Source organism: Cinclus cinclus, chromosome 10 (assembly GCF_963662255.1).
Source record: "Cinclus cinclus chromosome 10, bCinCin1.1, whole genome shotgun sequence".
In the NCBI taxonomy this organism is placed as follows: Eukaryota; Metazoa; Chordata; class Aves; order Passeriformes; family Cinclidae; genus Cinclus; species Cinclus cinclus.
Window position 1 is genome coordinate 21,719,397 of NC_085055.1, and position 140,438 is coordinate 21,859,834.

The following is a 140,438-nucleotide window of genomic DNA, read 5'->3' on the forward strand; positions in this document are numbered from 1 at the left end:
CAGGGCAACCACAGCCTCCCGGTGCCTTCTACCCTGGAGATGGATGGAAATCTGGATGGAGGTGTAGGTAGGAAAACCCTGGCAAGCTGAAGGTGGCTCTTTGGTACTTTGCAGCACCACCCCTGAGCAGCACTCTCCTGTTGGAGGCCCCAGGCTGTAGCAGGTCCCGTGGATGAGGCATCCTCCATGGGAACTGCTCAGAGACAGGGATGCAAATCCATCATTTGGGGCATAAAGGAAAGAGGCAGGAGGGATCACCTGCCCCTGGCAGACCAGGCACGTGTGCTCCCTTGCCAGGCATTGGGATGCCTGAGGAGAGGAGCATGGTCCATGTTCTGCAGCAAGGAACACGGGACAGCCTGCAGCACCCACAGCACTGCCAAGGCAGCACCACGGTGGCTCCTGGGAGGATCGAGCTCTGGCCAGAGAGAGGTCACGGTTTGGGAGAGACTTGCGAGTGAGAGGCTGATCCCCGTGGAGGCTCTGCAGCACTGGCAGGAGGTTTGCTGCGCTTTGGCAGGTAAAAGCATCCTGGATCACAAACATCACTCTGGCTCAATGTGACCTGGGGCATGGTGTGTGTGTGTGTGCAGGCACAGTCCCCCGAGCACAGCCAGTCCTCTGTCTGCCACTTCCATCCGCCCGCTGTTGCCAATGGATGTTAACTTGCTGGGAATTGCTCTCAGCCTTGCTGGTTTTTAGCTGGGCTTTTAGGAGAAGCAGTGGGAACCACCCCAGTGCTGGCTCCAGGCTAGTCCCACTGGACCACGGTGGTTTTGGCGTGTGCAAAAATGAAATAAAAGCCCGGGTCTCTGGGGAGGCAGCCAGCCGAGAGCAGATGAGCGCTCCCATTAATGTGTCATTAATGTGCAGCTCTGGCGTCGGCTCTTTTGGCAGTGCAGAGGTAATTACAACCCAACTGCAAAACGTTGCACATGGATTTATTTACTGCCTTATTAGCAGCATCTGTTCTCCCAGCAAAGTGGCTCAGCTGTTTGCTCTGGTTCAGGGAAACCAGTGGAACTCATAGCATGGATGGTCTGTGCTAACTCACCTGCTTGGGCTGGAAGGTGGGCTAAGGGAGGTGAGCACACCACTGTGGTTTCATTGTTGGTTTAGTGCCTCTCCCCAGCACCTGAGCTCAGGGTGAGGCTCGTAGAATTACAAGTGTAAATATTTATTCATGGGCATGATATGTCCCAGCCAAATCAGGGCATCCAGATGTGCTGTTTTAGGGGTTTTTTTTTTATGAGGTTCTTACGTCCATCACATGCTCAGGTACAACAGAACTTGACTGAGCACTCAGACCCACACTAACAGATCTCCAATCACAATAAAACTGGAAAAAACTTTCTGGCCCAAGGCTCTGTTTCTGCCTGTCTATCGATCCAGGTGTCCCTTGAGCCACTCGGGCTCCAGTGACTGACCTGGGACACCAGACGAGGTTGGGAAGGTCTCAGAGCCTGGGATGCTGTGGTACCTTGGTCATCCCATGGATAAAGCTGTACTTTATCCCTCAGGGGCTGCTGTAAGCCTCCTAAATGCAAAGTCCTTCTCTCCAGGGCTGGGCTGTCCTTTTGTTTTACTTCAGCATGAACAATAGCAAAATCTTCAGTAAAACTCCACTGCTTCTTTATATCACAGTGTTCTATGAATATATATATATATATACACATAAAGTTTATACACTTTTGTAATATAAAGGATACTTGACAGTTAGGGAAGGGATTTTTCATCACTTTTGCCATGCCTGTCACTCACACACCAGGGTCTCCACCAGGCTGCTGCTCCTTTCTGGCACCATCCATCCCCTGAGCAGCCAGTGCTCATCACAGCTGCTGTCAGAGACTGAAATAGTTCGTGCCTCAAACATTGATATAAATTTTTTTCCACTATAACAAAAGCTGTATAAAGAAGCTACAACCAAGGAAGCCTTCCTGGAGATGCCCGACTGGGACTTTGAACTGAAATTCAGACTGCTGAGATTAGATAGAGGGAAAACCCATTCTTCAATCACCTGAAACCAGCCAGTAAACAAGGAAAAGAATGTGAGCCAACCCCAGCAGTGGTGCTAAGAATCATCTCTGGCTTGCTTTGGGGTGGGGGAGGCCGTAGCCCCCAGACCCATTTGATGGGAGCAGGTTTGCACAAGATTTCCCCTCCAAGCAAGGTGGGGGTAGGAAGTTTGGGTGTGTTGTAACCTCTGCTCAGGGGCAGTGAACCCATCCTCCCCTACCCAAAGTGGCTATGGAACCCCCAATATCTACGGGACATTCACTGAGGGGGTGCCTTAATCCACCCAAGGACCCCCAAAGTGTCCCCTCAGAGTCACTCCTGAAGCCTTGCACCACAGGACTGGTGCAAGGACAACAAACCCAGAGTCTGTTGTAAGAGACAATGGCAAACTCTCCCCCACCCCAGGGAGGTGCCTGGATTTTCCTACCTGGTCTGAGAGTTTATTAACCCATCAAGGCTATATGCTTCACCACCAAGAGAGCTACCTGGAGAGGACCAATAGAACATCCACGGAGCTGTGATATTTTCCTTATTCTGCCCCTGTTACTCTTTTGCTGTCCCTCCCACCTATTTCCTATTTCTCTCTCTCTCACCCCCCCCCCCCCCCCCCCCATTATTTCCTATCAAATAAAAGAATAAAACCCATACTATAATCACTGGCATATGGTTTGCACCTTAATTCGGACATTTCTAACAACCTCAGTAATCGAATCCTGCCATCTGCCCGGTGTCCCGCTTGGGGCTGGGGACTGCGGGTAAGTGCCAGAGTGACTCAGCCACTCCAGCAGCTCGGGACTCGCCTGGGCGCTGCAGCTCCTCGGCACGGATCGCTCCTGCAGCCTCATTTGCTGGGAAGCTGCCAGCCGACTGCCACCTCCTCTCTGCAGGCAGCTCTGCCCTATTCTCCGCTCATCGCCTGTGTCTCCAGTGACAAAATGACCCGCCGGACCGGAGGGACGCGGGGCTGAGTCCCTGTGGCAGGCACGGAGCGGAGGAGCCGGGGATGCGGCCGGAGGATGCTGCAGGGAAGGTACGGGCAGCCTGGCTGGGGTGGTGCTGGCGGAGGGGCAGCGGGGTGGGCAGGATTCATCCTTCCGCTTCATCCCGGTGGGTGCTGTGACCACCCCGTGCCACCGAGGGACGACCTGACCCCCTCAAGCCGGGAGGCAGGCAGCGTGTGCCGCGGGAGAGGCTCTGTCCTTGTCCCCGAGCCCTTAGGACAGGTATTCCAGGTGCTGGAGGACCTTGGGGGGGAAGCCCTTCCTGCATGGGTTTATGGCCATTTCCCAAGCCCCCACGAGCGTGGCTGCTTTGTGGGGCCACGAACAAGAATTAAGGATGCATTTGACCTTATTTCAACTGCTCTTCCTCCAAAAATCAGATCTGCTGGGGGTTGTGCTGATGCAGAAATCCAGTCTGCCAAAATCTGCCTCCCAAGGTCAGTGGGGATGTGTAGATCCCAGGAGGGAGGCTGATAAAATAGTTTTCCCTTGCTACTCCATGATTTGGCATCAGCACTCCTTGTCCCCACAAGGACTCCCCAGCCTTGGGTGAAATGCAGGATTTGGCTTAACAAAAGCAAACAAATTCCTCCTGAAACACAGACCCCGCAGCTTGACCAGAGCATCACCTGAGTGCAGTGCTTCCTCCATTACCTAATCCCAGCTGTCCTGAGAGGACACCATCTCCCTTGGGCTCCAGAGACACCCAGGAGCATTTCCACATTTGCTCCAGCAGCTTTCCTATCTCAGCAAAGAGGGCTGTGGGTGTTCAGGGTGGGTTCAGGAGTTCTGTAGCCCCTGCTTGCAGCAAGCCCGTGTTGCATTTGGGGCTCTCAGGGCACCTTTGCAGGGAACACAGCACCCTTCCACACGGGAGCACCCGGACTCTGCAGCCAGCATGTCCATATTTCCATATTCCCAGATTTCCCATGCAGGGCCACGCTCAGGCTGCTCACACAAGAGACCTAGTTTCTGCTCTCCCTGCTGCCAGAAATATCCCAGCTGCCTGCAGTGGAGAGCGGGTGAGGAGAGCTCAGGCTGAAAGTGGCAGGGCACTTTGTGAACATCGATGGGATTCCCCAGGGAAGCGTGGTGCATGCCGAGGCTGGTCACCACGCACATGGCCCCTGTGTCAGGATTGTGGTGAGGGGATGGCAGGTCTCCCATGGACCAATCTCCACCCAGGCAATGATGGATGGGGCACCTCAGTGCTCTCTTAGTTCATGGGCATCCTTTTTTCTTGGAAGGTTGGACAGGGCTTGGAGAAACCTGGTCTAGGGGAAGGTGTCCTTGCCCTTGGCAGGAGGGTGGAAGGAGATGAAGTCCAAGGCCCCTCCCAATCCACACCGTTCTGGGATTCTCTGATTCTGTTCCACTGTTCTCAGGATGGGGATGTTCAGGAGCTCCCAGCCTAGGAACAGGAGAAAGGAGGCTGAGAAGCACAAGACACAGGAGTCATGTCGGCGCGTGGTCGGTGCGCCAAGGTGCTCCCCTCGGAACTGAACAAGGTGTGCCCCGAGAGAGGAGATGACCCTGCCACACACCCCAGGAAGATGAGTGACTTCGAGGTGGTCCCCAACCTGCAGCAGAGCAGCAGCAGCGTCTCAAGGAGCAGGCGGAAGGCGCATTTCCCCACTGGCAGCAATGAAAAGGCAAGTTCAGGAGGTGCTGCAAGAGGGGAAGGTTGGGCACACACATGAAACTGTGTTAATGCACTCATTAACTCACTAACAGGAGCATTAGAAACCGAGCAGGTTCAGTTTAGGGACAGGCAGAAAACCTCCAAACATCTGAGGCACAAGGCCAGCACTCTTATCCCTTCTCCTTGGAGTACATCTGGCTTTGTCCTTGCAGTCAGCGATGGAGCTTTCATCCTTCACACCCGAAGAAGCACCCAGATGTGCCCCCATCACCATGATGTCTGGCCCCTGGCATAACTTCTGGACCTTTCCAGAAACCCTGACCCCTTGCTGCTTTTCTTGCAGGAAAATCTCATCTCCTGGATTCCTGAAAACATCAGGAAGAAGGAATGCACCTATTTTGTGGAAAGCTCCCAGACATCAGATTCTGGGTAAGCAAGGCACTCCTTCCCTCCCTCCCTCCCTCCCTCCCTCCCTCCCTCCCCTTCAGGAGAGCAGAAGTGAGGGTTGGTGATTAAGCTACAGCACCAGAAAAATCCCATCTTTCTGTCACAGGATTCAAAACCCTCTTTTTAACTGGTTCTTCAGCATGTGGTGAGTCATCACATGGCTGAAATTTTGTGTCCCAGCAAAAAACATTTCCAATGCTTTTCCAGGCAGTCATTTCCATCCTAAATATTTCTGTCCTAAATCTCTACTGGTGGAAATACTTGGATTCTTTTCTCTTAATTTCCCCCCATACATTGCTCTTGTTTCTGCACAAGTTCTGAGCTGGAGGAGCAGCTAGGTGGGAGATGTGGGGCCCTTGCTGTTCCTAAGGAGAGCAGCACCTCCTGCCTGGGCTGAGGTTGGTTGGGCTTTGCCTCTCGGGTTTCAGCTGTTCTCAATGAAGTGGTTGGTGTGTTTTTCAGGAGGATCGTGTGCGAGTGTGGCTATCTCAGGGAACAACACCTGGACGATGCTGCCAAACCTCCCATCTTTCTGGGGAAGGAATGGGATCCCAGCAGGCACATCCAGGAAATGCCAACGGATGCCTTCGGTGATATCCACTTCACAGGGCTGGGACAGAAGACAGGGAAGGTGATCTGTTTGTCCCATCTGTGGGGAGCCAGTGTTTGGGTCTTGCCGTGGCAGATGCACAGGAGTATTTCCCTCCTGAATGAGAGGACATTGGGAAAGGGTGGAATTGCCCCGAAGGCAACAGTGACTCAAGCAGTGGAGGGAGATAGGACCCCTCCTCTGAAACCACAAGACTCATGATTCAAGGAGTGGCTGTTCCCTGTCCTTGCCCTTAGAACTGTCTGGGGAATATTAGTTCCCAGGAAAGCATATGGGAATAGGGTCATGGACAAAGACCTGGACCAGCAGCAACATGACTCTGCTGCAGAATGGTGTTGGGAAGCCTCTTGGGTGGGACAGGAGGAATTGTGTTGGAGGTGCGACCCCATTGTTGACACCCAAAACTTGTGCCTGACCCCTTTTTCTGCAGTACGTGCGTGTGTCCTCGGATACCCCTCCACGGGTCATCTACCACCTCATGACACAGCACTGGGGCCTTGATGCACCCAACCTGCTCATCTCAGTCACCGGGGGAGCAAAAAACTTTGTCATGAAGCCAAGGCTGAAGAACATCTTCCGGCAAGGGCTGGTCAAGGTGGCCCAGACCACAGGTAAGAGACCACAGAATAATTAAATCATGGAATCAGAATAGTTTGGGTTGAAAGGGACTTTTAAAGGTCATCAGGATGCAGAGGGTCTCCCGGAGATTGCACCTGGCCATCCCAGGTTCAGTAAGTTGGGCTGTTCAGGGGATGCTGAGCTGTTTTAGGAGACCTGTAGGTCCCTACCTGGACCACAATCACCAGGGGTGGGCTCCTGCTCAGTCACTGCAAAGAGGCTCAGAAGGAGCTGGACTCAGAGAGGTGCTGAAGAAGGCATTGCCTGTGCTGCCAGGGCAAGGAAGAGACATCTTCTGGGGGATGGAGCACCCCAGGATCCCACAGCCATATAGGGGAAGCTGGGAGATTGCTGTGGGCAGAGCCTCTCCCTTCCCATGGCCCTCTGTGACCCCCAGGAGCCTGGATCATCACAGGGGGGTCCCACGCTGGTGTGATGAAACAGGTGGGAGAGGCAGTGCGAGACTTCATCCTGAGCTGCAGCCACAAGGAGGGCGAGATTGTCACCATTGGCATTGCCACCTGGGGAACCGTGTACAACCGGGAGAGCCTTGTCTGCCCCATGGTGAGCCAGGCAGCGCTGGACAGGGGATTGCTTTGCCTATGCCTGGATTTCTGGGGAAGTCCTGCCAAGGACTATGGTGGGAACAGCTGCTTGTAGATGTCGCTGTGGCTGGCAGCCCTGGAAAACCCAACTGAACCAGAAGTGATGGTCACAGAGCTTTAGAATGGTTTGGGTTGGAAGGAACCTTAAGGCTCACCTTGTTCCATCCTTTGCCACGGGCAGGGAACTTTTCATTAGACCAGGCTGCTCTAAGAACCATCCAACCTGGCCTTGAATTCTTCCAGGCTAGTATTTGCTGAGAAGCCCCTCCATCCTACCCAGTGTCTTGAGTAGGTTCTGGGCTTCTCCTGGGAGGACTCTCGTGGGTGTGAGGGCCAGTAGAGCATGGGACAAGACTGATGTGAGTGCTGTGGGGGCACAGGGACAGTTTGGTTGGACTGTCCCCACATGCTGGCCCATTCCTGTCCCCACGTGCTGGTTACTTTGGCTATCTGCTGCTCCTCTGCCAGGCTTCTCCCAGAGTGTCTCCTGCTGCACCTTACAGGGGGGCTTTCCTGCTGAGTATGTGCTGGATGAGGAGAACCAAGGCAGCCTGTCGTGCCTGGACAGCAACCATTCCCACTTCATCCTGGTGGATGATGGGACCCACGGGAGGTACGGGGTGGAAATCCCCCTGAGGACCAGGCTGGAGAAGTTCATTTCAGAGCAGACCAAGGTGAAAGGAGGTAATGGCAATACACAGCCCAGCCTGAGGCAGGGATGAGCTATCCCCCTGAAATATTGTCCTTCCTGGGCTCCAGCAAGAGGCTGTGGCATCCTCACAGGATCCAGGCACAGGGTCTGAGAGGATTGCCATGATAAGTGTGGAACCTGGCTCCTCCGTAACAGTGATCAGAGAATCTTTCTGTGCCGGACTTATGGGATCACTAAAGGAATCCCCAAACCTTGTGATGGCAAGCTGATTAGGGAAAGTAATTTCTCCCAAAAGGCCAGGTCCCAAGGGAGCTTCCAGGGGTCATTTTCTCACTGTGCAAATGATCTCCTGTCATAACACATGCACAAGTGCTCACTGAATCCCCTGAGCTGGAAGAGACCCATAAGGACCCTCAAATCCAACTCCTGGCCCTGCAGAGAACACCCCCAAAAATCCCACCATGTCTGGAGCATGGTTTTCCTCCCCTCTCCTGAAGCCTGACATGTCAGGGACAGTGCTCCCACCTTGCCTTTTGTACTCCACCACTCAGAGCAGATTGTATGGGAGAGTATCAGCCCTATGGGAAGGTGACCCTGGATTCTGCTTCCCTGCAGGTGTTGCCATCAAGATCCCCATTGTGTGTGTGGTGCTGGAAGGAGGCCCCGGAACTCTTGATGTAAGAAACTGCTTGTGGCAAGCTGAGGAGGGGGGGCTAAGGAGGGACAGCTCCTTCCCGGGGTGCTGCTCTCAGTGGTGCCACACTGACAGGAGCACTGGGAGCAGCAGTGGGGTCCCAGGCTCAGAGAGGGTCTGCAGGTGTTTGGGTGGGATCCAGACCAACCTCCCCGCTCTGCTGCAGACCATCTACAATGCCATCACCAATGGCACCCCCTGTGTGATTGTGGAAGGGTCTGGGCGCGTGGCCGATGTCATCGCGCAGGTGGCCAACCTGCCCGTGGCCAGGATCACCATCGCCTTGATCCAGAAGAAACTGAGCGTCCTCTTCCAGGACACCTACGAGCTCTTCACTGAGAGCAAACTGGTGGAGTGGACCAAGAAGGTGAGTCCCTTGCAGGCTCCTCTGAGCTGTGGGAGACCAAAGAGGTCCCAGGGGTCCTGGCCTATGAGCAGCAAAGGTCCCAGACAAAGTTTGAGCCTCATCTGCCCCCAGCCATCCTCATCATTGTCCTGGTGGGCACCCCAAGGGCTCAGGCTCTGCTCCTGCACTGCCTGCTCCCTTTGGGCAGGGAGGCAGTGTTTGTGACCAGCCCATGATGGAGGAACACAGCACAGGGGTCCTGCAGGTGGCAGAGGGATGTGAGGAATTGCCCTGCACAGTGCAGGGGCCTGTGGCAAGCAGCAGGGAGGAGATGCTGCTGCTCATTGCTTGCCCGTTGCAATTGCTCATTGCTTGGATTTCCTTGTAGATCCAAGACATAGTGAGGAGCCGGCAGCTCCTGACCATCTTCAGAGAGGGCAAATATGGCCAGCAGGACGTGGATGTGGCCATCCTCCAGGCCCTCTTCAAAGGTGAGGGGACTCCCTGGGAGGATGGGGCAAGGTGAACAGGGTGGGGATCAAATCACCTCCTACTGCTGCTTGACCTATGGGGGCACCAAAGAAATCCCCAAACCTTATTCCTGGGGAGAGATGATTATGCCTTGAGAGGCTCCCTGGAACAGAGGCTGGACAGAGTTAAAGGAGAAAAGTAGGCATTTATTAAAAGGCCTTCAAAGGATTCACCTTGGGCAGTACAAGAGCCTGGCCAAGGCTACACCCAAAATGGACCCCGGGTCAGGAGTTTTCACACTTTTATAAGTTTTGGTCCATGTCCATATTGGGGTTCATTGTCCAATCCCAGCTCCAGGTTCTGCAGTCCCATCCTCCCAGATTCTCTCCTCAATTCTCTGCTGTTTGCACTTTTTCGGGCTGAAACTGCAGCAGTGTCCTTGGTTGTGGGGCTGTTTTGTGTGACTGAGCTGTGAGGAGAGCTTGCTGACACTTTATATGGAGTTCAGAGTTATATCCTAATGCAGTACAGAATATGGAAAATATGAAAGCTAAAACTGAAGGCATCATAAAAGGCCACACATGCAAGGAAGCTTCCATGTGGTATCTCCTCACTGGCTGATCCTCTGTTCTAACACATGCACTTTGCATGCAGCATCCCGAAACCAGGACCACTTTGGTCGTGAGAACTGGGACCACCAGCTGAAGTTGGCTGTGGCCTGGAACAGGGTGGACATTGCCCGAAGTGAGATCTTCACAGATGACCATGACTGGAAGGTATGGATATCCCTGTGCTGCTTGTCTGGTCAGGCTTACAGTTTGTCAGGCCTGTGGATCTGGAGGGCACTTCTCACCTTGGCTGTGCCTGGGGAGTGTTTTAAAGGGATTTCTCCCTGACCCTGAACTCTCGGTGCATTAACAGGAGCTGTTCTTCAAAAATGCTCTCAAACACCCAAAGCAGAGCTAAGCATGCACAAAGACAATTGGTTTTTGACTCAAAACCAGTGTTTTTAAAGACCCACCTAGAAAAATACCTCTTGACAGCTCTTCCCTGTAGTCAGTGCTCAAGCAGCAATTTATCTTAACTCATCTCACCCAGTCTGGTGCTTCCCTGTTCATCTCTTATTACAGAGTGGGGTAGGGGCCAGCTCTGCCATCCCATGCCTGATCCTGCTGTTGAGAAGTCGAGGCTGAGAAGGGTAGTCTGTCCCTTCTGATGAGGCTGTGGAACTTGGAAGGAATTTTCCTATTTCAACAGTTTGGGTTCCCCCAGCTCACACACCTGTGATGAGACTGGGAAGGGCTGGTGGGAGCTAGGAACCTGAAAGTGAAGCATCTGAGGATATATGCCCCATCCCTGGAAATACTGATGATCAAGCTGGCAACCTGGACACCTGCAAGGTGTTCCTGCCCCTGGCAGGGGATTGGAACCAGATGAACTTCCAACTGAAACTGTCCTGTGATTTTGTGATAATCATGACCTTGGGATAGGTAGTCTCTACCCTACCCACCCCTCTGCCCAGCAGCCAAGGGGGGAGAGGGCTCCACTGACAGAGAAGGGTGCCCTCTCCTAACCCCCTGTGAATGTCCCACAAGTTTTAGTGCATGTCACGTGCTCTTTCACATCCGAAGACTCCTCATGTGCTTAGGGATAAAATCTCCTCCGAGTGAGGAGCATGGTAGGGTCCTGCTCTGAGACCACAGAGCCCCTCACCTCTGCCTCTGGCCTGCCAGCCCTCAGATCTCCACCCCGTGATGGCAGCTGCCCTGATTTCCAACAAGCCAGAGTTTGTGAAGCTGTTCCTGGAGCAGGGAGTGCGTCTCAAGGAGTTTGTCACCTGGGACACGCTGGTTTACCTCTACGACAACCTGGCCCCGTCCTGCCTGTTCCACAGCAAGTTGCAGAAGGTGCTGCTGGAGGAGAGAGAGCACACAGCTGGCTCCAAAATGCCAAGGCTGCAGATGCACCACGTGTCCCAGGTGCTGCGGGAGCTTCTGGGCTGCTCCACACAGCTGCTCTACCCCAAGCCCAAGCACACGGAGCGGCCCCGGCTCTCCATCCCTGTCCCACACATCAAGCTGAACGTAAGCACCTCCAGGGTACCTGGTGGCAGGGTGGGGACACTGCTTCAGGGGCTGTCCTGGAGGATGCAGCTGGGTCTCTGCCCTCTTGTCTGCTCAAAAATCGTACTTGTAAAAGTGCCTTAAAGCCCCGGCCAAGTCATCTGCCCTGCCTTTTCCAGGTGCAACACCCACCTTCCTACACCTGTAGCACTGTGTGGATGTGTGATGCTGGTGGGCAGGACTTAGTGGGGTGGGTGCACAGCTCCACCTGATCCCAGCCCTAGAAAAAGTGAAATTCTCAGGATGAGTCCAAGTCTTGACCACCCCTCTATCTGGGCAAAATCCTTTCCATGAGCAGTGGAGGCAGCACCAGGGCTTTGAGTGGCTTGGTGCTGAGTGAGCAGGTCTGAGCATTGCACACCTTGCAGGTGCAGGGCTCAAGTCTTCGGTCCCTCTACAAGCGCTCTGCCGGCCGAGTCACCTTCACCATGGACCCCGTCCGGGACCTGCTCATCTGGGCCGTGGTCCAGAACCGCAGGGAGCTGGCAGAAATCATCTGGGCCCAGGTATCACAGCCCAGAGCTCTGGTCACAGCTGAGGGTTCATATGTAGCCAAACCTCGCAGCCTCCAGGGGAACAGTGGAACACGCTGGGATTCGGGATAGTGGCAGAGCTGTCCTGAGCCTGACCCCAGCCAAATAGGAGCCAGCTAGGCAGCCTGAGAGCACTTAATGTCCATCCCCAGATCCCTCCCTTCCTGGCCAAAACAGGTAGAGGGGATGTGCTGGGCCAGAAGTGGGCTAGTCAGGCTGAAGGAGCCCACAGGGTCACGGCAGCTGGAGTGGAGAAGGCTTCTACTCATAAACAGCATTCCAGGACAAGAGGCAGTGTAGCTGGTGGCATAGTGAACACGCTAAGGAACCACTCTGTCCCATCAGCCAAGGCATCCCACAAAGAGGACAGGGCTGTTCCCATATTCTCCATGGCAGTGGGCTATTCAGAGGTGAGCTTGACTCAGTCCTTGTCATGGCAAGCAGTCCATCCTGAGCACTGATCTGTTTGGGACACCCTCCTTCCTTCCTGTGGGGGAGCTGTGGAGGGTTTGTCAAGATTTCTGGGACTTGACAGAGCGTCCATGCTTTCCTTATCCTCTTCTGTGCCAGAGCCAGGACTGCATGGCAGCAGCACTGGCCTGCAGCAAAATCCTGAAGGAGCTGGCCAAGGAGGAGGAGGACACGGACACCACGGATGACATGCTGGCCCTGGCTGAGGAGTATGAGCGCAAGGCAATTGGTGAGCAGGACCTGCACCCCAGAGCTCTTCCTGCGCCCCAGAGCTGTTCCTGCACCCCAGAGCTGCTCCTGCCCCCCAGATCTGCTCTTGCACCCCAGAGCTGCTCCTTCATCCCAGATCTGCTCTTGCACCCTGCAGGGCTGGCGAGCTTTACCCAGGAGATATCTGAGGGGTGGGAAATGAGGTTCCCATCCTCACAGTTGGGGATTGTGCTCCAAAGGCCGTGCCAGCATAGTGGTGGGAGCACAGGGAGTACCACGGTGTGATGCAATGCCCTGATCCTGCTCAGAAGGGTGACTCTGAGTGCCTGGCCCCAGAGCTCAGCCTCGTGTTCCTGGTGCTGGGCTTTCCAGGTGTGTTCACAGACTGCTACCGCAAGGATGAAGAGAGAGCTCAGAAGCTTCTCACCCGTGTCTCTGAAGCCTGGGGGAAGACAACCTGTCTGCAGCTGGCATTGGAGGCCAAGAACATGAGTTTTGTGTCCCATGGGGGGGTCCAGGTGGGCTCCAGCAGTGGTCCTTGGAGAGAATGTGTCCAAGTGTCCTCAAGATCCAGAGTTCCTTGTAAATAGCCTTCAGCCTCTGTAACCAGCACTTCTCTTTCTCCCTCTTCACAGGCTTTTCTAACCAAGGTCTGGTGGGGAAAGCTGTCTGTGGACAATGGCCTGTGGCGGGTGATTTCGTGCATGCTGTTCTTCCCCCTGCTCTACACCAACCTCATCACCTTCAGGTACTTCTGGGACACATATGCACTGAGGCAGGGCTTTCCTCCAGCCTCACCCTGCGGCTGGCTGGGGGAAGCCGAGCTCACATCCATCCCTGCACCCCGCAGGGAGAAGAGGCTGCAGCCCATGGGCTGCCTGGCACGCCTCCGAGCCTTTTTCACAGCACCCATCGTCATCTTCCTCATGAACATCCTCTCTTACTTCACCTTCCTGCTGCTCTTCGCATATGTCCTGATGGTTGACTTCCAGCCGATGCCGTCCTGGCGGGAATACCTCATCTACTTCTGGCTCTTCTCCCTGGTGTGCGAGGAGACCCGCCAGGTGTGGGCAGGCAGAGCTGAGGCTGGGAGGGGGCAGAGGAGGAGAGACAGCCCTCTGGGTGCTCCTGGGAGCTCCCACACTGCTCATGTTCCCGTGCTGCTTCTCGTGTCACCACCTATTCCGAGAAGTCCCAGCACCTGGAACCACCAGATCCCCCGTCTCTGGGGCCAGGGATTCTCCTTGGCTGCATCTGGCTTGGCCCCGTATGTTTGGAGGGGAAAATGCTGTACAGCTGGTGGGCTTTTCCCAGGAGGTGTCTGGTGTCTGGTTTGGGAATGTCAGGAGACGGAGGGAGCTCTACCTTTGGGTGAATTCCTAGGAGGATTTCCAGGTTTTGCTTGACATTTGGGATTGTTCAGCTTTTGCTTCAACATCTCAGTGACTTTCTCCTCCAGCCTGAAGAGCCTCAAAATCCCAGGTGTCCCCACACTCCTTCCCAGATGTTCCCCATGCTCCTAGAGAAAACCACATAGGCTCAGGTCACCGTTGGGTCAGCGAGAGTGTCCACTGATGTCCAGTTGATCTCTGTGATCTCTCCCCTTTATGAGGTGCACGAGTGTCTTACACCCAGCCCCTTTTCTCTTCCCAACAGCTGTTGTACGATCCAGACGGTCTCGGGGTTGTGAAAATGGCTTCCCTGTACATCAAGGACTTCTGGAATAAGCTGGATATCTGTGCCATCCTGGTCTTTATCGCAGGGCTGACTTGCAGGTGAGCTGCAGAGCTTAATAGTATTTTCATAGAATCATGGAATCTCAGACTGGTTTGGAAGGGACCTTAAAGCTCATCCCATTCTACCCCCTGCTATGGGCAGCGACACCTTCCACTTTCCCAGGTTGCTCCCAAGGCTTGTCCAACCTGGCCTTGGACACTTCCAGGGATGGGGCAGCTGCGCCAGGGCCTCCCCTCCCTCTTAGTTATTCCAAATTAAATTCTATATGTTTCTATGGCAGCACTGAGGTGCTTCCTTTCCTCTCTTCCATGTCCAGGCTGATCCCATCAACCTTATATCCTGGGCGCATTGTACTGTCCCTGGCTTTTATCATTTTCTGCCTGCGCCTGATGCACATTTTCACAGTCAGTAAAACTCTGGGGCCCAAGATCATCATTGTGAAGCGCATGGTGAGAGCTCCCCTCTGTCCTGCTGGGGTGATGCTGGACTGTCCTGCTCAAGTAGCTGGATATGCCACCCATGTTCTCCCATCCTGGAGTGGGGCTTGCTCCAGGACACAGCTATCCTTCCCCTCTGTCTTTGCAGATGAAGGATGTCTTCTTCTTCCTCTTCCTGCTGGCAGTGTGGGTGGTGTCCTTTGGGGTGGCCAAGCAGGCTATCCTGATCCACAACGAGGAACGCGTGGAGTGGCTTTTCCGTGGTGTGGTCTACCATTCTTACCTGACCATCTTTGGGCAGATTCCTTCCTACATCGATGGTAAGGGACCCTGTGACAGCACATGGCATGAGCAAGGTGGCTGTGACAAAGCTGATGTACCAAACTCATGCCATGTTGGCCCACGGAAGTCCCACAGACCTGTCAGTGAACAGAGAATCTGGGATGATGTAGATGGAGGTCAAATCCCTGCCTGGTGCTCAGCTCCCTGGATGCTGGCTCCTTTCTGAGAGCAGAACGTGCTCCCCAAGACATCTGAGGTTTGGCCACCATGGAGTCACGCTGTGCTCTCCCACAGGGGTCAACTTCAACATTGACCAGTGCAGCCCCAATGGGACTGACCCCTACAAGCCCAAGTGCCCAGAGACAAATGCGGACAACAAGAAACCCATCTTCCCAGAATGGCTGACAGTAATCTTGCTGTGCCTCTACCTGCTCTTCACCAACATCCTCCTCCTCAACCTCCTCATTGCCATGTTCAAGTGAGTCTGGGGGTCTCTAGATGTGGTGGAAGCAGTGGGATCCCACTTGGGGATTATAGATGTGGTAGAAATAGTTGCAGATCAGGAGTGATTAAGGGAGTTGGGTAGAGCTGTGACACCATTCAAACACCACGTGCCCCTTCATCCCCACGGCGTGGCTGACACCTGGGCTCTGCCCCAGCTACACCTTCCAGCAGGTCCAGGAGCACACGGACCAGATCTGGAAGTTCCAGCGGCACGACCTGATCGAGGAGTACCACGGCCGCCCGCCCGCGCCCCCGCCCCTCATCCTGCTCAACCACCTGCAGCTCCTGCTCCGTCGTGGCTTGCTCCGCCGGCCCGCCACGCACCACAAGCTCAGTGAGGACCAGCATCCCCCTCCTGCCGTTTGCCCCCTCCTCAGGGCATGGTACCATGCACTGAGGCACAAAGCTGGGCGTACGGGTGGCAGTCCTGGCCTTTGGGATGCCCAGAGATGTGGCAGTACTGCCATTCTCTTTCTTTGGCAGAGGAGAAGCTGGAGAAAAATGAAGAAGCTGCCCTTCTCTCCTGGGAGATGTACCTGAAGGAGAACTACCTGCAGCACCAGCAGTGCCAGGAGAAGCAGAACACAGAGCAGATGATCCGGGACATTGCACAGAGGTACGGTGGCTCCTGAGAAAGGAAGTTCCTTCTGTCCTTTGGTGTCGTGGGCAGAGAAGAGTTGGGATCAGTGCAGAGGTGGCTGCTGAGGGTGTTCCAACCTGCACTGTCTCTGCAGGGTTGATGTGCTGGCAGAGCTGCTGGACTTGGACCGGGTGAAGAGGACGGGGGTAGTGGAACAAAGACTGGGCTCTCTGGAGGACCAGGTGAGGCAAAACCAGGGCAAGAATCCAAGAAAGGTGAAATTTTTCCAGGGGCTAAGTCTATTTAATCAGAACACAAAATCTCTCAGAGTCAATACCTTTTGGGACAGTTTGAGTTTCCCTGCCTTTAGCTTCTGAGAGGAAAAGGTTTATAGGAAAAGTTCCATTTGACTCCAAGGTAAACAGGATACAGGTGAGAAGTGGTGGGATGGGCCATTCCTCCATTAGTCACCCAAGCAGTCAGAGTTGATCCAGCTCTTCTCCTTGGCCTGAGAGGGCCCTCCAGACCTCCTGGAGACAGAGACTCTCTGTCTTCTTCCTCTGGAACTGCACAAGTAATGGGGTGCCCAGGGAGCCAGCCCGGCCTTGGCATATTCTGCTTCCATGTCCCTTTCCACTGGCTTTGTAAAAGCATTTCCCTGGGGAAAGTTTTCCAAGGCAAACATCAGGACACAGGGAGGATCACTGCTAGGGCTGGATCCCGTGGTACCCAGGGAGCAGAAGGGCTGGGGCTGACCTTCTCCTGTGCCCTGCAGGTGCATCAGAGCGCCCAGGCCCTGAGGTGGATGATGCAGGCACTGCGGGGCAATGGCTTCAGCCCAGGAGAGGATGTGCCACCCGTGGGTAAGCAGAGCCTGACTCCTCCCCAGCAGCCTCTTACAGCAGCCCCCTCTGTAAAGCAGTGGGGCAGTGGTTCCTTTAGTCCTGGGAGCTTTGGTGTCCCCATGAGGTCACCCAGTCTCTCCTGAATCTATTCCCACGCTCCCTGGGGTTTAATCCAGTACCTGCCAGAAGGGAAGCCAGGCTCCACAGTCCCAGGGGACATCAACATCCCCATGGGGAGACCCAGCCACGCTCCTCAGCAGAGCCCCAGTCCACAGTGCTGGACTTGGTGCCCTGCTTTGTGGGACCCTGCTGTCTGTGTCTGTCTCACAGGCTCCTCCAAAGCCTTGGACACCAAGGAGATGGACCTGGAGGGGAAACCCGAGGAGAGCCGGCCCCCATATCATGTGCTCGCCCGAAACCTCCTGTATCCAGGGTCTCATACACTCCGCTTCCCCGTGCCAGATGAGAAGGTTCCCTGGGAGGTAGGAGCTGTGATGCTGGGCAGTGGGGCTGGGAGGAGGAGGCTTGAGAGGCATATCCTGACAGTGGTAGGAAGAGGAACTCAACATGCCATTGGAGAGCTCTTGTTTTTCCAAGCTGTGGGACCATTGGCTCCCCAGAGTCACTGCTTGAGTGACCCCAAAGGAAAGGGCATCATTCCTGATAGGATCTGCAGTGCTAGGAATGCATGGGGATGCTTGGTTGGACACAGGGTACAACCACCCACCTCTGCATTTCCTGAAGCACGGCTGGTTCCAGGGACAGGATCCATCACTGGCTTCCATGGGGGTGTGAGTCCTCCAGCCAAGACCCTGAGCTCAGCCCCCAGCAGAGCCTGGAGCATGACCTGGGGAACGATGCCACAAGCTGGGCAGAGGAAGAGACTGGCCCTTAAGGTGTCCCTGGGGTCCCAATCCCTGTCTGCTGTGGGGGGCTGACATTGCCATGTGTTGTGCAGGTGGATTTCCCACTCTACAACCCCCCTGCCTACTCGGCTGACCACAAGGACATGGCTGTGCAGGACCCCTTCAGCCTGTGAGTCTCCCCCCACGGCTCCCCGATCCTCCAAACCTTCCCTGGGTAGCACAGCCAGCTCTCCCTGCCGGGCTGCCTCCCACCCTCCAGCTCCTTGGAGTCTCTCCTGAAGATCAACTACAACACCATGGATGGACTGATCGACCGGCAGAGCTTCCACGGGCTCTATGCCGTGCAGGACGGGCTGCCACTGTGAGTGCCACTGCCACTGGCTGGCTGGGAAACTGGGTGGGAGGAAAAGCACCAGGACACCGAGAGGCCAGGGGTGCCTGGGCACATCCATCCCATTCCCACTTTCCTATGGCTAGCGGTGGGGCAGGGATAATTTCATGCATCATCCTTAGGGCTGACACCCCCCAAAAAACACCCCAAAAGACATGGGATGCACTGGTAGGGAAGTGCACAGAGGGAGTCTGGTGCTGCCTCAGGCCCCTCATTGTCTCCCTGGCAGGAACCCCATGGGCAGGACGGGGCTGCGAGGCCGTGGGAGGCTGCACTGCTTTGGGCCCAACCATGCCCTGCACCCTGTCGTGACCCGGTGAGTGCATCCTGCTCCAGCACGAGGATGGGGATGGCTGAGGATGTGGGGTGGAAAAGGGGGCATGGGGTCACCTCAGACACCTGGCCAAGCCCTGCACTGCTGGGCAGAGGGGAGCCAAGCCCAGCTGCAGCATGGCAGAGGCCTCTCTCACAGCTGGCGGAGGAATTTGGATGGGTCCATTATAAGGAAGAGCCTGAAGAAGATGCTGGAAGTCCTGGTGGCCCAATACCCACTGTCAGATGTCTGGGCTCTGCCTGGGGTAAGAGCTGGAAGAAATCAGAGCTGGTGCAGAAGGAGCTGAGGAGATGGGATGGATGGAGGGATGGAGGGAGGGAGGGAGGAAGGAAGGAAGGAAGGAAGGAAGGAAGGAAGGAAGGAAGGAAGGAAGGAAGGAAGGAAGGAAGGAAGGAAGGAAGGAAGGAAGGAAGGAAGGAAGGAAGGAAGGAAGGAAGGAAGGAAGGAAGGAAGGAAGGAAGGAAGGAAGGAAGGAAGGAAGGAAGGAAGGAAGGAAGGAAGGAAGGAAGGAAGGAAATCCCATAGAAAAAGGAGAATCACAGGCATGTGTCACAGCTGTGGCTGAGGCTCTGCCCCTCCTGCAGAGCATCTGCAGGCCAAGGGCTGCTGAGGGACCAGAGTTCTCCTTACATTCACCCACTCACCCTGACCTGCTGTCTCCTGCCTCTCCCTCCTCCCCCTCCATGTCTTCCATCTTCACATCCTTCATGTGAGCCTGTTAAGACACCGGCAAAGCATCCTTTGGCAGACATTGGATCAGGCAAACTCAGACATCCACTTGGGCAGAGCTGAGGGCTTTGGGCAGGAGAGGGAGGATGGGAGGCACCAGCAGAGCTGGTGGTGTCTTCTGCAGTGGTGGCAGGCAACTGCCTGATGGCCAAGCTGGTGTCAGGGAGGGAGGCTGGAGCATGCAGGCTCCATAGCTGACATCTGCTTTGGCACAGGGGTCACTAGAGCCAGGTGAGACTCTGCCACTGAAGCTCAAGTGGATCCTGCGCCGGGAGTTCTGGCCTCAGTTCCAGAACCTGCTGAAACAAGGCACTGAGGTGGGGGGAACAGGGGTGTCCCTGTGCTATCGGGTCATAGGAGGGTTCAGTGGGATGGGGGCATGTGGGCATCCCCTTGGCACAGGGACACACGGGTGTCACGGTGGTACAGACACGTGGGGACATCGCTGTGGCATGGGGACATCATGGTGTCACAGGGCCATGTGGGTGGCCAGGGTATAGGAGCAGGGTGCATCACCTCTTAGCCACTGCTCCCACCAGAGAGGAAGGGCTGAGGGAGGTGAAGGTGCCATAATTAATGTGTGAGGGTCAGGGAGCAGCACAGAGACCCCTGGGGAGGGCTGCTCACACCAGTGTCTGTGCCTGCTGCTGTGACTCCTCATGGCTCCAGCTGCAGTGGGAGCCTCTGGTCTCCAGCAGGGCAGAAGACCTACAGGGCCATGCCCACCCACCCCCAGGACCCTCAGGGTGCCCTCAGAGAGGTGATGAGGGCTGCTCATGTGGCATCTCCATGCACAGGTACATAAGGGGTACCTCGACGACCCACGCAACACAGACAACGCCTGGGTGGAGACAGTGGCCATCAGCGTGCACTTCGACACCCAGAACGATGTGGAGATGAAGAGGCTGAATTCTGTAAGGGGCTGTCACCCCTGTGGGTCACCCAGATCGTTCCTGGGGCACAGGAGCCAGATCTCCAGACCCAGATCTCCACAGCACTGGGATTTTCCGGCTGCGTGCAGTGGGGGATGAACATGGGGTGGCACCTCCATGTGTGCCCCAAAAAGAAAGGGTGGGAAGTTTGGGACCAGAGGTGCTGCTGAGCATGGCTGGCATGGCCCCTTGCTAGCAGCACACGTGTGACATCTGTCCCCTTGCAGTTCCTCCAGGGCTGTGACCCGGAGCTGTGCATCCGCTGGCAGGTGCTGGACAAGAGGATCCCCCTGCACGCCAACCACAAGGAGCTCCTGCACAAGGTCTCAACCCTCCTCGGTGCCTACTACTGAGGCCTCGTGCACAGGGTTCCTGCTGCCCCACAGCAGCTTCTGGCTGGGACCTGCAGCTCCACCCCAGTTTACCAGGGAGAACATGGGAGCTGCTGGAATTGAGGTACTCTGGGTGCCTCCGTGAATGTATATTGCAGGTCTCTGGGAGGAAAAATGTCCCCTCCCTAGGGGCATCCCTAGGGGATGCACTGCCTGGGCAGTGCATCCCAGTCTCCTGAGCCATGAAGTTCAGCCCCCAGCTTGTGTCTTGGTGCTTCCACATCAGCCCACAGCCCTAGCCCACAGTTTGGGCCACAGAGAGACACAGGGCTTTTCCTGTGAGATGGTCCTTCTGTCCACCCTACCCTGCTCCTGGCTTCAGGGTGGGCACTGCAGACTCTCCAGTCCCAGCTACCCCTCCACCAGAACATCCATCAGTGCTCCCTGCTCTGAGCCCTGGCAGCCCCACTGCCACAGATCCCAAAGGATTTCCCTGGAGAAGGCTTGGAGTCACTCCTGTGGCAGCTGTACCCATACTTCTGGTTGCCTCAGACCCAACAACATGGTCCTCAGCAGTGACCCAGCACTTCTGAGGGTGCGAGCAGCTCTTGGCTTATATACCTATGGTTTTGTGGCTCTGCACACCTGACATGCTCCAAACTGGTATGTGATCCTGCGTGTGTATGCTGAGCACTGGCTTGCAGCTAAACTTCCTTCCTCTCTCTGAGCCAAGGCCCCAGCTAAATGTCACCTGCCTGTCCCCATCGCCTCGTGCACATGGATGGAAAGTGGCAGCTTGCTGGGACACAGGTGATCCATGCTCTGTGGTTCCTTGGGCAGGTAGGGACAGGAGAGAGACATCAGTGTGTCAATCCCAGACATCCCTGCTTTTAAGGGGTCTTTCACTCATGTTTTCTGTTGCCTGCCACGGGGTGAACAAGGCACAATGGATACACTTTTTGATCATCCAGAAGAGCCCCATGGTGGCATGTTATGCCTGGGGCTGCTCAGGAAGAGATTTTGGTTCCCCCACCTTCTCCCAGTGGATCAGACACTGGCCAGCCAAGGCTGCTCATCCCACACTGGTGGCCACCACAGCACAACTGCAGTTTCACCAGTGATGCACTGGGGTTTGGCAAGGGGAGGGGGCTCAGCCTGGCAATGTATTCAACTCAGCTCAATAAACCATGTAATAAACAACTGCAGGCTGGTGGTGTTTTACAGCTGTTTAACCAGGGGCCATTCCTGGAGGCCATGCAGGCTGTTTGTGGAGGCCATGCTTGGAGCACACTTCTGGGATAAACCCAATTCCCACCCCAATCTTGTTGTAGAAACTCACTTTGCCTGTAGACTCACCCCCCAGTGATGGCTGAATCACTGGTTTGGGTTGAAAGGGGCTTTAACAACCATTTAATTTCAAGCTCCCTGCCATGGGCAGGAACACCTTGCAGCAGATCAGGATGCGCAAGATGACTTGACCCGTTTAGAGTTGATATGGGAGCTGTGCTGATGCTTTGGAAGCATCCCAAAGTGATGGCACGGCACCTTCTCCCATTGCTCCTGGACTGATTGATGTCTGCTCGGGGTCTCTGTCACTGAGAGAGACAGGAGACTATCTGCTGAGAGCCTAAATGGACCCAGGGAGGTCCAGACCGAGGCATGGCTGGGGAGGAAAGATCGTGCCTTACAGCAGCTGATGAAACTTCTAGACTCGCAGTCCGTACCGCAGCCTCCAAAGAATTGCCGAAATCTCATTAGCTGCACTTAATTTGTGCACGCTGGGGCTCCTGCTCTCCCGCAGCCCCGTGGGGATGCTGCCGGGCTGTCCCATCACCCTGATTCCCCCGCCCCGCTTCCCCCGCACCGCCCCCCGTTCCCGCACCGCCCCCGCACCGCCCGGTGCCGCCGCGCCGGGACTGCCCGGCCCGGGGCCCGCAGCAACAGGTGGGGCCGAGCGGGATCGCGACCGAACCGCACCGGCACCGGCGCCGCACGGAACCCGCACAGACACCGGCACCGGCACCGCACGGAACCCGCACCGCACCTACACCGGCACCGGCACCGCACGGAACCCGCACAGACACCGGCACCGGCACCGCACGGAACCCGCACAGACACCGGCACCGGCACCGCACCTACAGCCGGAGCGAAGCAGAGCCCCCCTAGCCGAGCCGGTAAGGGACCCCCGGGCTCCGGGGCAGCGGGGAGCAGTGGGGTTCGGTCCTGCTGCGCGGGGGAGTCCCGGGTTCCCTGACCTCGGGCAGGGCTGGAGCATCACCCCTGCACACCCCTGGGGTCCCTGCCACTCCTGAGGGCTCCCCAGAGCTCTTCCACACGGTGGGAACCGGCTTGGCATAATGCGTCCTTGTTCCCCAGGAGAGATGGAGCTGACAGAGTTGTCCGAGCCAGGTACATTTTGCAGGGCCAGAGGGATTCCTGGGAAGCTCAACTTCATATTCCCAGGCAGAATCCACAGCTCTGGGCAGGGCTGTGGGCAAAGCTGCAAACAGCATCCCTCAGGTGTGAGCATCCTTCTGTGGTACCCTGAGGGTAGTCACACCTGAGGGATGCTGCTCATACCAGGGGAATGCCATAAGCAGAAGGATTCTGGTACCAGAGGGACAACAACTTGGTGCCCATAATGACATCACATGGGACATTAAATTCCCATGAGAAAGGCTCCCTTGGCCTCCCAGATCTCCCCTCCGTGAGGATTCCTTCTCCCAGGCTGACTAAGGCAGCAGGAGGGACATGAGCAGCACCAAAGGCAGAGGAAAGGTGTCCCACCTGCTTTACCTCTTGCCTTGTCCCTGGCAGCACTAGGGTGTCCTTTCCATCCCCCCTTTTACTGTGCTAGGCAGTGGCTCCTCTCTCAACCTCCCACTTCCAGAGTCAGGCTATTAAACCACACTCCTTGTTTACTTTAAAAAACAAACACACCTCCAAACAATTCTTTGGTGAAACCTTTGGAAACCTGACTTGTACCAGCTCACGGACCAGAAGGGAAGGGAAAGGAAAGCAAAAGAACTCCACGTCTTGTTATTTAAAATCCTGGCAGTGATTTAAGTCAGTCTGATGATCCTTAGAGTCTGACTCATCATTTTTTTTAAACACTCAGGGTTGGTGAGATAGGAATTTACTGGTGCTGTTCTCCAGTAGCAAACTCCTGCATCCCCCCTGGAAACTGGTAGCAGCATGGGGCAGAGGCTCCCAGGCCCATCTCCACACTCCATCTTGCAGCTCACTTTGTCCACCTGGGTGGTCTCTGCAGAGATGGGGTAGGGGAGCTGGGGTTTCTACTTCTGATTAAACCAAATTAAGCTGTCCTGGAAAAGACAGCCAGTGTCACTCCACCCTTGTTTTCTCATGAGCCCAGGCTCTCACCCCTTTCCCAAGGCACATCATACATGAGCCATACCCAGTGTTCCAGGAAATAATGCCGTGTCATATCCCCTCCACCCACAGCTTCCCTTCAGTGATGGGAGAGGCCTTGCAGGAGTGCCGAGGGGCCGTCCTGCTGCCCAGGAACTGCTGCCACCCCCGGGGAGCTGCCAGCAGCCATGCTGAGCTGGCTGGCTGCACCATGACCCTCACCACCACCACCGGGCCAGCCACCAGCGTGGCCCAGGCTTTCTTTTGCCTCCTGCTCTGCATCCCCTGGGGCAGCTCCTGCCCCCCCAGCTGCCAGTGCACCGAGCGGGCAGGAGCGAAGGCTGTCCTCTGCAGCTCCCAGCACCTGGAAGAGATCCCCAAGGACATCCCCAGGGATGTGGTGTTCCTCAAGCTGGATGCCAACAGCATCACCAGGATCCCCAGCAACGCTTTCAGGCACCTCTCGCACCTGCAGGAAATCGACCTCTCCAGGAATGCCATCGAGAAGATCGACAGGGCAGCTTTCAAAGGGGTGGCGGCTGGGCTGCGGAGCCTCGACCTCTCCAGCAACCGCATCCGCAGCATTCCCAAGGAGGCCCTGCTGGCACTCAACGCCAAGCTCCGGCTGGCCAACAACCCTTGGCACTGCGAGTGTGCCTTGCAGGAGGTGCTGTGGGAGGCACGGCTGGACCTCGACTCCGTGCAGGACATCACCTGCCACACGGCCCCGCGGCAGGAGTACGTGGGCAAGCCGCTGCTCCAGGTCCTGGACGCCGGCGTCAACTTCTGCAGCGTGCGCCAGAGGACCATGGACGTGGCCATGTTCATCACCATGTTCGGCTGGTTCGCCATGGTCATCGTCTACGTCATCTGCTACGTCCGCCACAACCGGGAGGACTCCTGCAGGCACCGGGACTACTGGAGGTCGCTGCCCAGAGCCCAGCCCCAGGCAGACACTGCCAGCACTGCCCTGTAGCGCAGGGCTGGGGTGCCATCTTCCAGCTCCTCCCGGTGGGCATCAAAGCTTCTTGGCACATTCCCCAGTGCTTTCTTCAGACAAGTGCCACCGATGTCCCCTCCCCAGCGACGCTGGACTGAGCGTGAGCAAACGTCATGGGGGAGGGATGCCAGAGACACCCTGTGTCCGTGGGCCTGTCCATGGACAGCAGGTTCCTGGGGACAAACATCCCCAGCCAGACCCTTTTTTCCCCCACAGAGCTGGGCTCGCAGGGAATGCAGCCCCAGTCGAGTGCTTATGGTTTGGAGACGGCAAATCCCTGGAAGTGAGAGATGAGTTGTGGGGCCAGGAGGTCCCTGGGGTGCAGAGAGTCACTGCAGAGGGGTCACCCCAGTGAGGCATCTGTCTTGTTAAAGGCATCCTGCCCAAGGCCCCCAGTACCTTGGCAGCCTCTGCCTGCCTCCAGCAATTCGGGGGGGGGAACTCCAAAACCTTTGTTTCCTCAATAAAGCCCTGCACTTAGGAAAAGCCCTCAGGGTTTCTGCTGTGCTGGGAGCTGAATGTCCAGGGAGCTGAGCATCCAGGGAGGGTGGTGGTGCTCATGGTGCTTGGGGGTTCATCCTAATTCAATCTCTCCCAAAGCAGACCAGTTTAAATTCAATGTACCAGCACGACTCCCATTAGGTGCCATCCCCTCCTACCCTCAGCTGAATCTGCCTCCAGCAGGGACCAGCTGCCCAAATACAGCTGCTCTTGCCTTATCTTGCCCTTCCTCAGGGCTGAATTAGAGTTGCTGCTCACAGCTCAGTGATGGAAGCAAATCAAATTCTCCCTTTTTCACAAGGGAGAAATGGTCCTTCCTGACAGAGCCAGCTGCAGCTGCACTGAACGGGGAGAGGAGGGAGGGATGCAGAGGCTCACCCTGCAGGTCTGGAGCCTGGGAAGGTTCAGGCTGTGACCCCCAGCCCTTCTCGATGGGGCTGGCACCTCCTGAGTGCTCCCCAGTGCCAGGATGGGTGTCCCAGCTCAGAAGTAAACCTGGCTCTGGGGAAGGCTGAGAGGTGCTCTGGGACACAGGTGAGTGTGGGAGGCAGTGAGTCCTGGGTGGGGGGAACAGAGGGGCACCCTTATCCCAGCACACTCCTGTGCTCAGGGCCATCTCATCCTTGCCAGGCCATGGACATTCAGGGGTGACTTATTGGGTGAAAGAATGCCTCTGCCACGGGCTGAGCAGCTCGGTTACCCATGTGTGAGAAAGGCTGGGTGCACACAGTTTATTAGAGCTCTGGTTAAGCAAAAGAGTCCCCCAGCAAAGGTGGGAGAAAGAAAAGAGGCCACAGTTTCACCTGAAGCAGTTTTGGGTTTTTCCTATGCCTGTGGCAGCTGGATTGGTCCAAATGCAAAGTAGGTTTTCTCAGGAGTTGCTAACCTCATGCAAAGGTGTGTGGACTAGCAAGGACCAGTGCTGGCCCTTGAACACACCAACAAGTTTGTACAACACACAAGACACTTGTTGATGCAGACCCAAACCAGCCATGGCAGAGTAGGAGGGTGGGTAGACACCTGTGGCAGTGGCATGAAGGTGACATGAAGAATGGCTGCAACATCAAACCACATGGTCCTCAGGAACATCACAGACCCAGGCAGACAGAGCCAAGCCTGGACACACTTTTTTTTCTTCGGTTTCTCACATTTTTACTCCCCTCTGCCATGCACCCATCCCAGAAGCTCATGCTCTGCTCTGTCTCTTCCTTCCCTGTTTTTTTGCAAGCTTTGGCCACAGCTACTGGCAGCTCTGGGTCCCTCCTGGGGACTGGAAATTGCCAAGCATCACGGTCCTGGTAAGCCAGGGGATGCACCTGGGCTCCAGGGACCTTGGGTAGGACATGGCTCTGGACTGTGGTGGCAGAGCTTTCCCAGGAGAAACAGCCCCTTTGCCAGCCCCTGGACAAGGCTGCAGGGAGCCCTGGAGCCCCACCCTCCTCCTCCTCCTCCCATCCTGCAGAGCGTACAGCCAGCCACTGCCCAGCTGATGCTGCAGCCATTCCTGGGCTCTGTGGTCCATCTTCCCCTGGATGCCCAGCTTGCCCTGGTCCCAGCGATGAGCTGAGCGTGTCTCAGCTGCCTCAGGTGGTTTTCAGCTTGAGCACCTTGGAGAGGGGCTCCTTGGCGCTGGAGTAGAACAGGTAGGAGCCCTCAGCGGTGTGAAATGCCTCCCAGTCTCTACAGCCCACAGTGGGGAGGTGGTGGGCTGCCACGAAGCCTTCGTAGCCTTTCCACCTGCACAGGGAAGGCAGTTAGCTCCTGGACAGTGAGGTGGGCACCTGGGAAGGGCAGGGAAGCTGAGCCATGAGGCTGGCACCTCCCATCTCCCTGCTGTGGTTCAGTCCCTCATCAGGGCTTCCCATTCCTGCCTGAGAACAGGGAACAATCCTATCCATCCTCCCCGGGCAGGTGCAGCAGGCTGTGCCTGTGCAGTGTCATTCCCGCTGGGAACAGCCCCCAAGCCCCCCGAGCCTGCCCTCTGCAGTACCTGTAGATGATGCTGTTAACAGAGAAGGTGAAGCCATCAAAGGAGTTTGCTACCACCAGGAAAGAGTCGTCTCCCACCGAGAAGAACTCCCAGTCCAGGGCACTGGGGATGAAATAATCAGAGGGGCAGGTGAGATGACCCCTGTGTGGTCAGCTGAAGGAGGGGCTGTGTGTCCATGGGGCAGAGCCTACCCCACCCCAACCTCTGACACCCTGAGGACACACAGAAAATGCCAGGCTGTTCCTGAAAGAAATCCACCCTCATTCCCAAATCTAGGGCCTTCTCCCAGCTCCCACTGGGATTTGGTGCCAAGGAGCCATCACCCATCACCCTCCCCACCACTCTCAGTCCCTGGGAGAGTGAAAACCTGCAGGAACCCTCCAGGAGACAAGCCACTGTAGTTTTGAACTGAAAGAGGAGAAGCCCTGGCACAGGGTGCCCAGAGAAGCTGTGGTTCCCCATCCCTCAAAGTGTCCAAAGCCAGGTTGGGCAGGGCTTGGAGCAACCTGGGATAGTAGAAGGTGTCCCTGCCTGTGGTAGGGGGTGGGATGAGATGGGTTTTAAGGTGCCTTCCCACCAAAACCACTCTGGGATTCTGTGAGACCTCTGGATTGCTCAGGGGAAAGACATGGACAGAGGAGCACCCTGAATCCTTGCACAGGTACCTGTAGGTGAGAAGGTCCTGGAACTTAACAAACATCTGGGCCGTGATGTTCAGCTCATAGATGGAGGAGTTGATGGCATAGAAGTTGGAGGGTGCTGGCATCCCACTGTCATAGCTGTGGCTGTTGGCAACAGCCAGAAAGACTCTGTCCCCAATATGAAAAACCTCCCAGTCAGCTGCACCAAACGTCTGTGGGGAAGGAGGCCATGAGAAGCTGGATGTGGCTGCCCTGTCTAAACACAGAGAGGGGGGGTGCTAAGGAGCAGTGGCCAAGTCTTACCAGGATAGACTGGAAGAGCTGGAAAGAGCCACTGAGCCAGATGTAGATGTGTGAGTAGATCTTAGTGGACGTGCCGTTGAATGTGTTAGCTACAGCCAGGAAGGAATACGGTCCGATGGTGAAAAATTCCCAGTCGTAGGCTCCAGAGGTAGGAATGGTCTGGTTGGTTTCAAACAGCCCTGTCCTGGGGTTCCACCTGTATATCACGCTGTCTATATTGTGGTTGTTCCCTGGGGGAGACAGGTGTGCACCATGAGGGAAAGCAATTCCTGTCTTGTATAAGAAAGACCCAGAAACAGGCTCAGCTATGTGAATATTTGCCAGCAGGTCACAAGGCTGTTTGCAAGTGACCTGTTGCTCCCCAAGAAGTAGCCAAAGAGATTCTACAGCCTCCATCCCTACTAAAAACCTCCTTCATCCCTACCTAGTGTCTCCATTCCTGGTGCCTCCCATCCCATGGAACACACTAACAGCATGTCCTGAGGGCACAGTGGCAGCTTTGTGGCAGCCCTGGCAGAGGAGGGACAGGCAGGTGCTTTATTTCCACACAAGCAGCACTCCAGAGGCACAGTGCCAGTGCCCCAGGGTGTGTCCCCACAGCGTGGCCCTGTGTAGTGGAGCCAGTCCCAGCTGTGTCCCTAAGCTCCCAGCATCAGGTGCTTCCCCCCTGCCCATTCTCCATCCAGCTCCTGGGCTCTGCTCGAACATCTCGACCTCATGACTGTGTGAGACCCAGAGGGCTTTAAATCCTCATTGCAACAAGGACTTGGGCAAAGAAAGGCTGCAGGAAGAATGGGAATGGTCACATGGATGAGTGGCAGCTCCTCAGGGATTGACCCTTCAGCCTCCTCAAAGGGAAACATCCCCAGTTTGGCTTGGCCATGATGGTTTTAACCCATGTGTGATGTACATGGCTGGCAAAGGGACCACACTGCCACAAGAGTAGGTCTCATCCAAACTAGCCCTGTTGGAGTTGTCCAACAGATGACACAGGGTCTTCCCAGCCCACAGGTGCCCAAGCAGGCTGCTGCCAGCTCTGAGCCTGGTGCCAGAGGAGCTGATGCCCCCAGAGCCAGCCCTGATGGCAAGGAAGGAGCCTACTGGCCATCATCTGAATCCAGCTGGGAGCATCCCAGAGAGCCAGGGCTGTGCTATCAACCCATTCATCCTCCGCACCAAGGGGAGCACATCCCAATGCAGAACAACTCATGGTCTGGGGAGAGGAACGAGGCTGTATCATGGTTTCAGGGGATCCAGGGAGGGACCTCATCTGGCTCTCACTCCATTTCCTTTGTGCCCACAAGACCAAGCATCTGGTTTGACAAAAGGCTCAACCTGTGGCACTACCAGGCTACATAATATTTGGGATAAAAATGAAAAGAAGCAGAAAGATTCAGCACAGGCACCGTCCCCACTCCTGTCCTTGCCCCCCTGCAGTCAGGAACCCAGATGATGACTGCATCAGCCACTTCCTCAAAAGCTTTTTTCTCCTCTGCAAGGCTTTGGGTGTCCCAGGCTGGCAGCTGTGTGCACACCTCCCTGGCTTTGCCCTGCACTCTGTTCCATCTGAGGATGCACAGGGAGCCTGCTCTGAGCAGGGCACCTGCCAGGGAACTGTCTCAGGGAAAATTGAGGGCTGGGTACCTTCTCTGTGGTTGACCACAGCAAGGAAAGCCTCTCCCTCGATGACAAAAGCTTCCCAGTCCCTGGCACTGTGCGTGGTGATCCTCTGGTACGTGATGAACTTGGCTTTCCTGTGGCTCCACTTGTATATTACAGAGAACTCCTGACCCCTCTCGTTCTGCTCAAAATTTGCCACTGCCAGGAAGATCTAGAAAAGGAAAAGCCAGGACAGCTTGGTTTTCTGCTCCCAAAGGAGCATGGACAAGAAAATGCAGGGGGAGGTGGGATGGAGGGCAAGGGATGGAGGTGGCTGATGTGGGACAAGATGGCCCTGGCTGGGATCCCTGAGCAGTCTCCAAGCAACACAAAGTAGGGACAGGGATCCAGTGGCCTGTGGGGGTGTTTGTGCATGGCAGGGGCACAACTGGCAGCCAGCAGCCTCTTAGACAAGGGGAAGGAGGGCTGAGCTGTCTCCACTCATGCCCTCCAGCCCCAGGAATGGGAAGCATGGACATGAAATGTGCTGAGGAAGGAGGGAGGTTTGGCTGACAAACACTCCTCTATGGAAGGGTGGTTCAGAACAAGAAAAGGCAAGGTATGATAACAGTGACAATAATGATAACAATTCCCTGAGACAGAACGTTTTCCAGAATGAGAAACCCCTGCAAAAGTGTAAGAGACAAGAGTGGTGCAGCAAAGGTGGCCAAGTGCAAGGCAGGGAGCACATCCAGGCTCTGTCATGCTGGCTCTGTGCCACTCCAGTGTCCTTCAGATGGAGCAGCAGAGATCATGCCCCGTTTGGGCCACAAAGAGTCACAGGGCCACAGCCCACAAAGAGGAAAGAGTCACTGGGGGTGTCTCCTGCCTCCTGGCCTGTACAGCACCCTGCCAGCACCAGCCTGGGGCTTTGTTCAGCCAAGGAGCAGCCAGCCCCAAGGACAGGACTGTGCTGGGTCCCCCATCCCCTGTAGAAGGGGAATCCCCAGCTCTGCTCTCTCTGCAAGCATCATTCCAGGGAGCCCCTTTGGGGCATCTCCAGAAACAGCTTCATTGGTAAGAAAAACACCTGGACCCAGCCCCACAGCCCGGGAGTCTCCAGTCCCCTGCTCTGCACTGACAGGCACCACCAGGAGCAGCAGCACATCACAGTGCAGCAACGAGGTGGTGCCACCCACAGAGGTGCATCTCACCTTCCCCATGTGTGGGCAACCTGGGCTACTGAAACCACCAGTACTGGAGCAGCTGCTGGTGTAACTAACACCTCTTTGGCCACCATCTCCATGAAGAAATGTGCCGAGCTGATGGGAAGCACCTCGAGACTCCCAGTGTTCCCATCTCCTGCCTGTGAGGAGCACATTCCCAGCCCAAAGCCAGCAGTGCAACAGAGCTGCACTTCCAGGCCTTCTGCAGAACCCCACCATGAGGGACAGTCCCCACCATGAGGGACAGTCCCCACCATGTCCCCTGTCAGAGATGGTGCCCAGCGTCAGTTCCCACTGCCACCAACAGGGAACACAGACTGTTTGTATCCAGCCAGCAGGGATGTCAGTGTCACCAAGCCTGGGGACAGAAATTTTGCCCATCCCTCTGTACCCTGGTGCACGTGGCTGGCAATGGGGGAGCCCTGCAGTCACCCTGGGGACAAAGCCACAATGGGTCACTACAGAGGGGGAACAATCCCAGCTTCCCTGGTAGCTCTGCACAGAGTTGGCCGTCAGCAGATGCCTTTCCTGGGGCTCCCCCAAAGTGATAAGCAGCTTCCCAGGGAGAGGAACCAGATAAATCCTCTGCTCAAGCTGCAAGGCAGATTGCCCAAGGAAGGAGAGGTGGCTCAGAAGTCCTGGAATAATTTAAAAGCACGAGTTTAAAAATGCAGCAGGTTGGACTAAGTGTGTCTTGAGTGGGAACTGTAGGCCCTGGTGGCTCTTTAAGACCACAGGCAGATCTCTGAGATGCAATTCCTATACTCTCTAAACCATGCACAAGACTTCAGAGAAGCCAATGCTGGACAACTGCAATTTAATATACTGAAACATGGGGACACCTTCCTGGCAGCCTCACCTTCTTCCCAATGGTGAAATACTTCCAGGACTGAGCTTGGTGGGTGGGGATGTTCTGGTAGTGCACAAACTTCCCATCAGTCCACCTGTAGATGGCCGATCCTGGGGGCGTGATCCGGTTGGCCATGGCTGCAAACAGTCCCACCTTTGGGATGGTGAAGACCTCAATGCCCATCGTCTCTGAGTTGGTCACCAGGTTCTGGTACTCCTCCACGTAGTCCAGCCTATGTTGGACTGGGAGCCCACAAAAAAAAGAGGGATGAGGTTAAAACCAGGTGATTTTAGCTGGAGAGGGGCCCCGTGAGGGCTGGCTCAGTGGCACTTGCTGCAGTGCAAAGCTCTGTGGGGAAAGTGAAGGTCCTGGTGTCACTGGGGGTGAAGGGCCAAACCAAGGGGTGGTAAGAGGCTGGCTGCACCTCAGTGGGCAGCACATCCAGCCCCATCCAGCCCTGCCTGCTCTCCAGCAGAGAGCTGGATGCGTCCTTTGGGAGAGGTTAGAGAAGACTAAGACAGAATTAATGCCAGAAATTGGAGAAAAAAACCTCCAGAGTGGCCCTGGTGGCAGATGGATGGGCACTGGAAGAGACAAATGGCAGAAGGGGCAGTGCTGGTGGCACCAAGAGGCACAAGTCAGTAAGACCCCAGCGTGAGTTCTCCTTGGGGAAACAAGGACACTGTGCCAATCCTGACGACTTCCAGAGGTAGGGAGGGATAGGGGGGTCCAGTCACTGCTAGCTCCCCACTGCTAGTGGGGAACAAATGGCTCATTCAGACCCACCCTGTGGGTATCGGGAGATTAAAAATGCTGGGAGAGGAGGGAAGGAGAGGACAATTCAGTTAAGGGCAGATCCCATCCTCCATGTCCTCTCCAGAGATCCTGGGCAGATGGCTTGGAGTGAGTGAGAGAGTGCCAGTGGATGAAATCCATGTCATTATTGAAGAGCACCCATCCAACCCAGGCTCTGGTTGCCTTTCCCACCTTGGTATTCCCACTGTTTTCCTTACAAAGTGTCCCACCAGAGCCTGGATGACATCCAGACCTGTGTCTGCCACCCTCCTAATCACCCCCAGTATTTCTGGCAGCTGATGTGTCTCTTTGTTTCCCCTTATCTATCCCACAAAAATTTCAGCACTGGGGGAGAGCACTCCAACACCCTGAGCATGGCTGTCCATGGGGTGAGCTGTCCTGCTCAGACAGGTTAGGAATTCATCCTGCCCAGAAAATCCCCAGGAGAGACAGATAATGTGGAGAAGGTGGAGGGACCACAGAGGCACTTGTACCCCAAGAGCAAAGCAAAGCCTGGCCAAGCAGGGGAGAGACAGGGGGACACCCCAGCCCCTCACTCTGCTGCTGATTCCCATCCCAAAGTGGTCTCAAGGGCAAATCTCAGCTCCTGCTCTGCTGCAAGGGTCTCCTTGCCTCCCCAAGAGCACCAGTACCTCCCCAGCAGTACCTTCCAGCATGGAGAGCCAGGTGCTGCCATTGCAGAGGTAGAGCCCTCGCCGGGAGGCGTTGAACCAGAACTGCGCCTTCTCCCGCTTGGAGCAGCGTGGCCGGGCCCCCAGGGTCACCTTCATGTCACTCTCTGGGCATGGAGAGGAGTGAGACAGGAGCCTCTTAGTGCACACAGTGAAGGAGCAGACAGGCAGGAGGGGAAAATGTCTTGGTCTCATCCTGATTGATGGGCATCAAACAGTGGGGAAAATGGAATCCCAGAACAAATCTGGGAAGCCACAGACTGGGGCAACCCTGTGTGGGGCCAATGACATGAACCCAGGTCTGCCAAGGGACCCAGGCAGGGCCATTCCCAGGTCTTTTCAGGTAGATTTTGGATAGGGATCTCAATACACACACACACACACACACACATTGAGAAACAGAGGGTGCTGGGAACACCCTCTTCCCCTCTGCTCCTGCTTTGATGCCAGCCCCATGCAAAGACCCTTCCTGACAGAGGTGGAGGTGGCCAACAGAGCCCGTGCTGCAGGGGCACTGACCGTAGGGGTGTTTGAGCACCTCGTTGCTCACTGGCTTGGCAGGGACATCCTGGAGGACAGTGGGGACAGAGAGTGTTCCTACTTTGAAGTTCACAGCCTGGCATATCCGGGGGGTGGCATCGGCTCCTGGCAGCAGGACAAGCTGTCTCAGCAAGCCCTGGGAAAGTGGGAGCAGAGGGATGGAGACCAAATCCCACAAGATCATAGAATGGAAAGAGCAGGTAATCATTGCCTTGGGTTTCCTGCCTGACTTCTGCTTGTTGCCCTCCCTCCTGGGATGCAGAAGTGCCCTTGGGATTTGTGCACTTTCATCAGATCCCAGATTCCCAGCTGGGGCAATCTAACAGCTGGTGCAAGGGCAGCATTGGCACAGAGCGTGGAGCAGCTGCCTTTCAGCGCCTCCACATGGGAAGGATGCGCAGCCACCTCTGCTTCCTGTGCCGTGGCCCGAGCCCTGCCAGCACAGGGGGACTGAGAGAGGGCTGTGGGTCATCCCACAGGCAGCCACAGCACCCCTGAGCACAGCTGGGTACCCCGCACAGCCCACAGCGTGGGGCACCTACCGTGAACACGCCTTTCCTTCTCCGCCTGTTGCCCAGGTAGAAGCTGGCTCTCCTCACCGACAGCGAGGCTGGAAATGGTGTCTCCACCACCCTGGGGACGGGTAGAAAAGAGGCAGGGGGACAATTTCACAGCATCTGCTGGTGGCCGGAGGAGACGCTGGTGGAGGAACATCACCCTGCCCGCCCCGCCGAGCCCCCAACCTACACATCCTTGGGGATGCTGCAGTCCACTGTCAAGGAGAAGGATTGGCCGGAGACAGCCAGGATGAGCGTGTGCCACTGGTTGTCGGAGAGGGACACGTTGGGGAAGGTGACGCGGGTCTGCCAGCCCCCGGCGCGCTCCTGGCTCCAGAAGAGGAAATGCAGCTTGTCGGGGGCGTAGCGCAGCCCCACCAGGACGCTGGGGCTCTCCTCCACCATCAGCGTGAAGATGTACTCGTTCCTCTGCGGGAGGGCACGGGCTGGCACCGCGGGGCCGGGCTGTGCCCGCTCCGTGCCCGCCCGGCCGCTCTTACCTTGGCGGGGACGCGCAGCGCCCGCAGAGTGACGATGATGGAGAACTCCTCGGGGAAGCGGTCGCAGTGGATGAAGAGCCTCGAGGCGGGGAAGCCCAGGGCGCGGGGCCGCGAGGAGGAGAGCTGGAAGCCTCGCACCCCCTGCACCTGGAACACCCGCATGCCCCGGGCCAGCCCCCCGGCCGGCACCGCCTCCGACAGGATGTCCAGCGGCCGCAGGTCTGTGCCAAGAGACAGCCGAGCGGGTCACCACGGCGTCCCACCCTGTCCCGATGCGGGATGGGGGTACCCCAGCGCTGGCTGGGGCGCTCCGCAGCGGCAGGACGGCCCGGCGTGCCGCAGGAGCGTTTGGATCTGATTTAGTAATGCTCCAGGGCCAGAGGTAAGATCTGCCTTTCGGACACAAGGTTGGCATCTCCATCGCCGCAGCAGGAGCACCAAGTGTGTAGAACCGTCTCGCTGATGCAGTTCAGCCAGGCAGCCCCAGGCTGGCACCAACTTCCTCGGGATGCACCGGCACCGGCAACCGCAGCGGGAGCCAGGAGAGCAGGCAGGGATCCCGTACCACAGTTCTGCTCTCAGGGCAGCCACCCCTCCCCATCTCTGTCCACAGGGCAGTGGGGACACCTCTACCCCTCCAGCCCCTCTTCAGGCTCTCCCAACCCAGCCCTAATTGCACACATGCACACGCACTCTCCCAGCAGGCACTCAAACCACTCATTATAAATAATTGCCCTCTCCCCAGAGAAGAGAACGCCGTGCCCAGCCCCAGGGCATCGCCCCGGTGAGAACACGCAGCACAACAGCACCGGAAAGTGCCACCCTCCTGAGCACTGCCAGGTGCAACATCTCGGCACAGGAAGGGCTCTAGCAGCTGTGGGGACTTCTCTGACCTTCCTGTTTTTATTTTTGAATGCTTTTCTGGCAGAGAAGGGAGATGATACCCAAGAGATGAAGCAGCACTTGGCTGCACTAAAGCATCCCTGATTGCATCCCACCCCGCTGAAACCTGGCTTTTAGCTCCAATTTGTACTAATAAATCCGGGCTGCTGGGGCACAGCGGGAGAGCAGGGAAGGAGGGAGCCGGGAGCAAGGCTGGGCTCTGTGTCTGAATCCAAACCAGATGGAGAAGGGAAGCACTTCCTCCAGACATGCCTGGCCATCACAGTTCCAGGTGGGCAAAGCAAGGAGGAATCTGCTCATGTGGATCCATCCAGACCACAGCAGGGAGATGGATGAGGTCCTTCCCACCCTGGCAGCTCTGTGTGCCCTCTGCCCACCCCACTGCTGGTTTAAGCTGTTCCTAAAGCAAAGTTTTGCTGGGGGAGTTTTAACTGGAAGAGCTTATTTCAGAAACGCATCACTGGGGCAACAGCCAGTTTCTGTTTTTCCCAGCAAAAAAACACAAGCTGAACTCAGGCTTGGATTTGCAGAGAGGTTTAGGAGCCCTCAGTTCCCCCTGAGATGGTGAGGATGAACTGGGGGAGAGCTCAGCTGGGGCTGGAGGTTATGGGCCAGGAAGGAGCTAAGTCCTAAGACCAACCCCAAATCCCTAAATCCAAAGATCTGCGTCCCAGTCTGCCTCCCACATCCACTGCTAAGGTTGGGAGAGCAGCTGGGGTGCTCCAGGCCAGCTTGAGCAGCACAAGTGGTGTCAGGGGACCTTGTGCTGGGGTCCCCAGGACGATGCTGGGGCCTCAGCACTCCCAGGATGCCTCCAGCCAAGGCTGCTTGGGGACAGCGGGGACATTCCCAGAAAGATTGGAGCACCTCAGGGAGGAGGCAGTGGGCAGAAACTCTCCAATCTCTCCCTGTTTTTCTTCTCACGTCATCTGGGCTGTAACAAAAAGCAAATACAATTGCCATCAAACTGGGACAAGCCCTAAGCACGCAGAGCCTGGGCCCAAGCAATCCCAAAATCTGAGCTCAGGCTTCACTGCCCACACAGCACAGGCATGGGGATGTGATGAGCCAGGGCACGGGGATCCTCTTTGGCTCAGGAAGGAAACTTTTGCCTCCAGGACGGTGGAGGTTGTGCCTGTCAGAGCACAGAAGAGTCCGGAGCAGGAGGGACTTTCCGGGGGGACATAATGGTTCTCTTCTCCTTCTTCCAGTCCTTCCCCTCCCCTCCTCTCTGCCTCCAGCAGAACCTGGGACAACGCTTGTGCAACAGAGACAGACGCAGCTCTCCCCACAGCTCCGAGCAGGCTGGTTGCTCCCCCGTTGGCATTGTGGGGGCTGCAGGCACGGGGATGCCCCCACATCCTGCTATCCATGGCTGCTGGCAGCCTGCAGCATCTGTCACTCGGTCCTCTTGAGTGGGCACTGAGCACTGAAACACTGGGGCTGGGCTGCCAGCCAGAGGCTGACCCACACCGGCCATACCCCCCCAAAACAGAGCACGCCTTCTGGGGTCTGCCCTGACATCGCGGGAAGCATTCCAGCCACGGGAGCACACCATTCCCAGCAGGGTGAACACCTGTGCCCAGGTGCAGCCCACCCGCCCTTCGCTCCTACCTGTGCAGTGCTGCCACGTCCTACCCGGCCGGATGAATCCCCCGCCGCTGGCCCAGCGGAGGAGAACGACCCAGAGCAGCAGCGGTGCCGACATCGGGGGCCTGGCCGGAGGGGGTCCATCCACTGGGACCCCCCCGCTGTCCGCTCCTCCCTGCCCGGCTCAGTTCCCCGGGGGCTCTCGCATGCTCTGCACTGGGACTCCCCGGAGCCCCCCGCACCGCTCCGTCCTGCCCGGGGCTGTGTCACCCCCGGCTGCTGAACCCCGGCTCTCTGCTTTGCCCGGGCATCGCCCCCGGGGACACGGCCGGGGGGCTCCTGGGGCGGTCGCCGAGGCACTGCCGGCTGCAGCCTGCACACAGACATTTAAATGAGAGGTCGGTGGTGGGAGAGGAGGAGTCCCGGCTCCTCCGAGAGCTTTTATCTTTTGCCCAGCCCTCTGGAAGGCGGCTTTGGGGAGGGATGTTTTAATCGTTATTTTTTTGCTTGCTTTCTTCGCTTCCTTTCATTTTTTGGTGATTCATTTTTCTGGGCTTACATGGGAGTAGGTGGGAGATTCGCCCCCGCCTGGAGAGACCTGGGTGGGAACCTTCCTACCCCTAAATCCATTGGTTTTAAGATTGTATTGGATGAGAGACACTCTGGCCCCTCCAGACCACTCCACCGTGTCCAGATCCCAAAAACTGTGTATTTCTCCCCCAGTATTGTCCCATGTAGGTGATGCACATCCTACGATCCTGGCAAGGTTTTGTCCCAAGGCCCAGCCACCAGACCCAGCCCTGCCACAATAATTCCACCTATTCAGAAACCCTCCAGGTTCTGCTGCTGCAAGGGAAGCATCAGCAGTGGGAAAGCTCCCTGCACACAGTGAGCTCGGCTGGGCTCCTCCAGCCACAGAACGAGTCTCTTCCATTCCCCAAACAATTGAAACAGGCTCCCACCCCCCTCGTCCCCAAAGCCTTCCCGCAAGGCGAGCGCTGGAATAGAAAGCGGATGGCGAGGACCAAACGCCAAAAACTGTGTTGCAAACTGGGGGTTTTGTCAGCAAGGAACAGCCAGAGCTGGACCCATGGCCGTGTTCACTGTCAGTCTGTCCTCACCCCAAAATTGGCCGTGCTGGGACTGAAAGTACAGCCCAAGGAGTGCAACCCACGGTGGAGTGCAGCACCATGCACACACATTGGTCCCAAATCCCAAGAGGAGCTGTACTGCACCCCACAAACCCCAAGACACACCAAGAATGTTGGTGCCTCTGTCTCAGAACCTGGAGAGAGGGGCTGTGTGCCGGTCCAATAGCCCTAGCAAGGCTGCATGGAGCTCCCCCTCTCCAAGCAGCCTCCCTTTGGGCAACCCCCAAATTAGGGTTCTACCAAGACCGTGTTTAAACAGAGCTTAACCTCTCGGCAAGAGAGAGCTGTAGAGGTGAGGCACTGCTGTCTCCTCATCCTCATGCTAGGGATGGTGTCCAGTGGCACAGCCATAACCAAACCTGGGGGTCCCAAATGGCAGATGGGGGGCCCTGAATGGCAGCTGCTGGAGGTGAACACAAGAGATGCAGGAGGACAAACCATCCCATCTCCCATGACCCTCCCCTGATCCCTTGAGGATACCCACCAGGGCTGGGTCTGGGAGCATTCACCTCACTGGAACCCCAAGCCAAGGGAAGTTGCAGACTGGAGTTCCAGGCATGTCTGGCAGAGAGGTGGTGCCTTGGAGGGAAGGCTCCTGTCAGGTTGGAACTGGGGAAGGCATCACAAACAAGAATCAGAGCCACATTTCCCAGGGCTGCACACATGTGTCAAGTTAAGCGTGGCTTTGGGAGCTGGCAGCACTGCCCTGAGCCAGGGATGGATTTGGGGAAGGCTCCTGCTGAGACTCTGCAAGGGTCCAGGGAGGGAGGGAAAGTCCTGGCAGAGATTCCGAGTCCATTTGTTTTCCAAAGGGGATGCAGCTACCTTTCAGTGCTTTCTTGACCAAACAAAATAGTCAGTGGGGACATCTTCAGAGCCAAGGACACAACTGTGGGTGCCCCTTCAAGACACAGGGAGACCTGTGGACTTCCAGGCAAGAGGTGAAGGCCGATGAGCACAGAGGACATGGTGGGCTCAGGCTGCTGCTCATCCACATTAATGAACAGTCTCCAAGTGAGGACAGGGATGAAGATCCTCAAGGGTTTTCCCCTTCACTGGGCTGGGGGATGTTGGCCTGGCAGAAGATGGTGGAGTGGCTTGGCCTGTGCCCAGTGCTTTCCTCCCTGCCTGGGGAACTGAGCTGTGATGTGAAGTAAGGACAGGGACACACATCACTCCCACATCGGGTCCAGGACCTGCTCCGTGTCCCCAGGACAGTAGGAAGTGGTCTGCAAAATAGTTCCTAAGCACACAGGCACACATTCCTATGTGCAGAAGCAAGCACATGGGGATGAAATAAAAGAGACAAACAGTGAGACGTTTGCCTAATTCGCATGGGGCGTAAATAAAACCATGTGGTGGCTCTGAACAAAATGATCCTTGAATTTTCACCAGAAAGGTTTGGCCATCTCTGGGTTAGGAAAGGTTGAGAAACCCATCTGTAGGCAATCCATTGCAAGCAGAGCTTTCACACAGGGGACAGTGTGAGGAGGGCCCCTCATGGACAGCAGGGACTGGCTGGACCCCGCACACAGGGGAACGTTCCTGCTCTTCCAAGGCTGTAACTCATTCCTTATTATTTGCAGACACAAAGCCATGTTTCAGGGCTTCATGCCTTATTAATTTCAGTCTTTATTCCTAACATCTGTATATAATCAGAGGATCCTTTAGGTTGGAAAAGACCTCTGAGTCCGTCAAGTATTTTTCCCTGAAACGTAGCACAGGCAAGGGCAAATCTTTGAGGGACCCCATAAGTAACTGATGGATAAATGCCCATCCTATGGTGTCCCCAACTTTTGTCTACTTTCCTGCCTGCACCAGCAGGGCCAGCAGAGCCGGCCACACTCACATCCCTGGTGGTAGAGCTGGAGGTCAGTGATGAGCACATGGAGTTGGTCTCACCTGTGTGAACAGCAGGGTGGGCATCAGCCCTTTGGGATCTGTTATGAAGGGGATGGGGGGAATTGTTCTCAGAGTGAAATCCCAGATTGCAGTTCCCAAAACCACAGTTTGGGTTCAACAACGGCAACACCTTCCCCAGGCTGGTGGGATGAGGTCTCCATCCTCAGACATTTCCAAAGCTCCTCCCTTGTCACCTTTGTCCTTTCTCCCAGGCTGAAAATCTTCCCTGTGTTTCCTGGAGCAGCTTCAGCTCCCTGAGTCCAACCCACCATCACAAAGAAGAGTTCCGGCAAGAAATCTCCACACCAGGAAACCTGTCAGCATTGGACAGAAACACAAATGTCTTTAACCCCAAAGCCTTTCGAAAGCTGAATTCCCAGAAGTTTTGAAGAGGTTCTGCCAGGAAAAGTTTTGTGAAAGACTGGGAGGATTGCAAAAGGCACCATTTTTAGGAGCACCACCAAAAAAGAAAAGCACAAAGCCGCCCCAACACAGCAAGTCCCACTGCCAGCTTCCCAGCATGGAGCAATCCCTGCCAAGAGGTGGCGAGCCACCAGCATCGCTCGTGTCCCAGAGCCCTCCATGGTCCCACATCCACTGCCAGCCTCAGGGAACGAAGGAGCAGGGAGCCCCCAGCCTGCTCTGGCCATGGTAGCAGGCAGTGGGTTGCAGTCCATGGTCCTTCCCAGGCAGTCAGGAGGAAGCTGAGCATCCTGCCCTGCATTTGGAGGACACATGGCAGCTGAGCTGGCAGGCTCTGAAAGGGCTCCAGAAAGCAGACACTTAACTTTCACCAGTACAAGGGAAGACAGGCTTTGAGACCATGCTTCCACACCGGAGCTGTTTCGGATGGGGCTGTGCAGCACCCACAGCTGCATCTGCTCTCGTTTCACCCCTGCATGTGACCAACAGCCCTCCACTATTGCCTATCCCTTGTTGATACAGATGTTTTAATTTTTGTCACCTTCCCCCAGTGTGCCCAAACCTGCTGAAGAGGCTGATCCCTGCAGCTTCAGGATCCCCAGACTCACCACTTTCCAGAAGGGCAGCTCTGGATGGATGGATGGATGGATGGATGGATGGATGGATGGATGGATGGATGGATGGAATCCGACCCAGGCAACCGTGAGCATGCCAACTATGGGAACAGTGCTCTGGGTATCTTCTGCAGATCTCAGGTCTATACAGAGACAAATGAGCAGAAGAGGGGCTTACAGGTCACTCAGTGGTGGTGTGGGAGATCCAGGAACTCTGTCTGGGCCCCTGCTCTACCTGCAATGGGAAAATTCTCCTTGGCTTGGAGGTCAGCTGAGCTCTCTCCACAAAAGGAATAAACAATGTTCCAGAGGCCAAGGGGAAGGAGGCAACACTCATGTTCCGTGCTTACTGCCTGTGCTTTAATCTCCTTCAGCAACGACTCTTGTCCCAACACCCAAGGGATGTGCAGAGCAGCTGGGGTTTTGGAAGCACCTGAGCTTTCCTGCATCAGGATCAGCAGCTCCCCAGGCTGAACATGCACACCCTGCATGGAGGCTCTGTATGGGGAACTGTCAGCATGGCCAGGCAAACCCCATGCCAAGTTCTCCGTGTTGAGTGTTGCCCAGAGATGCTGTGGATTCTCCATCCCTGAAAATGCTCAAGGCCAGGTTGGATGGAGCTAGTGAAGGTGTCCCTGCCCCCAGCAGGGGGTTGGAGTGAGATGAGTTTTAATATCACTTCCAACACAAACCATCTGGGGATTCTGATTCTATGAACTCTCTCTGTAGGCTGCCTTGAAGTAACACCTCAGCCCTAGGGCTGGCTCTGGCATGGGGAGAGGAATCTCCCTTGGCAGTACAGGGGGAAACCCTCCTTCTCCTTTGCTTGTAGCCCTTTGATCCAGGCAGTGACCACAGGCACCAGCTCTCAACAGGCAGATGGTGGTGAGTGGCACAAAGAGCCACAGCAGGGAAACCCAGGGGTTTGCCCACACGTGCTTGGGCCCATTGAGGACTGGCAGGGATAGAAATTGAGAAGCGCAGCGTGGCTTGGACCAAAATGATCCCATGGCTCCCAGGTTAGGGACCAGTCAGCAACTTCTCAGCCACAAGTCCACTTCAGACCACCCACCCCAAGCAAGTGTGGGTACCACAAACCCCTCCCCAGTGCTGGCAGCAAATCTGGGCTGAGATCACGGGCTGAGGTCCCCGCAGCAAAACAGCAGCTTTAGCATCGTTTTGCTCTGCAGCTGTAAGAAAACCTCCCGCCCCCAGACACTGAGAATCGCTGGCCAATTTTATCGCTCACTCGTCTGACAATGTCCAACTTTAATTATTCAACGAGCGATGATCCCGGCTCTGGAGGCGCTGGCAGGCGCAGGGCAGGCGCCGGGCTCGGCGGGTGCCAAGGAGGGAGCGCAGGCAGCCACGCTCGCTCTGCCCACCCGCCGGCAGCTCCATCTCCTCCGACATCCGGCAAGGGAAGGGAACAAAGGCACAGAACAATTCCTATTGTTTTCCGTGACTTTCTTCAGGGCAGCTTTTCCAGCGCAATGCTGCTGCCCAGTCACTCCGGCTGCAGCAGTGCGGCACCCTGCACTGGGAGCTGTGCAGATTTTGCTGGGGATGTGGTACCCGTGCCCAGGTGGCTGCCACCAAACCCCTGAGCTGTGCAGATGTTGCTGGGGATGTGGTACCCGTGCCCAGGTGCCTGCTACCAGCCCTCCACTAGCACAGAGACAGCATCCTCGGCAGGGTTATTCCACTCACCACAGCTCCTGTCCCGCTCCACAGTACCACTGGGCATTCCTGAGATGCTCAGCCATGGGAATAAGGCAGTGCTGGGTTTGATTCTATGGTCTTAAAAGTTTTTTCCAACTAAAGGATTCTGTGATGATACCCAGGCTCCTGTAACCAGCCAAAGCACAATGCCTGTGGTGGAGAAGGGGCAAACTCAGCATGGGCTCAAAGTGAAGGAGATCACCCTGATCACTTCTGTGGATCTCCAAGGGGGAACAGAAGCATTACAGAATCATTGAATGGTTTGGGCTGGAAGAGACCTTAAAGCCTATCTTGTTTCCAGCCCCTGCCATGGGCAGGGACACTTCCCACTATCCCAGGTTGCTTCAAGCCCCATCCAACCTGGCCTTGGACAGTTCCAGGGATGAGGGATAGGGCAGCCACAGCTTCTTCTCTGAGCAAAGAAGGCATCCACTGTGTGAGAGAGAATTCAACCCACAAGTGTTGTTGGATGGGGATGAATGGATAAAATAAATCAAATGCCCCCTGATGGGGTGTTCTGGGGACAGATGCTGAAAATTTCAAATGCTAAGTGAGGCTGGATGGGGATACTTTGGACAAGTGGCTGCTCCAATAATGCTGGTGTTTTTGTAAAGCCACACTTCATATAGAGCATTAGGAACTTCCTACAGCCCACAAATCCCAGCTCTCTCATCAAGGCCATGCCTAGGCTCCAAGGAGAAAATCCCATATCAAAGCAGGATCTGACCAAGGACAAAGCTCAACTTCTAACTGTCTCTCAGACAAAGTGAGTTTGAAAACACGTGGACTCCAGCCTGCCTGTCTGGCATCCTCCTCCATTGCAAGAATTGGTGAGAAAAGAGGAGCTCTGGCTGAGAAAAGCCCCTCTGGAGCCACCCTTGCAGCAAGCCTATTAGATACCAAGGAAAGAACTCCAACCCCAGAGGTTTTTGCTTCAGAACCAGTTCACCTGATCAGATGCACTCCATATTTCACCATTTGCTAGCTCCCAGAAGGATGAATGGCAAGAGGAAGCAAGGCATCGCTGGGGACGAGCTCTGTTGTTCCTTTTCAGATTGGAGATGTGGGCATGTCTCTAACACACTGTCTGACAGAGGAAGATCCCCCAGCACCTGACCTGCCGACCAAGCTTGGAGAGATCTGACTGGGATTGGATCTGATCAGATCTCTGAGGGGTCTTCCTCTGACTGGCAGAAGAAGACAGGGATCCTGGTGAAGCACCACACCAGGACAGGAGTGTGTGAGAGCCCACCCCAGACTTAGCACAGATACCCCAAATCACTCAACATCCCCATGCACCCCATGCACCCCAAATTATTTTGGCATAGGGAAAACTGTTTTGGGCCCAAACTTCCATGCCAGCTGTGGGTGCAGAGCCTCCCCATGCTGGGCCCTGCACAAAATGTGTGGGTGCCCCCCACCCCTTGCGTGTTGCATCCTGCATTTCTACTGCTTTGAGCCCACCCCACCTCCTGTGTCACCCTGCAGCCCTGGCTGCAGCAGGGGTGTTTGCCTTCACTCCTCAGAGTGCTCTGTGCCAGGACACTCTTTCCTGGCCACCCCCTGCAGTCATCCAGCCAGGGACACCCGGCTCTGGTCAGAGCTGTGACAGAGCCACAGCCTCATCCCCCACTCAGGATGCCCCCAGGCACGCAGGAAGGGGACTCAACCCTGTCCTTCAGGGACGTGACCAGACAGACCCGCTCCCAAATCTGTCCCGAGAGCTCACACACACACTGCTCTCACTGGAGCTCCCCTGTAATAACCCATGGGCCGTGTCACTGCCATTAATTATCTATTAACACACCCCATCATCTTACCTTACCCATCTCGGGGGGTGTGAGCCACCTTCAAAAGCCACCTGGCTGCTTCTCCTGGGACTCTTGCACCACTTGCCCTGGGAGAAGACCCATCAGAACAGGGTGGGATAGGCAGGAAGATCACCAGGACTGGAGCTGTGGGGAAGGCACAGACCTCCCAGCCACCCCACGCTCCCACAGAGCCATGAGAGCACCACACAGGACCACACAAATGTTAAATGGCTACAACAATTCCCTCCTTTGATGGCTTTCATCCCTGCAGCCCCTCGGAGCCTGGCACAGCACTTTTGGTGCCCAAGACATCGGGTGGCACCTGGCATTAGGAGAGGGGACATCAGGAGCCCTTACTGGGGCTGGCAGCTCAGGCCCTCAGATGCTAGAGGAATTCTCCAGCTTCCTGCGCCTTCCTCATCCTGTTCTATCCCCAACTCTACCTTCAGCTGGCAGTAAGACCCCCAGCATCCTTTCCCTCACACTCTTCCAGCCTTTGGGCTTCCTGAAGCACAGAGATTTTCTTCTTCCCTCGAGTCAGGGAAATTTTAAAGAGAAGGCACATGAGACATGGGACCTGTGCTGTGCCTTGCCAGGGTACTGTGAGGACCTCCCATGCTCAGCCTCATCCCTGCTCCTGCCCTGGCTCAGCCACAGGCACAGCCCCACACCACAGGAGAGGGGAGGCTGCTGCAATCCCACATCCGAGACAATCTCAGTTATCAGCAGCACGGCTGGCACTGAGAAGGGACATTTTAGATCTGTGCTGCTCCTCCTTTCCATTCTCACAGGGGAAAACACAGCATCTTCACCAAGGCACAGAGCTTCCCTGTTGCATCCATCCCAAGGCAGAACACCACCTTCCATTCAAGATATCACTCCAGAAAGACAAAAAAAAAAAAAGCTGGCAGGGAGCCTGGGGCTGGCTCTGCCCCCGAGCTGCAGCCGTTTCATGTGGCTCCAACGCCTCTCACACTTTCAAAGGCACACCAACCCAGTTAATGGATGTCTCACAGCCCACTGTGTGTGTTCTGACACAGCCCCTCTGCCAAGGAAAAACAACAGTGAGCGTGTGTGGATGTGTGTATATTCAAAGGCTTTAAAGAGGACGTTGCTTGCATTTTTACAGCTTTGTTGAAGGGTTTGGTTGGGGTTCTTCTTTTAATATAAAAGCCTAAAGCAAACATAATCCAGAGAAAAGGATTTTAAAAAAAATCTTTAATACTTTACCTACATGCATAACACCTGTAGAGCTCTGACACTCCCCAAGGAACATGTTTTATTTATAATAAGTGTTTCAGGCTTAACAAAAAGAAAAAAGACAACTGCTCAGAAAAACATTGCTACTGGCCAGTACTGCACATCCTGCCAACATGAGTGTTCATTCAGGGACACAATTAAGTCTTTCAGGGAAGCTTGTCCCAGGAGCTACACACCAGCTTTACAAGTTTTAACCTTTAGGTGTTCCCCACCTGCAGTAAGGTGTCTGTAGCATGAGACACTCTCAGCCAGTCACACACCATCACTGTGTGAGCTGAATCCTCCTGCTTTATGCAAGGATTCAGTTTGTTGCAGAATAATGAAATTTTAGCTCTTTTTGGCAAACAGAAACATGGAATCTAACATGCCAACCACACCTTTAAACCTTTCATAGAATCTTGGAATGGTTTGGGTGGGAAGGGACCTTAAAGCCTGTCCATTTCCACTCCCTGCCATGGACAGGGACACCCTCCACTGTCCCAGGCTGCTCCAAGCCCTGTCCAACCTGGCCTTGGACACTTCCAGGGATGGGACAGTCACAGCTTCTCTGGGCACCCTGTGATAAGGCCTCACCTCTCTCACAGGAAACAATTCCTTCCTAAATGAACACAGTGAACAATGAGTTTCTTTTGATGAACAGAAATGCTCACCCACTGGCTTCAGCTGAGTAAACAGCTACCAAGTAGGACACTTCTCACCTTGACACCAAGTTTTAGTCCTCTGAGGGGAACTCCTGCCTACATTTTGCCACCTTCAAGACTGAGAGGTAGATATGGTCACTGGGTGGCTTCAAATACCCATCAGTAAGCCCAGTGCATGTCAGTCACTTAAAAATAAAGTTTTTTTTTTTACTTTTGAACAGAGATTTGGGGACTATGGTAACTCTGAGTAGGAACTGGGCATTCAAGAAACCTGCTTGAGTGGAAGTTGCCCCTGTCCACGGCAGGGGATTAGAACTAGATGTCTTTAAGGTCCGTTCCCATTCAAACAATCCAGTGATTTTATGTTGTATGGACAGCCCTCAAATCCAAGTGCTGACACCAGCACATTCTGAATGAATTTACCTGTCATACATCCACAAGAACTTCCTAGGCCAGACACATGGATATAATGACATTCTACACCCCATCAGCCCACCATCAGATTTTTATCGTTTTCTTTGAGTTACCCAGCCACTGCCAGCATGAGAGACAAGGTATTTTCCTGCAAAGTCCATGCAATCATGTCAGCTCTTTCACTCCTAAAGTATCCCATGTTTTAACTGGGTTAGAATGAACCCTTCCACTCCTTTGGAGGAAGTTTCCTGGCCATGTGGTTACTCATACAACACCCACTGCAATACATTTGTGTACAACTATAAAAGGAGAAAATATAGTCACTTTATTTTCAGTATACAGACTAAATCCCACCATAAAATCAAGATAATGAGCAAGCACACATGAATAAAATACTCAGCACTTAAGCAAACCCCACTTTTGCCATCTCTGTGTTTCTGCAGCGGCTCTTGCAGCTCTCCAGGGTTGTTCCCAAAGGTGGCTGCAGTACTCCCAGGAGCAATCCTCCCTCTATTCCCTAAAACACTCCCAGTTTTGCATAAAGTGCTACATTTTCCTGTATGCCTTGAAATACTAGTTAGGTACAACACTATTTCATCATCTCTGCTCCCAAGCTATGTCCAGTCCCACTTCCACCCTGACATCAAAGCCACAATTACTTCTACAAGGAGGTAAAATCAGCAGGTTGCAGCAATACAACTCTTCAGAGGTGCAGAACGATGGCAAAGTGCAATCTGCAGCACAGACAGCAAGACAGAAATGCTGAATAGCTGTACCACACACATGCACACCATCACCTCTGTAAAGCTTTCTTCATGGTGTGACTCCTTCCTTGTCACACTTTTTCACATTAAAAAAAAAAAACAACAGCCCTTGTCAATTTTAGCCCATTTAAAGCTGCCAACAAAACTGGATTCCATGTGCTATCAATGGGCATGTTATTGCTTGTAGTAAATTGGAGAAATTTGGACCTACACATGAGATTGACTTGCAAAGCAGAAAGGCCAGCAGAGGCCCCTCAGCAGTTCTAAGAACTGACCAGCTGGTATTTCCTGCACCCTTCATGCTGGCTACAACACTGCAGACCAAAACACACATCGTTCATCCTCGAGCACACAGCCCATCTTCTCTGGCTCCTATTTAAAACACAAGAGCATTCAGTGTAGAGTGTCACAGGTAATTTTTTTAAGTCCATCATCCTCATCTTGGCTTGATCACCCAAAAATGGGTGAAGGGGCTGTAATGGCAAAGCAGTGCCAAATCCTCTCAACACTCATGTGTCACCAGAGCAAGATGATATTTTTGCAGTACTATGAACATGCCCAGAAGAGCAAACACATCCTCACTGCATTTTCCAACTGCCAATGACCTACTTCAACCAGGTGAACTTGGACAATCCAACCTTTACATCTTGTGCCTCTAACTGAGTATAAAGTTTACAACTGAGTGTCTTCAAGGACTAATAAAGCAGCTCTTGTGATTTCTGCCAAGCTAACACTGACTCAAAGGGGGAGTACAAACTCACAGTGTTACATGGGAACACCAGGCCATTCCAGACCCCCAGCCAGTCCTCACAGCTCACTCCCTAAAGTTCCTATTTTTGCTTACATGCCCTGACTACAGCCCCGCTTCACAACCTCTCCTGCTAACTATACTCTTCAAATCAGATCTGACTGCAACTGCTGCCCTTAACCTAATAAGTTAACAATGGATAGAGTAATTCCTGCCTACTGCTGCTAGAGATGCAATGCTACCTATAAAAACACAACTAATTCTGCCAGCAGAGGATCCAAACCAGCACTGCTCTCCAACAGCAGTTGGGTGAGGGGGGGCTGCAGATTGCCAAGTCTCCAGGCTTTCCACACCACAAAGTAAGGTAGTAACAAGCAGCCTCTGAAACAGCATTGTCTCTGTATTTTTCTCTACCATTAAATCCCTTTTCCACACAACTTAGTGAGTGAACTAGAGGCTTCTCTGGAGCAGTGGAAGAAAAGAGATGGTAAATAAATAACAAATTGTAAGAACTAGGCCAATGGATTTACAAAGTTTTCCTTTTTGGTACCAGCACTGAGCACTGCTCGTATCCAGGTGGAGAGAAATACAAAACACTTCAGTCTCTCTGTGAGCTTAAAGTCCGAGTGACTTCTGCACAATCTGCTTGGCAATTTTGTTAAACTGTTCTCTGTCTTCCCGCCACATCTTGGAGGCATCTACATTGGCTCCACTTTCATCATTTGGCTCTGAAAAGAGAAAGACAAAAGTAGGTGGGCAATGGAGCTTCTTGCTTCTTCAGGAATGCCACTTCCCCTAGGCTTTGAAACACTTCTCCTTTGAGACTGCAGACACACCACTAAAGCAAATCCAAGGGCAGCTCCTGGATTCCCAAAAGGTTCTGATTTAACTGACCACCAGAGAAAGGATATTCACAACAAATTCGAGTTTAGGCAAGAAAGAAGTGGCACAGGAGCAGGACTTTCTTTTGCTTGTGCTTTCAGCAGTGGAGCCCCACCATGCACATGGCCAACACAATGGGGCACCCCCAGTACTGTCAATACCTTTTAAAGTCACATGTTTCTCCCTGCAGAACGTTTTGGGTTTTTTTTCTTGTTCTCCAGTTTGTCAAGACACAAAGCCTCTCCAAGCAGGCCACCCAAACAGGCCATCACTTGTTGGAATGGCTTGTTCTATTAAAAACCAACAAAACAATCCAAGAAAAACCATAGAATATGCTTTCACTTCTGCAACATCTTTCATCTGATGATTTCAGAACACTTTATGAAGCACATGGAGTGCTGAAGTCCCAGGGGCTCCCTGTTTTGTATGAAGGTAAGCTGAGACCAAGGATTTACCAGATCTATGGGCAGCACACAGCAGGACACTGTCCTGGGGCTCCAGAAGGCACTAACATACTCTGCTCACTTCCCTTGACACACCAGTCCACACCCACCCCCAGTCAGTTCATGGCAGGAGCTCAAGCTCCCATCCTTCTCCACATGATCCACCTTAAAAACCAGCAGGTGTGCAGGTCACCCAGTCTGGTAAACTTGGGTTTACAACACCCGCAGAGCCAGGGCTGAGAGTTTTCCAGTACCCTGAAAGAAGCTGACCACTGGTGTTTTAGCCTAATTTCTCCAAAAGGCATGGGAAAACAGGATGCACAGGCAAGGAACGAGACCAGGTGACTCCCACACTTCCCAATCCAGGTAAGGCTGCACCACAAACTCTTGGAAACCATGGGAATCCTACAGGCACTATTTGTCTGCACAGCTTCCCAGCTGCAGGTTACTATTCCAAAGCTAAAACAGTCCCATACAGGAATCTGTTGCTTGCTCTTTGGTGAGCTTTGCAGCTTCTAAACCCATTTATCCTTCAAAACCAGTTTTAAAGGACATGGGCTCTGCCCTCTTCAGGAAGTTCAGTGGCTCTGTCCACTGTGTGGAAAATGACCAATCTTTCAGAGTGCTGTACGCAACAGAGCTGATCCACAGCCCTTGTTAGATTTAGGGAAAACCATTTAAAAGGCTCCACAAAAAGTTTTTCACCCCAGGTCTCTTCTCAAAAAGCCTTCCTCTGAACCAGAGATGGCAGAGTGGGGCACATTCCCAGGCTAGGAACAACAAAGAGAAACAGAGTGTGCTGGCTTCTGAACCAGAGGCCATGGATTCCATTTTGCTGTAATGGTTAGGTCTGATAACCTGTCATCTGCCAAAGCCAAATCCAACACAGGCTGTAATCCACAGCTGTAAAAGTTGAATGGACAGCACAGCAAATACAGAGAGGGTTTTGTCCAGGAGCAAGGAACCAGCTGAGCCTCTGGTACCACCTGACCCATCACTACTGTCTCAGTAGTGGAAAGAAAAACATTGCAGTAACCCACAAACATGAACTACTGCTACTTACTGCATTATTTTCCAACTTTTCTCAGAGCACTGGTTTACTAATAAATAAATAAACACCAGGGCTTTAAGAAGCGTGGTTGCTGCTGAGCAGCTTCCCACGTGCTTTGCTCAGTGAACAAAGCAAAAAGCAAAAAGCCCACTGAGGAAGGGCTGACAGGACAGCAGTGCTCACCTGCCAGCATGCTCACAACAGACAAGAGGATCTTCTCCACGCTCTGCACGGGACTCCACCGCTCCGCGCTGCTCTCGTATCCCATGGGATCATCCCCAGGAGCGTGAAGGATAGAGATGCACACTCTCCCATCTGGGTAAACTGCACAAAAAAGCATACAGAGGATTGGTTGTTACTTAGTGGAAATGCTCAGCAGCTCCAGATCAGTCTTGAGCATACATCAGCCTTGAGATTTGGCTTTTCTCTGATTAAAACTAAATGCAGGTTTAAATTTTCTCTTTAGGCATGAGGACACAAAATCTGAAAGAAAAAAAAACTAGGAAAAAATCTTCTTTAAGCAAATCTAACAAATTCCTTCCCCAACAGAAACCTGCTGGGAGCATTTGTGTCATTCAATAATCAGTGACAGGCTCCATGAAAAAAATGAATGATGCAGCCTGGTGGAACAAGGCAAGAATTTGCACAGACACAGCTCCAAGCAGGTAACCAGTCCTACTTAGATGGAAATGAATGCACTGAATGCATACTGGAGCCCTCCACTGGACTCTGACCATGAAAAGGATTACTCAAAGGAGAGAAAAGTGTTATGTCATATATATTATAAATACGAGAAAAAAAGTGTTATGTGAAATATATTATGAACAATAGAACTGATTCGTTTTTGAAGATTACTGAGGTGCAATCAGAAGAATTCCCAATACTTTTTTTTGTTTGTTTTTTGCTTAAAGTTCAGCTGCATTAAAGCACCTGGAAACAAGGAAACCTATGAATTAAGGATCCAGGTTCTTCCCCTCCCACCTTTAGCATAAGCAACGTGTCTGCAGCAGTACAAGTTATCTTCACAGAGACTGGATTCTACTAACTTGGTCATGAAACCAAACAAAGGTTGAAGAGGCACCACAAAAAAAAAACAAACAAAAAACACTGCTCTAGCAACATAGCCTAATTCCCCTGCATGGCAGGCTCCTGAGGAATGACAACTTTAGTGCAGTAATTTCAGGGCTTCTATTCCTCAGGGAACTAAACTGGTGCCATTGTCAGGAAAGCAACACAAAACAAGGTGGGAATGACTGCTGGGAGCAGCTGTGCTCATTTCCAGTTCCTTCCATTCACCCAGCTATGTCTGCCCAAGCACATAAGCACTGTGGAGGACTTTTATTCACAGTCCTTCCTGCAGCCCCAGGCTGGGCACTGGAGCTGGTCTAACAGTAGCTGGAAGAGATGAAAACAGCAGGTGCTGAATCAGCACTTCTTGAAAGTCAGGAACCCACTGGCAGAAGGGATTTCACTGGTGAGGGAGTCTCCTGTTTCTGTGCAGTGCCTCATTTAAAACAGCTGGAACACAGCAGCACAGTCAAGACATCAAAGGCTGATTCCAGGAAGATGTATGAATCTTCTCTTCCTCTGTTCAGGTGAGACCTACCCCTGTCCAGCTGTGGGGCCCCCAAACTAAGGATGTGGAGCTGTTGGAACAAGTCCAAAGGAGGCCACAGAAAGCTGCTCTGGAAACAGGCTGGGAGAGCTGGGAGTGCTCAGCCTGGAGAAGACTTCAGGGATACTTCAGAGCCCCTTCCAGTGCCTAAAGGGGCTCCAAGAGAGCTGGAGAGGGACTTGGGACAAGGGGCAGTGGCTGCACAGAGGGCAGGGTTAGATGGGATACTGGGAAGGAATTGCTCCCTCAGAGGGTGGTGGGAACCTCACCCAGTTGCCCAGAGAAGCTGTGGCTACCCCATCCCTGGAAGTGTCCAAAGCCAGGCTGGACAGAGCTTGGGAGCAGCCTGGGATAGTGGAAGGTGTCCCTGCCCATGGCAGGGGGTGGAATGAGATGGATTTTAATGTCCCTTCCAACAATCCTTCCCAAACCACCTCAGATCCTGTGATCTCCCCACCTTGATGCTCAGCATCAATGCAAGCAATGCCACTGATCACTACTCAGTTACTTTTGCCAGAGCATCCAAGAAGGTCATTTTAATTTAAGAGAAGACAGTTCTGCGGCATTTCAATTCCCCCTTCACATAACAAAAACTGCAAAGATGAGGGGACACACCAGACTTTTAAAACATTTTCCTTGTGACTTCTCACAGGGGGATGAATAAACAGAAAAAGCACAGCCCAGCCACCCCTTTCTGGGTAGAAGCAGCCCAACAAAACCCCAGCTGAGTCTACTTCAGATTAAGAAGACTCCAAGGCACAGGGTTTTAAAGAGCTGACCATCCAGTGTGCTCCAATTATCCCATGGTAGAAACACCCATGTGTAAAGCCACTCTTTAACACAGGAGTCAGGCAATTTGTGCTTCTCCACACCCCACTCCTCCTGGCAGTGCTGCACACAACACAGCTGCAAGCAGTGAACCTCAAGTCAAGGCCACAGCTGGAGCTGCAGGGACAAGGATTTGCTCACGGAGACCAGTCCTGGCAAGAAGTTTGGGTAAATTAGTCCAGCTAGAGCAAGGTGCTGACATGGCTGTACTGCTACCAAGTGCCAAAGTGCCCTGTTGTGGACATCAAAGCTCCAGAGGTAACACCACACTGCCTTGGGGATGTCCACACAATTCTATGCTATGACATGCAGATGTGCCTTCCACGGGAGAACAGAAAGATATGGATTAAGTGGGTAAGAACCTGATGCTTCCAGAAGGGAGTAACAGAGAAACTCCAAGAAATTGCAGAAGTCCTCGAATGAAGGGTGAAATAAATTGATTCCCAGATGAGATTATGTGACCTGTGTTTACCAAGTGCAGGAATTTCAGCTGAAGAGGAAGCACTAGGCAGGAGAGCAGCATTTGCCTTTTCCTGCTCTTGAGAGTCAGAGACCTGACAGCCTGAGCACAGAGCCAGCCCACCAAACCTGGGTAGTAATAAACAACCTTTGCACAACCCATGTTGATTCAGCAGATGTCAAAAGCAATGATTTTACACAGAATTCCAAGGCTGATTCCAGAAAGTAGCAGTCCAGGCTGCCAACACAGGCTTTAAGGTTTTTTTTCATGTCTGAGGCTCAACATTGTTAGCTGTACTCCTTGTTACTGCAATTACTCCCACCGAAGAGTCTTCAGATAATAGTGTCACCATCACAGATTCATTTAGGCTGGAAAAGATCTCTAACTCAATCAGCATCACAGAACAAAGGCCAGCAAAGTCTTAAACACTTGTAAATGTGTCATCTGTATTTCAGAGATCCCCTCAAAAATGCTAAGCCTGTGATTTCATCGGGCAAAACCCATGCTGCCTAATAAAGCTGCACCCATGAACAACTTTTTAGTCATTAAAATAACACCAAATTACCTAAATACAAGCCATAGAGCAAGACTGAGTCCATGGTGTGTTGGGACAATGCTCTCAGGCACATGGTGGGATTCTTGGGGCACCCTGCATAGGGCCAGGGGTTGAACACCATAATCCTGATGGGTCCCTCCAAACTCAGCATATTCTATAATTCTTTGTTTGTTAAGAACCTGTATTAATTCACTAAGTCTCACATCCTGTACAGAAGATGTAAAAGCATGAGAATTGCTGGAATCCTTGCTGGATTGTTTACGAGAAAAAGTTTCATGAGGAATAATGGGAAAAAGAGAAAAGGACCCAAAGACAGAGCAAAACTGCTGGGCAGCTGAATGCTGCTTGTGCACAAGGTTGGAAAGGGAGAGAACCACCCTGGGGAAGGATGGCAGATCTGCTGCAAAGGTTTTCTAAGTTGCACAAGCAACCCACCCCCCACCCCGTGCATCCTGCTGTATCAGACTCACTGTTGGGATGGAACATCTCACACGTGAACCTCATCTTCGGAGGGCTCAACGGGTAATCGAGTGGGAAACTCAGGATAGCAGGGAAAACCCCATACTCAAAACAGGTGTCTTCAGGACCCCTAGGAACAGATAAAAGGTTATTCACCAAAGTTTTAAGCAGCTCTTTCACCCAAATTCTTGTCTAATGAGATGTGTGAGGCACGGGTTATATCATCTTCTCCAGGAAACAAAGAGTTAAGGTGCTCTTACCCCACACCTCATAAACTTAAATCCAAATATGAGGCTTGGGAGGCAAGGGGGGAAATCAAAGCTTGCATGCTAAATTACTAGGAAGGTCACAACACTGTTTAATTAGCAGGGTGTGTCTGGCTATAATTGGAGTATCTGGCTCCAAGGCATGTTCCAGGATTTGAGTGTCTGCACGTCAAGCGAAAGCAGAGGCAGGTGTGGGACTCCTGTGCCTTTGAAGATACTGTTATGCTCTACAAGACAGAGATGTCAAATGCTGGAGCTCAAAATTAATTTATGAACGCCACAGAGATCCCAACTGCCAGTATCTAGTACAACCACACAAACACTTATCACTGTCTTGATGCAGAAAGTACAGCAAAGGTTTGTAAAAATGAAAACACAGCTCAGAGACCATAATTGTCAGCAGAGATGCAGGACAACAATGTGTCTTTGCAGACTTCAGATAATGAGTTTGCCCTCCCTCGAGTGCAGGTGGATAACAAATGGCTTCATCAGGGTTCTTGTAGAAACATTTCCTTATTGTGTTCAGAATCTAGTTCAAAGTGCAACTGAGTTGAGAACATAAAGACAACTATTTTACCCTGCCTACATAAAACACTTGTGGAAAGTGAGCAAAAAAACAAGTTTATTAGCCATGATTTATTCAAACTTGATGAACCATCTGGAAGTTGTAACACAAACATGATTTCCCTTGATTGGAAAGATGACGAAAAACCTTCAGCACTGAAAATTGTTGCCAAAGAAACTTCATGTATTTAGTAAAAAGCCATTCAAACAAAGGTTCCACTGTCTGGGAAATAAGGGTTAGGAATATATTCATGCCTCCTCCTCCTCCCAATCCACATTTTCCATGCCAGAAAGAACATTGAAGTTGGAGAGCAGCAAATCCTAAAGCCCTAGAAGACTTACTGTCTCAAACTTTGGGATTCAAAAGACTTGGCTGGTAGATAAACACAAGAACTATGTGATTTAAACATGAATATTGACACTGGCAGGTAAGGTAAGAGAAATGCACCAACATTCTGCAAGAATGAAAGCTAAACCATCTCAACCACTTTGTTCCCTTTCTGGCCTTTTCCCTTAATTTAGTCAGGATTCAATTCACATCTGAGAGTAAACTGAACGCATTTTTTCCTGACCATTTTAATTCCAGATGCATTTTAAAGGCTTATTGTTGAACTTCTGAGAGTATGTACATACAGGCATTGAAAAGCTGGTGGGTGTCTATGTTCTGTTTTGAGAGCAAACCCACAGCCTTAAGGGCTCTTCTGTCAAATACACTCAACCCAACATACTCCATTTTAGGCCCTGCATTATGTGAGCAAAATGCTTTTGTTTCAGCCACTCAGCGCTGCCAGGATCAACTTCAAAGAAATTATTAAAGTTAATCCAAGGCAGCATTTGCAACTACAAAACACTCAGCATTTGAACTTGACAGCATCACTTTTAGCTCACAAAGGACATTGGCAGGGCCAGGGAGGTAAGAGCATGGCAGCTGCTGCAATCACCCCTATGCCCTGCAGTGAATCCAAAGCTGACAGAAGACAAAGCAGGAAAATGAGAAGCTCTGAACTCCAGGAGCTGGATGCAAGGGGCAGAGAAGAATGGTGGGTATCTTCCAAATAGAAGAGGGAAGTACTTTGAGAAGGACACTCAATGGGAGTTGTTTCGTTTGGAGAAAAGGCTCCTCTTCTACAGCTCCCTGACAGGAGGGTGCAGCCAGGTGGGAGTCAGGCTCTGCTCCCAGAGGACAAGAGACAGGTCAAGAGGAAACAGGTTCAAGTTGTAACAGTGGAGGTTTAGGGTTGGATATTGGGAAAAATTTCTTCCCTGAAGAAAGGGATTGTTCAAGCCTTCAGGTGGTGTTCAGCCTTGGCACAGGGCAGTGGTGGAGCCACCATCCCTGAAAGCATTCAAAAAAACATGTTAATGTGGCACTTGGGGACATGGTTTAGTGGTGGATGTGTCAGTGCTTCAGTGCTGGGGGACTGGTTGGATTCTGATGGTCTTAGAGGACTTTTCCAACCTTAACGATGCTGTGATTCTAATTTTATAATCACAGCTTCACATACATTTGCAAATGGCTTATTTGTAGAAACATGCTGGAAAAACACCAAACCCCACAATCATAAGATGCCCAAAAGGGGAATGGAAACAAAAGTCATAAGCCTAATTATAGATTTAATTACCTTTCTAAACAGCTTTGTGATAAGTTGACTTCAATTTCTACTGTTTATTTTCAAGCAATCTTTAGGCTTATAAAGCTCTTAACCATTGCGTGCTTTTGTGTCTTTTGGGGATAAACTTTAATAGCAACACACATTTGTACATGCCAACCAAAGAGGGCAAAACTTGGCATTGAAATGTGAAATCCATGAACACAACACAGCCTGAAGGACCTCACGCAGTGCTAGGGAACTGAGCAACATAAGGCAAACTCTCCTGAAATGATGCTGCAAAGATCTGCCTTTCAACAATACTCCCCACCTCCAGTCTTCAGAAAGGTTTTCACATGGGTGTTTTCAGTTCTGTTCCCATCACACTCATTTTAGGAATCTAAGATCTGTTCTCTCCTTTATTTTATTATGGTCTTAATATTTATATATTTCCCATTCCTCCAGCATTGCTGCTGCAGACAAGAACACTGGAGATACAAATTATTATTTCCATTATTTAAAAATGCATTATTTTATCTCCAAGCCAAGCTCTTACATCAATCTATGTAACATTACCCAGCCTACCTTTGAATTGATAAACGAGAGATGTCTTTTTTCTTTTTTTTCTTAGGTCTCTTTTTTTTTAAGTTATGTGCCATTATATGTGCTCTAGCTTCATATAAATTGGGTGAAGGAAAAAAAAAAAGTATTCTGTTCTTTTCACAATTATGTTTCTTACCATTTCCACTTCAATTTGAAGGCAGCTTTACTCCCATTTTCTCATCTGCACACTTCATTCCCTGAATCTCACACAGCACATTTGAGATTACAAAACACTGGAGGAGATCACCACAGACAAATACAAACAAGTCGTGTAACTTTCTTTCCAAAGGTATTGCAAACACTGCTACTAACAGGATTTGTAAAGAGATGAAAGTAACCAAGTGTGTTTGGGGTAAACATGTTTCTATTGTATCACAGCTTCAATATTGAGCAGATCTTAAAATATAACTTTATTATGACACACGCACAATACAGAAACCAAAATTAAAGCAACTCCACCTCTCATTTTACGCTGACAAAGACCTGAAGCTCAACACTCAGCACTTTAAAGGGCTTTCAAGTCTGCAAGCAGCTCCTCTGTTCTTTAAGGATGTGATGGGAAACTTCAGAAAAGGTATTTTCTAGGCAATTCAGAAGTACTTCTGAGTGTCCCTCAGGAAACCTCTACTCAGCCACAACACCTCTGCTAGGAGGAAGTACCAATAAGCAGGAATTTCCTTCCACGTTCCAAGAAGTGCATTAAACCCTCTGGGATTTCCACATTTCCAAGCAATCACAGCTGTCTGATCTGAAATCTGGCCCACTATGAAGCAGATGTGCTGACTATGCCTCTCACAGAAAGCATAAGACCCTGCAGCCAAAATCTCTGGTGTCAGGCAACAAAACAACCTATTTCCATGCTAAGTGTTTATTTTCAGGGGACTGAGCTACCAGGAAGCACAACCTGCTATCCCAGGAGAAACTGCTGCACATAAGCAGAGGCATTTGCCAACTCTGGCCATCAATGAGCAAACAAGTAGTGGTAATCCAAACCTCCACTCACCAAGGTCTAAAATAACTCTTGCCATGCAGCAGGATCACCCACACAGACAGCTTGTGTGGAATAGGGAATTTGCTACAGCTCGCCGTGCTTTTGTACTGGTTGCACGCCTGAGCCCAAGAGACAGAAATCTTGTTTTTCATCCCTGGACAACACATTCCAAGCAAACCGAGCTAGGAAAACTCTGCCACCCACGCCAGCTGAGGATCTCACCAGTCAGCATTGGTGGTTGCAGGGAAAACCTGCCCAGATCACTGCCACTGCTTGCTGCCCCCAGAGTCCTCTGGGACAACCCAGCCCTGGCTGAAGGAAAGGAAATCACCAATTCTTACCAAAAGAATCCTGGAATACAGAGCCAGGATCTACCCTAACAACCAGCTACAAGATGGACTCAGTGGTCTGGAGCTTCTTCATCTTTTAATTGTGTAATAACTGCATAAATTGTCAGATGTGAGTGATAAATGTCTTTTCCCCTCTCCTCTAGCATTTTAGAACTTAACTTTGTAAAATATCACCAGTTATTCCATGTACTCAAAGTCCCCAAAGAAGGTACAGCATGAGCAGGAGAATGAGCAAGAAAGAAGATAACCTGTAAGATGCTGGGCAAAAATATTTTGTCTCTTCATGGCAAATCTTGCTACCAACAACCACACCCATCACCTGGGGAGTGGAAGAGAGAACACAGCTTTGTAAAGGAGTCTTGATCACCCCCAAAACACAGCAGGTCAGAGCTATTCACCAACAGAAGAGTGAATCTCTTTCTACACAAAACCACTGCATCCAACTCTTGAAAACACCGATTCGTAAGTGTAAAAAACTTCAGAAGAATTTTTACTTAAATTTCAGTACTTTCTCTGATCAAAACCTTTCATTATTTCAAGAAAAAAAATCTGAATAGTAAGTAAACTAATTTTAGACATTGATTTTTTTTCTCCTGTCACTGTGTATTTTGCTCCACTCAAAACTTGTCCTGCATTTGCAGTTAGGCAATGTTCCAACAGGTATATGTGATCTACAAAGCAACTGTTTGTTTCTTACAGTGTTTGTAAATGTAACATATATCCAAGGGAGCCCAAATGAGGATTCCTGACAAATCTGTGAACTTTATTATGACACCTGTACAAGAAATTATCATAACAAGTTGTACACATCACCAATGCTGCCTCTGTCACTGTTTAAAGTCCAAATGTAACTCCCTGTTTGGATCAGAGGAGTTTCCAGCCCAAGACAGGCCAATGCTGATGTCATACAGAATAGCACTTTTTTACATTCTTGCTCTCCTAGCAGCTCATCACAGCATCTGCTGATTTTACACACCAAACAGTATTAACTCACATGATCAGGGCTTCCCATTCAAAGAAATTCTCTTCATTCATGGGACCTATGAAACAGAACAGAACAATGCTCAGTGCTACTTCAACATGAGGTTACAGCTCCAGAGTGCACAACCCCTGCTCAGTTCCTCACCTGCCACAATCCCTTCTGGTGGGTTCAGGGTCAGCTCTGCAAAAACAGAAACACAATAAAGATTGAAGTGATTTGCAAGCTCAAGCATTTCAGGGGGTGTTTGAGTGGCCATGGCTTAGCACAGGGGCCCCACCACCATTGCTTGATGCAAGACAGTGTTCTAGACAAACTTATCTGACACTCTGGGGTTTTTCAGGCTCCCAGAACTAGCCTTGAAATCACTGAATTGTTTAGGTTGGGAAAGACCTCTAGGATCATCAAGTCCCCCATCTTCAGAGGCAATAATTTAAACCTGAGAAGGAAGACAAAAACATTTCACAAAACCTGGGAAATGCTCTTCTCTTGCGCCTCTGTGGTATCTCCTGGATACCATAACAGCCTGAAGTTTGTATTCCTGTAAGCCCTCTGTACCCATTCAGGCATAATGCACCTCAGTGCAAAACCCAGAACAACATAAAAACAGGAGAAGCAGACACAGGAGAGATTTGACAAGCAGCTCTGTTCCCTAAATTCAATTCAACTCCTCCTGCACGGCCTGGAAAATCTGAGTTTAAAAAAAGAAGCAGCAATAAAACAGCCATAGCTGCTTTGGATCCATCAATCCTCACTTTCTCCAGGGAACTGATACAATTCCAAATTCATTAATCAATCTTCAGCATCAGCCCCCTACTTCAAGATGTTGAAGGCCAGTACACCATGTGCTGATAAAATAACAACCAGATTTCAACAACTAACAAAATAACAACTAGTTTCTGATGTTCTGCAGGGAGGCAGCAGCAGCTGAGGCACAGTTCAGCCACAAACAGGCAACCAATGGGCCAGCAGTCCTGGGAGCTCAACCAGCCCCAAGGCTTCCAGTGAGCCATGGGGCAAGCTGCTGGAGCTGGTGGCAGGAGGTGACACTCACAGTTGCTTATCCAGCACAGTGTTTCCTAATCAATGACCTCTAGAACACCAGTGGCCAGTAAAACACAGAACATAGCCACAAGAACCACCACATGCATTCTCACACAGGAAAACAAACAGGAACACTGACCCAGTGAATATGTGAAGTCATAAACCAATAAATGAGATACCTGACCTAATTTCTGTTTAGGCTATAGGTGAAAACTATATGGGTAGTGCTGCACAGAACAGATTTCTGTCTTACAAGAGCTCTGTTACTGCAATGATGTTGAGATGCATTGCCAGGAGAGATCATGGAACTCTTCTGTTTGCTCAGAGTGCCCTTAACCTTGGCACAGCCCTCTCTGAAGTTCCAAAGCCCAGCAGCAGATTGAAACTCAGCCTTACAGTTTTACACAAGTCCTGGCATTCCATGGCAGGTTTTTCCAGCTTCACATTGGGTCTCCAATAGCTTTTTTGTTGATGCTTTTAGACAGGAAGAGGGACATGTCAAATGCAGGAGCTCTTGGAATCATTTTGCTCCATCTTGTGGTTCTCTCTAAGAAGAAAATCCTTCTGACGTTTCCCTGAAAAAGCTGGCAGCAGACCCTGCAGTGGGCGGCCACACAAATTGTGTCACACAGCACTCCAGTCCAAGGAGAACAGGGGCAATGGGAAAAAACAGCCAAAACCCACAGAGCAAAGGGTCTTCATGAGGACTGAATTCTCCACTTCCCTGCTCAGCTCCCCCCTCAGAGAAAGGTTTCCATCCTTAAGGATCAGGTAAAGTAGAAACTGGGCATTCAGGGACACAGGAGCTTTGATATTGAGTGGCTGCTGCTGCACCTGGTCATTGAGAAAGGAAAAAACCCTTTTCCATGGGGATGGTGACCCTACTCTCTGATTTCTCCAGAGTTGTTCAAAAGGAAACTGTGAGCCCAGTTTTCAGAGAGGCACAACATGAACCACTAGGAGCTGACACAGCATCAGCTGGTACAGCTCACCAGAGCCTTCAAAACAGGGTCACTTTAATGGAATGTGGGGAGGGTGTGGGTGGTGCCCATTTATTTGTAAGTGAGCAGCAGAGAGCAGGGAAAGGCTAAAACCAATGCTCTGATCATATGCAGAACGACTCTGACAGACCAGCTAGGCCAAACAGTCCTCCTCAGTGTAGAAATTTCCCCTAATAGCCAATCTAAACCTCCCCAGGTGCAACTTTTTATTTGTTCCCTAGGAGCAGAGCCAGACCTTTTAAGCTGATAACAGAGCTGACTCTAGAGAATTGTGATGCTTCTATTAGGAATTCGGGTCAGATTTGCTGCACACACAATCAACACCTTCCTTTCCATTTCACTGCTCTTTATGGAGTCATTATCAGTCAATTACACCTTGGAGATGGCTCTCAGGAGAACTGAAAACATGTCCTGTTAAAGCACTGAAGAGACTGAAAAAATCGTTCTTAAAATATATGTTCAACAGTATGTTTCCTTAAAATCTGCAGCCGTTTAGCAAACCTGCAAACTAAAAGCCCAGGACTCAGAAAATATTACGGATACATGCAGTATCTGACAGCATCTGGACTGAGATGTTTGGAACAGTTTTCTTCTGACTCCACAGAACTCTCCCCAGGCACTAAGGATGGGAGGTACCCACTGAAGCACTGCCAGGTTCAGAAGGTTTATTATTTCTGTGACTTCCCAAATCTCACAGTTAACATAAATCTCTTATTTTCAACCTGAGAGCACTTCCAAAGAAACCTGTTGCAAATACAATCCAGTGCTCTGTTGCCTGTTTGTACCAGGAAGGAAATACAGTACATACAATCAGGCACTGCTCTAGAGTTCTTGGGTCTCTAGAGATTTAATTCTTCCAGAGTAACCCATTTTAGACTTGAAATTTCAGCCAGCATAAGACATCTTCAAGATCTTGCATCAAGAAACAGTAAACGCAGAAAAAGAACTTTTCTATCTCTTAACTTTCACGAATATAAGCTACTGAGAGATTTATGTCAGGAGCCAATACTATTATACATCTAGAATCACCAACAGATATATGCACTAATAAAATTGATGCTCTTTTTTATAGCTGGGGTTTTTTTTTTAAAGCTTTAGCCAAACTAACTCTGGCAGAGTAGACAGTAAATCTGAAAAAGCAAAAAGTCAAACATGCAGAGATCTAAATGAGGACAAAAAAACCCCAATCTGTCTCATCTGGATGTTCACAGCCAACTTCCCTTCCTTCTTCAAAAGGAAAGAAAACCAGTGCAATTTCACTACCTCTCCCAAAATGCAGTGATATATCTGGGCTCCAACAGGTAGAAACTCCTCACAATCTCAAGATTTTTTCACAGAAGAAAATGATATATCTTTAAATTAAGACTTAAACATATGTACGCACATCCACAGAAAAAGATGAAAGACAAAAACTGAGAAAGGAAAAAAATGGAAAGAATTATAAGTTTGGTAAGGAAAATAAACCCACCAGCAAGGCACTGACTGCCAAACACAAACTGTCATGACTAGAAGTAACTAAAGGGAAGAGAGAGGAGAAGAGGGAAAGTAAAGAAACAAGATTGTGTTCACAACTTTGTAATAACACATACAAGATCTCATCCAAGGTGAGCAGTCAGGAGAGAGTCACTGAAAACCATTTCCATGTCCACATTCACCCAGGGCCTCGCAGTGCCCAAATCCATGCCAGCAACACACACCATCAGGAGGGAGAAACTTCACACTGAGCTGAACCTCAGACTCCAATCCTGTCCCAAGGTAGGACTTGCTCTTTTTTCTGCAAAAAGAGGCAGCAGAACTACCTACAACCAGGAGCTTTTTTTATTTTTCAAAATAAATTTTGCTGAAAATCTCTACAGGGCTAAGAGCTTCTGAAGAGCTACAATTAACTGTCAGTCTTTAGAGAAACACTAGGCAAAGGTTTTAAGTCAGGCTTCATCCTGGGGTTTGTGTTAAAGGAAAATAACAAACCTGGATATGCAGCAGAGGGGAATCCACAGACACCAAAATGTCTGCCTTACTGCACTGCTGCAACTCAGGTTTCCAGAAAGCACTGAGCAGTCAGCCACTGCGAGTTACATTCATTTTTTCCAATATTGTGTTTTATTTGGCATGAGAAAGTGCTTGCAAAGGCAGATCACAGACAAAACGTTATCTCTGTTCATGACTAGCGTTACCCTGGGAAACCAGGCAGAAAAGATTCACATCATGTCTGCCTGTGGCATTAAGTCAAAATCTTTCTGAAGTAATTTAATATCATTTTTCCTAAAGATTTCATTTATAGAAGACACTCCAGTAAGATCTCTGTGTTCCTCAACAACAAAGGATCACGAATGCTTTTTTGAAACTTAGGGGATAGATACAAGAGGACAGAAGCAGTGCCAAAACTTTTTGTGGTTGTTTTTCAGGTCACTGCCTCTGGATTACAACAGGAAAATGCAGATTTCTAGGGCACACACTGTCAGCACAAACTTTACCCACACAGCCCTGGTGAGCCCTTGCTCACCCCCTCTGGCTGTCAGTGGCAGCAGCCTGAGCTGAGTGGGGAGCCCTGGCTGCCCAACCACATGTGTGACAGCTCAGCTTAGAGACCTGTGCTCTGCAGAGCAGCCTGACAACAGGCACGGTGTTGGCAGGAAATGTGTGTCTATAAATATTCTCTTTCACACAGGCTAAAGTGTTCCACTAAATGATGACAGAAACAATTCCCTGACTCTGGACAGCCTGGGGAGCACTGTAAGTGACCTTCCCTGGAGCAGAAGGCCAGCTGTTACAGCCCAGCTCCCTCCATCCCCACCAACATTTCCTTTCTCCACATTTCCTTGCTGTAAATAAAAGCTGGGGCATTAAAGCCCAAAAGCACCTAGGTGAACAAACAAATATTTCATGTTGACAAAAGGCACCTTCGGACACCTCTCAAACTCATCAGGGAGCAGATGAGCCATCCCAGAAGAACTGGGATTCCCAGAAGGCCCCAGCCCACTGCAGCAGGTCTCTGGCCCCTGTGGTGAGGATCACTCCTTGCCACCCCCTGCAGTCACATCCCACACTGATTTTTAAACAAACAAGTATGTGTCTTTCGTTACTAAATTCGAGTTTAGATCCTTCTACTAACCACTCTGCTTCCATTAAGGACTTCACAGAATTACAGAATTGTTCGAGTTGGAAGAGACCTTAAAGCTCATCTCATTCCACCTCCTGCCATGGACAGGGGCACGTTCCACTAGCCCAGCTTGCTCCAAGCCCCATCCAACCTGGCCCTGGACAGCTCCAAGGATGAGGCAGTCACAACCAGAAGGTATCTGCCCTGACAAACACCTCTAAATACCTTCGACGTAACAGAGCTCTGCAACAGAGATTTCCATACCTGTATTCTGTTCCATCTGGAAATTTTAACAGGGAAAAGCATCAAAATAACTAGCCACTTGACCAGAGTTCCCAGCCTCCCCCTGAACAAGGTCCTGGAGCCACGGAATCCCAGAGGTGTCACCCGCACACCACCCTCCCCCCGGTGTCCCAGCGGGAGGCTTGCAGGCAGGACCCCCTTCCCACAGCCTCCTCAAAGCCGGCAGTGCCCCGTACCCGCCCGCTGACCCTCACCCTCGCCCCGGGGAGCTTTGTACGGATACACAGAGGACCCCGCAGCCGGCGGGGGGAGGAGAGGGCGAAACAGCGGCCGCCCCGGGCGCCGAGAGGGAGGCCCGCGGCCTGGCCTGGCTCGCCCCGCGGCCGCCACGGCCCCGCCCGGCCCGCGGGCCCTCCCGAGCTTTGGGAAGCGATCCCGCCAGGAAGGCAGCGCGAGGGGCCCAGGCAGCGCCACTCACGCTTGTACTCGGCCATGAGCCGCTTCAGCGCCGTCCCCGCCATGGCGCGGCCCCGCCGCCGCTTCCGGGTGCGCGGCCAGAGCGGCCGCGGGCAGGGCGGGGCCGAGGGCGGCGCTCTATCCCGCCGGCGTCTCCTCTATGGTAGCGCCCGCTCCTCCCGCCGGCGCCGAGCCAGGCACCAACGGACAGGGAATTCCCGACGGGAACGCGGCGGGAGGACACGGGAGAACACGCAAAATGCCCCACGGAGCGCGGGTAGCGCGAGTTTGTAGCGGTGCAGGGAATCCCTTCGGATTCCCCTGGAGCAGCCCCCGCGCGGTCTTTCCTGCCGGGATGGGCCCGAGTCCCAGACTGGATTTGCGGTGGGCAACAGCGAAGGGCGGCACGTGAATGTGGAAATCCGGGAACACGCAACGGGATCCGCGGGATATCCCACCCCAGCTCACCAGCAGCATGGAAAAGGGGACAGGGGCATTTCCAGCGAGATTTCAGCGAGCAAGGAGCGTGTCTAAGGTGAACAAACGGAAAGAGAAAAGGCTGATTATGATTCCATGGAGCAGCAGGACAGCCCGAGTTAAAATTCCTCTGGAACAGGCTTCGTGGAGCCCAAACCACCACACAAATAATAAAACCTCACCAAGGTTGGAGAGGCAGGAAAGCAGTTTATTACCATTTTGAAGACACCTAAATGTCTCTCCTCACTTACTAGCTCTTCTGCACAATCTGTGGCATTTAAAGGCATTTCCCCCCTCATTTACCAAGTTTATCTACCAAAAAGATTAAAAACAAACCCGAGGCCACAGACTTCCAGAGCCCACAGAGAAAGAGTCAAAGTTAAGGGAGCAGGGCAAAGGGACAGATGCTGCCCAGCCCTCAGAAAACACCTGGGAATTTCAGTGATGGGATTTTTATAAGCTTGCACAACAAAAACAAAACAAAAACTAACCCACAGCTACTCTATCACAAGCATTTAGTTTTTGGACCAGCTGCCCTGCTACCTTGAGTTCTGCAACAGTGCAGGACAAAGAAAACCAAAACAATTTCTGCATTAAAAAGTGTATTTTGGCCAACTTTATCAAAACATGAAAAAACATGTAAACCTGAAGTATTGAAACCCTATCCTAAGCATTGTATTGTGTTCTAGCCCCAGTCAGGGCTCAAGGGACTGACTGAATTTCTAACATGAGCTGAAAACTTAAAATCTGTATCTCTGTTCCTTCTCTTGGGCACATCCTAAAAGGAAACTTTTACACTCACACTTGGCATAAAAATACATGAAACTATTTATATAATTTGAGTTAAAACAGAGGGCAAGACCAACCAGAGCCAGGAATGAACACTTACTGTCCTGACACATGGATAAATGCTTAGGCCATAAGTTTAAAGAAAGAAAAAAAGAAGATAATACAAGCAATACATTAAAAAAATAAAAAGGCTAACAAAAGTGAGACAACACACACAACTTAATCTGAGCTTCAAATGGTTATATCCAGACACAGCTCAATCCCGGCAGATATTATTTTGACTCTTGCACCCAGAATGTGAAAGACAACAAGCAACTTTGGGAAACACCCTCTGAAGTTTTAAAGAACCCTGTGTGACTGGCATGTTCATTTCTTCCCTACTAAAACAGCAAATCGAGGGACAGACAAGAGAGTGAGATGTGATGAGGATCTTCAAACTGTTCCCCAAAAGATGCTTTGTCTTGGCACCCTCCACCTATCTGCTGCTGATACACTTCGATTGTGTCTTTGTGTTCCATCTCCACCTGTGGGAGTAACACAGGAATAATATTAACATTTTAAAAATATGGAAATAAGTAATATAGAAACCTTGAAAAACATGTGACAAAAGCACTTGGCTCTCTGCTCCTAATCAGCAACAGGGCACTTCAGGAATAACTTCCATTAACTAAGACGTGAAACACTTTCCATCAGTCACCACCCTGGACAAATTTGTTGGAACACGCTAAACTCACAGCAATTATTTCAGGATCAGTTTGATTTCAAGCCCCTTTGATCATCACTCAGACATCCAAATATCTGTGTAGCAATTTGCAGGGAGAGTGTTTTTCATACCTGTGCAGGTGTGTCTGCTTCTTTAATAGGCTGTCCATCAAACAGGAACGTAATGTGCCTCGGTGACAAGCCCTGCAAGTTCAAAGTCACGTATGAGAAACTGCACTTGTGTTTCTGAATCCAAACTAAGTATTCATGGATTGACTGTCTAAACACATGTTAGCAAAATGAACACTCAAAAAGACCAGGGGGATGACAGAAGATGACAGATTTTGATTACAGCCTCTTCCATGTCAGGGAGGTGAGGCCCTGGCACAGGTTGCCCAGAGAAGCTGTGGCTGTCCCTGGATCCCTGCAAGTGTCCAAAGCCAGGCTGGACAGGGCTTGAAGCAAGCTGGGATAGTAGAAGGTGTCCCTGCCCATGGCAGGGGGTGGAGTGAGATGGGCTTTAAATTCCCTTCTTACCCCAAAGCATCCTGTGATTCTCTGATTAAGATGTAACCACCAGGACACTGAGCACATTTGTCTTGCTGTCTACACTGAGGAAGGCCAAATGCTAGCAATTTTACGTTGCCCTTAAAACCTGAGTTACCACACTGCTACTGAATCCTCTTCTGACCATGTTTAAGCGTGCGAGGAAGTCTTTATTCACTGCATCAGGGATTGAGGGCCTTGCTTTGCCCTCTTAAAATCCTTCAAAATGCACGTGCATTCACACTTCTGTCACGCACAGGAATGCTAAAAATTCCCTGTACCTCTCCAAAAACCCAGAGAGGTGTCAGGGTGCAGCAGGCACAGAGCAGGGCAGAGAGTCAACTTTGAATAAGCAAAGAAAGGATCCTGCAAGTAACAGACAAGGGCCAACAAAATCCAACTCCCTTTCCAAAGCCACTCGCATGCCCACCCTCTGCTCTGTGTAAAGCAGAGCCATTGGGAGCTCCAGGCTCAGGAACTGAGCTGTGGGGATTCATCCTTCTCCAGCTCAGGATGGCAATGAGGAACAGCCTGGGAACACCTGTGGAACACAGCGGTCACAGCTGTGCAACAGGCAGCAGGAGACACTGGAAGGGAGGAGGAAACCATCCACGAGGAAGCTGCGGCATAGAAGAATTTATTTGGCGCCATTATCCAAAGAGAAAATGCCCTCAAAGTTGAGGAAGTTTCTGAAGATGACAGCACTGAGGGTTGGCGAATTGTCTCAGAGTGAGGATCGGAACCGGAGGAAGTTTTGTAACTATCACGGGACGTTAGGGAGCACCTGAAAAGGAAGACACAGCCTTTACTCAGCCATGAGAAGAACTCCACACCGAGGAGCTGCCAGCATCCCAGCTCCTCACTCTCGCACACACCCGGACACCCTCACGCTGCCCACAAGCACGTTCCACGATCCGGCCGCAGAAGCAAGCGAAGGTTCCACCGGCACGGGGACGCTTCCTCGGGGTGGCCGAGGTCCCTCAGGTCCCGGTGGGAGCCCCGCCACGGGCCGTGCCCGCGCCTACCTGTCGGCCGCAGTACGCCTTCATGAGCTTGCTCAGCGGAGCGTGCCGCTTTATTCTTTATCCAGCCGTGCCCCGAGATGCGGAGGGACAGCCGCTCCTCCCTCCCTCCGTCCGTCCGTCCCGCCCTCTCCTCTCCCCGCCTCACCCGGGGCTTCTCCTCCGACATGGCGGAGGGGGAGCGGGGGGCTCGCCTTGGGGGCGTGGCCAGCGGCAGGGGGCGGGGCCGCGGGCGGGGCCGCGCGCAGGAGCGTCCCCGCTGAGCCGCAAGGGGGCGCTGTGCTCCGGCGCCGGGCCGGCCTGAGGGGAGCGGCCGGGACAGCCCGGAACAGCCTCTGGATACCCCCTGGACACCCCCGGAATCACAGAATCACAGGGTAACCAGCTTGGAAGAGACCTCCGACATCAAGTCCAACCCATGCCCTGACACCTCAGCTAGAGCATGCCACCAAGTGCCACATCCAGTCTTTTTTTAAAACACATCCAGGGATGGTGATTCCGCCACCTCCCCCCCAGCTAAACTATTCCAATCCTTCATTATTCTTTCCGTGAAAAAACTTCTTCCTGATATCCAGCCTATATCTCCCCTGGTGCAGCTTGAGACTGTGTGCTCTGGTTCTGTCAGTGCAGCCTGCTGAATGAGACCACCACACCTGACTAGAGCCACCTTTCAGGGAGCTGTACAGAGTGATAAGACTCTCCCCTGAGTCCCCTTTTCTCCAGGCTGAGCAGTCGTTCAGTCGTTCCTCACAGGATTTGTGTTCCAAGCCCCTCACCAGCCTTGTTGCCTCCTCTGGATGCACTCAAGCGTCTCAATGTCCTTCCTAAACTGAGGGGCCCAGAATAGCTCCTGCACGTGGGGAAACAGGGAACAAGAAGCCTTCCATCAAAGCACAGCCTTCCCACTGTCTCCAGTCCAGCCCAGCCCAGTCCAGACTGCTGCTGGGCTGTTTGGATCCCCGTAAGGGGAGGAGAGGCAAGTTTACCTTGATCCACAATTGAGGAAAGAATTAGATCCTAAACATACCCAAAAGCAACATTAAAACACAAACGAGGTTAAATGTTTGGATCCAAAGCGATATTTCAACCTTTACTTTTTCATAAAAGAAAAAAGAAAGAAGATAGTAAAGTAGGGAAAGGCCAAGATTAATTCCGTGAAGCACAGGGAAGGGGTTACCGCCACCATGGGTCCAGCAGTGGCTCCCAGAGTGCGATGGGTCTTTCCCTGCTGAATTCCACCCTTTGAGGGATAGACTGTGAGGGAGGTAGCTGGACCAGCACGGTGGGAAGACAGCAACAGACAGCAAAGATTCCAACACTTTGTAGATTTAGCAGCTGCAGCTTCTGGGGCAGTTGCTTCTAGAGGGTTTTGGGAATGGCAATGTCATGTCCACCTCAAAGCAACAGCATGTCCATGGGCCGATTCATGTTGGCCCATTTAAAGTTCATTAACTGGTCATTGGAATCCAGCTGAAGTTCACCTGATGTATCCAAAAGTTTATTGTTTGCTTTTCTCATGTATTGAAGCTTTGCTGCTTGCTCGCCTGATGTATCTATCAACTGCAAACCCTCTTCAGGACTTCAAACAGGGTTTACTTTCTGCAATAAAGCAGGGACTAAAGCTTTCGTTAGAGGCAGAGTAAAACTTTGAATTTTCAAACTTGAATCTTCCAAAAGGCAATGAAGAAAACCATTCCTTCCTTTTTACTCGTTCACTACACGGGGCCAGGTGAGAGCAGGGTGGGAGGCTGGTGCTGACAGAGGTGCCCCTGCTGCAGGGAGAGGGCAGAAAGGGCTCTGGCCTTCTTCAGAGGAACCCCCCTAAATATGAGGTCCATCCCGGCTGAGTCCACTTCTCCCACAGGCAGTGCCCTTGAGCCGCTGGCCAAGGCTGCCTCCTCCAGCCTAGCAGTGCTGTGGGGCTAGGAGAGAGGAGGAGGTTCTGCCCCAAACCTCCATCTCAGCTTGTCTTAACTGTTGCAGTTGTTGTAGCACTTTGTGTTGGAAAATCAAGTACTGAGACTTCTCTAAAAGAGACAAGAAAAGGGGGGACTTGATACATAACACAGAGAATATCAATTTTTGAGTTCCACTGGAGTTGCTGAATAGAGCTTTAGGACGATTTAGCAAAAAATATATAAGAATGTAAAGGTACGCAGAAAGGAGGATGGAGCCAGTAGAGAAACAGATAAAAGAGGACAACAGAAGTTTTTTTTTGCAAGTTACTTGACAAAAACAATAGTGCTTGCCCAAATAAAAAGTTCAAAGAGAGGGCACCTGTAATATTGAAGCATTCTGTGAATATGACCACCAGACACCCCTTCCAATGACCTCCAGGACCAAAGGAAGACTTCCAGTAGAAGGTGAATGCATGCCAATTCGTTTTTGGAAAGCAGTGTTCGTGTATGAGGTAGGAGGCGCATTGTAATGAGTATGTATGATCAGGACTGAATAAATACCCTGCTGTGAAGTTTCACCACACCCATCAGATTAAAGGAGATACTGTTCCATGTATCGAGCGCTGATGAAGAATGTCTGCTCTCTAATGCTTCAAACAGAATGAAAAACTTTATTTTACATCTAATAACAGTATCAATATCCTACCCTCTTCCTAACGTACTACATCTATATGCTTTCCCTCCCACAGCTCCCACTTCCCCAGTCTTCTGTGCAGACTGCAGAAGAAAGCAGACGAGGCCCTTCTCAGCATCCCGGCTTTCAGTTCAGAGGGGCCATGGCGGCTCCACATCAAACGGGATGACGGGCCGGAGGTGCCGGTTGTCCCCTGCTGCCAACGCTTCGTGTCCCCTCGGCGGTCCCCGCACCAGCCCGTTCCTCTGCAGGTCATCCAGCTCTCTCCGGGGACGCTGGCGGGGCACAGGGCTCGGTGGCCTATCCCCATCGGCGAGTCTTCGGCGCCGGCCACCTCCAGGAGCCGCATCCTCCTGCTGCTCCTGCTGCTGCCGCTGCCGCCAGCGCACCACGAAGGGATGGAGGCGGCGGCGGCGGCGAGGTGGGGCCACAACGACAGGGTTGTCCTGGCCCTGCAGCCGGCGGATGGCCCCGATGGGCCCTTGGCAGATCGGGCAGCTGGCAGCGGTGTCGGGGGCGGCCTGGGGCTGGATGCAGGCGTGGCAGAACACGTGTCCGCAGGGCTCCACGGCAGCGGGGCTCTGCAGGAAATCCACGCAGATGTAGCAGACCCTGACGGGTCGTGCCGCTGATGGCTCCTGCCTGAGCTCTGCCATTGCTGCTCCTGGGCTTGAGTCCCCTCAGCTGCCGCAAGGATTCGAAGGCTCGGCTTCCACTTGCGGCACTCGGAGGTTCCTCAACCTCTCCAGGGACTCAGAGGCTCCTCAGTCACTGGCAGCACTCGGAAGCTCCTCTGTCACTGTCAGGACTCGGAGGTTCCTCCTCGGTCACTGGCAGCACTTAGAGCTTCCTCACTCACTGTCAGGACTCGGAGGCTCCTCAGACGCTGGCAGCACACAGGCTCTCCAGACACTGACAGCACTCAGGCTCCTCAGATGCTGGCAGCACTCAGAGGCTCCTCACACAGTGGCAGCACTCGGAGGCTCCTCAGCTGCTAGTGGGTCACAGTGTGAGTGTTGGGGCACTGCCCAACGCTGCTGTTTATAGTTACGTGAGTGGTGTCATAGTGATCGTGAGTGGTGACATCACAGGGCTCTGTGTGGCACCCAGGACCGCCCCTGGTGTCACAGTGATCGTGAGTGGTGACATCACAGGGCTCTGTGTGGCACCCAGGACCGCCCCCAGGCACAGAGGCAGATCCTGTGGCACAAAGCCCACCTGGCAGTGGGCTGCACACCTCAGTGTTTGCCCAGCATCCTTCCAGGCAGTCCCTGCTGGAGTGGGACTGTGCCAGTCACACTTGCTCACACCTGCTCTGCAGAGCTGCTTTCCATGATGTGTCCTGGTGCCTGGGGCTGCATCTCCCCCGGGGGAGGACTCTGCTTGGCCCTTGGTTGAATTTCAGGACGTTCCATCAGCTCAATTCTCCAGCTTGGTGAGGTCCTTGTGGGTGCAGAATCACCCTCTGGTGTCTCAGCAGCTCCTCCCACTGTAGGAGATTCCGCAGACGTGCTGAAGGTGCCCTGGGCCCCATTATTCAGGCCACCAGCAAGAAGGAAGAGGACCAGTCCCAGTACTGATGCCTGGGCTACACTGATGATGATCAGCCTCTATCTCAGCTTCATGCTGAGATCAACACCCTCTACTTAAAAGCCAGGATCAACACTTCCAATCACTTCCTCACAGGGCAGAGCTTATTTGCAACGTTCCGCCTTTCCCCAGCCCTCTGCTTTCTCCAAACTCATGAGAAAGGTCTGGCTGATCATTTATCAGTCCCACTAAGCATTTTCCCCCTTCAAATACAGCAGCTTTGGAATACAACATAGAGTCTGTTGAATTCTTTGCCTCTTCCACCACTTTTCTTGAAGATACCATCGTAGCACTTACACACCACAGCTGCCTCTTGGAATCATTTGCTGCCCCCTGCAAACAAGCAGGTCCTTTGGCACAGACTCTCCAGCACCAGGCACCTCCGGGGCCCTGCTGCTGCTGCTGCTGCTGCTGCTGCTGCTGCTGCCACCGTAGCCCTGCTGTGAATGGAATGGAAGAGGCTGTGATGACAGCCGGCCACCCCAGCACAGTTACCCACCTGCACTTGGGAAGACTGTGGTCACAGCTCAGTCTGTCCCTGCGATTTCACCTCTCACAGTGAAATCCCACCTGTTTGTCCCACCTTCCCTATCACCTGCTTGGCATTGGCCCAGTGCCAGCTTTTTGTGGCCTTTATGTGCCTTAAGAATGCCACCATGGCTTGCACAATTAATAACACAGATCCTTTGTGTTTATTTCTGGGAGAAGAAGAAGAAAGCCTTTGAGACAAAGCACTCTACACACACAAAGCTGATGAGCAGGAGAGGTGTGTGTGTGTGTGTGCCCAGCCACTACCTGACTATCTGCAGAGCTTTGCACACTCCTCTCCTGGTGCCTCCAACCCCCAAGCCCAGCTTTCAGCAGGGTTTGCTCAAACTGGTTCTGGCTACATCAGCTGCAAGATCTGACTCCAGTTCAAGTTTGCTGATATCTGCGACAAGGCAGCGGAGACTGGCAGGACACCAGCACACATCCTGCATCCACCCAGTGCCATGGCACAGACTGCTGGAGGGGAACTTGACCAGCCAGTTCAGCCCACTCAGAGCCTTCTCCAAACACGTCGCCCATCCACGAGGAAGCAGCTCAGCAATTCCATTACTCTAATCAAAAAGCACACAACAAAACCCACCCCAGTTTCTAGCAACCTCCTTCCAGAGCACCAGAGAGGAATTGCCCTCTCACCCTCACAGCTGGGTGGAATTTGCAGCACGTCTGGGACAAGGCCAGGGGACCAGCCCTCCTTCCAGGAAGGAAACGTTTTTCAGGCATGCTGAGAGGTTGGGAGTCTCACTGCTGCTACTCACGGTGACATTTTTCAGGCACTCCTCACAGCTCCTGTTCGTGTACTGGTGACAATCTGCAGGAAGGAAAAAAGGCACTTGAGGACTTCTAAGAGCTTCGGTGGTTTAAAGCTTTGGGCTCCTCCAAGCCTGCTCCAACCCAACACTGGACCAGCAGCAATGCGTGCTGCTGCTGCAAGAGCCACCAGCTTCAGCATGCACTCTGTGGCACAGTGGGAGGCCCAAATGCAAGTGGAAGTTCATCTGCCTTGCTCTGCTGACAAAGCCCTCAGCTGTGAGTTCCTCTACTGGGTTTTATTTCCCTAAAAGCCTGAGCATCAGAAACCTTGAAAAACATGTGACAAAAGCACTTGGCTCTCTGCTCCTAATCAGCAACAGGGCACTTCAGGAATAACTTCCATTAACTAAGACGTGAAACACTTTCCATCAGTCACCACCCTGGACAAATTTGTTGGAACACGCTAAACTCACAGCAATTATTTCAGGATCAGTTTGATTTCAAGCCCCTTTGATCATCACTCAGACATCCAAATATCTGTGTAGCAATTTGCAGGGAGAGTGTTTTTCATACCTGTGCAGGTGTGTCTGCTTCTTTAATAGGCTGTCCATCAAACAGGAACGTAATGTGCCTCGGTGACAAGCCCTGCAAGTTCAAAGTCACGTATGAGAAACTGCACTTGTGTTTCTGAATCCAAACTAAGTATTCATGGATTGACTGTCTAAACACATGTTAGCAAAATGAACACTCAAAAAGACCAGGGGGATGACAGAAGATGACAGATTTTGATTACAGCCTCTTCCATGTCAGGGAGGTGAGGCCCTGGCACAGGTTGCCCAGAGAAGCTGTGGCTGTCCCTGGATCCCTGCAAGTGTCCAAAGCCAGGCTGGACAGGGCTTGAAGCAAGCTGGGATAGTAGAAGGTGTCCCTGCCCATGGCAGGGGGTGGAGTGAGATGGGCTTTAAATTCCCTTCTTACCCCAAAGCATCCTGTGATTCTCTGATTAAGATGTAACCACCAGGACACTGAGCACATTTGTCTTGCTGTCTACACTGAGGAAGGCCAAATGCTAGCAATTTTACGTTGCCCTTAAAACCTGAGTTACCACACTGCTACTGAATCCTCTTCTGACCATGTTTAAGCGTGCGAGGAAGTCTTTATTCACTGCATCAGGGATTGAGGGCCTTGCTTTGCCCTCTTAAAATCCTTCAAAATGCACGTGCATTCACACTTCTGTCACGCACAGGAATGCTAAAAATTCCCTGTACCTCTCCAAAAACCCAGAGAGGTGTCAGGGTGCAGCAGGCACAGAGCAGGGCAGAGAGTCAACTTTGAATAAGCAAAGAAAGGATCCTGCAAGTAACAGACAAGGGCCAACAAAATCCAACTCCCTTTCCAAAGCCACTCGCATGCCCACCCTCTGCTCTGTGTAAAGCAGAGCCATTGGGAGCTCCAGGCTCAGGAACTGAGCTGTGGGGATTCATCCTTCTCCAGCTCAGGATGGCAATGAGGAACAGCCTGGGAACACCTGTGGAACACAGCGGTCACAGCTGTGCAACAGGCAGCAGGAGACACTGGAAGGGAGGAGGAAACCATCCACGAGGAAGCTGCGGCATAGAAGAATTTATTTGGCGCCATTATCCAAAGAGAAAATGCCCTCAAAGTTGAGGAAGTTTCTGAAGATGACAGCACTGAGGGTTGGCGAATTGTCTCAGAGTGAGGATCGGAACCGGAGGAAGTTTTGTAACTATCACGGGACGTTAGGGAGCACCTGAAAAGGAAGACACAGCCTTTACTCAGCCATGAGAAGAACTCCACACCGAGGAGCTGCCAGCATCCCAGCTCCTCACTCTCGCACACACCCGGACACCCTCACGCTGCCCACAAGCACGTTCCACGATCCGGCCGCAGAAGCAAGCGAAGGTTCCACCGGCACGGGGACGCTTCCTCGGGGTGGCCGAGGTCCCTCAGGTCCCGGTGGGAGCCCCGCCACGGGCCGTGCCCGCGCCTACCTGTCGGCCGCAGTACGCCTTCATGAGCTTGCTCAGCGGAGCGTGCCGCTTTATTCTTTATCCAGCCGTGCCCCGAGATGCGGAGGGACAGCCGCTCCTCCCTCCCTCCGTCCGTCCGTCCCGCCCTCTCCTCTCCCCGCCTCACCCGGGGCTTCTCCTCCGACATGGCGGAGGGGGAGCGGGGGGCTCGCCTTGGGGGCGTGGCCAGCGGCAGGGGGCGGGGCCGCGGGCGGGGCCGCGCGCAGGAGCGTCCCCGCTGAGCCGCAAGGGGGCGCTGTGCTCCGGCGCCGGGCCGGCCTGAGGGGAGCGGCCGGGACAGCCCGGAACAGCCTCTGGATACCCCCTGGACACCCCCGGAATCACAGAATCACAGGGTAACCAGCTTGGAAGAGACCTCCGACATCAAGTCCAACCCATGCCCTGACACCTCAGCTAGAGCATGCCACCAAGTGCCACATCCAGTCTTTTTTTAAAACACATCCAGGGATGGTGATTCCGCCACCTCCCCCCCAGCTAAACTATTCCAATCCTTCATTATTCTTTCCGTGAAAAAACTTCTTCCTGATATCCAGCCTATATCTCCCCTGGTGCAGCTTGAGACTGTGTGCTCTGGTTCTGTCAGTGCAGCCTGCTGAATGAGACCACCACACCTGACTAGAGCCACCTTTCAGGGAGCTGTACAGAGTGATAAGACTCTCCCCTGAGTCCCCTTTTCTCCAGGCTGAGCAGTCGTTCAGTCGTTCCTCACAGGATTTGTGTTCCAAGCCCCTCACCAGCCTTGTTGCCTCCTCTGGATGCACTCAAGCGTCTCAATGTCCTTCCTAAACTGAGGGGCCCAGAATAGCTCCTGCACGTGGGGAAACAGGGAACAAGAAGCCTTCCATCAAAGCACAGCCTTCCCACTGTCTCCAGTCCAGCCCAGCCCAGTCCAGACTGCTGCTGGGCTGTTTGGATCCCCGTAAGGGGAGGAGAGGCAAGTTTACCTTGATCCACAATTGAGGAAAGAATTAGATCCTAAACATACCCAAAAGCAACATTAAAACACAAACGAGGTTAAATGTTTGGATCCAAAGCGATATTTCAACCTTTACTTTTTCATAAAAGAAAAAAGAAAGAAGATAGTAAAGTAGGGAAAGGCCAAGATTAATTCCGTGAAGCACAGGGAAGGGGTTACCGCCACCATGGGTCCAGCAGTGGCTCCCAGAGTGCGATGGGTCTTTCCCTGCTGAATTCCACCCTTTGAGGGATAGACTGTGAGGGAGGTAGCTGGACCAGCACGGTGGGAAGACAGCAACAGACAGCAAAGATTCCAACACTTTGTAGATTTAGCAGCTGCAGCTTCTGGGGCAGTTGCTTCTAGAGGGTTTTGGGAATGGCAATGTCATGTCCACCTCAAAGCAACAGCATGTCCATGGGCCGATTCATGTTGGCCCATTTAAAGTTCATTAACTGGTCATTGGAATCCAGCTGAAGTTCACCTGATGTATCCAAAAGTTTATTGTTTGCTTTTCTCATGTATTGAAGCTTTGCTGCTTGCTCGCCTGATGTATCTATCAACTGCAAACCCTCTTCAGGACTTCAAACAGGGTTTACTTTCTGCAATAAAGCAGGGACTAAAGCTTTCGTTAGAGGCAGAGTAAAACTTTGAATTTTCAAACTTGAATCTTCCAAAAGGCAATGAAGAAAACCATTCCTTCCTTTTTACTCGTTCACTACACGGGGCCAGGTGAGAGCAGGGTGGGAGGCTGGTGCTGACAGAGGTGCCCCTGCTGCAGGGAGAGGGCAGAAAGGGCTCTGGCCTTCTTCAGAGGAACCCCCCTAAATATGAGGTCCATCCCGGCTGAGTCCACTTCTCCCACAGGCAGTGCCCTTGAGCCGCTGGCCAAGGCTGCCTCCTCCAGCCTAGCAGTGCTGTGGGGCTAGGAGAGAGGAGGAGGTTCTGCCCCAAACCTCCATCTCAGCTTGTCTTAACTGTTGCAGTTGTTGTAGCACTTTGTGTTGGAAAATCAAGTACTGAGACTTCTCTAAAAGAGACAAGAAAAGGGGGGACTTGATACATAACACAGAGAATATCAATTTTTGAGTTCCACTGGAGTTGCTGAATAGAGCTTTAGGACGATTTAGCAAAAAATATATAAGAATGTAAAGGTACGCAGAAAGGAGGATGGAGCCAGTAGAGAAACAGATAAAAGAGGACAACAGAAGTTTTTTTTTGCAAGTTACTTGACAAAAACAATAGTGCTTGCCCAAATAAAAAGTTCAAAGAGAGGGCACCTGTAATATTGAAGCATTCTGTGAATATGACCACCAGACACCCCTTCCAATGACCTCCAGGACCAAAGGAAGACTTCCAGTAGAAGGTGAATGCATGCCAATTCGTTTTTGGAAAGCAGTGTTCGTGTATGAGGTAGGAGGCGCATTGTAATGAGTATGTATGATCAGGACTGAATAAATACCCTGCTGTGAAGTTTCACCACACCCATCAGATTAAAGGAGATACTGTTCCATGTATCGAGCGCTGATGAAGAATGTCTGCTCTCTAATGCTTCAAACAGAATGAAAAACTTTATTTTACATCTAATAACAGTATCAATATCCTACCCTCTTCCTAACGTACTACATCTATATGCTTTCCCTCCCACAGCTCCCACTTCCCCAGTCTTCTGTGCAGACTGCAGAAGAAAGCAGACGAGGCCCTTCTCAGCATCCCGGCTTTCAGTTCAGAGGGGCCATGGCGGCTCCACATCAAACGGGATGACGGGCCGGAGGTGCCGGTTGTCCCCTGCTGCCAACGCTTCGTGTCCCCTCGGCGGTCCCCGCCCCAGCCCGTTCCTCTGCAGGTCATCCAGCTCTCTCCGGGGACGCTGGCGGGGCACAGGGCTCGGTGGCCTATCCCCATCGGCGAGTCTTCGGCGCCGGCCACCTCCAGGAGCCGCATCCTCCTGCTGCTCCTGCTGCTGCCGCTGCCGCCAGCGCACCACGAAGGGATGGAGGCGGCGGCGGCGGCGAGGTGGGGCCACAACGACAGGGTTGTCCTGGCCCTGCAGCCGGCGGATGGCCCCGATGGGCCCTTGGCAGATCGGGCAGCTGGCAGCGGTGTCGGGGGCGGCCTGGGGCTGGATGCAGGCGTGGCAGAACACGTGTCCGCAGGGCTCCACGGCAGCGGGGCTCTGCAGGAAATCCACGCAGATGTAGCAGACCCTGACGGGTCGTGCCGCTGATGGCTCCTGCCTGAGCTCTGCCATTGCTGCTCCTGGGCTTGAGTCCCCTCAGCTGCCGCAAGGATTCGAAGGCTCGGCTTCCACTTGCGGCACTCGGAGGTTCCTCAACCTCTCCAGGGACTCAGAGGCTCCTCAGTCACTGGCAGCACTCGGAAGCTCCTCTGTCACTGTCAGGACTCGGAGGTTCCTCCTCGGTCACTGGCAGCACTTAGAGCTTCCTCACTCACTGTCAGGACTCGGAGGCTCCTCAGACGCTGGCAGCACACAGGCTCTCCAGACACTGACAGCACTCAGGCTCCTCAGATGCTGGCAGCACTCAGAGGCTCCTCACACAGTGGCAGCACTCGGAGGCTCCTCAGCTGCTAGTGGGTCACAGTGTGAGTGTTGGGGCACTGCCCAACGCTGCTGTTTATAGTTACGTGAGTGGTGTCATAGTGATCGTGAGTGGTGACATCACAGGGCTCTGTGTGGCACCCAGGACCGCCCCTGGTGTCACAGTGATCGTGAGTGGTGACATCACAGGGCTCTGTGTGGCACCCAGGACCGCCCCCATGCACAGAGGCAGATCCTGTGGCACAAAGCCCACCTGGCAGTGGGCTGCACACCTCAGTGTTTGCCCAGCATCCTTCCAGGCAGTCCCTGCTGGAGTGGGACTGTGCCAGTCACACTTGCTCACACCTGCTCTGCAGAGCTGCTTTCCATGATGTGTCCTGGTGCCTGGGGCTGCATCTCCCCCGGGGGAGGACTCTGCTTGGCCCTTGGTTGAATTTCAGGACGTTCCATCAGCTCAATTCTCCAGCTTGGTGAGGTCCTTGTGGGTGCAGAATCACCCTCTGGTGTCTCAGCAGCTCCTCCCACTGTAGGAGATTCCGCAGACGTGCTGAAGGTGCCCTGGGCCCCATTATTCAGGCCACCAGCAAGAAGGAAAAGGACCAGTCCCAGTACTGATGCCTGGGCTACACTGATGATGATCAGCCTCTATCTCAGCTTCATGCTGAGATCAACACCCTCTACTTAAAAGCCAGGATCAACACTTCCAATCACTTCCTCACAGGGCAGAGCTTATTTGCAACGTTCCGCCTTTCCCCAGCCCTCTGCTTTCTCCAAACTCATGAGAAAGGTCTGGCTGATCATTTATCAGTCCCACTAAGCATTTTCCCCCTTCAAATACAGCAGCTTTGGTATACAACATAGAGTCTGTTGAATTCTTTGCCTCTTCCACCACTTTTCTTGAAGATACCATCGTAGCACTTACACACCACAGCTGCCTCTTGGAATCATTTGCTGCCCCCTGCAAACAAGCAGGTCCTTTGGCACAGACTCTCCAGCACCAGGCACCTCCGGGGCCCTGCTGCTGCTGCTGCTGCTGCTGCTGCTGCTGCTGCCACCGTAGCCCTGCTGTGAATGGAATGGAAGAGGCTGTGATGACAGCTGGCCACCCCAGCACAGTTACCCACCTGCACTTGGGAAGACTGTGGTCACAGCTCAGTCTGTCCCTGCGATTTCACCTCTCACAGTGAAATCCCACCTGTTTGTCCCACCTTCCCTATCACCTGCTTGGCATTGGCCCAGTGCCAGCTTTTTGTGGCCTTTATGTGCCTTTATGTGCTGCTGAACTCCCCTGTGGCTCAAAGCCAAGCTCCCCGTTACATCTTCTTAACCCCTTCTTTCCAACTTCCCTTGCGCATCCTCCTTCTACCCACGGAAAATGGTGGGCCATTCTTCCACTCCTCAGCTCTGCTGTCCCCATCACTACCTGCTTCCCCAACCCAGTCAGGACACCTTTCCATTGTGCCAGCCTTGCAAAGGAACAGTTAATCCTCATTAAATCTTTTACTGGCTGCTGGGCTCCACTCTCACTTACACTGCAGATGCTTCTTCCCAGACCTGAGCAGGCACCTTGCCCACCCAACAACACAGCTTCACCTCCCCACCGTGGCCCAGCCAAGCCAAAGGCTTCCCCAGCTTTGCAGATCAGCAGCCACTTGATCCCCTCACACAGCAACCTTCACAGCAGCAATTAGAAACTTCAGGAGTAGCTCCAACCACAGCTTATGGGAGGAAGCCCCTGGCATGAGGATGCTGGAGCCCAGGACGAGCTCAGGATGACAGCACAGGACACAGGGCCTCTCTCCAGGGACACTGGGTGCTGCTCTGGCAGCATGGCACGGCCTCTGCTTGTCCCCAGGGCATGGCTACATTCCATTCGGGCAGGGCTTGGCTCCCAGCAGGTCTCTTGGCTGCCCTTGCTCAGCAGAGGAGGACAGAGCCAGTCACAAGCGGGGTCTCGGGAAGGGGAAGGTGCTTGCAGGGTTCCCCCATCACTGATGGGTTTGGAGGCACCAGCCCTTCGTGCTGAGAGCAGGGCCAGTGGGAGTGCTCGGGGAACCCAACATGAATTGACTGGTGCCAGTCCCAGGGAAGGAGGGGGACTGGAGCCTCGTGCAGCCCAGCAAGGGCAAGGCAGCCCAAAAGGCTGTAGCACCAGCTGTCCCTGGATGTTGCTGGCTCTCAAACAAAGCCCCCACAACTTTCCCTCGACCTTTGGTTGGCGGCCTTCGGGCCAACACACACAGGAAAATTCCAGGGCACAACCAGGACCCTTATCATCACTTCCCCTTCTCTTTCCTGGGTGCCACAGTCTAGTTTCCATGCACAAGGAGATTCAAGGCAAACGGGGATCTCTTTGAATCCTCCTCTCCCGCCTATGCACACCTGAACACTCCTCTGTCAGCGCCACCCTGGGCTCCTGGGCAGCACTGGAACACGGCCCCTGCCCAGTCCAGGACCGTCAAGCTGTCTCGCACAGAAGGTGGGACAGCAGTTATCAGAGAGCTTGACACAGTCCATCCCTTTGTTCCTCCCACCCGAGACCTGCTTGGGCAGTAGCCAAAGACAAGCTGCAGTAAGTCACGTGCAAGTCCTGTCCTTGGAACAGGCTGGCAGCAGCCAGGGCCTGGCAGCCAGCACAGCCCGGGCAGCAGCAGCAAGGGCTCCCGGCTGCTTTAGTCCCTCCAGTTCAGCTGGAGCAGCTTGTGCTGAGCTCCAGAGCCCTGCATGCAGAGGGAGCACTTGAGCCAAGCCCAGGCAGCCCCAGGAGTCCCCCCAGCTGGCAGGAGGCCACAAGCAGCTTTCCTCAGCCCAGCCTCTCGCAGTCCCCGCAGTCCCCTCATCGTCCTTCCCACCCCAACTCCCTCACACAGCTCCAGCTGCAGCCTGAACCTCCAGGCCACCCCACGAACACAAGGCCTCTCTCCTAGAGATGACAGGGGACAAAAGGCCACTGCCTCATCACTGTCATTGTAAGAAACTTCTTCTTTTTATCTGTTCTAAATAGATCCTCTTTTAGGTACTCCGCGCTGACATGACTCCACCACTGAAATTGTTTCCAAAGCCTGCAGCAGCATCAGTGCTTCTGGAACCCTTTGGGGGTTTCAGGACGAGCCTGGCGTTCAGCTCCCCCCTCCCCACACAGAGCAATCTATGGCAGAGCACGACGCACTCCTTCAGCTGATGACAGAGCCTAAGTCACACGCACCAGAAATGCAGACTCACGTTAAGAGCTAATCTTCCACGGGACTCATCTCCTCTATAGCAAGTTTTGCAAGCTAAGGAAAGTGCTCTTTTACAATGAAAACTTTTGTGAAGCTGATCACATCAAAACTAGTATTTCAAGGTCTGACACAAGTTTCAGAAAAGCATACCACAGGGCTCACAAACAGGAGATTCTTCCTCCACAAGCATAAGAGCAGTTTGAACTCTTGTGGGCAGACAAGAGAGCCCTGCCTCGAGCACAGCACAGGACAGGCAACGACAATTCAGCTCAAGGCTCCTCAGCAAGGGGGTGGGTGAGCATAACCAAGCCCCAGCTTCCTTCCTCCCTGCTCCAGCCCCCAGAAGCTCACTCCTGTCTGAGCATGAACATACACTAAGCTTGGTCGAAAACAAGGCACTAATCTCCCCAGAAATCCTTCAGAAAACCCAGCAGCAAGGAGAGGCAGCCAAGAGCCAGCTGTCCTCCAGACCAAGTGCCTAGAAGAGACCTGCACATGCAGGGGTAGTTCTAGAGAACGTTGATTTCTCAGGTGCATAAGAGCTGAGCAGCACTCCAGTACACTCAGCACTAGAAGCACCAAGAGATTCCCAAAGAAGTCACCACACCTCTGGTTCCAGGAGCCCACCTAGGCCAGCAGCCGTGTGAAGAGCCAGAAGCAGTGCACGGAGCCACGTGCCAGCTGCAGAGGACAGATCTCCTGGGATTCAGACACCAGCAAGGCCCACAGAGAACCTTCCACTCCCCGGCGCTAGCCACGTCTGGAGCCTCCATCACACCAAAGCATACGGGATGTATTTTGGAGTAGCTAAATCTTCACAGGTCCTGCTTGCCAGAAGGCTGGCAACTGCTCCCACTCCGCTTCCCCGCCCACACTTCAGGAAGTTTGCAGAACCTTGACTGACTTCAGCCTGTCATTGCTACACTGGCAGAGAGATGGGGAGGCAGGGGAAGCTCCCACCAGCAGCAAGCTCTCACAGTCATTACCCCAGGCTGGCACTTACCCCAGCAGACTCCCCAGCGCGCAGAGCGGAGCTCACACAGCTCGGCCGGGGGAAGGATTCTTCGCACGGGGCATTCCATGCACCTCCTGCTGCCGGCACACCACAGGCACTAGAACACAGCAACCAGGCAGCACAGTGTTACTGGGGCACTGCCAGTGACCCGCACTTTGCTTTGGCAGCCACAGCACAGAGCCACTGCTGCTGGCTCACGACAACCAGATACCACCCAGCAGCAACTGGGTGCTCAGGAGGAACAGCTAGGTCAGCACAGATCACACCAGCAGAGGCAGGCAAGGGGAGTGCAGGGTTCTAGAGCAAGTAAAGATGCTGAGAATCCTTCTCCTGGTTTACAATCATAGACTATCCTGAGCTGGAAGGGACTCACAAGGATTATTGCGCCAGCTGCTGGCCCTGCCCAGGACAGCCTTAAGAATGCCACCATGGCTTGCACAAAGCAACAGCATGTCCATGGGCCGATTCATGTAGGCCCATTTAAAGTTCATTAACTGGTCATTGGAATCCAGCTGAAGTTCACCTGATGTATCCAAAAGTTTATTGTTTGCTTTTCTCATGTATTGAAGCTTTGCTGCTTGCTCGCCTGATGTATCTATCAACTGCAAACTCTCTTCAGGACTTCAAACAGGGTTTACTTTCTGCAATAAAGCAGGGACTAAAGCTTTCATTAGAGGCAGAGTAAAACTTTGAATTTTCAAACTTGAATCTTCCAAAAGGCAATGAAGAAAACCATTCCTTCCTTTTCACTCGTTCACTACACGGGGCCAGGTGAGAGCAGGGTGGGAGGCTGGTGCTGACAGAGGCGCCCCTGCTGCAGGGAGAGGGCAGAAAGGGCTCTGGCCTTCTTCAGAGGAACCCCCCTAAATATGAGGTCCATCCCGGCTGAGTCCACTTCTCCCACAGGCAGTGCCCTTGAGCCGCTGGCCAAGGCTGCCTCCTCCAGCCTAGCAGTGCTGTGGGGCTAGGAGAGAGGAGGAGGTTCTGCCCCAAACCTCCATCTCAGCTTGTCTTAACTGTTGCAGTTGTTGTAGCACTTTGTGTTGGAAAATCAAGTACTGAGACTTCTCTAAAAGAGACAAGAAAAGGGGGGACTTGATACATAACTCATGGAGTATCCATTTTTGAGTTCCACTGAAGTTGCTGAATAGAGCTTTAGGACTAATTAGCAAAAAAGACAAAAGAATGTAAAGGTACGCACAAAGGAGGATGGAGCCAGTAGAGAAACAGATAAAGAGGACAACAGAAGTTTTTTTTTGCAAGTTACTTGACAAAAACAATAGTGCTTGCCCAAATAAAAAGTTCAAAGAGAGGGCACCTGTAATATTGAAGCATTCTGTGAATATGACCACCAGACACCCCTTCCAATGACCTCCAGGACCAAATGAAGACTTCCAGTAGAAGGTGAATGCATGCCAATTCGTTTTTGGAAAGTAGTGTTCGTGTATGAGGTAGGAGGTGCATTGTAATGAGTATGTATGATCAGGACTGAATAAATACCCTGCTGTGAAGTTTCACCACACCCATCAGATTAAAGAGATACTGTTCCATGTATCGAGCGCTGATGAAGAATGTCTGCTCTCTAATGCTACAAACAGAATCAAAAGCTTTATTGTACAGCTAATAATAGTATCAATATCCTACCCTCTTCCTAAAGTACTACAACAATATGCTTTCCCTCCCACAGCTCCCACTTCCCCAGTCTTCTGTGCAGACTGCAGAAGAAAGCGGACGAGGCCCTTCTCAGCATCCCGGCTTTCAGTTCAGAGGGGCCATGGCGGCTCCACATCAAACGGGATGACGGGCCGGAGGTGCCGGTTGTCCCCTGCTGCCAACGCTTCGTGTCCCCTCGGCGGTCCCCGCACCAGCCCGTTCCTCTGCAGGTCATCCAGCTCTCTCCGGGGACGCTGGCGGGGCACAGGGCTCGGTGGCCTATCCCCATCGGCGAGTCTTCGGCGCCGGCCACCTCCAGGAGCCGCATCCTCCTGCTGCTCCTGCTGCTGCCGCTGCCGCCAGCGCACCACGAAGGGATGGAGGCGGCGGCGGCGGCGAGGTGGGGCCACAACGACAGGGTTGTCCTGGCCCTGCAGCCGGCGGATGGCCCCGATGGGCCCTTGGCAGATCGGGCAGCTGGCAGCGGTGTCGGGGGCGGCCTGGGGCTGGATGCAGGCGTGGCAGAACACGTGTCCGCAGGGCTCCACGGCAGCGGGGCTCTGCAGGAAATCCACGCAGATGTGGCAGACCCTGACGGGTCGTGCCGCTGATGGCTCCTGCCTGAGCTCTGCCATTGCTGCTCCTGGGCTTGAGTCCCCTCAGCTGCCGCAAGGATTCGAAGGCTCGGCTTCCACTTGCGGCACTCGGAGGTTCCTCAACCTCTCCAGGGACTCAGAGGCTCCTCAGTCACTGGCAGCACTCGGAAGCTCCTCTGTCACTGTCAGGACTCGGAGGTTCCTCCTCGGTCACTGGCAGCACTTAGAGCTTCCTCACTCACTGTCAGGACTCGGAGGCTCCTCAGACGCTGGCAGCACACAGGCTCTCCAGACACTGACAGCACTCAGGCTCCTCAGATGCTGGCAGCACTCAGAGGCTCCTCACACAGTGGCAGCACTCGGAGGCTCCTCAGCTGCTAGTGGGTCACAGTGTGAGTGTTGGGGCACTGCCCAACGCTGCTGTTTATAGTTACGTGAGTGGTGTCACAGTGATCGTGAGTGGTGACATCACAGGGCTCTGTGTGGCACCCAGGACCGCCCCTGGTGTCACAGTGATCGTGAGTGGTGACATCACAGGGCTCTGTGTGGCACCCAGGACCGCCCCCATGCACAGAGGCAGATGCTGTGGCACAAAGCCCACCTGGCAGTGGGCTGCACACCTCAGTGTTTGCCCAGCATCCTTCCAGGCAGTCCCTGCTGGAGTGGGACTGTGCCAGTCACACTTGCTCACACCTGCTCTGCAGAGCTGCTTTCCATGATGTGTCCTGGTGCCTGGGGCTGCATCTCCCCCGGGGGAGGACTCTGCTTGGCCCTTGGTTGAATTTCAGGACGTTCCATCAGCTCAATTCTCCAGCTTGGTGAGGTCCTTGTGGGTGCAGAATCACCCTCTGGTGTCTCAGCAGCTCCTCCCACTGTAGGAGATTCCGCAGACGTGCTGAAGGTGCCCTGGGCCCCATTATTCAGGCCACCAGCAAGAAGGAAAAGGACCAGTCCCAGTACTGATGGCTGAGCTACACTGATGATGATCAGCCTCTATCTCAGCTTCATGCTGAGATCAACACCCTCTACTTAAAAGCCAGGATCAACACTTCCAATCACTTCCTCACAGGGCAGAGCTTATTTGCAACGTTCCGCCTTTCCCCAGCCCTCTGCTTTCTCCAAACTCATGAGAAAGGTCTGGCTGATCATTTATCAGTCCCACTAAGCATTTTCCCCCTTCAAATACAGCAGCTTTGGAATACAACATAGAGTCTGTTGAATTCTTTGCCTCTTCCACCACTTTTCTTGAAGATACCATCGTAGCACTTACACACCACAGCTGCCTCTTGGAATCATTTGCTGCCCCCTGCAAACAAGCAGGTCCTTTGGCACAGACTCTCCAGCACCAGGCACCTCCGGGGCCCTGCTGCTGCTGCTGCTGCTGCTGCTGCTGCTGCCACCGTAGCCCTGCTGTGAATGGAATGGAAGAGGCTGTGATGACAGCCGGCCACCCCAGCACAGTTACCCACCTGCACTTGGGAAGACTGTGGTCACAGCTCAGTCTGTCCCTGCGATTTCACCTCTCACAGTGAAATCCCACCTGTTTGTCCCACCTTCCCTATCACCTGCTTGGCATTGGCCCAGTGCCAGCTTTTTGTGGCCTTTATGTGCCTTTATGTGCTGCTGAACTCCCCTGTGGCTCAAAGCCAAGCTCCCCGTTACATCTTCTTAACCCCTTCTTTCCAACTTCCCTTGCGCATCCTCCTTCTACCCACGGAAAATGTTGGGCCACTCTTCCACTCCTCAGCTCTGCTGTCCCCATCACTACCTGCTTCCCCAACCCAGTCAGGACACCTTTCCATTGTGCCAGCCTTGCAAAGAACAGTTAATTCTCATTAAATCTTTTACTGGCTGCTGGGCTCCACTCTCACTTACACTGCAGATGCTTCTTCCCAGACCTGAGCAGGCACCTTGCCCACCCAACGACACAGCTTCACCTCCCCACCGTGGCCCAGCCAAGCCAAAGGCTTCCCCAGCTTTGCAGATCAGCAGCCACTTGATCCCCTCACACAGCAACCTTCACAGCAGCAATTAGAAACTTCAGGAGTAGCTCCAACCACAGCTTATGGGAGGAAGCCCCTGGCATGAGGATGCTGGAGCCCAGGACGAGCTCAGGATGACAGCACAGGACACAGGGCCTCTCTCCAGGGACACTGGGTGCTGCTCTGGCAGCATGGCACGGCCTCTGCTTGTCCCCAGGGCATGGCTACATTCCATTCGGGCAGGGCTTGGCTCCCAGCTGGTCTCTTGGCTGCCCTTGCTCAGCAGAGGAGGACAGAGCCAGTCACAAGCGGGGTCTCGGGAAGGGGAAGGTGCTTGCAGGGTTCCCCCATCACTGATGGGTTTGGAGGCACCAGCCCTTCGTGCTGAGAGCAGGGCCAGTGGGAGTGCTCGGGGAACCCAACATGAATTGACTGGTGCCAGTCCCAGGGAAGGAGGGGGACTGGAGCCTCGTGCAGCCCAGCAAGGGCAAGGCAGCCCAAAAGGCTGTAGCACCAGCTGTCCCTGGATGTTGCTGGCTCTCAAACAAAGCCCCCACAACTTTCCCTCGACCTTTGGTTGGCGGCCTTCGGGCCAGCACACACAGGAAAATTCCAGGGCACAACCAGGACCCTTATCATCACTTCCCCTTCTCTTTCCTGGGTGCCACAGTCTAGTTTCCATGCACAAGGAGATTCAAGGCAAACGGGGATCTCTTTGAATCCTCCTCTCCCGCCTATGCACACCTGAACACGCCTCTGTCAGCGCCACCCTGGGCTCCTGGGCAGCACTGGAACACGGCCCCTGCCCAGTCCAGGACCGTCAAGCTGTCTCGCACAGAAGGTGGGACAGCAGTTATCAGAGAGCTTGACACAGTCCATCCCTTTGTTCCTCCCACCCGAGACCTGCTCGGGCAGTAGCCAAAGACAAGCTGCAGTAAGTCACGTGCAAGTCCTGTCCTTGGAACAGGCTGGCAGCAGCCAGGGCCTGGCAGCCAGCACAGCCCGGGCAGCAGCAGCAAGGGCTCCCGGCTGCTTTAGTCCCTCCAGTTCAGCTGGAGCAGCTTGTGCTGAGCTCCAGAGCCCTGCATGCAGAGGGAGCACTTGAGCCAAGCCCAGGCAGCCCCAGGAGTCCCCCCAGCTGGCAGGAGGCCACAAGCAGCTTTCCTCAGCCCAGCCTCTCGCAGTCCCCGCAGTCCCCTCATCGTCCTTCCCACCCCAACTCCCTCACACAGCTCCAGCTGCAGCCTGAACCTCCAGGCCACCCCACGAACACAAGGCCTCTCTCCTAGAGATGGCAGGGGACAAAAGGCCACTGCCTCATCACTGTCATTGTAAGAAACTTCTTCTTTTTATCTGTTCTAAATAGATCCTCTTTTAGGTATTCCGCGCTGACATGACTCCACCACTGAAATTGTTTCCAAAGCCTGCAGCAGCATCAGTGCTTCTGGAACCCTTTGGGGGTTTCAGGACGAGCCTGGCGTTCAGCTCCCCCCTCCCCACACAGAGCAATCTATGGCAGAGCACGACGCACTCCTTCAGCTGATGACAGAGCCTAAGTCACACGCACCAGAAATGCAGACTCACGTTAAGAGCTAATCTTCCACGGGACTCATCTCCTCTATAGCAAGTTTTGCAAGCTAAGGAAAGTGCTCTTTTACAATGAAACCTTTTGTGAAGCTGATCACATCAAAACTAGTATTTCAAGGTCTGACACAAGTTTCAGAAAAGCATACCACAGGGCTCACAAACAGGAGATTCTTCCTCCACAAGCATAAGAGCAGTTTGAACTCTTGTGGGCAGACAAGAGAGCCCTGCCTCGAGCACAGCACAGGACAGGCAACGACAATTCAGCTCAAGGCTCCTCAGCAAGGGGGTGGGTGAGCACAACCAAGCCCCAGCTTCCTTCCTCCCTGCTCCAGCCCCCAGAAGCTCACTCCTGTCTGAGCATGAACATACACTAAGCTTGGTCGAAAACAAGGCACTAATCTCCCCAGAAATCCTTCAGAAAACCCAGCAGCAAGGAGAGGCAGCCAAGAGCCAGCTGTCCTCCAGACCAAGCTCCTAGAAGAGACCTGCACATGCAGGGGTAGTTCTAGAGAACGTTGATTTCTCAGGTGCATAAGAGCTGAGCAGCACTCCAGTACACTCAGCACTAGAAGCACCAAGAGATTCCCAAAGAAGTCACCACACCTCTGGTTCCAGGAGCCCACCTGGGCCAGCAGCCGTGTGAAGAGCCAGAAGCAGTGCACGGAGCCACGTGCCAGCTGCAGAGGACAGATCTCCTGGGATTCAGACACCAGCAAGGCCCACAGAGAACCTTCCACTCCCCGGCGCTAGCCACGTCTGGAGCCTCCATCACACCAAAGCATACGGGATGTATTTTGGAGTAGCTAAATCTTCACAGGTCCTGCTTGCCAGAAGGCTGGCAACTGCTCCCACTCCGCTTCCCCGCCCACACTTCAGGAAGTTTGCAGAACCTTGACTGACTTCAGCCTGTCATTGCTACACTGGCAGAGAGATGGGGAGGCAGGGGAAGCTCCCACCAGCAGCAAGCTCTCACAGTCATTACCCCAGGCTGGCACTTACCCCAGCAGACTCCCCAGCGCGCAGAGCGGAGCTCACACAGCTCGGCCGGGGGAAGGATTCTTCGCACGGGGCATTCCATGCACCTCCTGCTGCCGGCACACCACAGGCACTAGAACACAGCAACCAGGCAGCACAGTGTTACTGGGGCACTGCCAGTGACCCGCACTTTGCTTTGGCAGCCACAGCACAGAGCCACTGCTGCTGGCTCACGACAACCAGATACCACCCAGCAGCAACTGGGTGCTCAGGAGGAACAGCTAGGTCAGCACAGATCACAGCAGCAGAGGCAGGCAAGGGGAGTGCAGGGTTCTAGAGCAAGTAAAGATGCTGAGAATCCTTCTCCTGGTTTACAATCATAGACTATCCTGAGCTGGAAGGGACTCACAAGGATTATTGCGCCAGCTGCTGGCCCTGCCCAGGACAGCCTTAAGAATGCCACCATGGCTTGCACAAAGCAACAGCATGTCCATGGGCCGATTCATGTAGGCCCATTTAAAGTTCATTAACTGGTCATTGGAATCCAGCTGAAGTTCACCTGATGTATCCAAAAGTTTATTGTTTGCTTTTCTCATGTATTGAAGCTTTGCTGCTTGCTCGCCTGATGTATCTATCAACTGCAAACTCTCTTCAGGACTTCAAACAGGGTTTACTTTCTGCAATAAAGCAGGGACTAAAGCTTTCGTTAGAGGCAGAGTAAAACTTTGAATTTTCAAACTTGAATCTTCCAAAAGGCAATGAAGAAAACCATTCCTTCCTTTTCACTCGTTCACTACACGGGGCCAGGTGAGAGCAGGGTGGGAGGCTGGTGCTGACAGAGGCGCCCCTGCTGCAGGGAGAGGGCAGAAAGGGCTCTGGCCTTCTTCAGAGGAACCCCCCTAAATATGAGGTCCATCCCGGCTGAGTCCACTTCTCCCACAGGCAGTGCCCTTGAGCCGCTGGCCAAGGCTGCCTCCTCCAGCCTAGCAGTGCTGTGGGGCTAGGAGAGAGGAGGAGGTTCTGCCCCAAACCTCCATCTCAGCTTGTCTTAACTGTTGCAGTTGTTGTAGCACTTTGTGTTGGAAAATCAAGTACTGAGACTTGTCTAAAAGAGACAAGAAAAGGGGGGACTTGATACATAACTCATGGAGTATCCATTTTTGAGTTCCACTGAAGTTGCTGAATAGAGCTTTAGGACTAATTAGCAAAAAAGACAAAAGAATGTAAAGGTACGCACAAAGGAGGATGGAGCCAGTAGAGAAACAGATAAAGAGGACAACAGAAGTTTTTTTTTGCAAGTTACTTGACAAAAACAATAGTGCTTGCCCAAATAAAAAGTTCAAAGAGAGGGCACCTGTAATATTGAAGCATTCTGTGAATATGACCACCAGACACCCCTTCCAATGACCTCCAGGACCAAATGAAGACTTCCAGTAGAAGGTGAATGCATGCCAATTCGTTTTTGGAAAGTAGTGTTCGTGTATGAGGTAGGAGGTGCATTGTAATGAGTATGTATGATCAGGACTGAATAAATACCCTGCTGTGAAGTTTCACCACACCCATCAGATTAAAGAGATACTGTTCCATGTATCGAGCGCTGATGAAGAATGTCTGCTCTCTAATGCTACAAACAGAATCAAAAGCTTTATTGTACAGCTAATAATAGTATCAATATCCTACCCTCTTCCTAAAGTACTACATCTATATGCTTTCCCTCCCACAGCTCCCACTTCCCCAGTCTTCTGTGCAGACTGCAGAAGAAAGCGGACGAGGCCCTTCTCAGCATCCCGGCTTTCAGTTCAGAGGGGCCATGGCGGCTCCACATCAAACGGGATGACGGGCCGGAGGTGCCGGTTGTCCCCTGCTGCCAACGCTTCGTGTCCCCTCGGCGGTCCCCGCACCAGCCCGTTCCTCTGCAGGTCATCCAGCTCTCTCCGGGGACGCTGGCGGGGCACAGGGCTCGGTGGCCTATCCCCATCGGCGAGTCTTCGGCGCCGGCCACCTCCAGGAGCCGCATCCTCCTGCTGCTCCTGCTGCTGCCGCTGCCGCCAGCGCACCACGAAGGGATGGAGGCGGCGGCGGCGGCGAGGTGGGGCCACAACGACAGGGTTGTCCTGGCCCTGCAGCCGGCGGATGGCCCCGATGGGCCCTTGGCAGATCGGGCAGCTGGCAGCGGTGTCGGGGGCGGCCTGGGGCTGGATGCAGGCGTGGCAGAACACGTGTCCGCAGGGCTCCACGGCAGCGGGGCTCTGCAGGAAATCCACGCAGATGTAGCAGACCCTGACGGGTCGTGCCGCTGATGGCTCCTGCCTGAGCTCTGCCATTGCTGCTCCTGGGCTTGAGTCCCCTCAGCTGCCGCAAGGATTCGAAGGCTCGGCTTCCACTTGCGGCACTCGGAGGTTCCTCAACCTCTCCAGGGACTCAGAGGCTCCTCAGTCACTGGCAGCACTCGGAAGCTCCTCTGTCACTGTCAGGACTCGGAGGTTCCTCCTCGGTCACTGGCAGCACTTAGAGCTTCCTCACTCACTGTCAGGACTCGGAGGCTCCTCAGACGCTGGCAGCACACAGGCTCTCCAGACACTGACAGCACTCAGGCTCCTCAGATGCTGGCAGCACTCAGAGGCTCCTCACACAGTAGCAGTACTCGGAGGCTCCTCAGCTGCTAGTGGGTCACAGTGTGAGTGTTGGGGCACTGCCCAACGCTGCTGTTTATAGTTACGTGAGTGGTGTCACAGTGATCGTGAGTGGTGACATCACAGGGCTCTGTGTGGCACCCAGGACCGCCCCCATGCACAGAGGCAGATCCTGTGGCACAAAGCCCACCTGGCAGTGGGCTGCACACCTCAGTGTTTGCCCAGCATCCTTCCAGGCAGTCCCTGCTGGAGTGGGACTGTGCCAGTCACACTTGCTCACACCTGCTCTGCAGAGCTGCTTTCCATGATGTGTCCTGGTGCCTGGGGCTGCATCTCCCCCGGGGGAGGACTCTGCTTGGCCCTTGGTTGAATTTCAGGACGTTCCATCAGCTCAATTCTCCAGCTTGGTGAGGTCCTTGTGGGTGCAGAATCACCCTCTGGTGTCTCAGCAGCTCCTCCCACTGTAGGAGATTCCGCAGACGTGCTGAAGGTGCCCTGGGCCCCATTATTCAGGCCACCAGCAAGAAGGAAAAGGACCAGTCCCAGTACTGATGGCTGAGCTACACTGATGATGATCAGCCTCTATCTCAGCTTCATGCTGAGATCAACACCCTCTACTTAAAAGCCAGGATCAACACTTACAATCACTTCCTCACAGGGCAGAGCTTATTTGCAACGTTCCGCCTTTCCCCAGCCCTCTGCTTTCTCCAAACTCATGAGAAAGGTCTGGCTGATCATTTATCAGTCCCACTAAGCATTTTCCCCCTTCAAATACAGCAGCTTTGGAATACAACATAGAGTCTGTTGAATTCTTTGCCTCTTCCACCACTTTTCTTGAAGATACCATCGTAGCACTTACACACCACAGCTGCCTCTTGGAATCATTTGCTGCCCCCTGCAAACAAGCAGGTCCTTTGGCACAGACTCTCCAGCACCAGGCACCTCCGGGGTCCTGCTGCTGCTGCTGCTGCTGCTACTGCTGCCACCGTAGCCCTGCTGTGAATGGAATGGAAGAGGCTGTGATGACAGCCGGCCACCCCAGCACAGTTACCCACCTGCACTTGGGAAGACTGTGGTCACAGCTCAGTCTGTCCCTGCGATTTCACCTCTCACAGTGAAATCCCACCTGTTTGTCCCACCTTCCCTATCACCTGCTTGGCATTGGCCCAGTGCCAGCTTTTTTGTGGCCTTTATGTGCCTTAAGAATGCCACCATGGCTTGCACAATTAATAACACAGATCCTTTGTGTTTATTTCTGGGAGAAGAAGAAGAAAGCCTTTGAGACAAAGCACTCTACACACACAAAGCTGATGAGCAGGAGAGGTGTGTGTGTGTGTGTGCCCAGCCACTACCTGACTATCTGCAGAGCTTTGCACACTCCTCTCCTGGTGCCTCCAACCCCCAAGCCCAGCTTTCAGCAGGGTTTGCTCAAACTGGTTCTGGCTACATCAGCTGCAAGATCTGACTCCAGTTCAAGTTTGCTGATATCTGCGACAAGGCAGCGGAGACTGGCAGGACACCAGCACACATCCTGCATCCACCCAGTGCCATGGCACAGACTGCTGGAGGGGAACTTGACCAGCCAGTTCAGCCCACTCAGAGCCTTCTCCAAACACGTCGCCCATCCACGAGGAAGCAGCTCAGCAATTCCATTACTCTAATCAAAAAGCACACAACAAAACCCACCCCAGTTTCTAGCAACCTCCTTCCAGAGCACCAGAGAGGAATTGCCCTCTCACCCTCACAGCTGGGTGGAATTTGCAGCACGTCTGGGACAAGGCCAGGGGACCAGCCCTCCTTCCAGGAAGGAAACGTTTTTCAGGCATGCTGAGAGGTTGGGAGTCTCACTGCTGCTACTCACGGTGACATTTTTCAGGCACTCCTCACAGCTCCTGTTCGTGTACTGGTGACAATCTGCAGGAAGGAAAAAAGGCACTTGAGGACTTTTAAGAGCTTTGGTGGTTTAAAGCTTTGGGCTCCTCCAAGCCTGCTCCAACCCACCACTGGACCAGCAGCAATGCGTGCTGCTGCTGCAAGAGCCACCAGCTTCAGCATGCACTCTGTGGCACAGTGGGAGGCGCAAATGCAAGTGGAAGTTCATCTGCCTTGCTCTGCTGACAAAGCCCTCAGCTGTGAGTTCCTCTACTGGGTTTTATTTCCCTAAAAGCCTGAGCATCAGAAACCTTGAAAAACATGTGACAAAAGCACTTGGCTCTCTGCTCCTAATCAGCAACAGGGCACTTCAGGAATAACTTCCATTAACTAAGACGTGAAACACTTTCCATCAGTCACCCTGGACAAATTTGTTGGAACACGCTAAACTCACAGCAATTATTTCAGGATCAGTTTGATTTCAAGCCCCTTTGATCATCACTCAGACATCCAAATATCTGTGTAGCAATTTGCAGGGAGAGTGTTTTTCATACCTGTGCAGGTGTGTCTGCTTCTTTAATAGGCTGTCCATCAAACAGGAACGTAATGTGCCTCGGTGACAAGCCCTGCAAGTTCAAAGTCACGTATGAGAAACTGCACTTGTGTTTCTGAATCCAAACTAAGTATTCATGGATTGACTGTCTAAACACATGTTAGCAAAATGAACACTCAAAAAGACCAGGGGGATGACAGAAGATGACAGATTTTGATTACAGCCTCTTCCATGTCAGGGAGGTGAGGCCCTGGCACAGGTTGCCCAGAGAAGCTGTGGCTGTCCCTGGATCCCTGCAAGTGTCCAAAGCCAGGCTGGACAGGGCTTGAAGCAAGCTGGGATAGTAGAAGGTGTCCCTGCCCATGGCAGGGGGTGGAGTGAGATGGGCTTTAAATTCCCTTCTTACCCCAAAGCATCCTGTGATTCTCTGATTAAGATGTAACCACCAGGACACTGAGCACATTTGTCTTGCTGTCTACACTGAGGAAGGCCAAATGCTAGCAATTTTACGTTGCCCTTAAAACCTGAGTTACCACACTGCTACTGAATCCTCTTCTGACCATGTTTAAGCGTGCGAGGAAGTCTTTATTCACTGCATCAGGGATTGAGGGCCTTGCTTTGCCCTCTTAAAATCCTTCAAAATGCACGTGCATTCACACTTCTGTCACGCACAGGAATGCTAAAAATTCCCTGTACCTCTCCAAAAACCCAGAGAGGTGTCAGGGTGCAGCAGGCACAGAGCAGGGCAGAGAGTCAACTTTGAATAAGCAAAGAAAGGATCCTGCAAGTAACAGACAAGGGCCAACAAAATCCAACTCCCTTTCCAAAGCCACTCGCATGCCCACCCTCTGCTCTGTGTAAAGCAGAGCCATTGGGAGCTCCAGGCTCAGGAACTGAGCTGTGGGGATTCATCCTTCTCCAGCTCAGGATGGCAATGAGGAACAGCCTGGGAACACCTGTGGAACACAGCGGTCACAGCTGTGCAACAGGCAGCAGGAGACACTGGAAGGGAGGAGGAAACCATCCACGAGGAAGCTGCGGCATAGAAGAATTTATTTGGCGCCATTATCCAAAGAGAAAATGCCCTCAAAGTTGAGGAAGTTTCTGAAGATGACAGCACTGAGGGTTGGCGAATTGTCTCAGAGTGAGGATCGGAACCGGAGGAAGTTTTGTAACTATCACGGGACGTTAGGGAGCACCTGAAAAGGAAGACACAGCCTTTACTCAGCCATGAGAAGAACTCCACACCGAGGAGCTGCCAGCATCCCAGCTCCTCACTCTCGCACACACCCGGACACCCTCACGCTGCCCACAAGCACGTTCCACGATCCGGCCGGAGAAGCAAGCGAAGGTTCCACCGGCACGGGGACGCTTCCTCGGGGTGGCCGAGGTCCCTCAGGTCCCGGTGGGAGCCCCGCCACGGGCCGTGCCCGCGCCTACCTGTCGGCCGCAGTACGCCTTCATGAGCTTGCTCAGCGGAGCGTGCCGCTTTATCCTTTATTCAGCCGTGCCCCGAGATGCGGAGGGACAGCCGCTCCTTCCTCCCTCCGTCCGTCCGTCCCGCTCCTCTCCCCGCCTCACCCGGGGCTTCTCCTCCGACATGGCGGAGGGGGAGCGGGGGGCTCGCCTTGGGGGCGTGGCCAGCGGCAGGGGGCGGGGCCGCGGGCGGGGCCGCGCGCAGGAGCGTCCCCGCTGAGCCGCAAGGGGGCGCTGTGCTCCGGCGCCGGGCCGGCCTGAGGGGAGCGGCCGGGACAGCTCGGAACAGCCTCTGGATACCCCCTGGACACCCCCGGAATCACAGAATCACAGGGTAACCAGCTTGGAAGAGACCTCCGACATCAAGTCCAACCCATGCCCTGACACCTCAGCTAGAGCATGCCACCAAGTGCCACATCCAGTCTTTTTTTAAAACACATCCAGGGATGGTGATTCCGCCACCTCCCCCCCAGCTAAACTATTCCAATCCTTCATTATTCTTTCCGTGAAAAAACTTCTTCCTGATATCCAGCCTATATCTCCCCTGGTGCAGCTTGAGACTGTGTGCTCTGGTTCTGTCAGTGCAGCCTGCTGAATGAGACCACCACACCTGACTAGAGCCACCTTTCAGGGAGCTGTACAGAGTGATAAGACTCTCCCCTGAGTCCCCTTTTCTCCAGGCTGAGCAGTCGTTCAGTCGTTCCTCACAGGATTTGTGTTCCAAGCCCCTCACCAGCCTTGTTGCCTCCTCTGGATGCACTCAAGCGTCTCAATGTCCTTCCTAAACTGAGGGGCCCAGAATAGCTCCTGCACGTGGGGAAACAGGGAACAAGAAGCCTTCCATCAAAGCACAGCCTTCCCACTGTCTCCAGTCCAGCCCAGCCCAGTCCAGACTGCTGCTGGGCTGTTTGGATCCCCGTAAGGGGAGGAGAGGCAAGTTTACCTTGATCCACAATTGAGGAAAGAATTAGATCCTAAACATACCCAAAAGCAACATTAAAACACAAACGAGGTTAAATGTTTGGATCCAAAGCGATATTTCAACCTTTACTTTTTCATAAAAGAAAAAAGAAAGAAGATAGTAAAGTAGGGAAAGGCCAAGATTAATTCCGTGAAGCACAGGGAAGGGGTTACCGCCACCATGGGTCCAGCAGTGGCTCCCAGAGTGCGATGGGTCTTTCCCTGCTGAATTCCACCCTTTGAGGGATAGACTGTGAGGGAGGTAGCTGGACCAGCACGGTGGGAAGACAGCAACAGACAGCAAAGATTCCAACACTTTGTAGATTTAGCAGCTGCAGCTTCTGGGGCAGTTGCTTTTAGAGGGTTTTGGGAGTGGCAACGTCATGTCCACCTCAAAGCTACAGCATGTCCATGGGCCGATTCATGTTGGCCCATTTAAAGTTCATTAACTGGTCATTGGAATCCAGCTGAAGTTCACCTGATGTATCCAAAAGTTTATTGTTTGCTTTTCTCATGTATTGAAGCTTTGCTGCTTGCTCGCCTGATGTATCTATCAACTGCAAACTCTCTTCAGGACTTCAAACAGGGTTTACTTTCTGCAATAAAGCAGGGACTAAAGCTTTCGTTAGAGGCAGAGTAAAACTTTGAATTTTCAAACTTGAATCTTCCAAAAGGCAATGAAGAAAACCATTCCTTCCTTTTTACTCGTTCACTACACGGGGCCAGGTGAGAGCAGGGTGGGAGGCTGGTGCTGACAGAGGTGCCCCTGCTGCAGGGAGAGGGCAGAAAGGGCTCTGGCCCTCTTCAGAGGAACCCCCCTAAATATGAGGTCCATCCCGGCTGAGTCCACTTCTCCCACAGGCAGTGCCCTTGAGCCGCTGGCCAAGGCTGCCTCCTCCAGCCTAGCAGTGCTGTGGGGCTAGGAGAGAGGAGGAGGTTCTGCCCCAAACCTCCATCTCAGCTTGTCTTAACTGTTGCAGTTGTTGTAGCACTTTGTGTTGGAAAATCAAGTACTGAGACTTGTCTAAAAGAGACAAGAAAAGGGGGGACTTGATACATAACACAGAGAATATCAATTTTTGAGTTCCACTGGAGTTGCTGAATAGAGCTTTAGGACGATTTAGCAAAAAATATATAAGAATGTAAAGGTACGCAGAAAGGAGGATGGAGCCAGTAGAGAAACAGATAAAAGAGGACAACAGAAGTTTTTTTTTGCAAGTTACTTGACAAAAACAATAGTGCTTGCCCAAATAAAAAGTTCAAAGAGAGGGCACCTGTAATATTGAAGCATTCTGTGAATATGACCACCAGACACCCCTTCCAATGACCTCCAGGACCAAAGGAAGACTTCCAGTAGAAGGTGAATGCATGTCAATTAGTTTTTGGAAAGTAGTGTTCGTGTATGAGGTAGGAGGTGCATTGTAATGAGTATGTATGATCAGGACTGAATAAATACCCTGCTGTGAAGTTTCACCACACCCATCAGATTAAAGGAGATACTGTTCCATGTATCGAGCGCTGATGAAGAATGTCTGCTCTCTAATGCTTCAAACAGAATGAAAAACTTTATTTTACATCTAATAACAGTATCAATATCCTACCCTCTTCCTAACGTACTACATCTATATGCTTTCCCTCCCACAGCTCCCACTTCCCCAGTCTTCTGTGCAGACTGCAGAAGAAAGCGGACGAGGCCCTTCTCAGCATCCCGGCTTTCAGTTCAGAGGGGCCATGGCGGCTCCACATCAAACGGGATGACGGGCCGGAGGTGCCGGTTGTCCCCTGCTGCCAACGCTTCGTGTCCCCTCGGCGGTCCCCGCACCAGCCCGTTCCTCTGCAGGTCATCCAGCTCTCTCCGGGGACGCTGGCGGGGCACAGGGCTCGGTGGCCTATCCCCATCGGCGAGTCTTCGGCGCCGGCCACCTCCAGGAGCCGCATCCTCCTGCTGCTCCTGCTGCTGCCGCTGCCGCCAGCGCACCACGAAGGGATGGAGGCGGCGGCGGCGGCGAGGTGGGGCCACAACGACAGGGTTGTCCTGGCCCTGCAGCCGGCGGATGGCCCCGATGGGCCCTTGGCAGATCGGGCAGCTGGCAGCGGTGTCGGGGGCGGCCTGGGGCTGGATGCAGGCGTGGCAGAACACGTGTCCGCAGGGCTCCACGGCAGCGGGGCTCTGCAGGAAATCCACGCAGATGTAGCAGACCCTGACGGGTCGTGCCGCTGATGGCTCCTGCCTGAGCTCTGCCATTGCTGCTCCTGGGCTTGAGTCCCCTCAGCTGCCGCAAGGATTCGAAGGCTCGGCTTCCACTTGCGGCACTCGGAGGTTCCTCAACCTCTCCAGGGACTCAGAGGCTCCTCAGTCACTGGCAGCACTCGGAAGCTCCTCTGTCACTGTCAGGACTCGGAGGTTCCTCCTCGGTCACTGGCAGCACTTAGAGCTTCCTCACTCACTGTCAGGACTCGGAGGCTCCTCAGTCGCTGGCAGCACACAGGCTCTCCAGACACTGACAGCACTCAGGCTCCTCAGATGCTGGCAGCACTCAGAGGCTCCTCACACAGTGGCAGCACTCGGAGGCTCCTCAGCTGCTAGTGGGTCACAGTGTGAGTGTTGGGGCACTGCCCAACGCTGCTGTTTATAGTTACGTGAGTGGTGTCATAGTGATCGTGAGTGGTGACATCACAGGGCTCTGTGTGGCACCCAGGACCGCCCCTGGTGTCACAGTGATCGTGAGTGGTGACATCACAGGGCTCTGTGTGGCACCCAGGACCGCCCCCAGGCACAGAGGCAGATCCTGTGGCACAAAGCCCACCTGGCAGTGGGCTGCACACCTCAGTGTTTGCCCAGCATCCTTCCAGGCAGTCCCTGCTGGAGTGGGACTGTGCCAGTCACACTTGCTCACACCTGCTCTGCAGAGCTGCTTTCCATGATGTGTCCTGGTGCCTGGGGCTGCATCTCCCCCGGGGGAGGACTCTGCTTGGCCCTTGGTTGAATTTCAGGACGTTCCATCAGCTCAATTCTCCAGCTTGGTGAGGTCCTTGTGGGTGCAGAATCACCCTCTGGTGTCTCAGCAGCTCCTCCCACTGTAGGAGATTCCGCAGACGTGCTGAAGGTGCCCTGGGCCCCATTATTCAGGCCACCAGCAAGAAGGAAAAGGACCAGTCCCAGTACTGATGCCTGGGCTACACTGATGATGATCAGCCTCTATCTCAGCTTCATGCTGAGATCAACACCCTCTACTTAAAAGCCAGGATCAACACTTACAATCACTTCCTCACAGGGCAGAGCTTATTTGCAACGTTCCGCCTTTCCCCAGCCCTCTGCTTTCTCCAAACTCATGAGAAAGGTGTGGCTGATCATTTATCAGTCCCACTAAGCATTTTCCCCCTTCAAATACAGCAGCTTTGGTATACAACATAGAGTCTGTTGAATTCTTTGCCTCTTCCACCACTTTTCTTGAAGATACCATCGTAGCACTTACACACCACAGCTGCCTCTTGGAATCATTTGCTGCCCCCTGCAAACAAGCAGGTCCTTTGGCACAGACTCTCCAGCACCAGGCACCTCCGGGGCCCTGCTGCTGCTGCTGCTGCTGCTGCTGCTGCTGCCACCGTAGCCCTGCTGTGAATGGAATGGAAGAGGCTGTGATGACAGCTGGCCACCCCAGCACAGTTACCCACCTGCACTTGGGAAGACTGTGGTCACAGCTCAGTCTGTCCCTGCGATTTCACCTCTCACAGTGAAATCCCACCTGTTTGTCCCACCTTCCCTATCACCTGCTTGGCATTGGCCCAGTGCCAGCTTTTTGTGGCCTTTATGTGCCTTTATGTGCTGCTGAACTCCCCTGTGGCTCAAAGCCAAGCTCCCCGTTACATCTTCTTAACCCCTTCTTTCCAACTTCCCTTGCGCATCCTCCTTCTACCCACGGAAAATGGTGGGCCATTCTTCCACTCCTCAGCTCTGCTGTCCCCATCACTACCTGCTTCCCCAACCCAGTCAGGACACCTTTCCATTGTGCCAGCCTTGCAAAGGAACAGTTAATCCTCATTAAATCTTTTACTGGCTGCTGGGCTCCACTCTCACTTACACTGCAGATGCTTCTTCCCAGACCTGAGCAGGCACCTTGCCCACCCAACAACACAGCTTCACCTCCCCACCGTGGCCCAGCCAAGCCAAAGGCTTCCCCAGCTTTGCAGAACAGCAGCCACTTGATCCCCTCACACAGCAACCTTCACAGCAGCAATTAGAAACTTCAGGAGTAGCTCCAACCACAGCTTATGGGAGGAAGCCCCTGGCATGAGGATGCTGGAGCCCAGGACGAGCTCAGGATGACAGCACAGGACACAGGGCCTCTCTCCAGGGACACTGGGTGCTGCTCTGGCAGCATGGCACGGCCTCTGCTTGTCCCCAGGGCATGGCTACATTCCATTCGGGCAGGGCTTGGCTCCCAGCAGGTCTCTTGGCTGCCCTTGCTCAGCAAAGGAGGACAGAGCCAGTCACAAGCGGGGTCTCGGGAAGGGGAAGGTGCTTGCAGGGTTCCCCCATCACTGATGGGTTTGGAGGCACCAGCCCTTCGTGCTGAGAGCAGGGCCAGTGGGAGTGCTCGGGGAACCCAACATGAATTGACTGGTGCCAGTCCCAGGGAAGGAGGGGGACTGGAGCCTCGTGCAGCCCAGCAAGGGCAAGGCAGCCCAAAAGGCTGTAGCACCAGCTGTCCCTGGATGTTGCTGGCTCTCAAACAAAGCCCCCACAACTTTCCCTCGACCTTTGGTTGGCGGCCTTCGGGCCAGCACACACAGGAAAATTCCAGGGCACAACCAGGACCCTTATCATCACTTTCCCTTCTCTTTCCTGGGTGCCACAGTCTAGTTTCCATGCACAAGGAGATTCAAGGCAAACGGGGATCTCTTTGAATCCTCCTCTCCCGCCTATGCACACCTGAACACTCCTCTGTCAGCGCCACCCTGGGCTCCTGGGCAGCACTGGAACACGGCCCCTGCCCAGTCCAGGACCGTCAAGCTGTCTCGCACAGAAGGTGGGACAGCAGTTATCAGAGAGCTTGACACAGTCCATCCCTTTGTTCCTCCCACCCGAGACCTGCTTGGGCAGTAGCCAAAGACAAGCTGCAGTAAGTCACGTGCAAGTCCTGTCCTTGGAACAGGCTGGCAGCAGCCAGGGCCTGGCAGCCAGCACAGCCCGGGCAGCAGCAGCAAGGGCTCCCGGCTGCTTTAGTCCCTCCAGTTCAGCTGGAGCAGCTTGTGCTGAGCTCCAGAGCCCTGCATGCAGAGGGAGCACTTGAGCCAAGCCCAGGCAGCCCCAGGAGTCCCCCCAGCTGGCAGGAGGCCACAAGCAGCTTTCCTCAGCCCAGCCTCTCGCAGTCCCCGCAGTCCCCTCATCGTCCTTCCCACCCCAACTCCCTCACACAGCTCCAGCTGCAGCCTGAACCTCCAGGCCACCCCACGAACACAAGGCCTCTCTCCTAGAGATGACAGGGGACAAAAGGCCACTGCCTCATCACTGTCATTGTAAGAAACTTCTTCTTTTTATCTGTTCTAAATAGATCCTCTTTTAGGTACTCCGCGCTGACATGACTCCACCACTGAAATTGTTTCCAAAGCCTGCAGCAGCATCAGTGCTTCTGGAACCCTTTGGGGGTTTCAGGACGAGCCTGGCGTTCAGCTCCCCCCTCCCCACACAGAGCAATCTATGGCAGAGCACGACGCACTCCTTCAGCTGATGACAGAGCCTAAGTCACACGCACCAGAAATGCAGACTCACGTTAAGAGCTAATCTTCCACGGGACTCATCTCCTCTATAGCAAGTTTTGCAAGCTAAGGAAAGTGCTCTTTTTCAATGAAACCTTTTGTGAAGCTGATCACATCAAAACTAGTATTTCAAGGTCTGACACAAGTTTCAGGAAAGCATACCACAGGGCTCACAAACAGGAGATTCTTCCTCCACAAGCATAAGAGCAGTTTGAACTCTTGTGGGCAGACAAGAGAGCCCTGCCTCGAGCACAGCACAGGACAGGCAACGACAATTCAGCTCAAGGCTCCTCAGCAAGGGGGTGGGTGAGCACAACCAAGCCCCAGCTTCCTTCCTCCCTGCTCCAGCCCCCAGAAGCTCACTCCTGTCTGAGCATGAACATACACTAAGCTTGGTCGAAAACAAGGCACTAATCTCCCCAGAAATCCTTCAGAAAACCCAGCAGCAAGGAGAGGCAGCCAAGAGCCAGCTGTCCTCCAGACCAAGCTCCTAGAAGAGACCTGCACATGCAGGGGTAGTTCTAGAGAACGTTGATTTCTCAGGTGCATAAGAGCTGAGCAGCACTCCAGTACACTCAGCACTAGAAGCACCAAGAGGTTCCCAAAGAAGTCACCACACCTCTGGTTCCAGGAGCCCACCTGGGCCAGCAGCCGTGTGAAGAGCCAGAAGCAGTGCACGGAGCCACGTGCCAGCTGCAGAGGACAGATCTCCTGGGATTCAGACACCAGCAAGGCCCACAGAGAACCTTCCACTCCCCGGCGCTAGCCACGTCTGGAGCCTCCATCACACCAAAGCATACGGGATGTATTTTGGAGTAGCTAAATCTTCACAGGTCCTGCTTGCCAGAAGGCTGGCAACTGCTCCCACTCCGCTTCCCCGCCCACACTTCAGGAAGTTTGCAGAACCTTGACTGACTTCAGCCTGTCATTGCTACACTGGCAGAGAGATGGGGAGGCAGGGGAAGCTCCCACCAGCAGCAAGCTCTCACAGTCATTACCCCAGGCTGGCACTTACCCCAGCAGACTCCCCAGCGCGCAGAGCGGAGCTCACACAGCTCGGCCGGGGGAAGGATTCTTCGCACGGGGCATTCCATGCACCTCCTGCTGCCGGCACACCACAGGCACTAGAACACAGCAACCAGGCAGCACAGTGTTACTGGGGCACTGCCAGTGACCCGCACTTTGCTTTGGCAGCCACAGCACAGAGCCACTGCTGCTGGCTCACGACAACCAGATACCACCCAGCAGCAACTGGGTGCTCAGGAGGAACAGCTAGGTCAGCACAGATCACAGCAGCAGAGGCAGGCAAGGGGAGTGCAGGGTTCTAGAGCAAGTAAAGATGCTGAGAATCCTTCTCCTGGTTTACAGTCATAGACTATCCTGAGCTGGAAGGGACTCACAAGGATTATTGCGCCAGCTGCTGGCCCTGCCCAGGACAGCCTTAAGAATGCCACCATGGCTTGCACAAAGCAACAGCATGTCCATGGGCCGATTCATGTAGGCCCATTTAAAGTTCATTAACTGGTCATTGGAATCCAGCTGAAGTTCACCTGATGTATCCAAAAGTTTATTGTTTGCTTTTCTCATGTATTGAAGCTTTGCTGCTTGCTCGCCTGATGTATCTATCAACTGCAAACTCTCTTCAGGACTTCAAACAGGGTTTACTTTCTGCAATAAAGCAGGGACTAAAGCTTTCATTAGAGGCAGAGTAAAACTTTGAATTTTCAAACTTGAATCTTCCAAAAGGCAATGAAGAAAACCATTCCTTCCTTTTCACTCGTTCACTACACGGGGCCAGGTGAGAGCAGGGTGGGAGGCTGGTGCTGACAGAGGCGCCCCTGCTGCAGGGAGAGGGCAGAAAGGGCTCTGGCCTTCTTCAGAGGAACCCCCCTAAATATGAGATCCATCCCGGCTGAGTCCACTTCTCCCACAGGCAGTGCCCTTGAGCCGCTGGCCAAGGCTGCCTCCTCCAGCCTAGCAGTGCTGTGGGGCTAGGAGAGAGGAGGAGGTTCTGCCCCAAACCTCCATCTCAGCTTGTCTTAACTGTTGCAGTTGTTGTAGCACTTTGTGTTGGAAAATCAAGTACTGAGACTTCTCTAAAAGAGACAAGAAAAGGGGGGACTTGATACATAACTCATGGAGTATCCATTTTTGAGTTCCACTGAAGTTGCTGAATAGAGCTTTAGGACTAATTAGCAAAAAAGACAAAAGAATGTAAAGGTACGCACAAAGGAGGATGGAGCCAGTAGAGAAACAGATAAAGAGGACAACAGAAGTTTTTTTTTGCAAGTTACTTGACAAAAACAATAGTGCTTGCCCAAATAAAAAGTTCAAAGAGAGGGCACCTGTAATATTGAAGCATTCTGTGAATATGACCACCAGACACCCCTTCCAATGACCTCCAGGACCAAATGAAGACTTCCAGTAGAAGGTGAATGCATGCCAATTCGTTTTTGGAAAGTAGTGTTCGTGTATGAGGTAGGAGGTGCATTGTAATGAGTATGTATGATCAGGACTGAATAAATACCCTGCTGTGAAGTTTCACCACACCCATCAGATTAAAGAGATACTGTTCCATGTATCGAGCGCTGATGAAGAATGTCTGCTCTCTAATGCTACAAACAGAATCAAAAGCTTTATTGTACAGCTAATAATAGTATCAATATCCTACCCTCTTCCTAAAGTACTACAACAATATGCTTTCCCTCCCACAGCTCCCACTTCCCCAGTCTTCTGTGCAGACTGCAGAAGAAAGCGGACGAGGCCCTTCTCAGCATCCCGGCTTTCAGTTCAGAGGGGCCATGGCGGCTCCACATCAAACGGGATGACGGGCCGGAGGTGCCGGTTGTCCCCTGCTGCCAACGCTTCGTGTCCCCTCGGCGGTCCCCGCACCAGCCCGTTCCTCTGCAGGTCATCCAGCTCTCTCCGGGGACGCTGGCGGGGCACAGGGCTCGGTGGCCTATCCCCATCGGCGAGTCTTCGGCGCCGGCCACCTCCAGGAGCCGCATCCTCCTGCTGCTCCTGCTGCTGCCGCTGCCGCCAGCGCACCACGAAGGGATGGAGGCGGCGGCGGCGGCGAGGTGGGGCCACAACGACAGGGTTGTCCTGGCCCTGCAGCCGGCGGATGGCCCCGATGGGCCCTTGGCAGATCGGGCAGCTGGCAGCGGTGTCGGGGGCGGCCTGGGGCTGGATGCAGGCGTGGCAGAACACGTGTCCGCAGGGCTCCACGGCAGCGGGGCTCTGCAGGAAATCCACGCAGATGTGGCAGACCCTGACGGGTCGTGCCGCTGATGGCTCCTGCCTGAGCTCTGCCATTGCTGCTCCTGGGCTTGAGTCCCCTCAGCTGCCGCAAGGATTCGAAGGCTCGGCTTCCACTTGCGGCACTCGGAGGTTCCTCAACCTCTCCAGGGACTCAGAGGCTCCTCAGTCACTGGCAGCACTCGGAAGCTCCTCTGTCACTGGCAGGACTCGGAGGTTCCTCCTCGGTCACTGGCAGCACTTAGAGCTTCCTCACTCACTGTCAGGACTCGGAGGCTCCTCAGACGCTGGCAGCACACAGGCTCTCCAGACACTGACAGCACTCAGGCTCCTCAGATGCTGGCAGCACTCAGAGGCTCCTCACACAGTGGCAGCACTCGGAGGCTCCTCAGCTGCTAGTGGGTCACAGTGTGAGTGTTGGGGCACTGCCCAACGCTGCTGTTTATAGTTACGTGAGTGGTGTCATAGTGATCGTGAGTGGTGACATCACAGGGCTCTGTGTGGCACCCAGGACCGCCCCTGGTGTCACAGTGATCGTGAGTGGTGACATCACAGGGCTCTGTGTGGCACCCAGGACCGCCCCCATGCACAGAGGCAGATGCTGTGGCACAAAGCCCACCTGGCAGTGGGCTGCACACCTCAGTGTTTGCCCAGCATCCTTCCAGGCAGTCCCTGCTGGAGTGGGACTGTGCCAGTCACACTTGCTCACACCTGCTCTGCAGAGCTGCTTTCCATGATGTGTCCTGGTGCCTGGGGCTGCATCTCCCCCGGGGGAGGACTCTGCTTGGCCCTTGGTTGAATTTCAGGACGTTCCATCAGCTCAATTCTCCAGCTTGGTGAGGTCCTTGTGGGTGCAGAATCACCCTCTGGTGTCTCAGCAGCTCCTCCCACTGTAGGAGATTCCGCAGACGTGCTGAAGGTGCCCTGGGCCCCATTATTCAGGCCACCAGCAAGAAGGAAAAGGACCAGTCCCAGTACTGATGCCTGGGCTACACTGATGATGATCAGCCTCTATCTCAGCTTCATGCTGAGATCAACACCCTCTACTTAAAAGCCAGGATCAACACTTCCAATCACTTCCTCACAGGGCAGAGCTTATTTGCAACGTTCCGCCTTTCCCCAGCCCTCTGCTTTCTCCAAACTCATGAGAAAGGTCTGGCTGATCATTTATCAGTCCCACTAAGCATTTTCCCCCTTCAAATACAGCAGCTTTGGAATACAACATAGAGTCTGTTGAATTCTTTGCCTCTTCCACCACTTTTCTTGAAGATACCATCGTCGCACTTACACACCACAGCTGCCTCTTGGAATCATTTGCTGCCCCCTGCAAAAAAGCAGGTCCTTTGGCACAGCCTCTCCAGCACCAGGCACCTCCGGGGCCCTGCTGCTGCTGCTGCTGCTGCTGCTGCTGCTGCCACCGTAGCCCTGCTGTGAATGGAATGGAAGAGGCTGTGATGACAGCCGGCCACCCCAGCACAGTTACCCACCTGCACTTGGGAAGACTGTGGTCACAGCTCAGTCTGTCCCTGCGATTTCACCTCTCACAGTGAAATCCCACCTGTTTGTCCCACCTTCCCTATCACCTGCTTGGCATTGGCCCAGTGCCAGCTTTTTGTGGCCTTTATGTGCCTTTATGTGCTGCTGAACTCCCCTGTGGCTCAAAGCCAAGCTCTCTGTTACATCTTCTTAACCCCTTCTTTCCAACTTCCCTTGCGCATCCTCCTTCTACCCACGGAAAATGGTGGGCCACTCTTCCACTCCTCAGCTCTGCTGTCCCCATCACTACCTGCTTCCCCAACCCAGTCAGGACACCTTTCCATTGTGCCAGCCTTGCAAAGGAACAGTTAATCCTCATTAAATCTTTTACTGGCTGCTGGGCTCCACTCTCACTTACACTGCAGATGCTTCTTCCCAGACCTGAGCAGGCACCTTGCCCACCCAACGACACAGCTTCACCTCCCCACCGTGGCCCAGCCAAGCCAAAGGCTTCCCCAGCTTTGCAGAGCAGCAGCCACTTGATCCCCTCACACAGCAACCTTCACAGCAGCAATTAGAAACTTCAGGAGTAGCTCCAACCACAGCTTATGGGAGGAAGCCCCTGGCATGAGGATGCTGGAGCCCAGGACGAGCTCAGGATGACAGCACAGGACACAGGGCCTCTCTCCAGGGACACTGGGTGCTGCCCTGGCAGCATGGCACGGCCTCTGCTTGTCCCCAGGGCATGGCTACATTCCATTCGGGCAGGGCTTGGCTCCCAGCAGGTCTCTTGGCTGCCCTTGCTCAGCAGAGGAGGACAGAGCCAGTCACAAGCGGGGTCTCGGGAAGGGGAAGGTGCTTGCAGGGTTCCCCCATCACTGATGGGTTTGGAGGCACCAGCCCTTCGTGCTGAGAGCAGGGCCAGTGGGAGTGCTCGGGGAACCCAACATGAATTGACTGGTGCCAGTCCCAGGGAAGGAGGGGGACTGGAGCCTCGTGCAGCCCAGCAAGGGCAAGGCAGCCCAAAAGGCTGTAGCACCAGCTGTCCCTGGATGTTGCTGGCTCTCAAACAAAGCCCCCACAACTTTCCCTCGACCTTTGGTTGGCGGCCTTCGGGCCAACACACACAGGAAAATTCCAGGGCACAACCAGGACCCTTATCATCACTTCCCCTTCTCTTTCCTGGGTGCCACAGTCTAGTTTCCATGCACAAGGAGATTCAAGGCAAACGGGGATCTCTTTGAATCCTCCTCTCCCGCCTATGCACACCTGAACACTCCTCTGTCAGCGCCACCCTGGGCTCCTGGGCAGCACTGGAACACGGCCCCTGCCCAGTCCAGGACCGTCAAGCTGTCTCGCACAGAAGGTGGGACAGCAGTTATCAGAGAGCTTGACACAGTCCATCCCTTTGTTCCTCCCACCCGAGACCTGCTTGGGCAGTAGCCAAAGACAAGCTGCAGTAAGTCACGTGCAAGTCCTGTCCTTGGAACAGGCTGGCAGCAGCCAGGGCCTGGCAGCCAGCACAGCCCGGGCAGCAGCAGCAAGGGCTCCCGGCTGCTTTAGTCCCTCCAGTTCAGCTGGAGCAGCTTGTGCTGAGCTCCAGAGCCCTGCATGCAGAGGGAGCACTTGAGCCAAGCCCAGGCAGCCCCAGGAGTCCCCCCAGCTGGCAGGAGGCCACAAGCAGCTTTCCTCAGCCCAGCCTCTCGCAGTCCCCGCAGTCCCCTCATCGTCCTTCCCACCCCAACTCCCTCACACAGCTCCAGCTGCAGCCTGAACCTCCAGGCCACCCCACGAACACAAGGCCTCTCTCCTAGAGATGACAGGGGACAAAAGGCCACTGCCTCATCACTGTCATTGTAAGAAACTTCTTCTTTTTATCTGTTCTAAATAGATCCTCTTTTAGGTACTCCGCGCTGACATGACTCCACCACTGAAATTGTTTCCAAAGCCTGCAGCAGCATCAGTGCTTCTGGAACCCTTTGGGGGTTTCAGGACGAGCCTGGCGTTCAGCTCCCCCCTCCCCACACAGAGCAATCTATGGCAGAGCACGACGCACTCCTTCAGCTGATGACAGAGCCTAAGTCACACGCACCAGAAATGCAGACTCACGTTAAGAGCTAATCTTCCACGGGACTCATCTCCTCTATAGCAAGTTTTGCAAGCTAAGGAAAGTGCTCTTTTACAATGAAAACTTTTGTGAAGCTGATCACATCAAAACTAGTATTTCAAGGTCTGACACAAGTTTCAGAAAAGCATACCACAGGGCTCACAAACAGGAGATTCTTCCTCCACAAGCATAAGAGCAGTTTGAACTCTTGTGGGCAGACAAGAGAGCCCTGCCTCGAGCACAGCACAGGACAGGCAACGACAATTCAGCTCAAGGCTCCTCAGCAAGGGGGTGGGTGAGCATAACCAAGCCCCAGCTTCCTTCCTCCCTGCTCCAGCCCCCAGAAGCTCACTCCTGTCTGAGCATGAACATACACTAAGCTTGGTCGAAAACAAGGCACTAATCTCCCCAGAAATCCTTCAGAAAACCCAGCAGCAAGGAGAGGCAGCCAAGAGCCAGCTGTCCTCCAGACCAAGTGCCTAGAAGAGACCTGCACATGCAGGGGTAGTTCTAGAGAACGTTGATTTCTCAGGTGCATAAGAGCTGAGCAGCACTCCAGTACACTCAGCACTAGAAGCACCAAGAGATTCCCAAAGAAGTCACCACACCTCTGGTTCCAGGAGCCCACCTAGGCCAGCAGCCGTGTGAAGAGCCAGAAGCAGTGCACGGAGCCACGTGCCAGCTGCAGAGGACAGATCTCCTGGGATTCAGACACCAGCAAGGCCCACAGAGAACCTTCCACTCCCCGGCGCTAGCCACGTCTGGAGCCTCCATCACACCAAAGCATACGGGATGTATTTTGGAGTAGCTAAATCTTCACAGGTCCTGCTTGCCAGAAGGCTGGCAACTGCTCCCACTCCGCTTCCCCGCCCACACTTCAGGAAGTTTGCAGAACCTTGACTGACTTCAGCCTGTCATTGCTACACTGGCAGAGAGATGGGGAGGCAGGGGAAGCTCCCACCAGCAGCAAGCTCTCACAGTCATTACCCCAGGCTGGCACTTACCCCAGCAGACTCCCCAGCGCGCAGAGCGGAGCTCACACAGCTCGGCCGGGGGAAGGATTCTTCGCACGGGGCATTCCATGCACCTCCTGCTGCCGGCACACCACAGGCACTAGAACACAGCAACCAGGCAGCACAGTGTTACTGGGGCACTGCCAGTGACCCGCACTTTGCTTTGGCAGCCACAGCACAGAGCCACTGCTGCTGGCTCACGACAACCAGATACCACCCAGCAGCAACTGGGTGCTCAGGAGGAACAGCTAGGTCAGCACAGATCACACCAGCAGAGGCAGGCAAGGGGAGTGCAGGGTTCTAGAGCAAGTAAAGATGCTGAGAATCCTTCTCCTGGTTTACAATCATAGACTATCCTGAGCTGGAAGGGACTCACAAGGATTATTGCGCCAGCTGCTGGCCCTGCCCAGGACAGCCTTAAGAATGCCACCATGGCTTGCACAAAGCAACAGCATGTCCATGGGCCGATTCATGTAGGCCCATTTAAAGTTCATTAACTGGTCATTGGAATCCAGCTGAAGTTCACCTGATGTATCCAAAAGTTTATTGTTTGCTTTTCTCATGTATTGAAGCTTTGCTGCTTGCTCGCCTGATGTATCTATCAACTGCAAACTCTCTTCAGGACTTCAAACAGGGTTTACTTTCTGCAATAAAGCAGGGACTAAAGCTTTCATTAGAGGCAGAGTAAAACTTTGAATTTTCAAACTTGAATCTTCCAAAAGGCAATGAAGAAAACCATTCCTTCCTTTTCACTCGTTCACTACACGGGGCCAGGTGAGAGCAGGGTGGGAGGCTGGTGCTGACAGAGGCGCCCCTGCTGCAGGGAGAGGGCAGAAAGGGCTCTGGCCTTCTTCAGAGGAACCCCCCTAAATATGAGGTCCATCCCGGCTGAGTCCACTTCTCCCACAGGCAGTGCCCTTGAGCCGCTGGCCAAGGCTGCCTCCTCCAGCCTAGCAGTGCTGTGGGGCTAGGAGAGAGGAGGAGGTTCTGCCCCAAACCTCCATCTCAGCTTGTCTTAACTGTTGCAGTTGTTGTAGCACTTTGTGTTGGAAAATCAAGTACTGAGACTTGTCTAAAAGAGACAAGAAAAGGGGGGACTTGATACATAACTCATGGAGTATCCATTTTTGAGTTCCACTGAAGTTGCTGAATAGAGCTTTAGGACTAATTAGCAAAAAAGACAAAAGAATGTAAAGGTACGCACAAAGGAGGATGGAGCCAGTAGAGAAACAGATAAAGAGGACAACAGAAGTTTTTTTTTGCAAGTTACTTGACAAAAACAATAGTGCTTGCCCAAATAAAAAGTTCAAAGAGAGGGCACCTGTAATATTGAAGCATTCTGTGAATATGACCACCAGACACCCCTTCCAATGACCTCCAGGACCAAATGAAGACTTCCAGTAGAAGGTGAATGCATGCCAATTCGTTTTTGGAAAGTAGTGTTCGTGTATGAGGTAGGAGGTGCATTGTAATGAGTATGTATGATCAGGACTGAATAAATACCCTGCTGTGAAGTTTCACCACACCCATCAGATTAAAGAGATACTGTTCCATGTATCGAGCGCTGATGAAGAATGTCTGCTCTCTAATGCTACAAACAGAATCAAAAGCTTTATTGTACAGCTAATAATAGTATCAATATCCTACCCTCTTCCTAAAGTACTACAACAATATGCTTTCCCTCCCACAGCTCCCACTTCCCCAGTCTTCTGTGCAGACTGCAGAAGAAAGCGGACGAGGCCCTTCTCAGCATCCCGGCTTTCAGTTCAGAGGGGCCATGGCGGCTCCACATCAAACGGGATGACGGGCCGGAGGTGCCGGTTGTCCCCTGCTGCCAACGCTTCGTGTCCCCTCGGCGGTCCCCGCACCAGCCCGTTCCTCTGCAGGTCATCCAGCTCTCTCCGGGGACGCTGGCGGGGCACAGGGCTCGGTGGCCTATCCCCATCGGCGAGTCTTCGGCGCCGGCCACCTCCAGGAGCCGCATCCTCCTGCTGCTCCTGCTGCTGCCGCTGCCGCCAGCGCACCACGAAGGGATGGAGGCGGCGGCGGCGGCGAGGTGGGGCCACAACGACAGGGTTGTCCTGGCCCTGCAGCCGGCGGATGGCCCCGATGGGCCCTTGGCAGATCGGGCAGCTGGCAGCGGTGTCGGGGGCGGCCTGGGGCTGGATGCAGGCGTGGCAGAACACGTGTCCGCAGGGCTCCACGGCAGCGGGGCTCTGCAGGAAATCCACGCAGATGTGGCAGACCCTGACGGGTCGTGCCGCTGATGGCTCCTGCCTGAGCTCTGCCATTGCTGCTCCTGGGCTTGAGTCCCCTCAGCTGCCGCAAGGATTCGAAGGCTCGGCTTCCACTTGCGGCACTCGGAGGTTCCTCAACCTCTCCAGGGACTCAGAGGCTCCTCAGTCGCTGGCAGCACACAGGCTCTCCAGACACTGACAGCACTCAGGCTCCTCAGATGCTGGCAGCACTCAGAGGCTCCTCACACAGTGGCAGCACTCGGAGGCTCCTCAGCTGCTAGTGGGTCACAGTGTGAGTGTTGGGGCACTGCCCAACGCTGCTGTTTATAGTTACGTGAGTGGTGTCACAGTGATCGTGAGTGGTGACATCACAGGGCTCTGTGTGGCACCCAGGACCGCCCCTGGTGTCACAGTGATCGTGAGTGGTGACATCACAGGGCTCTGTGTGGCACCCAGGACCGCCCCCATGCACAGAGGCAGATGCTGTGGCACAAAGCCCACCTGGCAGTGGGCTGCACACCTCAGTGTTTGCCCAGCATCCTTCCAGGCAGTCCCTGCTGGAGTGGGACTGTGCCAGTCACACTTGCTCACACCTGCTCTGCAGAGCTGCTTTCCATGATGTGTCCTGGTGCCTGGGGCTGCATCTCCCCCGGGGGAGGACTCTGCTTGGCCCTTGGTTGAATTTCAGGACGTTCCATCAGCTCAATTCTCCAGCTTGGTGAGGTCCTTGTGGGTGCAGAATCACCCTCTGGTGTCTCAGCAGCTCCTCCCACTGTAGGAGATTCCGCAGACGTGCTGAAGGTGCCCTGGGCCCCATTATTCAGGCCACCAGCAAGAAGGAAAAGGACCAGTCCCAGTACTGATGGCTGAGCTACACTGATGATGATCAGCCTCTATCTCAGCTTCATGCTGAGATCAACACCCTCTACTTAAAAGCCAGGATCAACACTTACAATCACTTCCTCACAGGGCAGAGCTTATTTGCAACGTTCCGCCTTTCCCCAGCCCTCTGCTTTCTCCAAACTCATGAGAAAGGTCTGGCTGATCATTTATCAGTCCCACTAAGCATTTTCCCCCTTCAAATACAGCAGCTTTGGAATACAACATAGAGTCTGTTGAATTCTTTGCCTCTTCCACCACTTTTCTTGAAGATACCATCGTAGCACTTACACACCACAGCTGCCTCTTGGAATCATTTGCTGCCCCCTGCAAACAAGCAGGTCCTTTGGCACAGACTCTCCAGCACCAGGCACCTCCGGGGCCCTGCTGCTGCTGCTGCTGCTGCTGCTGCTGCTGCCACCGTAGCCCTGCTGTGAATGGAATGGAAGAGGCTGTGATGACAGCCGGCCACCCCAGCACAGTTACCCACCTGCACTTGGGAAGACTGTGGTCACAGCTCAGTCTGTCCCTGCGATTTCACCTCTCACAGTGAAATCCCACCTGTTTGTCCCACCTTCCCTATCACCTGCTTGGCATTGGCCCAGTGCCAGCTTTTTGTGGCCTTTATGTGCCTTTATGTGCTGCTGAACTCCCCTGTGGCTCAAAGCCAAGCTCCCCGTTACATCTTCTTAACCCCTTCTTTCCAACTTCCCTTGCGCATCCTCCTTCTACCCACGGAAAATGTTGGGCCATTCTTCCACTCCTCAGCTCTGCTGTCCCCATCACTACCTGCTTCCCCAACCCAGTCAGGACACCTTTCCATTGTGCCAGCCTTGCAAAGAACAGTTAATCCTCATTAAATCTTTTACTGGCTGCTGGGCTCCACTCTCACTTACACTGCAGATGCTTCTTCCCAGACCTGAGCAGGCACCTTGCCCACCCAACGACACAGCTTCACCTCCCCACCGTGGCCCAGCCAAGCCAAAGGCTTCCCCAGCTTTGCAGATCAGCAGCCACTTGATCCCCTCACACAGCAACCTTCACAGCAGCAATTAGAAACTTCAGGAGTAGCTCCAACCACAGCTTATGGGAGGAAGCCCCTGGCATGAGGATGCTGGAGCCCAGGACGAGCTCAGGATGACAGCACAGGACACAGGGCCTCTCTCCAGGGACACTGGGTGCTGCTCTGGCAGCATGGCACGGCCTCTGCTTGTCCCCAGGGCATGGCTACATTCCATTCGGGCAGGGCTTGGCTCCCAGCTGGTCTCTTGGCTGCCCTTGCTCAGCAGAGGAGGACAGAGCCAGTCACAAGCGGGGTCTCGGGAAGGGGAAGGTGCTTGCAGGGTTCCCCCATCACTGATGGGTTTGGAGGCACCAGCCCTTCGTGCTGAGAGCAGGGCCAGTGGGAGTGCTCGGGGAACCTAACATGAATTGACTGGTGCCAGTCCCAGGGAAGGAGGGGGACTGGAGCCTCGTGCAGCCCAGCAAGGGCAAGGCAGCTCAAAAGGCTGTAGCACCAGCTGTCCCTGGATGTTGCTGGCTCTCAAACAAAGCCCCCACAACTTTCCCTTGACCTCTGGTTGTGTGCCTTCGGGCCAACACACACAGGAAAATTCCAGGGCACAACCAGGACCCTTATCATCACTTCCCCTTCTCTTTCCTGGGTGCCACAGTCTAGTTTCCATGCACAAGGAGATTCAAGGCAAACGGGGATCTCTTTGAATCCTCCTCTCCCGCCTATGCACACCTGAACACGCCTCTGTCAGCGCCACCCTGGGCTCCTGGGCAGCACTGGAACACGGCCCCTGCCCAGTCCAGGACCGTCAAGCTGTCTCGCACAGAAGGTGGGACAGCAGTTATCAGAGAGCTTGACACAGTCCATCCCTTTGTTCCTCCCACCCGAGACCTGCTCGGGCAGTAGCCAAAGACAAGCTGCAGTAAGTCACGTGCAAGTCCTGTCCTTGGAACAGGCTGGCAGCAGCCAGGGCCTGGCAGCCAGCACAGCCCGGGCAGCAGCAGCAAGGGCTCCCGGCTGCTTTAGTCCCTCCAGTTCAGCTGGAGCAGCTTGTGCTGAGCTCCAGAGCCCTGCATGCAGAGGGAGCACTTGAGCCAAGCCCAGGCAGCCCCAGGAGTCCCCCCAGCTGGCAGGAGGCCACAAGCAGCTTTCCTCAGCCCAGCCTCTCGCAGTCCCCGCAGTCCCCTCATCGTCCTTCCCACCCCAACTCCCTCACACAGCTCCAGCTGCAGCCTGAACCTCCAGGCCACCCCACGAACACAAGGCCTCTCTCCTAGAGATGGCAGGGGACAAAAGGCCACTGCCTCATCACTGTCATTGTAAGAAACTTCTTCTTTTTATCTGTTCTAAATAGATCCTCTTTTAGGTATTCCGCGCTGACATGACTCCACCACTGAAATTGTTTCCAAAGCCTGCAGCAGCATCAGTGCTTCTGGAACCCTTTGGGGGTTTCAGGACGAGCCTGGCGTTCAGCTCCCCCCTCCCCACACAGAGCAATCTATGGCAGAGCACGACGCACTCCTTCAGCTGATGACAGAGCCTAAGTCACACGCACCAGAAATGCAGACTCACGTTAAGAGCTAATCTTCCACGGGACTCATCTCCTCTATAGCAAGTTTTGCAAGCTAAGGAAAGTGCTCTTTTACAATGAAACCTTTTGTGAAGCTGATCACATCAAAACTAGTATTTCAAGGTCTGACACAAGTTTCAGAAAAGCATACCACAGGGCTCACAAACAGGAGATTCTTCCTCCACAAGCATAAGAGCAGTTTGAACTCTTGTGGGCAGACAAGAGAGCCCTGCCTCGAGCACAGCACAGGACAGGCAACGACAATTCAGCTCAAGGCTCCTCAGCAAGGGGGTGGGTGAGCACAACCAAGCCCCAGCTTCCTTCCTCCCTGCTCCAGCCCCCAGAAGCTCACTCCTGTCTGAGCATGAACATACACTAAGCTTGGTCGAAAACAAGGCACTAATCTCCCCAGAAATCCTTCAGAAAACCCAGCAGCAAGGAGAGGCAGCCAAGAGCCAGCTGTCCTCCAGACCAAGCTCCTAGAAGAGACCTGCACATGCAGGGGTAGTTCTAGAGAACGTTGATTTCTCAGGTGCATAAGAGCTGAGCAGCACTCCAGTACACTCAGCACTAGAAGCACCAAGAGATTCCCAAAGAAGTCACCACACCTCTGGTTCCAGGAGCCCACCTGGGCCAGCAGCCGTGTGAAGAGCCAGAAGCAGTGCACGGAGCCACGTGCCAGCTGCAGAGGACAGATCTCCTGGGATTCAGACACCAGCAAGGCCCACAGAGAACCTTCCACTCCCCGGCGCTAGCCACGTCTGGAGCCTCCATCACACCAAAGCATACGGGATGTATTTTGGAGTAGCTAAATCTTCACAGGTCCTGCTTGCCAGAAGGCTGGCAACTGCTCCCACTCCGCTTCCCCGCCCACACTTCAGGAAGTTTGCAGAACCTTGACTGACTTCAGCCTGTCATTGCTACACTGGCAGAGAGATGGGGAGGCAGGGGAAGCTCCCACCAGCAGCAAGCTCTCACAGTCATTACCCCAGGCTGGCACTTACCCCAGCAGACTCCCCAGCGTGCAGAGCGGAGCTCACACAGCTCGGCCGGGGGAAGGATTCTTCGCACGGGGCATTCCATGCACCTCCTGCTGCCGGCACACCACAGGCACTAGAACACAGCAACCAGGCAGCACAGTGTTACTGGGGCACTGCCAGTGACCCGCACTTTGCTTTGGCAGCCACAGCACAGAGCCACTGCTGCTGGCTCACGACAACCAGATACCACCCAGCAGCAACTGGGTGCTCAGGAGGAACAGCTAGGTCAGCACAGATCACAGCAGCAGAGGCAGGCAAGGGGAGTGCAGGGTTCTAGAGCAAGTAAAGATGCTGAGAATCCTTCTCCTGGTTTACAATCATAGACTATCCTGAGCTGGAAGGGACTCACAAGGATTATTGCGCCAGCTGCTGGCCCTGCCCAGGACAGCCTTAAGAATGCCACCATGGCTTGCACAAAGCAACAGCATGTCCATGGGCCGATTCATGTAGGCCCATTTAAAGTTCATTAACTGGTCATTGGAATCCAGCTGAAGTTCACCTGATGTATCCAAAAGTTTATTGTTTGCTTTTCTCATGTATTGAAGCTTTGCTGCTTGCTCGCCTGATGTATCTATCAACTGCAAACTCTCTTCAGGACTTCAAACAGGGTTTACTTTCTGCAATAAAGCAGGGACTAAAGCTTTCGTTAGAGGCAGAGTAAAACTTTGAATTTTCAAACTTGAATCTTCCAAAAGGCAATGAAGAAAACCATTCCTTCCTTTTCACTCGTTCACTACACGGGGCCAGGTGAGAGCAGGGTGGGAGGCTGGTGCTGACAGAGGCGCCCCTGCTGCAGGGAGAGGGCAGAAAGGGCTCTGGCCTTCTTCAGAGGAACCCCCCTAAATATGAGGTCCATCCCGGCTGAGTCCACTTCTCCCACAGGCAGTGCCCTTGAGCCGCTGGCCAAGGCTGCCTCCTCCAGCCTAGCAGTGCTGTGGGGCTAGGAGAGAGGAGGAGGTTCTGCCCCAAACCTCCATCTCAGCTTGTCTTAACTGTTGCAGTTGTTGTAGCACTTTGTGTTGGAAAATCAAGTACTGAGACTTGTCTAAAAGAGACAAGAAAAGGGGGGACTTGATACATAACTCATGGAGTATCCATTTTTGAGTTCCACTGAAGTTGCTGAATAGAGCTTTAGGACTAATTAGCAAAAAAGACAAAAGAATGTAAAGGTACGCACAAAGGAGGATGGAGCCAGTAGAGAAACAGATAAAGAGGACAACAGAAGTTTTTTTTTGCAAGTTACTTGACAAAAACAATAGTGCTTGCCCAAATAAAAAGTTCAAAGAGAGGGCACCTGTAATATTGAAGCATTCTGTGAATATGACCACCAGACACCCCTTCCAATGACCTCCAGGACCAAATGAAGACTTCCAGTAGAAGGTGAATGCATGCCAATTCGTTTTTGGAAAGTAGTGTTCGTGTATGAGGTAGGAGGTGCATTGTAATGAGTATGTATGATCAGGACTGAATAAATACCCTGCTGTGAAGTTTCACCACACCCATCAGATTAAAGAGATACTGTTCCATGTATCGAGCGCTGATGAAGAATGTCTGCTCTCTAATGCTACAAACAGAATCAAAAGCTTTATTGTACAGCTAATAATAGTATCAATATCCTACCCTCTTCCTAAAGTACTACATCTATATGCTTTCCCTCCCACAGCTCCCACTTCCCCAGTCTTCTGTGCAGACTGCAGAAGAAAGCGGACGAGGCCCTTCTCAGCATCCCGGCTTTCAGTTCAGAGGGGCCATGGCGGCTCCACATCAAACGGGATGACGGGCCGGAGGTGCCGGTTGTCCCCTGCTGCCAACGCTTCGTGTCCCCTCGGCGGTCCCCGCACCAGCCCGTTCCTCTGCAGGTCATCCAGCTCTCTCCGGGGACGCTGGCGGGGCACAGGGCTCGGTGGCCTATCCCCATCGGCGAGTCTTCGGCGCCGGCCACCTCCAGGAGCCGCATCCTCCTGCTGCTCCTGCTGCTGCCGCTGCCGCCAGCGCACCACGAAGGGATGGAGGCGGCGGCGGCGGCGAGGTGGGGCCACAACGACAGGGTTGTCCTGGCCCTGCAGCCGGCGGATGGCCCCGATGGGCCCTTGGCAGATCGGGCAGCTGGCAGCGGTGTCGGGGGCGGCCTGGGGCTGGATGCAGGCGTGGCAGAACACGTGTCCGCAGGGCTCCACGGCAGCGGGGCTCTGCAGGAAATCCACGCAGATGTAGCAGACCCTGACGGGTCGTGCCGCTGATGGCTCCTGCCTGAGCTCTGCCATTGCTGCTCCTGGACTTGAGTCCCCTCAGCTGCCGCAAGGATTCGAAGGCTCGGCTTCCACTTGCGGCACTCGGAGGTTCCTCAACCTCTCCAGGGACTCAGAGGCTCCTCAGTCACTGGCAGCACTCGGAAGCTCCTCTGTCACTGTCAGGACTCGGAGGTTCCTCCTCGGTCACTGGCAGCACTTAGAGCTTCCTCACTCACTGTCAGGACTCGGAGGCTCCTCAGACGCTGGCAGCACACAGGCTCTCCAGACACTGACAGCACTCAGGCTCCTCAGATGCTGGCAGCACTCAGAGGCTCCTCACACAGTAGCAGTACTCGGAGGCTCCTCAGCTGCTAGTGGGTCACAGTGTGAGTGTTGGGGCACTGCCCAACGCTGCTGTTTATAGTTACGTGAGTGGTGTCACAGTGATCGTGAGTGGTGACATCACAGGGCTCTGTGTGGCACCCAGGACCGCCCCCATGCACAGAGGCAGATCCTGTGGCACAAAGCCCACCTGGCAGTGGGCTGCACACCTCAGTGTTTGCCCAGCATCCTTCCAGGCAGTCCCTGCTGGAGTGGGACTGTGCCAGTCACACTTGCTCACACCTGCTCTGCAGAGCTGCTTTCCATGATGTGTCCTGGTGCCTGGGGCTGCATCTCCCCCGGGGGAGGACTCTGCTTGGCCCTTGGTTGAATTTCAGGACGTTCCATCAGCTCAATTCTCCAGCTTGGTGAGGTCCTTGTGGGTGCAGAATCACCCTCTGGTGTCTCAGCAGCTCCTCCCACTGTAGGAGATTCCGCAGACGTGCTGAAGGTGCCCTGGGCCCCATTATTCAGGCCACCAGCAAGAAGGAAAAGGACCAGTCCCAGTACTGATGGCTGAGCTACACTGATGATGATCAGCCTCTATCTCAGCTTCATGCTGAGATCAACACCCTCTACTTAAAAGCCAGGATCAACACTTACAATCACTTCCTCACAGGGCAGAGCTTATTTGCAACGTTCCGCCTTTCCCCAGCCCTCTGCTTTCTCCAAACTCATGAGAAAGGTCTGGCTGATCATTTATCAGTCCCACTAAGCATTTTCCCCCTTCAAATACAGCAGCTTTGGAATACAACATAGAGTCTGTTGAATTCTTTGCCTCTTCCACCACTTTTCTTGAAGATACCATCGTAGCACTTACACACCACAGCTGCCTCTTGGAATCATTTGCTGCCCCCTGCAAACAAGCAGGTCCTTTGGCACAGACTCTCCAGCACCAGGCACCTCCGGGGTCCTGCTGCTGCTGCTGCTGCTGCTACTGCTGCCACCGTAGCCCTGCTGTGAATGGAATGGAAGAGGCTGTGATGACAGCCGGCCACCCCAGCACAGTTACCCACCTGCACTTGGGAAGACTGTGGTCACAGCTCAGTCTGTCCCTGCGATTTCACCTCTCACAGTGAAATCCCACCTGTTTGTCCCACCTTCCCTATCACCTGCTTGGCATTGGCCCAGTGCCAGCTTTTTTGTGGCCTTTATGTGCCTTAAGAATGCCACCATGGCTTGCACAATTAATAACACAGATCCTTTGTGTTTATTTCTGGGAGAAGAAGAAGAAAGCCTTTGAGACAAAGCACTCTACACACACAAAGCTGATGAGCAGGAGAGGTGTGTGTGTGTGTGTGCCCAGCCACTACCTGACTATCTGCAGAGCTTTGCACACTCCTCTCCTGGTGCCTCCAACCCCCAAGCCCAGCTTTCAGCAGGGTTTGCTCAAACTGGTTCTGGCTACATCAGCTGCAAGATCTGACTCCAGTTCAAGTTTGCTGATATCTGCGACAAGGCAGCGGAGACTGGCAGGACACCAGCACACATCCTGCATCCACCCAGTGCCATGGCACAGACTGCTGGAGGGGAACTTGACCAGCCAGTTCAGCCCACTCAGAGCCTTCTCCAAACACGTCGCCCATCCACGAGGAAGCAGCTCAGCAATTCCATTACTCTAATCAAAAAGCACACAACAAAACCCACCCCAGTTTCTAGCAACCTCCTTCCAGAGCACCAGAGAGGAATTGCCCTCTCACCCTCACAGCTGGGTGGAATTTGCAGCACGTCTGGGACAAGGCCAGGGGACCAGCCCTCCTTCCAGGAAGGAAACGTTTTTCAGGCATGCTGAGAGGTTGGGAGTCTCACTGCTGCTACTCACGGTGACATTTTTCAGGCACTCCTCACAGCTCCTGTTCGTGTACTGGTGACAATCTGCAGGAAGGAAAAAAGGCACTTGAGGACTTTTAAGAGCTTTGGTGGTTTAAAGCTTTGGGCTCCTCCAAGCCTGCTCCAACCCACCACTGGACCAGCAGCAATGCGTGCTGCTGCTGCAAGAGCCACCAGCTTCAGCATGCACTCTGTGGCACAGTGGGAGGCGCAAATGCAAGTGGAAGTTCATCTGCCTTGCTCTGCTGACAAAGCCCTCAGCTGTGAGTTCCTCTACTGGGTTTTATTTCCCTAAAAGCCTGAGCATCAGAAACCTTGAAAAACATGTGACAAAAGCACTTGGCTCTCTGCTCCTAATCAGCAACAGGGCACTTCAGGAATAACTTCCATTAACTAAGACGTGAAACACTTTCCATCAGTCACCCTGGACAAATTTGTTGGAACACGCTAAACTCACAGCAATTATTTCAGGATCAGTTTGATTTCAAGCCCCTTTGATCATCACTCAGACATCCAAATATCTGTGTAGCAATTTGCAGGGAGAGTGTTTTTCATACCTGTGCAGGTGTGTCTGCTTCTTTAATAGGCTGTCCATCAAACAGGAACGTAATGTGCCTCGGTGACAAGCCCTGCAAGTTCAAAGTCACGTATGAGAAACTGCACTTGTGTTTCTGAATCCAAACTAAGTATTCATGGATTGACTGTCTAAACACATGTTAGCAAAATGAACACTCAAAAAGACCAGGGGGATGACAGAAGATGACAGATTTTGATTACAGCCTCTTCCATGTCAGGGAGGTGAGGCCCTGGCACAGGTTGCCCAGAGAAGCTGTGGCTGTCCCTGGATCCCTGCAAGTGTCCAAAGCCAGGCTGGACAGGGCTTGAAGCAAGCTGGGATAGTAGAAGGTGTCCCTGCCCATGGCAGGGGGTGGAGTGAGATGGGCTTTAAATTCCCTTCTTACCCCAAAGCATCCTGTGATTCTCTGATTAAGATGTAACCACCAGGACACTGAGCACATTTGTCTTGCTGTCTACACTGAGGAAGGCCAAATGCTAGCAATTTTACGTTGCCCTTAAAACCTGAGTTACCACACTGCTACTGAATCCTCTTCTGACCATGTTTAAGCGTGCGAGGAAGTCTTTATTCACTGCATCAGGGATTGAGGGCCTTGCTTTGCCCTCTTAAAATCCTTCAAAATGCACGTGCATTCACACTTCTGTCACGCACAGGAATGCTAAAAATTCCCTGTACCTCTCCAAAAACCCAGAGAGGTGTCAGGGTGCAGCAGGCACAGAGCAGGGCAGAGAGTCAACTTTGAATAAGCAAAGAAAGGATCCTGCAAGTAACAGACAAGGGCCAACAAAATCCAACTCCCTTTCCAAAGCCACTCGCATGCCCACCCTCTGCTCTGTGTAAAGCAGAGCCATTGGGAGCTCCAGGCTCAGGAACTGAGCTGTGGGGATTCATCCTTCTCCAGCTCAGGATGGCAATGAGGAACAGCCTGGGAACACCTGTGGAACACAGCGGTCACAGCTGTGCAACAGGCAGCAGGAGACACTGGAAGGGAGGAGGAAACCATCCACGAGGAAGCTGCGGCATAGAAGAATTTATTTGGCGCCATTATCCAAAGAGAAAATGCCCTCAAAGTTGAGGAAGTTTCTGAAGATGACAGCACTGAGGGTTGGCGAATTGTCTCAGAGTGAGGATCGGAACCGGAGGAAGTTTTGTAACTATCACGGGACGTTAGGGAGCACCTGAAAAGGAAGACACAGCCTTTACTCAGCCATGAGAAGAACTCCACACCGAGGAGCTGCCAGCATCCCAGCTCCTCACTCTCGCACACACCCGGACACCCTCACGCTGCCCACAAGCACGTTCCACGATCCGGCCGGAGAAGCAAGCGAAGGTTCCACCGGCACGGGGACGCTTCCTCGGGGTGGCCGAGGTCCCTCAGGTCCCGGTGGGAGCCCCGCCACGGGCCGTGCCCGCGCCTACCTGTCGGCCGCAGTACGCCTTCATGAGCTTGCTCAGCGGAGCGTGCCGCTTTATCCTTTATTCAGCCGTGCCCCGAGATGCGGAGGGACAGCCGCTCCTTCCTCCCTCCGTCCGTCCGTCCCGCTCCTCTCCCCGCCTCACCCGGGGCTTCTCCTCCGACATGGCGGAGGGGGAGCGGGGGGCTCGCCTTGGGGGCGTGGCCAGCGGCAGGGGGCGGGGCCGCGGGCGGGGCCGCGCGCAGGAGCGTCCCCGCTGAGCCGCAAGGGGGCGCTGTGCTCCGGCGCCGGGCCGGCCTGAGGGGAGCGGCCGGGACAGCTCGGAACAGCCTCTGGATACCCCCTGGACACCCCCGGAATCACAGAATCACAGGGTAACCAGCTTGGAAGAGACCTCCGACATCAAGTCCAACCCATGCCCTGACACCTCAGCTAGAGCATGCCACCAAGTGCCACATCCAGTCTTTTTTTAAAACACATCCAGGGATGGTGATTCCGCCACCTCCCCCCCAGCTAAACTATTCCAATCCTTCATTATTCTTTCCGTGAAAAAACTTCTTCCTGATATCCAGCCTATATCTCCCCTGGTGCAGCTTGAGACTGTGTGCTCTGGTTCTGTCAGTGCAGCCTGCTGAATGAGACCACCACACCTGACTAGAGCCACCTTTCAGGGAGCTGTACAGAGTGATAAGACTCTCCCCTGAGTCCCCTTTTCTCCAGGCTGAGCAGTCGTTCAGTCGTTCCTCACAGGATTTGTGTTCCAAGCCCCTCACCAGCCTTGTTGCCTCCTCTGGATGCACTCAAGCGTCTCAATGTCCTTCCTAAACTGAGGGGCCCAGAATAGCTCCTGCACGTGGGGAAACAGGGAACAAGAAGCCTTCCATCAAAGCACAGCCTTCCCACTGTCTCCAGTCCAGCCCAGCCCAGTCCAGACTGCTGCTGGGCTGTTTGGATCCCCGTAAGGGGAGGAGAGGCAAGTTTACCTTGATCCACAATTGAGGAAAGAATTAGATCCTAAACATACCCAAAAGCAACATTAAAACACAAACGAGGTTAAATGTTTGGATCCAAAGCGATATTTCAACCTTTACTTTTTCATAAAAGAAAAAAGAAAGAAGATAGTAAAGTAGGGAAAGGCCAAGATTAATTCCGTGAAGCACAGGGAAGGGGTTACCGCCACCATGGGTCCAGCAGTGGCTCCCAGAGTGCGATGGGTCTTTCCCTGCTGAATTCCACCCTTTGAGGGATAGACTGTGAGGGAGGTAGCTGGACCAGCACTGTGGGAGGACACCAACAGACAGCAAAGATTCCAACACTTTGTAGATTTAGCAGCTGCAGCTTCTGGGGCAGTTGCTTCTAGAGGGTTTTGGGAATGGCAATGTCATGTCCACCTCAAAGCTACAGCATGTCCATGGGCCGATTCATGTAGGCCCATTTAAAGTTCATTAACTGGTCATTGGAATCCAGCTGAAGTTCACCTGATGTATCCAAAAGTTTATTGTTTGCTTTTCTCATGTATTGAAGCTTTGCTGCTTGCTCGCCTGATGTATCTATCAACTGCAAACTCTCTTCAGGACTTCAAACAGGGTTTACTTTCTGCAATAAAGCAGGGACTAAAGCTTTCGTTAGAGGCAGAGTAAAACTTTGAATTTTCAAACTTGAATCTTCCAAAAGGCAATGAAGAAAACCATTCCTTTCTTTTCACTCGTTCACTACACGGGGCCAGGTGAGAGCAGGGTGGGAGGCTGGTGCTGACAGAGGTGCCCCTGCTGCAGGGAGAGGGCAGAAAGGGCTCTGGCCCTCTTCAGAGGAACCCCCCTAAATATGAGGTCCATCCCGGCTGAGTCCACTTCTCCCACAGGCAGTGCCCTTGAGCCGCTGGCCAAGGCTGCCTCCTCCAGCCTAGCAGTGCTGTGGGGCTAGGAGAGAGGAGGAGGTTCTGCCCCAAACCTCCATCTCAGCTTGTCTTAACTGTTGCAGTTGTTGTAGCACTTTGTGTTGGAAAATCAAGTACTGAGACTTGTCTAAAAGAGACAAGAAAAGGGGGGACTTGATACATAACACAGAGAATATCAATTTTTGAGTTCCACTGGAGTTGCTGAATAGAGCTTTAGGACGATTTAGCAAAAAATATATAAGAATGTAAAGGTACGCAGAAAGGAGGATGGAGCCAGTAGAGAAACAGATAAAAGAGGACAACAGAAGTTTTTTTTTGCAAGTTACTTGACAAAAACAATAGTGCTTGCCCAAATAAAAAGTTCAAAGAGAGGGCACCTGTAATATTGAAGCATTCTGTGAATATGACCACCAGACACCCCTTCCAATGACCTCCAGGACCAAAGGAAGACTTCCAGTAGAAGGTGAATGCATGTCAATTAGTTTTTGGAAAGTAGTGTTCGTGTATGAGGTAGGAGGTGCATTGTAATGAGTATGTATGATCAGGACTGAATAAATACCCTGCTGTGAAGTTTCACCACACCCATCAGATTAAAGGAGATACTGTTCCATGTATCGAGCGCTGATGAAGAATGTCTGCTCTCTAATGCTTCAAACAGAATGAAAAACTTTATTTTACATCTAATAACAGTATCAATATCCTACCCTCTTCCTAACGTACTACATCTATATGCTTTCCCTCCCACAGCTCCCACTTCCCCAGTCTTCTGTGCAGACTGCAGAAGAAAGCGGACGAGGCCCTTCTCAGCATCCCGGCTTTCAGTTCAGAGGGGCCATGGCGGCTCCACATCAAACGGGATGACGGGCCGGAGGTGCCGGTTGTCCCCTGCTGCCAACGCTTCGTGTCCCCTCGGCGGTCCCCGCACCAGCCCGTTCCTCTGCAGGTCATCCAGCTCTCTCCGGGGACGCTGGCGGGGCACAGGGCTCGGTGGCCTATCCCCATCGGCGAGTCTTCGGCGCCGGCCACCTCCAGGAGCCGCATCCTCCTGCTGCTCCTGCTGCTGCCGCTGCCGCCAGCGCACCACGAAGGGATGGAGGCGGCGGCGGCGGCGAGGTGGGGCCACAACGACAGGGTTGTCCTGGCCCTGCAGCCGGCGGATGGCCCCGATGGGCCCTTGGCAGATCGGGCAGCTGGCAGCGGTGTCGGGGGCGGCCTGGGGCTGGATGCAGGCGTGGCAGAACACGTGTCCGCAGGGCTCCACGGCAGCGGGGCTCTGCAGGAAATCCACGCAGATGTAGCAGACCCTGACGGGTCGTGCCGCTGATGGCTCCTGCCTGAGCTCTGCCATTGCTGCTCCTGGGCTTGAGTCCCCTCAGCTGCCGCAAGGATTCGAAGGCTCGGCTTCCACTTGCGGCACTCGGAGGTTCCTCAACCTCTCCAGGGACTCAGAGGCTCCTCAGTCACTGGCAGCACTCGGAAGCTCCTCTGTCACTGTCAGGACTCGGAGGTTCCTCCTCGGTCACTGGCAGCACTTAGAGCTTCCTCACTCACTGTCAGGACTCGGAGGCTCCTCAGTCGCTGGCAGCACACAGGCTCTCCAGACACTGACAGCACTCAGGCTCCTCAGATGCTGGCAGCACTCAGAGGCTCCTCACACAGTGGCAGCACTCGGAGGCTCCTCAGCTGCTAGTGGGTCACAGTGTGAGTGTTGGGGCACTGCCCAACGCTGCTGTTTATAGTTACGTGAGTGGTGTCATAGTGATCGTGAGTGGTGACATCACAGGGCTCTGTGTGGCACCCAGGACCGCCCCTGGTGTCACAGTGATCGTGAGTGGTGACATCACAGGGCTCTGTGTGGCACCCAGGACCGCCCCCAGGCACAGAGGCAGATCCTGTGGCACAAAGCCCACCTGGCAGTGGGCTGCACACCTCAGTGTTTGCCCAGCATCCTTCCAGGCAGTCCCTGCTGGAGTGGGACTGTGCCAGTCACACTTGCTCACACCTGCTCTGCAGAGCTGCTTTCCATGATGTGTCCTGGTGCCTGGGGCTGCATCTCCCCCGGGGGAGGACTCTGCTTGGCCCTTGGTTGAATTTCAGGACGTTCCATCAGCTCAATTCTCCAGCTTGGTGAGGTCCTTGTGGGTGCAGAATCACCCTCTGGTGTCTCAGCAGCTCCTCCCACTGTAGGAGATTCCGCAGACGTGCTGAAGGTGCCCTGGGCCCCATTATTCAGGCCACCAGCAAGAAGGAAAAGGACCAGTCCCAGTACTGATGCCTGGGCTACACTGATGATGATCAGCCTCTATCTCAGCTTCATGCTGAGATCAACACCCTCTACTTAAAAGCCAGGATCAACACTTACAATCACTTCCTCACAGGGCAGAGCTTATTTGCAACGTTCCGCCTTTCCCCAGCCCTCTGCTTTCTCCAAACTCATGAGAAAGGTGTGGCTGATCATTTATCAGTCCCACTAAGCATTTTCCCCCTTCAAATACAGCAGCTTTGGTATACAACATAGAGTCTGTTGAATTCTTTGCCTCTTCCACCACTTTTCTTGAAGATACCATCGTAGCACTTACACACCACAGCTGCCTCTTGGAATCATTTGCTGCCCCCTGCAAACAAGCAGGTCCTTTGGCACAGACTCTCCAGCACCAGGCACCTCCGGGGCCCTGCTGCTGCTGCTGCTGCTGCTGCTGCTGCTGCCACCGTAGCCCTGCTGTGAATGGAATGGAAGAGGCTGTGATGACAGCTGGCCACCCCAGCACAGTTACCCACCTGCACTTGGGAAGACTGTGGTCACAGCTCAGTCTGTCCCTGCGATTTCACCTCTCACAGTGAAATCCCACCTGTTTGTCCCACCTTCCCTATCACCTGCTTGGCATTGGCCCAGTGCCAGCTTTTTGTGGCCTTTATGTGCCTTTATGTGCTGCTGAACTCCCCTGTGGCTCAAAGCCAAGCTCCCCGTTACATCTTCTTAACCCCTTCTTTCCAACTTCCCTTGCGCATCCTCCTTCTACCCACGGAAAATGGTGGGCCATTCTTCCACTCCTCAGCTCTGCTGTCCCCATCACTACCTGCTTCCCCAACCCAGTCAGGACACCTTTCCATTGTGCCAGCCTTGCAAAGGAACAGTTAATCCTCATTAAATCTTTTACTGGCTGCTGGGCTCCACTCTCACTTACACTGCAGATGCTTCTTCCCAGACCTGAGCAGGCACCTTGCCCACCCAACAACACAGCTTCACCTCCCCACCGTGGCCCAGCCAAGCCAAAGGCTTCCCCAGCTTTGCAGAACAGCAGCCACTTGATCCCCTCACACAGCAACCTTCACAGCAGCAATTAGAAACTTCAGGAGTAGCTCCAACCACAGCTTATGGGAGGAAGCCCCTGGCATGAGGATGCTGGAGCCCAGGACGAGCTCAGGATGACAGCACAGGACACAGGGCCTCTCTCCAGGGACACTGGGTGCTGCTCTGGCAGCATGGCACGGCCTCTGCTTGTCCCCAGGGCATGGCTACATTCCATTCGGGCAGGGCTTGGCTCCCAGCAGGTCTCTTGGCTGCCCTTGCTCAGCAGAGGAGGACAGAGCCAGTCACAAGCGGGGTCTCGGGAAGGGGAAGGTGCTTGCAGGGTTCCCCCATCACTGATGGGTTTGGAGGCACCAGCCCTTCGTGCTGAGAGCAGGGCCAGTGGGAGTGCTCGGGGAACCCAACATGAATTGACTGGTGCCAGTCCCAGGGAAGGAGGGGGACTGGAGCCTCGTGCAGCCCAGCAAGGGCAAGGCAGCCCAAAAGGCTGTAGCACCAGCTGTCCCTGGATGTTGCTGGCTCTCAAACAAAGCCCCCACAACTTTCCCTCGACCTTTGGTTGGCGGCCTTCGGGCCAGCACACACAGGAAAATTCCAGGGCACAACCAGGACCCTTATCATCACTTTCCCTTCTCTTTCCTGGGTGCCACAGTCTAGTTTCCATGCACAAGGAGATTCAAGGCAAACGGGGATCTCTTTGAATCCTCCTCTCCCGCCTATGCACACCTGAACACTCCTCTGTCAGCGCCACCCTGGGCTCCTGGGCAGCACTGGAACACGGCCCCTGCCCAGTCCAGGACCGTCAAGCTGTCTCGCACAGAAGGTGGGACAGCAGTTATCAGAGAGCTTGACACAGTCCATCCCTTTGTTCCTCCCACCCGAGACCTGCTTGGGCAGTAGCCAAAGACAAGCTGCAGTAAGTCACGTGCAAGTCCTGTCCTTGGAACAGGCTGGCAGCAGCCAGGGCCTGGCAGCCAGCACAGCCCGGGCAGCAGCAGCAAGGGCTCCCGGCTGCTTTAGTCCCTCCAGTTCAGCTGGAGCAGCTTGTGCTGAGCTCCAGAGCCCTGCATGCAGAGGGAGCACTTGAGCCAAGCCCAGGCAGCCCCAGGAGTCCCCCCAGCTGGCAGGAGGCCACAAGCAGCTTTCCTCAGCCCAGCCTCTCGCAGTCCCCGCAGTCCCCTCATCGTCCTTCCCACCCCAACTCCCTCACACAGCTCCAGCTGCAGCCTGAACCTCCAGGCCACCCCACGAACACAAGGCCTCTCTCCTAGAGATGACAGGGGACAAAAGGCCACTGCCTCATCACTGTCATTGTAAGAAACTTCTTCTTTTTATCTGTTCTAAATAGATCCTCTTTTAGGTACTCCGCGCTGACATGACTCCACCACTGAAATTGTTTCCAAAGCCTGCAGCAGCATCAGTGCTTCTGGAACCCTTTGGGGGTTTCAGGACGAGCCTGGCGTTCAGCTCCCCCCTCCCCACACAGAGCAATCTATGGCAGAGCACGACGCACTCCTTCAGCTGATGACAGAGCCTAAGTCACACGCACCAGAAATGCAGACTCACGTTAAGAGCTAATCTTCCACGGGACTCATCTCCTCTATAGCAAGTTTTGCAAGCTAAGGAAAGTGCTCTTTTTCAATGAAACCTTTTGTGAAGCTGATCACATCAAAACTAGTATTTCAAGGTCTGACACAAGTTTCAGGAAAGCATACCACAGGGCTCACAAACAGGAGATTCTTCCTCCACAAGCATAAGAGCAGTTTGAACTCTTGTGGGCAGACAAGAGAGCCCTGCCTCGAGCACAGCACAGGACAGGCAACGACAATTCAGCTCAAGGCTCCTCAGCAAGGGGGTGGGTGAGCACAACCAAGCCCCAGCTTCCTTCCTCCCTGCTCCAGCCCCCAGAAGCTCACTCCTGTCTGAGCATGAACATACACTAAGCTTGGTCGAAAACAAGGCACTAATCTCCCCAGAAATCCTTCAGAAAACCCAGCAGCAAGGAGAGGCAGCCAAGAGCCAGCTGTCCTCCAGACCAAGCTCCTAGAAGAGACCTGCACATGCAGGGGTAGTTCTAGAGAACGTTGATTTCTCAGGTGCATAAGAGCTGAGCAGCACTCCAGTACACTCAGCACTAGAAGCACCAAGAGGTTCCCAAAGAAGTCACCACACCTCTGGTTCCAGGAGCCCACCTGGGCCAGCAGCCGTGTGAAGAGCCAGAAGCAGTGCACGGAGCCACGTGCCAGCTGCAGAGGACAGATCTCCTGGGATTCAGACACCAGCAAGGCCCACAGAGAACCTTCCACTCCCCGGCGCTAGCCACGTCTGGAGCCTCCATCACACCAAAGCATACGGGATGTATTTTGGAGTAGCTAAATCTTCACAGGTCCTGCTTGCCAGAAGGCTGGCAACTGCTCCCACTCCGCTTCCCCGCCCACACTTCAGGAAGTTTGCAGAACCTTGACTGACTTCAGCCTGTCATTGCTACACTGGCAGAGAGATGGGGAGGCAGGGGAAGCTCCCACCAGCAGCAAGCTCTCACAGTCATTACCCCAGGCTGGCACTTACCCCAGCAGACTCCCCAGCGCGCAGAGCGGAGCTCACACAGCTCGGCCGGGGGAAGGATTCTTCGCACGGGGCATTCCATGCACCTCCTGCTGCCGGCACACCACAGGCACTAGAACACAGCAACCAGGCAGCACAGTGTTACTGGGGCACTGCCAGTGACCCGCACTTTGCTTTGGCAGCCACAGCACAGAGCCACTGCTGCTGGCTCACGACAACCAGATACCACCCAGCAGCAACTGGGTGCTCAGGAGGAACAGCTAGGTCAGCACAGATCACAGCAGCAGAGGCAGGCAAGGGGAGTGCAGGGTTCTAGAGCAAGTAAAGATGCTGAGAATCCTTCTCCTGGTTTACAATCATAGACTATCCTGAGCTGGAAGGGACTCACAAGGATTATTGCGCCAGCTGCTGGCCCTGCCCAGGACAGCCTTAAGAATGCCACCATGGCTTGCACAAAGCAACAGCATGTCCATGGGCCGATTCATGTAGGCCCATTTAAAGTTCATTAACTGGTCATTGGAATCCAGCTGAAGTTCACCTGATGTATCCAAAAGTTTATTGTTTGCTTTTCTCATGTATTGAAGCTTTGCTGCTTGCTCGCCTGATGTATCTATCAACTGCAAACTCTCTTCAGGACTTCAAACAGGGTTTACTTTCTGCAATAAAGCAGGGACTAAAGCTTTCATTAGAGGCAGAGTAAAACTTTGAATTTTCAAACTTGAATCTTCCAAAAGGCAATGAAGAAAACCATTCCTTCCTTTTCACTCGTTCACTACACGGGGCCAGGTGAGAGCAGGGTGGGAGGCTGGTGCTGACAGAGGCGCCCCTGCTGCAGGGAGAGGGCAGAAAGGGCTCTGGCCTTCTTCAGAGGAACCCCCCTAAATATGAGATCCATCCCGGCTGAGTCCACTTCTCCCACAGGCAGTGCCCTTGAGCCGCTGGCCAAGGCTGCCTCCTCCAGCCTAGCAGTGCTGTGGGGCTAGGAGAGAGGAGGAGGTTCTGCCCCAAACCTCCATCTCAGCTTGTCTTAACTGTTGCAGTTGTTGTAGCACTTTGTGTTGGAAAATCAAGTACTGAGACTTCTCTAAAAGAGACAAGAAAAGGGGGGACTTGATACATAACTCATGGAGTATCCATTTTTGAGTTCCACTGAAGTTGCTGAATAGAGCTTTAGGACTAATTAGCAAAAAAGACAAAAGAATGTAAAGGTACGCACAAAGGAGGATGGAGCCAGTAGAGAAACAGATAAAGAGGACAACAGAAGTTTTTTTTTGCAAGTTACTTGACAAAAACAATAGTGCTTGCCCAAATAAAAAGTTCAAAGAGAGGGCACCTGTAATATTGAAGCATTCTGTGAATATGACCACCAGACACCCCTTCCAATGACCTCCAGGACCAAATGAAGACTTCCAGTAGAAGGTGAATGCATGCCAATTCGTTTTTGGAAAGTAGTGTTCGTGTATGAGGTAGGAGGTGCATTGTAATGAGTATGTATGATCAGGACTGAATAAATACCCTGCTGTGAAGTTTCACCACACCCATCAGATTAAAGAGATACTGTTCCATGTATCGAGCGCTGATGAAGAATGTCTGCTCTCTAATGCTACAAACAGAATCAAAAGCTTTATTGTACAGCTAATAATAGTATCAATATCCTACCCTCTTCCTAAAGTACTACAACAATATGCTTTCCCTCCCACAGCTCCCACTTCCCCAGTCTTCTGTGCAGACTGCAGAAGAAAGCGGACGAGGCCCTTCTCAGCATCCCGGCTTTCAGTTCAGAGGGGCCATGGCGGCTCCACATCAAACGGGATGACGGGCCGGAGGTGCCGGTTGTCCCCTGCTGCCAACGCTTCGTGTCCCCTCGGCGGTCCCCGCACCAGCCCGTTCCTCTGCAGGTCATCCAGCTCTCTCCGGGGACGCTGGCGGGGCACAGGGCTCGGTGGCCTATCCCCATCGGCGAGTCTTCGGCGCCGGCCACCTCCAGGAGCCGCATCCTCCTGCTGCTCCTGCTGCTGCCGCTGCCGCCAGCGCACCACGAAGGGATGGAGGCGGCGGCGGCGGCGAGGTGGGGCCACAACGACAGGGTTGTCCTGGCCCTGCAGCCGGCGGATGGCCCCGATGGGCCCTTGGCAGATCGGGCAGCTGGCAGCGGTGTCGGGGGCGGCCTGGGGCTGGATGCAGGCGTGGCAGAACACGTGTCCGCAGGGCTCCACGGCAGCGGGGCTCTGCAGGAAATCCACGCAGATGTGGCAGACCCTGACGGGTCGTGCCGCTGATGGCTCCTGCCTGAGCTCTGCCATTGCTGCTCCTGGGCTTGAGTCCCCTCAGCTGCCGCAAGGATTCGAAGGCTCGGCTTCCACTTGCGGCACTCGGAGGTTCCTCAACCTCTCCAGGGACTCAGAGGCTCCTCAGTCACTGGCAGCACTCGGAAGCTCCTCTGTCACTGTCAGGACTCGGAGGTTCCTCCTCGGTCACTGGCAGCACTTAGAGCTTCCTCACTCACTGTCAGGACTCGGAGGCTCCTCAGACGCTGGCAGCACACAGGCTCTCCAGACACTGACAGCACTCAGGCTCCTCAGATGCTGGCAGCACTCAGAGGCTCCTCACACAGTGGCAGCACTCGGAGGCTCCTCAGCTGCTAGTGGGTCACAGTGTGAGTGTTGGGGCACTGCCCAACGCTGCTGTTTATAGTTACGTGAGTGGTGTCATAGTGATCGTGAGTGGTGACATCACAGGGCTCTGTGTGGCACCCAGGACCGCCCCTGGTGTCACAGTGATCGTGAGTGGTGACATCACAGGGCTCTGTGTGGCACCCAGGACCGCCCCCATGCACAGAGGCAGATCCTGTGGCACAAAGCCCACCTGGCAGTGGGCTGCACACCTCAGTGTTTGCCCAGCATCCTTCCAGGCAGTCCCTGCTGGAGTGGGACTGTGCCAGTCACACTTGCTCACACCTGCTCTGCAGAGCTGCTTTCCATGATGTGTCCTGGTGCCTGGGGCTGCATCTCCCCCGGGGGAGGACTCTGCTTGGCCCTTGGTTGAATTTCAGGACGTTCCATCAGCTCAATTCTCCAGCTTGGTGAGGTCCTTGTGGGTGCAGAATCACCCTCTGGTGTCTCAGCAGCTCCTCCCACTGTAGGAGATTCCGCAGACGTGCTGAAGGTGCCCTGGGCCCCATTATTCAGGCCACCAGCAAGAAGGAAAAGGACCAGTCCCAGTACTGATGCCTGGGCTACACTGATGATGATCAGCCTCTATCTCAGCTTCATGCTGAGATCAACACCCTCTACTTAAAAGCCAGGATCAACACTTCCAATCACTTCCTCACAGGGCAGAGCTTATTTGCAACGTTCCGCCTTTCCCCAGCCCTCTGCTTTCTCCAAACTCATGAGAAAGGTCTGGCTGATCATTTATCAGTCCCACTAAGCATTTTCCCCCTTCAAATACAGCAGCTTTGGAATACAACATAGAGTCTGTTGAATTCTTTGCCTCTTCCACCACTTTTCTTGAAGATACCATCGTCGCACTTACACACCACAGCTGCCTCTTGGAATCATTTGCTGCCCCCTGCAAAAAAGCAGGTCCTTTGGCACAGCCTCTCCAGCACCAGGCACCTCCGGGGCCCTGCTGCTGCTGCTGCTGCTGCTGCTGCTGCTGCCACCGTAGCCCTGCTGTGAATGGAATGGAAGAGGCTGTGATGACAGCCGGCCACCCCAGCACAGTTACCCACCTGCACTTGGGAAGACTGTGGTCACAGCTCAGTCTGTCCCTGCGATTTCACCTCTCACAGTGAAATCCCACCTGTTTGTCCCACCTTCCCTATCACCTGCTTGGCATTGGCCCAGTGCCAGCTTTTTGTGGCCTTTATGTGCCTTTATGTGCTGCTGAACTCCCCTGTGGCTCAAAGCCAAGCTCTCTGTTACATCTTCTTAACCCCTTCTTTCCAACTTCCCTTGCGCATCCTCCTTCTACCCACGGAAAATGGTGGGCCACTCTTCCACTCCTCAGCTCTGCTGTCCCCATCACTACCTGCTTCCCCAACCCAGTCAGGACACCTTTCCATTGTGCCAGCCTTGCAAAGGAACAGTTAATCCTCATTAAATCTTTTACTGGCTGCTGGGCTCCACTCTCACTTACACTGCAGATGCTTCTTCCCAGACCTGAGCAGGCACCTTGCCCACCCAACGACACAGCTTCACCTCCCCACCGTGGCCCAGCCAAGCCAAAGGCTTCCCCAGCTTTGCAGAGCAGCAGCCACTTGATCCCCTCACACAGCAACCTTCACAGCAGCAATTAGAAACTTCAGGAGTAGCTCCAACCACAGCTTATGGGAGGAAGCCCCTGGCATGAGGATGCTGGAGCCCAGGACGAGCTCAGGATGACAGCACAGGACACAGGGCCTCTCTCCAGGGACACTGGGTGCTGCCCTGGCAGCATGGCACGGCCTCTGCTTGTCCCCAGGGCATGGCTACATTCCATTCGGGCAGGGCTTGGCTCCCAGCAGGTCTCTTGGCTGCCCTTGCTCAGCAGAGGAGGACAGAGCCAGTCACAAGCGGGGTCTCGGGAAGGGGAAGGTGCTTGCAGGGTTCCCCCATCACTGATGGGTTTGGAGGCACCAGCCCTTCGTGCTGAGAGCAGGGCCAGTGGGAGTGCTCGGGGAACCCAACATGAATTGACTGGTGCCAGTCCCAGGGAAGGAGGGGGACTGGAGCCTCGTGCAGCCCAGCAAGGGCAAGGCAGCTCAAAAGGCTGTAGCACCAGCTGTCCCTGGTTGTTGCTGGCTCTCAAACAAAGCCCCCACAACTTTCCCTCGACCTCTGGTTGTGTGCCTTCGGGCCAACACACACAGGAAAATTCCAGGGCACAACCAGGACCCTTATCATCACTTCCCCTTCTCTTTCCTGGGTGCCACAGTCTAGTTTCCATGTACAAGGAGATTCAAGGCAAACGGGGATCTCTTTGAATCCTCCTCTCCCGCCTATGCACACCTGAACACGCCTCTGTCAGCGCCACCCTGGGCTCCTGGGCAGCACTGGAACACGGCCCCTGCCCAGTCCAGGACCGTCAAGCTGTCTCGCACAGAAGGTGGGACAGCAGTTATCAGAGAGCTTGACACAGTCCATCCCTTTGTTCCTCCCACCCGAGATCTGCTCGGGCAGTAGCCAAAGACAAGCTGCAGTAAGTCACGTGCAAGTCCTGTCCTTGGAACAGGCTGGCAGCAGCCAGGGCCTGGCAGCCAGCACAGCCCGGGCAGCAGCAGCAAGGGCTCCCGGCTGCTTTAGTCCCTCCAGTTCAGCTGGAGCAGCTTGTGCTGAGCTCCAGAGCCCTGCATGCAGAGGGAGCACTTGAGCCAAGCCCAGGCAGCCCCAGGAGTCCCCCCAGCTGGCAGGAGGCCACAAGCAGCTTTCCTCAGCCCAGCCTCTCGCAGTCCCCGCAGTCCCCTCATCGTCCTTCCCACCCCAACTCCCTCACACAGCTCCAGCTGCAGCCTGAACCTCCAGGCCACCCCACGAACACAAGGCCTCTCTCCTAGAGATGGCAGGGGACAAAAGGCCACTGCCTCATCACTGTCATTGTAAGAAACTTCTTCTTTTTATCTGTTCTAAATAGATCCTCTTTTAGGTACTCCGCGCTGACATGACTCCACCACTGAAATTGTTTCCAAAGCCTGCAGCAGCATCAGTGCTTCTGGAACCCTTTGGGGGTTTCAGGACGAGCCTGGCGTTCAGCTCCCCCCTCCCCACACAGAGCAATCTATGGCAGAGCACGACGCACTCCTTCAGCTGATGACAGAGCCTAAGTCACACGCACCAGAAATGCAGACTCACGTTAAGAGCTAATCTTCCACGGGACTCATCTCCTCTATAGCAAGTTTTGCAAGCTAAGGAAAGTGCTCTTTTTCAATGAAACCTTTTGTGAAGCTGATCACATCAAAACTAGTATTTCAAGGTCTGACACAAGTTTCAGGAAAGCATACCACAGGGCTCACAAACAGGAGATTCTTCCTCCACAAGCATAAGAGCAGTTTGAACTCTTGTGGGCAGACAAGAGAGCCCTGCCTCGAGCACAGCACAGGACAGGCAACGACAATTCAGCTCAAGGCTCCTCAGCAAGGGGGTGGGTGAGCACAACCAAGCCCCAGCTTCCTTCCTCCCTGCTCCAGCCCCCAGAAGCTCACTCCTGTCTGAGCATGAACATACACTAAGCTTGGTCGAAAACAAGGCACTAATCTCCCCAGAAATCCTTCAGAAAACCCAGCAGCAAGGAGAGGCAGCCAAGAGCCAGCTGTCCTCCAGACCAAGTGCCTAGAAGAGACCTGCACATGCAGGGGTAGTTCTAGAGAACGTTGATTTCTCAGGTGCATAAGAGCT

At 53.5% G+C, this 140,438-nt stretch overlaps 5 protein-coding genes across 6 annotated transcripts; 2 read left to right on the forward strand and 3 right to left on the reverse strand.

Moving 5' to 3' along the window:
- The first annotated feature begins 4,474 nt into the window (after positions 1-4,474).
- Positions 4,475-20,429, forward strand: TRPM2 (transient receptor potential cation channel subfamily M member 2). The gene is made up of 32 exons (XM_062498818.1): positions 4,475-4,669; positions 5,003-5,088; positions 5,569-5,737; positions 6,147-6,327; positions 6,732-6,898; positions 7,443-7,623; positions 8,207-8,268; positions 8,452-8,652; positions 9,020-9,122; positions 9,757-9,878; positions 10,836-11,186; positions 11,594-11,731; positions 12,329-12,458; positions 12,812-12,957; positions 13,075-13,187; positions 13,290-13,503; positions 14,096-14,214; positions 14,493-14,625; positions 14,762-14,933; positions 15,190-15,373; positions 15,555-15,733; positions 15,883-16,015; positions 16,134-16,221; positions 16,755-16,842; positions 17,155-17,306; positions 17,783-17,859; positions 17,950-18,051; positions 18,311-18,397; positions 18,554-18,659; positions 19,360-19,461; positions 19,942-20,058; positions 20,304-20,429. The coding sequence occupies exons 1-32, from the start codon at positions 4,475-4,477 to the stop codon at positions 20,427-20,429; spliced, it is 4,524 nt and encodes a 1,507-aa protein (XP_062354802.1).
- Positions 20,430-23,886: 3,457 nt separating this feature from the next.
- On the forward strand, positions 23,887-24,756 carry LRRC3 (leucine rich repeat containing 3). The gene has a single exon (XM_062499453.1). The coding sequence runs from the start codon at positions 23,887-23,889 to the stop codon at positions 24,754-24,756; it is 870 nt and encodes a 289-aa protein (XP_062355437.1).
- A 2,075-nt stretch (positions 24,757-26,831) lies between these two features.
- TSPEAR (thrombospondin type laminin G domain and EAR repeats) lies at positions 26,832-37,585 on the reverse strand. The gene is made up of 12 exons (XM_062499339.1): positions 37,492-37,585; positions 34,975-35,195; positions 34,665-34,903; positions 34,460-34,550; positions 33,897-34,053; positions 33,353-33,484; positions 31,900-32,132; positions 29,860-30,046; positions 28,216-28,445; positions 27,937-28,124; positions 27,272-27,373; positions 26,832-27,018 (listed from the first exon to the last, which is right to left on the reverse strand). The coding sequence occupies exons 1-12, from the start codon at positions 37,583-37,585 to the stop codon at positions 26,865-26,867; spliced, it is 2,028 nt and encodes a 675-aa protein (XP_062355323.1). The 3' UTR covers positions 26,832-26,864.
- Positions 37,586-47,709: 10,124 nt separating this feature from the next.
- UBE2G2 (ubiquitin conjugating enzyme E2 G2) lies at positions 47,710-66,480 on the reverse strand. Of its 2 annotated transcripts, XM_062499234.1 has the most exons (6): positions 66,420-66,480; positions 60,701-60,736; positions 60,569-60,614; positions 55,223-55,341; positions 51,477-51,617; positions 47,710-49,645 (listed from the first exon to the last, which is right to left on the reverse strand). In XM_062499234.1, the coding sequence occupies exons 1-6, from the start codon at positions 66,460-66,462 to the stop codon at positions 49,533-49,535; spliced, it is 498 nt and encodes a 165-aa protein (XP_062355218.1). In that variant the 5' UTR covers positions 66,463-66,480; the 3' UTR covers positions 47,710-49,532. The 2 variants fall into 2 exon arrangements, with proteins under 2 accessions (XP_062355218.1, XP_062355217.1); XM_062499233.1 differs by lacking the exon at positions 66,420-66,480 and having other exon boundaries at positions 60,701-60,812.
- Positions 66,481-67,684: 1,204 nt separating this feature from the next.
- LOC134047544 (small ubiquitin-related modifier 3-like) lies at positions 67,685-69,993 on the reverse strand (the record flags this gene model as incomplete). The annotated part of the gene is made up of 3 exons (XM_062498789.1): positions 67,685-68,187; positions 68,498-68,569; positions 69,937-69,993. Coding segments are annotated over 3 exons (273 nt in total), but the record flags the coding sequence as incomplete, so codon positions are not given.
- Between the last annotated feature and the right edge of the window lie 70,445 nt (positions 69,994-140,438).

Coding starts and splice junctions, on each gene's coding strand:
- TRPM2 (XM_062498818.1), top strand. CDS start 4,475: ATGTCGGCGCGTGGTCGGTGCGCCAAGGTGCTCCCCTCGGAACTGAAC. Junction 8,269..8,451: donor GAGGCCCCGGAACTCTTGAT/GTAAGAAACTGC, acceptor GCTCTGCTGCAG/ACCATCTACAATGCCATCAC. Junction 9,123..9,756: donor CCTCCAGGCCCTCTTCAAAG/GTGAGGGGACTC, acceptor CTTTGCATGCAG/CATCCCGAAACCAGGACCAC.
- LRRC3 (XM_062499453.1), top strand. CDS start 23,887: ATGGGAGAGGCCTTGCAGGAGTGCCGAGGGGCCGTCCTGCTGCCCAGG.
- TSPEAR (XM_062499339.1), bottom strand. CDS start 37,585: ATGTCGGCACCGCTGCTGCTCTGGGTCGTTCTCCTCCGCTGGGCCAGC. Junction 33,485..33,896: donor GGTGCTCAAACACCCCTACG/GTCAGTGCCCCT, acceptor CTCCATGCCCAG/AGAGTGACATGAAGGTGACC. Junction 30,047..31,899: donor ATTTCACCATTGGGAAGAAG/GTGAGGCTGCCA, acceptor TTCCTTTTCTAG/ATCTTCCTGGCAGTGGCAAA.
- UBE2G2 (XM_062499233.1), bottom strand. CDS start 60,812: ATGGCCACTCAAACACCCCCTGAAATGCTTGAGCTTGCAAATCACTTC. Junction 60,615..60,700: donor ACCAGAAGGGATTGTGGCAG/GTGAGGAACTGA, acceptor TCTGTTTCATAG/GTCCCATGAATGAAGAGAAT. Junction 55,342..60,568: donor GAATGGGAAGCCCTGATCAT/GTGAGTTAATAC, acceptor ATCTGTTCCTAG/GGGTCCTGAAGACACCTGTT.